This window comes from Bubalus kerabau, chromosome 15 (assembly GCF_029407905.1).
Source record: "Bubalus kerabau isolate K-KA32 ecotype Philippines breed swamp buffalo chromosome 15, PCC_UOA_SB_1v2, whole genome shotgun sequence".
Lineage (NCBI taxonomy): Eukaryota > Metazoa > Chordata > Mammalia > Artiodactyla > Bovidae > Bubalus > Bubalus kerabau.
The window spans coordinates 64470463-64614641 of record NC_073638.1 but is presented as its reverse complement, the minus strand read 5'-3'; the positions used below and the strand labels follow the sequence as shown (position 1 = coordinate 64614641).

Below are 144179 nucleotides of genomic sequence, written 5' to 3'. Positions count from 1 at the left end.
ACTGAGAGAGGCGTAAAAACTGGGGGCTGAAGTTCTTCAGAAGCTTTTCCCAGGTCTTGGGCACACAGCCAAAGATTACTGAACTTTCTAACCACTATAATCACAACAGACAATTCCTGGACAGCAACTTCCACACAGAGACACCTCGTGTCAGTGACCCTTTAAGTGAATCAAAGGAAAATGGGCTTTGAATTAAGCTTTGTAGACAGGAAATATTTTTAACCTAAAACAGTGTGAGCTCCTTTATAATAAGGAGATTTAATTTAACCTAGGGGATGGGGCACACTGAGGGATTAAAAACAGTCCTCATTAATCGCTGCTAAAAACCACAGAACTACAGGGTCATATTGGCTGAAACGAAGGCTAAATTCCTTGATAAATGAAATGTACCAAGAGCCCAGAATTTTATCACAAAAGCCTTCCCTTTACAAGTGCCATAGTAATCATTCTTATTTCAAAGGCAATTGCTGACAGCAGAGTAAGTTTTGAAGAACATTAGCAGAATAATCTCCCCTAAACAGTTACAACAGATTTTTCAAAAGAGTTTCAAAAATTTCAACAATTTCAAAAAAGAAATTACAGAAATCTATTTCCGAAGGATTCCTGGGAGTCAAAGAGTCAAGTGTGGTTACTTTTAACTAACGTTCCTGCAAACAGGAACGTTATATACTCGAACCCTTTGCAAGATGAAATTATTTTGGGTACCTCTACCCCCAAAGTAAAGGAGTCTCCTGTCAAAATAGAGAGGGAAACGCCGACATGGGAATTGCCTAAAACTCTCTGGGCCATTCCGTGCAGTCAAAACACCAGTGGCCACCCATCCGAGAGCCCAAGTCATAGTGGACGTCCCCACCCTGAAATGTGTCCTACTAAAACACATCCCTTTTCAAGTGTCCTAAACACAGCGTTTCTTTATCTAAATGAAGCATGCCTGTGGGACCACTAGGAAGGATCTGCAACTTGTCCAGAAGGAAGACGCGAATGCACTTCTTTTTACTTCCCCGCCCAACAGTGCCTGCCTTCCCGGGAGACAGATTTCTGACAGTTCGCCTGCTGTTGCAGCAGCAAAGGGCGGGGGAAATCCTAGCGCCGGTGCTGCAAAGATCTCCCCATCCACCGCCACCCGATCAGGTACGGGCCTGGATGGGCCGTCCCGCTCCTCCAGAAACCTCCGCGGGCGCAAAGCAGCCGCCAAGTGCTTACCCTGGTCGGCCAGGCTGTGCTCGGGGAGGGCCGCCAGCAGCAGGAGTCCCAGCAGCAGAGGCGGCGCATCCTGGGACGCGGCACGCGAGCCCCTCACGCCCGGGAAGCGCGCAGCTCTCACGGCGGCCCGATTGAGCCCGCGCGCTCGGAGCCGGCCCCTGCGCCCCCGAGCCGCCGGCCCACCTTTCCTCGGGCCCTGGGGCTTTGCCTCCTGCCGAGCCATGGGGACGCTTCACACATCCAGGCCGCTGCCTCGCTCCGCACCGCTCCGGGGAGCCCAGCCTTTGGCACCCCGGTCCTCACCGGGCATCTCCGGCCCCGGCGCCGGAGGGCGGGGGCGCCGGGAGGCGCTACTCGCTGGCTCGTGCTGCTTTGCCCGGAGCGGGCTCCGCGGAGCCGCGGCTTCACCCGTGCAGCGACCGGGGCCGCATGGAGCCGCGGCGGGAGCGGGCCGGGGTTCCCACAGCGCCTGTCTCCGCGCGCCGGCGCGCCCCGGGCAACGAAGGTGGAACGGGCGCCGCCCGGAGCCCCCACCCCCGGGAGGGCTTCCGCAGACTGTGTGGGTGAGGCTGCGAGCCGCGGGGGCCGGCGGCTGCTGGGCGCGCTCGGGACCCTCCCTCCGGCTGCTGCCTCTCCGCCCGGCTCTCCTCGCTCGCTTGCTGGGGCTCGGGCTCGAGCTCCAGCTCCGGCTCCGGCTCCCGGGCCGAGAGTGTTACTGCAGCTCAGAGCTTCGTCTCATTGACAAAGAAAGCACGTAGCCACCCGAGCAGGCGAGGGAGGCGAGGCAGGCGCGCGCGCGCATCCCCGCGCGGAGCCACCGCGCGCCCCCCGCACTCGCGCGCCCCGCCGGGCTCCGGGCTGGGGAGGAGGACCCCTCGCGGCAGTTCAGGCACCGCGGATGTCCGCACTAGGGCGATAGGGGCGGGTGGCTTCTTTTCTTCGCTATCCTTCGGCTAGAGAAGGGGAGATCCGCAGGAGAGGTCCTCCGGCCCGAAAAGAGGGGGTGGCGGGGGGGCTGCTTAAATAGTTGTGGTTAACTTGCTGAAGAGGTCAGAAAGCTCTTCAGCCTGGGTTTTGAAAAGTCCTTTAGAAGGGGGCGGGGAGGGGGGCGCTTTGTGCTATTCACTACTTCTCCAAGGGGCCCTCGACATCCGTATGCCTGTTTTACCGCCGAGGAACTGAAGAGTCTGTGGCCTAGTGGCAACACGCTGTGTTAAAACGCATCACAAATGTTTATAGCAGCCACGCCGTGTGCAAAGCCGTGCGCATTGGAAAAACCAGGGAAAAGTCTTTTCCTGAAAGTCCCTTCCTGAAAATAGGACAATTAGACAGTCAGTATCTGTGCGAGACACCGGAGATCTAAGTGGTGAGCAGAAACACAGTCCCTGATGTGAAGATCCAACTCTTCATTCAACGGTTCTTCCTGACTGCCTGCTAGGTGTCAGGCACTGTTCTAGACACTGAGGACAACAGCCGCCAGCAAAATCCCTGCCCCCTTACAGCTGACATTCTAGTGGAAGTACACTGGGGATTAACAAACAAGTAGTAGACAAGATGTCAGCTGGTGATGGGGAGGGAGGCCTCACTAAGACGCTGACATTTGAGCAAAGACCTGAAGGAGGTGAGGGAATAAGCTTGGCAAGAAGAGCATTACAGGAACAGGGGGCAGTTCAGTTCAGTCGCTCAGTGGTGTCCAACTCTTTGCGACCCCATGGACTGCAGCACTGCCAGGCTTCCCTGTCCATCACCAACTCCCGGAGCTTACTCAAACTCATGTCCATCGAGTTGGTGATGCCATCCAACCATCTCATCCTCTGTTGTCCCCTTCTCCTCCTGCCTTCAATCTTTCCCAGCATCAGGGTCTTTTCAAATGAGTCAATTCTTTCCATCAGGTGGCCAAAGTACTGAAGTTTCGGCTTCAGCATCAGTCCTTCTAATGAATATTCAGGACTGATTTCCTTTAGGATGGACTGGTTGGATCTCCTTGCAGTCCAAAGGACTCTCAAGAGTCTTCTCCAACACCACAGTTCAAAAGCATCAATTCTTCAGTGCTCAGCTTTCTTTATAGTCCAAATCTCACATCCATACATGACTACTGGAAAAAACCATAGTTTTGACTAGACAGACCTTTGTTGGCAAAGTAATGTCTCTGCTTTTTAATATGCTGTCTAGGTTGGTAGCTTTTCTTCCAAGGAGCAAGCGTCTTTTAATTTCATGGCTTCAGTCACCATCTGCAGTGATTTTGGAGCCCAAGAAAACAAAGTCTCTCACTGTTTCCATTGTTTCCCATCTATTTGCCATGAAGTGATGGGACCAGATGCCATGATCTTAGTTTTCTAAATGTTGAGTTTTAAGCCAACTTTTTCACTCTTCTCTTTCACTTTCATCAAGAGGATTTTTAGTTCTTCTCTTTCTGCCATAAAGATGGTGTCATCCACATATCTGAGGTTGTTGATATTTCTCCCAGCAATCTTGATTCCATCTTGTGCTTCATCCAGCCCTGCATTTCACATGATGTACTCTCATATAAGTTAAATAAACAGGGTGACAATATACAGCCTTGACATACTTCTTTCCTGATTTGGAACCAGTCTGTTGTTCCATGTACAATTCTGTTGCTTCTTGACCTGCATACAGCTTTCTCAGGAGGCAGGTCAGGTAGTTTGGTAATCCCATCTCTTTAAGAATTTTCCACAGTTTGTTGTGATCCACACAGTCTTTGTGGATCTTTGGATGAAAATCCAGGGACAACAAGGGTGAAAACCAGGGGCAGCACCAGCTGGGGGTACGCAAGGCCTGGAAAGTGTTAACTCTCACTTACTGTGCATCTGTGGGATAGAAATCACACCATATTTCATCGGAGACTCACATTTTTTCACATACTATCTTTTCAGAAGTCAGATACGTCTTATTACCCACCTAAGATATGCTGAAACACAGTAATACCTTGTTGGTATTATTATTATTATTTAAGGTTGCTGTTCAATTAAATCAGTTCTACTGTTTTTTTTTAAGTTGCAGTCTAATTGAGGCAATAAATGGCATTCCAGGTGGCAGTGGTAAAGAATCTGCCTGTCAATGCAGGATACACAAGACATAGGTTAGATCCCTGGATCAGGAAGATCCACTGGAGTAAGAAATGGCAACCCACCCCAATATTCTTGCCTGGGAAATTCCATGGACAGAGAAACCCGGCTGGCTACAGTCCATTGGGTCACGAAGGGTCGGACACAACTAAGTAACTGAGCATTTCATTCCACGAGGCAATAAAACAACTCCAAAAATCAATTTGAGCCACTAATGAGAAAGCCATGATTCAGACAACACATGATAGGAGGCACGGTGCTGGCCACAAGGGGTGATCCCAGGGATAGGAGGTGGGGGAGATGGTGCAGGCGGTCCAGGCAGAGTTGGACGGAAAGATGCCAAGGTTTGGAGCAGCAGAGGTGTTGAGGAGCAGGGAGCAGGGAAAAGAGAGCAAAGAGAGCAAAGTTGGGAAGTAGAAATATGCATACGTGGGGCCCTGGGGCCACTTATTTGACGCAAAGAACTCTAATAGGAAGAAATGGGAGGTAGAGGGGGAAAGGAATATGGGGATCAATTAGTGGGAGACTTCAGACACATTTGGGCTTTTCCCCGAAGAGAGGGGGAGGAGAGGGGGAAGTCACTCACAGAAGCACAGGTCATGTGCCAGGCTGTCTGTGAGTAGCTGAGCACATAAAAGCCAGAGTGATGAAAGTAAAAGTCACTCAGTTGTGTCTGACTCTTTGCGACCCCATGGACTGTAGTCCATGGAATTCTCCAGGCCAGAATTCTGGAGTGGGTAGCCTATCCCTTCTCCAAGGGATCTTCCCAACCCAGGAATCAAACCCAGGTCTCCCACATTGCAGGCAGATTCTTTACCAGCTAAGCTACAAGAGAAGCCCAATAATACTGGAGTGGGTAGCCTGTCCCTTCTCCAGGGGATCTTCCTGACCCAGGAATCAAACTGCGGTCTCCTGCATTGCAGGTGAATTCTTTACCAACTGAGCTATGGGGGGAAATATAAACCCTATATAGTAGTCATAGCCTCAGCTGCTCTACCCCAAATCCTTTATTGTAAACTGAGGAAGCGTGAGAGCTGTCTGAATTCACATGGGAAGGTACAGAATGTTGTTGGCCTGAGACAGAAAAGATCCAGAGGGGAGAGGCTGTGAGACAAGAGAGGCAAGACCCAACCAAAGCTGGTTCTCCACAAGCATTGAGAGACAGTGGAGAGATCTGGGGAACAGAGATTTGGGTTGAGAGATAGCAAAGTATATCTTCTGTGTTGTACATGGAATTTTCCTTTCAACAGTATTTACCACAGTTGGACAAGGTATCAATTACTTGTCAGTGGTTTTGGTGGTTAGACTGGTGTTTTATTGAATTTTTCTCCCTGATGATGCTGGCCTCGAGAGCAGACACAATCCTGTCCTCCAGAAGCCCACAGTCGAGGGTCTTCCCTGGCAATCCAGTGGTTAAGACTCTGAGCTTTCACTACAGGGACCACGGGTTCCATTCCTGGGTGGGGAACTAAGAACCTGCATACTAAAAACAACAACAATAACAACAACAACAAAAAACAAAACCCCACGGTCTAGAGTCTAGTGAGAGAGGGCAACACATAAAGTGTTAGCTTCAGAGAGATGCAGCAAGTGTGAGCTAGAGGCATGTATGCACAACATCCATGATGTGGGCATGTGGGGGATGGCTGGCTATTTCTGCCTAGAGGAAGAGGAGAGAGAGGACAGGTGGAAAAGGGAAAGGTGGCATTTGCCAGCACCGCAATGGGCAACCTAAAAAGGCAGGGGGGGGTCTGCAGGATTTTGCAAGGGAGGGTAAAGAATCTACAAGGGTGGCACAGAAGGGACCTCGGGAGATCCTGCTTCAAGGCAGGAGACCTAAGCTGGAGGCAGATGTAGGGAGGCTGGGTTTGTACCTTTTCCTCATCCAGTAGGAACAACTCCAGAGAAGCTTGCTGCTGGTGCAGGAAGATTGATGAGATCCCCGTCCTTGACTGAGGGTACAGACTGACCCTTGACTTCTTATATTTAAATTCTGCTCTAGGACTTCCTTGGTGGCACAATGGATACAAATCCACCTGCTGATGCACGGGACATAGTTTGATTCCTGGCCTGGGAAGATTCCACATGCCACAGAGCAAGTCAGCCCACGCGCCACAGCTCCTGGGCCCGCACTGTCGAGCCTGTGAGCCACAGGTGTGTCTGCACACTCTCAAGCCTGTGCTCCCCAACAAGAGAAGCCACCGCAGTAAGAGGGCTGTGCACCACAACCAAGAGTAGCCCCCACTTGCCACAACTAAAGAAAGCCCAGGAAAAGTAACGAAGAGTGCCACCATAAATAAATAAAGCCATGAACTTAAAGGATCCCCTAGGAAGCCATAGTAAAAATCAGTTTAAAAAAAATTTTTAATTAAAAAAAAAATCTGCTGTACCATTTTACTAGCTGTATAACTTTGGGCAAATCATATAATCTCTGTCAGTCAGTCAGTTCAGTCGCTCAGTCATGTCCAGACCCTTTGCGACCCCATGGACTGCAGCATGCGAGGCTTCCCTGTCCATCACCAACTCCCAGAGCTTGCTCAAACTCATGTCCATTGAGTCGGTGACGCCATCCAACCATCTCATTCTCTGTCATCCTCTTCTCCTCCTGCCCTCAATCTTTCCCAGCAGCAGGGTCTTTTCCAATGAGTCAGTTCTTCGCATCAGGCAGCCAAAGTACTGAAGTTTCGGCTTCAGCATCAGTCCTTCCAATGAACACTCAGGACTGATCTCCTTTAGGATGGACTGGTTGGATCTCCTTGCAGCCCAAGGGACTCTCAAGAGTCTTCTTCAACACCACAGTTCAAAAGCATCAATTCTTCGGCACTCAGCTTTCTGTATAGTCCAACTCTCACATCCATACACAACTACTGGAAAAATTATCATCTCTGTAGATCTCATCTATAACACTGGAAATAGTAAGAGTACCTACCTTTTTGGGTAGGTGGTACCTATCCACTTTTAAGAATCGAGTTGATACATGCCAAGCATTTACTCTTAATAATCAGAGTACACACAATAAGCACTATTACTGGGCAAAATCTTGTCCGACTCTTTGCAACCCCATGAACCACATCACACCAGACTTCCCTATCCTTTGCTACCTCCTGGAGTTTGCTCAAACTCATGTCCATTGAGTCAGTGATGCCATCCAACCACCTCATCCTCTGTGGTCCCTTTCTCCTCCTGCCTTCAATCTTTCCCAGCATTTGGGCCTTTTCTAATGAGTCAGCTCTTCGAATCAGGTGGCCAAAGTATTGGAGCTTCAACTTCAGCACCAGTCCTTTAAGCGATGAGTATTCAGAGTTGATTTCCTTTAGGACTGACTGGTTTGATCTCCATGCTGCTCAAGGGACTCTCAAGAGTGTTCTCCAATACCACATTTCAAAAGCATATGACAACTGCAACCTTCTTAAACCATAAACCCTTTTGTTAATTTTCATCTATTTAAACAGGGCTTTTAGACTTTCCTTATGTGTGTATTTATTGCTACATGGCTTTATAAAGTCAGTATCTTTTGTGCAAAGTATTTACAAAGCAAGATGGTGGGGAGAGGTGGGGAATAAATCTCTGGTAGTGGTTTTAGGCCCTCAACTTGACATTTCCACCATTGCTATGGAGGGTAATGCCTGGGCCGGGTTCATTTTTTTTATTTGCAACAAACAGATATTTCTCTTCTCCTTCAAATCTCTGTTACTGACACTCCCTGCTGGTACAAAGCCCAGGTCTTCACCAAAGTCCTTCTTTCATGTACACAAAGTACTAGATCCCTGCATTGTGCAAGGTCCTGCCCCCGCCCTCGAGTGAAGGAGTCAAGTCTTACATGATTCTGCCTTGCCTGGCAAGTGCTATCAGACAGGATGGGTGCTATGGGCACACACAGAAGGGAGCTAAGAAAGGAATAACTTGGTAGAATGGACTAGAGGAGAATGAGACAAGAGAGAAAGGGCCACTGGGAAGGAGGCCGTTGCAGAAATATGGATCATCTCAATTTCCCATTGCTCAACCTATTTTTCTAAAAGAAGTTCCCAAAGTTCACTCTAAGGCCCAGCACAACAGGCCCAACAAGGTCGAGCTGGCACGCATTAGCACCAGCCCAGGTGCCCAGGTTGGGGAGGCTGATCGTGGTCCTCGACATGGCTCCTAACAGCAGCCTGGAGATTCAGTGTTTGTTGATCTGACCCAGTTTCCCATTAATGACATTTCAACTCCCCAGGTTCTGGCTAATGGTTCTCTAAGTCCTCCAGTGGGAGGAGAAAAGTAGTTTTTTAACCATCAAAGGTTAATTCATCTTGTTAGTATTCCTCTTGCTTATCGGGCTCGTCCAACCACAGAGCAGGGATCCATTCCAGGCATTGGCTCTGGGAGGCCGGCTCATTTTCCCACACACTTTGCCTTCATGTACCAGCTTAGCTACATTGAGCCCTTTCCTCCAGCCCTGTGGGGTGGGAACTGGGATTGGCCATTGGTAATCTCACTGATTCACAACCTGGGTTTCAATCCTAACTCTATCACCTAATAACTGGTGACCTAGGGGAAAAATTTTAAACTCTCTGTGCCTCAGCATTCCTCTTTGAGAAAACTGGAGATACCTACACAAGATATCAAGGTATCTATCCAACATAAATAAAACCATGTCCACACAAATACCAGTATTTATAGCAGCATATTCACAGTAGCCAAGAAGAGGAAACAACCAAAATCTCTATGAATTGGTGAACGGATAAACAAAATGTGCTCCAAAAACCTGCTAATCATCAATAAAAAGGGATGAAGGAGGGATTGGGTGGAAGGGAGGCTCAAGAGGAAGGGGATACATGTATACCCATAGCCAGGTGGCACAGTGGTAAAGAACCTGCCTCCAAGCAGGAGACACAAGAAACATGGGTTTGATCCCTGTGTCGGGAGGATCCTCTGGAGTAGGAAATGGTAACCAGCTCCACTATTCTTGCCTGGAAAATTCCATGGACAGAAAAGCCCGGTGGGCTACATGGCTACAGTCCACAGGGTCACATGAGTACAGTCCACATGACTGAGCATGCATGCACTATAGCTGATTCACTTTGTTGTAGACCAGAAACTAATACAGCATTGTAAAGCAATTCTACCCCGATAATAAAATGAAATAAAACAAAATAAAATAAAAGAACGAAGTTCTGAAACATACTACAGCATGGATGAACCTTGCAAATAAGATGCTAAATGAAAGGAGTCAGTCATAAAGGGCCACACATTGTATGATTCCAGGTATGTAATGTCCAGAAAAGGCAAATTCAAAGAGACAGAAAGTAGCACAGTGGTTACCCAGGGCTGAGGGGTGAAACATGGGGAGTGACTAACTGCGAAGGGCACAAACTTTCTTTGATGATAGAGATGTTCTAAAATTGGATCACAGTGATGGATATATAACTCTGTGCTGCCTCTGCTGCTAAGTCACTTCAGTCGTGTCCAACTCTGCGTGACCCCAGAGACGGCAGCTCACCAGGTTCCCCCATCCCTGGGATTCTCCCGGCAAGAACACTGGAGTGGGTTGCCATTTCCTTCTCCAATGCATGAAAGTGAAAAGTGAAAGTGAAGTCGCTCGGTCGTGTCCGACTCTTCTCGACCCCATGGACTGCAGCCTACCAGGCTCCTCCGTCCATGGGATTTTCCAGGCAAGAATACTGGAGTGGGGTGCCATTACCTTCTCTGATATAACTCTGTAAATATACCAAAATTCATTAAACTTGTACACTTAAAACTAGTGAATTTTATGCTATGTAAGTCATATCTCAATAAAGCTGTTTTGAAAAAAAGACTAAGCTTGACACAAAGTACTCAATAAATCTTTGATGTTATTTTTATATATAAAAGAATATTTATATTTCAAATTTCATTTTAAAGTTCTATCATTTTTGAAAGGTCTATAAGAAGTGTAATATAAACAGTACATATTCTAACAAGGATATTAGCCTGCTAGCAATAAATGCCAGCTCCTCCAACCAACCAATGTGCTTTTTTCCCAAAAGCACTTCTATTTTATTAGAAATTCCAATCAAGTGCATCTTCAGACCAGGTGACACCAGCATCCCTTTAGAGGCAATATGTGGGAATTCCATGGCAATCCAGTGGTTAGGACTCTATGCTTCCATTGCAGAGGGCATGGGTTCAATTCCTGGTTAGGGGAACTATGATCCCACATGTTGCACAGTGAGGCCAAATAATAATAATAATAGAGGCGATATGCATAAAAATAACATCTCCCATTCCTGAGTACCTATTACAGGACTGAGAGTGCATACTTTCTGTATGTTAACAAAATCACATCTAACATTCTTCACAATCTCTGATTTAAGCCACCATTTTTTCTTTACTTCTCTATTCATTCAATAAACCTTTACTGAGGTCTACCATGTGTCCAACATGGTACTCACTGGGACTATGAAAATGAGTAAGAATCCCTCACCCTCAAGGTCTCAGGACACAGCAATGGATAAATTAAATTATAAAACATTGATGACATAGGTGAAAATGACATAAAGTAGGACATATGAAATCTCTTCCTGAGTCAAGGAAGGCTGGCAGAGGAGGTGACACTTGAGCTGGGACACATCTGTAGACAAGAATGGAGTAAGACAGAGGGCATCTGAGCCATGCCCAAGTACGGAAGTACAAGCCAACAGGTACCTTCCCACAAGACCAATCTGCAGATATGGCTGCTTAGTATGAGAAGGAAAGCCAAGAGGGATTCTATTGGTGAGGCAGACAAAGGATATATCACAGAGAATCTCCTCCTAAGAGATTTGGACATTATCCTGAAAGTGATCATTACAATTTTAAAGCAGGAAATCCCATGGACGGAGGAGCCTGGTAGGCTACAGTCCATGGGGTCGCTAAGAGTCAGACACGACTGAGGGACTTCATTTTCACTTTTCACTTTCATGCATTGGAGAAGGAAATGGCAACCCACTCCAGTGTTCTTGCCTGGAGAATCCCAGGGACAGAGGAGCCTGGTGAGCTGCCGTCTATGGGTTCGCACAGAGTTGGACACAACTGATGTGACTTAGCAGCAGCAGCAGCATCCAAAGGCAAATCTAAGGTTTCCACGTGAGGAGCTTGTGGGGAAATAGTCAAGGACTTGACCTGAACCTGTATTTGATGGGCAGAACTCTGCTTTCAGAACTTTGCCCCTTTTGACCAATGAATAGATCATTTTCATTGTGTTGTTAGATTGGTATTTATTTGCACTGCCTCCCTTGCCCCAAGCATCTCCTTGTCATCTCCAATGCTGCTGTCTTAATCAGAACTGAATTTTAATAAGACCACACAGCAAGTAATAAGGAGGTTGGCTGGAGTTGAGAGAGGAAGGTGAGCTGGAGGCAAGGAAGTCAGATAAGAGTGTTAGCTTAGACAAGTTCCTTGGGCTTCTCTAGTGGCTCAGATGGTAAAGAGTCCTCTCGCCAATGCAGAGACCTAAGTTCGATCCCTGGGTCAGGAAGATCCCTTGGAGTAGGAAATGGCAACTGACTCCAGTATTCTTGCCTGGAGAATTCCATGAACAGAGGAGTCTGGCAGACTACAGTCCATGGACTTGAAAAGAGTCACACACAACTGAGTGTCTAACACTAGGTTGAAGTAGATCTAACAGGGGTAACTAATGACAGGAGGAGGAGGGTGGTAGAAACCGAAGAAAACATTCAGTTTTGGACTGGGTGAAAGGAGATTTCATTAACCAAGATCTGGGAATATCAGAAAAGAAGGTTTGAGGGGGGAGGGTGCGGGGAGGGGAGGTCAGAAAACAAGAGCTAGCAAGGGCATCTAGAAAGAGATGCCCATTAGGCCCAATTTTCACACATTTTAATGGATACATAAATTTATAGATCTTGTTAAAAAAGAAGATTTGATTAACTAGATCTGAGGCCACCCAAGAGGCTGAATTTCTTTTTTTTTAATGTGGATCATTTTTAAAGTTTTTACTGAATTTGTTACAATATTGCCTCTGTTTTATATATATATATAAAATATATATATATTTATATATATATAAAAAAAATATATATATATATTTTGGCCATGAGGCAAGTGGTATCTAAGCTCACCAATCAGGGACTAAACCCACACCCTCTGCTTTGGAAAGCAAAGTCTTAACCACTAGACCACCAGGGAAGTCCCTGCATTTCTAAAACATTCTGAAATGATGAAGTGATACTCATCTTAATCAACAGATCCCACTTAACAGAACATTAGGTCATTGAACACAGAGCTTATATCCTATCTCAACAAATGAATTTTTAGAAAACAAATTCCTGATCTTTGGTAGTTTTGAGAAAATAGTCCACCTTCCCATCAGTTAAAACAAAAACCAGCTTTGTTTCGGTTTTTTACTTCCATGAGATCTGACAGAATATGGTCCACTGGAGAAGGGAATGGCAAACCACTTCAGTATTCTTGCCTTGAGAACCCCATGAACCGTATGAAAAGGCAAAATGATAGGATACTTAAAGAGAAACTCCCCAGGTCAGTAGGTGCCCAATATGCTATGGAGATCAGTGGAGAAATAACTCCAGAAAGAATGAAGGGATGGAGCCAAAGCAAAAACAATACCCAGCTGTGGATGTAACTGGTGATAGAAGCAACGTCCGATGCTGTAAAGAGCAATATTGCATAGGAACCTGGAATGTCAGGTCCATGAATCAAGGCAAATTGGAAGTGGTCAAACAAGAGATGGCAAGAGTGAATGTCGACATTCTAGGAATCAGCGAACTCAAATGGACTGGAAGGGGTGAATTTAACTCAGATGACCATTATATCTATTACTGCGGACAGGAATCCCTCAGAAGAAATGGAGTAGCCATCATGGTCAACAAAAGAGTCCATAATGCAGTACTTGGATGCAATCTCAAAAACGGCAGAATGATCTCTATTCGTTTCCAAGGCAAACCATTCTATATCACAGTAATCCAAGTCTATGCCCCAACCAGTAACACTGAAGTGAATGGTTCTATGAAGACCTACAAGACCTTTTAGAACTAACACCCAAAAAAGATGTCCTTTTCATTATAGGGGACTGGAATGCAAAAGTAGGAAGTCAAGAAACACCTGGAGTAACAGGCAAATTTGGCCTTGGAATATGGAATGAAACAGGGCAAAGACTAATAGAGTTTTGCCAAGAAAGTGCACTGGTCATAGCAAACACCGTCTTCCAACAACACAAGAGAAGACTTTACACATGGACATCACCAGATGGTCAACACCGAAATCAGACTGACTATATTCTTTGCAGCCAAAGATGGAGAAGCTCTATATAGTCAGCAAAAACAAGACCAGGAGCTGACTGTGGCTCAGACCATGAACTCCTTATTGCCAAATTCAGACTTAAATTGAAGAAAGTGGGGAAAACCACTAGACCATTCAGGTATGACCTAAATCAAATCCCTTATGATTATACAGTGGAAGTGAAAAATAGATTTAAGGGCCTAGATCTGATAGATAGAGTGCCTGATGAACTATGGATGGAGGTTCGTGACATTGTACAGGAGACAGGGATCAAGACCATCCCCATGGAAAAGAAATGCAAAAAAGCAAAATGGCTGTCTGGGGAGGCCTTACAAATAGCTGTGAAAAGAAGAGAAGCGAAAAGCAAAGGAGAAAAGGAAAGATATAAGCATCTGAATGCAGAGTTCCATAGAATAGCAAGAAGAGATAAGAAAGCCTTCCTCAGCAATCAATGCAAAGAAATAGAGGAAAACAACAGAATGGGAAAGACTAGAGATCTCTTCAAGAAAATTAGAGATACCAAGGGAACATTTCATGCAAAGATGGGCTCAATAAAGGACAGAAATGTTATGGGCCTAACAGAAGCAGAAGATATTAAGAAGAGGTGGCAAGAATACACGGAAGAACTGTACAAAAAAGATCTTCACAACCCAGAATATCACGATGATGTGATCACTGACCTAGACCCAGACATCCTGAAGTCAAGTGGGCCTTAGGAAGCATCACTACGAACAAAGCTAGTGGAGGTGATGGAATTCCAGTTGAGCTATTTCAAATCCTGAAAGATGATGCTGTGAAAGTTTTGCACTCAATATGCCAGCAAATTTGGAAAATTCAGCAGTGGCCACAGGATTGGAAAAGGTCAATTTTCATTCCAATCCCAAAGAAAGGCAATACCAAAGAAAGCTCAAACTACCGCACAATTGCACTCATCTCACATGCTGGTAAAGTAATGCTCAAAATTCTCCAAGCCAGGCTTCAGCAATACGTGAACCATGAACTTCCACATGTTCAAGCTGGTTTTAGAAAAGGCAGAGGAACCAGAGATCAAATTGCCAACATCTGCTGGATCATGGAAAAAGCAAGAGAGTTCCAGAAAAACACCTATTTCTGCTTTATTGACTATGCCAAAGCCTTTGACTGTGTGGATCACAATAAACTGTGGAAAATTCTGAAAGAGATGGGAATACCAAACCACCTGACCTGCCTTTTGAGAAATCTGTATGCAGGTCAGGAAGCATCAGTTAGAACTGGACATGGAACAACAGACTGGTTCCAAATAGGAAAAGGAGTACGTCAAGGCTGTATATTGTCACCCTGCTTATTTAACTTCTATGCAGAGTACATCGTGAGAAGCGCTGGACTGGAAGAAGCACAAGCTGGAATCAAGATTGCCAGGAGAAATATCAATCACCTCAGATATGCAGATGACACCACCCTTATGGCAGAAAGTGAAGAGGAACTAAAAAGCCTCTTGATGAAAGTGAAAGAGAGTGAAATAGTTGGCCTAAAGCTCAACATTCAGAAAACAAAGATCATGACATCTGGTCCCATCACTTCATGGGAAATAGATGGACAAACAGTGGAAACAGTGTCAGACTTATTTTTCTGGGCTCCAAAATCACTGTAGATGGTGACTGCAGCCATGAAATTAAAGGACGCTTACTCCTTGGAAGGAAAGTTATGACCAACCTAGATAGCATATTCAAAAGCAGATATATTACTTTGCCAACAAAGGTCTGTCTAGTCAAGGCTATGGTTTTTCCTGTGGTTATGTATGGATGTGAGAGTTGGACTGTGAAGAAGGCTGAACGCTGAAGAATTGATGCTTTTGAACTGTGGTGTTGGAGAAGACTCTTGAGAGTCCCTTGGACTGCAAGGACATCCAACCAGTCCATTCTGAAGGAGATCAGCCCTGGGATTTCTTTGGAAGGAATGATGCTAAAGCTGAAACTCCAGTACTTTGGCCACCTCATGCAAAGAGTTGACTCATTGGAAAAGACTCTGATGCTGGGAGGGATTGGGGGCAGGAGGAGAAGGGGACGACAGAGGATGAGATGGCTGGATGGCATCACTGACTCGATGACCATGAGTCTGAGTGAACTCCAGGAGCTGGTGATGGACAGGTAGGCCTGGCGTGCTGAGATTCATGGGGTCACAAAGAGTCGGACACGACTGAGCGACTGAACTGAACTGAAGAAGATTATACCTCCCCACCCATTACTATGTGACTTGCAGTGTCTTATGGGCTTCCCTGGTGGCTTAGGCGGTAAAGAATCTTCCTGTAGTGAGGGAGACCCAGGTTTGATCCCTGGGTCCAGAAGATTCCCTAGAGAAGGGAATGGCTACCCAGTCCAGTATTCTTGCCTTTAGAATTCCCTGGACAGAGAAGCCTGGAGGGTTACAGTCCATGGAGCACCAAAGAGACAAACAGGACTGAGCAACTAACACTTTCACTTTCACTTTCTTTCCTGTCCTGCTTGCTCTTTCCTCCCCACGCATATGAGACTTGGCCATATGGCTTCTTTGGTTAACGGCACATGGCAGTAGTGAGTGCACCAGTTCCATTCATAAGCTTTAGGAACAACTCCAAGGTCCAACTCCGCGCCTTTTCCCTCTTCCTTTAAAAGAGCATGGCCAATGTCCACTACTCCTTCAGTCCAGATACAAACATGAAGAAAACGCATGGACTATACAGAGCCTGTGGCCGGGAGCAGAGCTGCCACCAGTCTGGACCAACATAAAATAAGAGCAAGAGATAAGGCTGTGTTGCTCTTAGCTGCTGAGGTTTTGGGGGTCATTTGTTACTGCAGTATAACCTAGTGAAAGTTGAGTAATAATAGTGTCTCTCTGCTATTAATGAAAAATACAAGGCTAGGGAGGAAATAGAATAGCTAAAACAAATATTCCACTTTTTTAATTATTAAACTTTCTTAGATCTCTTCTTTATGGATACCAAGAAGACAAATAATGAGGTTGGAGGCTTATAGTAACACTTGAGATTATATGAATGCAAATTATCAGGAGAGTTTAAAGAATATTAGTCTTGGATGTGTCATTTTGCCTTTAAACGCGAACAAGTAATAGCCCCTCTGCTGTTCATACAAACGAGGGAAGCAGAAGTACTAAATGCTTTGTGGGGTTTTATAAATATTCATTTATTTTCTTATTTGGCTGTGAAAAGTGAAAGTGAAAGTCGCTCAGTCATTTCCAATTCTTTGGGACCCCATGGACTATACAGTCCATGGAATTCTCCAGGCCAGGATACCCAGGGTTCGAACCCAGGTCTCCCACATTGCAGGCAGATTCTTTACCAGCTGAGCCACAAGGGAAGCCCAAGAATACTAGAGTGGTTAGCCTATCCCTTCTCCAGCACATCTTCCTGACTCAGGAATCAACCAGGGTCTCCTTCCTGCATTGCAGGTGGATTCTTTACATTCTTTACCAATGTACTACGTCTTAATTGAGGCATGTGGGATCTAGTTCCTTGATCAGGGATTGAACCTGGGCCCCCTGCATTGGGAGTCCACAGTCTTAGCCACTGGACCACAGGGAAGTCCCTTTATGTAATTTTGTAGTGATGTGCTGGATCTGGTTTGTACAAGAGTCAACTCTGAAAGTTGCAGCTATTTTGTGAACCAGTTGTTAAATACATTCCTTATACTAAAAATTGAATTTGATAAAGTTGTGGTTACATTATACTAAAAACAAAAGTAATAACATAAGCAGCTCTCATATGCACAAATAACATAAGCAGTTCCAATACGCACAAATTTCAGTTACCACAGTTTAGTTAAATAATACCAGTCCGTTAACAAGTTTGAATTTTAGTTACCACAGTATATTTGCTATCAGTGATTGCGTAAAGTACAAACTTCACCGATGGTGACTCAGTCCATAATCACTAGGTTAATAAAGAATGCGCTTCATGATCAGTGACCAATCACATTGCCCTTTCCAAAGACTTGGTAATTGACCACTGCTCATCTGTTCAGCAGTTCATGCCAACAGCAGAGTATGTAGTTGTGTTAGCTTCTTGTCTTCCTGCAATAAGCCCATGTGACATTTTATAAAAATGGATAATGGAAAGAGGGAATTGGCCCCAAAAAAGAGGAAAGCGTAGCAGAGAAATGAAACACGACAATGCTAAAAGTCAAATTTGAATCAAATGTAAATGGAGTCACAGAAGACAAAGCTAATTGTGAGAAGGCTGACATGCTGCTGTTTGAGAGACTGTACATACGGCCAGAGGAACTTAGTGAAAACAAACTCATCAACACAAACAGCAAAGTGGTTGTGACAAAAAAGATGAAGATATCCCAGAGAGGAAGTGATGCCAGGAAGTGAAAGAATTCATATTAGAGGAATTCTCAGAGATATTTCATGACATTCAAAGCACAAGGATAAAATGTGGAAGCTGATCTAAAATTAGAAAGGAGCGTGACATTTCACTAAGATATAGGAAGACACATCATAAGTTCTACAATGAGAAGAATGCAAGCACCATTTAAACATTTTAGTGTTTTACAAAGAAATAAAACTTTAAAACTCTAATTCTCAATCCTTCTAATGTCTTAAATTAGTATATACTAGTATAAATATTACCCTTGGTCCTATAAATATTAGCCTTACTATTTTTTCCTTTCCCTAGGTACATTTATAACCAACAGCAAGAGAATTTTTAATGCTTTAACAAAAGATACTCAAGATCAGGTAACAATTACATAATTCTTCCTATTGAGTATTAAGATCACTTTGCGTGGTTTCAACTTGCATGGTCATTTTTACGGTCCCCCACTACTGTCCAAAAGGAGAACTGCTTGTCTTCAAAACTTACCTCTAATTATTTCACTACATTTTACTATTATCTGTGTTCTTGAAGTTATTTAGGTCTATTGAATTTACATCTATTATAACCATCTGATGGACGTACTAGCTAATGATGCACATCTCTTCCCCACATTATGACATCATTCATGCAAGTAGCTTGAAATGCTATGATGGGAATATTTATACCATAGAAACTTGCAAACACTAAAATTTAGACTTTTTATTGTTTTGTTGACTTCCAAGACTTAAGCGATGAAGAAAATGTTACTGCAGTTAAAAGTATATCATGTGTGTAGCTGTACATTATAAATAGCGCCAAAAACCTGAGGGAAAGCATATTCTCCCATGTATTAATACTGGAAAACTATCACCAGACTGGGTGAAGAATTCACTCATGTTGTTGATGAATAATGAAGTTCCAACATATATCTTTTTTATTTCACTTTGGTCTTAAATGTAAAAGAAAATAGCAATGAACATTCAGAACTGCCCTTGTTCATCAATAATATAAGCAATTCTTTGCTAAATCAGATAGTAGTAAAATAGTTATTCATAGCCTGATTTTGTCAAATTGCGGCTGAAATTATAACCATATAAGAGTTTGGCAAAACTCAATGAAAGCCTTCTGTAAGAATCAACAGACTAAATGAAATTTATAATAAAAATTATTGTATATTTGGGCTTCCCTGGTGGCTCAGATGATAAAGAATCTGCCTGCAAATGCAGGAGACATGGATTTGTTCCCTGGGTTGGGAAGATCCCCTGGGGTAGGAAATGGCAACCCATTCCAGTATTCTTGCCTGGAGAATTCCATGGACAGAGGAGCCTGGTGGGCTACAGTCCAGGGGGTCACAAGTTTGGACATGACTGAGTGACCAGCATTTTCACTTTCATTGTCTATTTTATCACTTGTCAGTTACATGCTGCATATTCTTTATATGATAAAGTTTATTTATTTTTTTATATGATAAAGTTTATAACAACCTTATGTCTGTACATATACACACAAGCCCTACACCCTGCCTCCTACCACAGGCAGCTGTTAAATATTTACCAACATCGTGTTCAGTCAAAGTAATGAGGTGAAACGTCCACAGCTTTGGAGTCAAACAGGGACGTGCATTTCAGCATTGCTTCTGTTTCTTTCTGTGTTGCTTTATAAGTAAGTTACTGAGCCACTCCAGGCCTTTTCCTTCTTCTGAAAAACAATAAAAAATAAAGAGGGATTTTGGCACAGGAAAGGGTGGCCATGAGGAAGACAAGGAACATTAAAAGGCTTTGGCACAAACTAGATACTGAGCGACTCTTGCTTTGTCCTGTTATCATTTCCTTCCCCTTCTGGTTGCAAATCCTCCAAGGCTGATTTACTTTGCTGGAAATGAAGTAATTCACACATTTTTGGACCACGTGGCAGGTAGGCAAGGCAGCAGAGGAATGGATGGATGAATCGACATCTCCTTTTGATTCCATGATAAACCAACACATCTAATAACTTAAGGATTCATCGAGACTGGAAATCCTAACTTTCTCAAATTCTATTTGCAAAAGTCATTAACATCTCACTTTATATTATCAGTGTTCATGGGACATAGCCTACACTGCCCCATCTCTAATGTTCTTTAATGTTGTCATGGGATGAAACCAGAAAGAAAAATTACTAGAGAACTCTTACGCCCCCTGCTGGCCATATTACAATATAGCAATAATGAAATGAAGGGAATGATCAAATGTCAAAACTGAAAGGCAACTCAAAAAAGAATAATTATTCCAGCAAACTGGCTACCCACACACTAACTCTGGCCTGCAGATGACTTGTGTTTGGCTTACACAATATTTAAAACAAAAAATTTAATTGGTTGCCAATATTTCACTGACTTCCATACTCATTTTCTCAGAAACTAGAAGTTGGTAGTCATTGGGTATGCCACCCCACTTGTGTTCTGCTCCCTTTGGACCTAACACCCCACTTGGCCGCAGTTCCCACTCAGTCTGCTCTACTTACTTTGTCGTCTGCTCAGCCCTCGCTGCTTTTGAATATTTGCAACCCTAAACTATTACCAAGGAAGCCCAAACTTGCTTGAAAATGACCACCTAAATTATTAGCAAAACAGATAATAAAACTGTGCTTCCTAAATTCTGATCAACATATTTTTATTGATCTCATTCATTTATTTAACCAATGTTTTAGTGCCTGCTATGGCCAGGCACATAGATCCAAAGAAATGGCACATACAAGACAAAAATGTCCTTTGCATTCAGAGTTTTAGTTAGTGGGAAAAGCAGACCAGATAATTACAAGAAATATGATAAAAATGATGGAAGAATATGAGGACTACAATAGTGAGGCTGGAGCAGAGTTCCTGTTCTCACTTTATCACCTCCTTTAAGTTAATCATTATCATAATATAACACAATTATTTCTATGATTTACTAAATAATGTCCCCAAACCCTAGGCTCCACATTTATTCGACCTTCATTGGACATAACTGCTGAACAATGGAGAAACAGTAGTAAACATGCATTTATTAGATGAATTTTCTCAGGCACGCCCTCATCCTTCTCCCTGGTCAACTGTAATCAGTGTGTGAGACTGAGAGCCACAAGACGGTTAAAGAAGGTGAGTAGTAGTCGCTGGGCAAACATCTCTCTGCAGAAACAGGAGTCAGGGACTTCCCTGGCAGTCCAATGATTAAGAGTCCACCTTCCAAAGCAGAGGACTGGGTTCGACCCCTGCTCAGGGGCAACGAAGCCTGGTGCACTACTAGAGAAAGCCCACATGCCGCAACAAAGACCCAGTGCAGCCAAAAATGACTTTTAATTTTAAATTTTTATTTAAATTTTTTAAGTATTTAAAAAAAAACAACAAGAACCAGAAATGAGCTTGAGTAATGGGGATGCAGGATTAAAACTAAGAGAAAAGATCTGTCAACAACACCCATGACACCATGACACCGTAAGTGTGTGACAGAACTACAAAAGACAAAGGAACTACCTCTGTCTCGTAAACATTACTCACCTGGATCCTTTGAAACCTGGGAGAAATGACTAATTCCAGATCCAAGGTAGAAAAAATACAAGGTGAGCCTAAGACACCTTAGGAGGCCAGAAGGTGAGGAAACATTCAGACACGAATGTGGCAATGTCAACAAATTCCAGTCTTGATCCATGAATCCATAATGGTGAGAGAGACAGAGACAGAGAAAGAAGCTGGAGGGAGCACAGGGAGAAAGGCAGAAAGCCTTTATAGAAGAATATGATGCCAGGTAAAGAATGTAGAAGGAATGATGGAATTGAAAAACCCAGTGTAGTAATTGATTCTGACAACAATCATGAATGGACCCTAAAGCCAGTGAGCAAAATATTACTGATACTGCCACAGTACCAACCCCAAAGATGACAAAAGGAGAAATATGCTAGGAATCTCTTTATCTTAGTGGCATAGCTGATACTGGGTGACCTGACATTATGCGTGCACCCCTTAATGTGAAGCAATAAGGCACAACTATCCCTACGATACTTGCAGAGGAGCACTGAGTCTAATCAAGCCACCAAATGGCAAGCCACTCCAGTACTCTTGCCTGGAAAATCCCATGGACAGAGGAGCCTGGTAGGCTTCAGTCCATGGGGCCGCTAAGAGTCGGACATGACTGAGCGACTTCACTTTCACTTTTCACTTTCATGCACTGGAGAAGGAAATGGCAACCCACTCCCGTGTTCTTGCCTGGAGACTCCCAGGGACGGGGGAGCCTGGTGGGCTGCCGTCTATGGGGTCGCACAGAGTCGGACCCGACTGAAGCGACTTAGCAGCAGCAGCAGCAGCTGCCCCAACTTGTACTTAACAGAAATTCATGCTATAATTAGCATGAAGAAACAATCAGAGGGAGAATGAAGGCTATTGTAGCCTGAACTCTTCAAAAAAAAAAAAAAAAAGATGTGTCATTTAAAAAAAAAAGACTGTTCTGAATTTAAAATAGAGACAAGTGAAGTCATTCAGTCGCGTCCAACTCTTTTCGACTCCATGGACTGTAGCCTACTAGGCTCCTCCGTCCATGGGCTTTTCCACCAGGTCTCCCGCATTGTAGGCAGATGCTTAACCGTCTGAGCCACCATAACCAAAATTCGATGAGTGAATCTTGACTGGCACCTAGACAGGGGGAATGGGGAGATGGCTATAAAAGACATTATTGAAACATTTGGGAAATTTTGAATATGGACTGGAAATTAGATCTAACACCTAATTTTGCCAGGTGTTATACAGTTTTGTGATTGATTGAACAATGTTATTATTCTTAGAAAGCGATGCTTGCTTGCCTAAGTATTTAGGGGTCAAGGGCTACTTCAAAACCTCTTCTCTGGTCTTCAGTGCTCTGGCCGCACACCTGTTCGCTGCAATAGTCAGTTCACGGTGTCTGCTTTCAGCGAACATACACAGTAAAATCCAGACCTTTGGCCAAAAGCCTGCATTCCCAGCCCTCTGGTTCTGTCCTCTAGCTCCTGCTCCATTTACACTGAACTTGGACCTCACAGGCCACTTTCCTATCCTGCCCGTATTAAGTCTCATTCCCACTTACCGCCTTTGTACTTGCCGTTCTCTCCACCAAAAACTTTTCCCTCGCGTGGCTGACTAGCATTCTTCTTGCCACAATTCAGATGTCATCTTCTCACTGAGGCATTCTCTGACACACACCCTCCAGTCACTTAACCAGGTTCCTCTATTTTTTTCATTCTGCTTAGCCTACCTAAACTTACTTAAAGCTTTCTCTCCCTCAAAAAGGAAAGATCTGTAAGAGCAAAAGAATCTTCTGCTTTGTCCACTGACATATCCCTAGCATAGAATGCTGGGAAATGGCAGACGCTTCATAGATCACTGAATGACTCATGACATACCTGCCATGTGACAGGTACTGCTATGTGCTAGGCACTGGCTTAATGGTTTACACGTGTTGCTCAAATATTTTATAATCCTCAGTTCAGTTCACTCACTCAGTCGTGTCCAACTCTGCGATCCCATGAGCACGTCAGGCCTCCCTGTCCATCACCAACTTCCAGAGCCTGCCCAAACTCCTGTCCATTGAGTTGGTGATGCCATCCAACCATCTCAACCTCTGTCGTCCCCTTCTCCTCCCACCTTCAATCTTTCCCAGCATCAGGGTCTTCTCAAATGAGTCAGTTCTTCGCATCAGGTGGCCAAAATATTGAATTTCAGCTTCAACATCAATCCTTCCAATGAACACCCAGGAATGATTTCCTTTAGGATAGACTGGTTGGATCTCCTTGCAGTCCAAGGGACTCTCAAGAATCTTCTCCAACACCACAGTTTAAAAGCATCAATTCTTCTGCACTCAGCTTTCTTTATAGTCCAACTCTCACATCCATACATGAATCCATTTAAATAGCTGAACATTTCCTAACTCTCAAGAAGCCAATTTACCTTCAAGTGAATTGCAAAATCTGGATTTTACCTACATGTAGGATCAGGATGTTCACATAATTTTTAACAATTCATGGCCATAAGAATGACTAAATTGAAAGAAAAACTATATACAGTGTGTGAGGATGTAAAGTAACTAGAACTCATATACTGCTGTTGGGTGTAAATTAATCGCTTTGAAATACTGTTGGCAGTATCTAATAAGGGAAAACATCTGTACACCCTGTGACCCAGGAATTCCATACTTACATATATGCTCAAAGGAAATGCATATGTATCCGCCAAAGATGTGAACAAAAATGTTTGTAGCAGCACTAGTCCTAATAGTCAAAAAGTAAAAACACAAATGTCTATCAACAAAAGATAAATGATTATATATGCACACAGATGAATACTACATAGTAATGGGGATAAATGATTCCTAACTACATAAACATGGATCAATCTTAGAAATAAAATGTTGAATGAAAGGAAGCCAGACACCGAACATATAATAAACATATAACAAAGTGTGTATATCTTATATATGGCAAGTAAAGTTCACTGAGATTGAGAGTATGTATTCTCACCGGTGCGTGCTGGGGGGGCACTCCTCAACAAACTTTCCTACGGATGTTTCTCTAAACCTAAACTTTTAGTATAAGATGGTATTTGAAGGCAACCTAAACTGGCTTACAGCAACCACGTCCCTTTGAAGTCTCATGTTTTATGTCTTAAAAACACATGTGAGTTCCATATTCTTCACTCATGCACAATGAACAGAAATATTTACCTCAAAAAACATTCAAGGAAAACGGGCCCTGGTTATCTTGTGATTTGGGCTTCCCTGGTGGCTCAGACGGGGGGAAAAAAAAAAATCTGCCTGCAATGCAGGAGACCGGAGTTCGATGCCTGAATTGGAAGATTCCCTGGAGAAGGGAATGGCTACCCGCTCATATTCTTGCCTGGAGAATTCTATGGATAGAGGAGCCTGGTGGGCTACAGTCCGTGGGGTTGCAAAGAGTCAACACGACTGAGTGACTGACACGCTGTCCCGTGGTTACAGTACTCTGGTACACTCCCTCAGAATTTAAACCAACTGCCGGACAGCAGTTGGTAGTTTGGTTACAGTTAGGGGTTAGGCAGCCTGTTCACATCTCAGATTCACCACTCATTAGCACTTGGGCTTTGGGCAACTTACCTAGATATTTGAGAGCCTATTTGTTCATTAACATAATAAAGATAATTGTATATCTGTCTTATAGGTGGTCTTGAAAATTAAATGAGACATGTAAGTTGGGTAACTCAAACTTCCTAACCTCTTCCTTCCCTACTCTGGAAGTAGTACTGGGGTGGAAAAAAAGTCAACAAGCTGTTTGCTGCAATATATATATTTTAATTCAAAGTGAATCGACAGTAATACACCATAAATTCTTATTTTGACACTCACCAAAATAGTCACCTGGAAAACCCGCTTTTTGTGACAAAGTACAGAAGGCTTGGTCACATTTAAATCACTGAGAACTAGAGAGAAATACTATCGCAAACCGTAATAGACATTACATCCATAAAAATTTTCCCAGTCCTTATTGTAATATTGCACAGTGCAACTGCTACATGGCAAACTAGTGTAGCATAGAAGTAAAAGCAAAAACAAACAAACCAAAGAAAGCCACAAGTCTAAAATTGTTAAACAGTTAATAGCTCAAACTTAGTAATCAAACCTGTATCATTGGGTTCTTTAAAACAAATCTTCCTACACCTTGCAGTGTATGATTTAACTTTTACTTAACACAAACCAACTTTAGAAAAGTAGTAGAAATTTCTTAAATGAAAAAGTTTTGCTACTACAGTAACATACTCAAACACCCTGAAAGAAAAAGAAACAAAATACCAGGATATTTGATTAAAAAACAATTTGTAAATTAAAATAGTATGCAAATATGCAACTTGGAATTCATGCAGTGTTTTATTTAAGAAAGCATTAACACAAAAGAAAACTGGTAAAAAAAGGTTTTAAAGAGGGTATAAATCCAGATTCTTTTGTCAATATGCTAAATTTAGACTTTAGCAGGATCTTGGAATTTTTTTTTTTTCCTTTTTAAAAAGCCCATGATTAGAATCAGCTAAGAGCAGTGTACTTAACTCGGGTACGCCTTTATCAAAAAGGACTGTTATATTATGAAAACACTGAAGTTTATCATTTACTGTCAATTTAACAAGACATCACAGTCTTGGAACTGAAATACAGAAAATATGACATTTCAGGGTAGTAAACATGGCCCTGAAGAAAAAGAAAACTGTGCCAGTTTTGTACCTGGTACAAACATCAATCTTTTGCCCTTGGTGTTTCTTAAACATGAGCTTCCAGCACTGATTCTTCTCCAACAAGCGAGCAGATACCAGTAAACTGCTGGACCGGATAAATAAAATTAGAAGGCTGTGGAGGGCAGCAAGTTTACTTAAATAGTGACTCCATAAATTTGCCATCTGTAAATAATCTTTTAAATTAATCTTAGGCTATTCCTTTTTATGTGTAATATATATATATATATTTCTATTTATATAAAATGCATAGAATTGATTACTAAAAACACTGAAACTTGTGGGGAAAATTAAGTCCTTCATTTTCAGTGTGACTAAAAATGTACTGCTGGTTTTTATTTTATGATCTAATACTGTAATTTTTAAAATTAATATCAGGCACATTTATTTCATCGATGATTATTAAATAAAACACTGCTTGTATTAATGGAGTAAAGAAAAGTTTATCCATTATTAGCTTATTGTCAACGCTGTACTAGATCTGTACTAGTGGTATGCAGTTCATTTATCAAAGAAATGCTGTAAATCCAAAACATTTGCAGAGTTTTACACTCAAATGCTTTGTACTGTTTCTTCCAGTAAATGGTATAAGATTATATTCCAGATTTTTAAGGAAAAAAAGTTAAGTCAAGCCTGCAAGATACAGCTCTCTCAAGTGTCTACAATGCCAGTATGAAAATAAAAAATTAAGTTACATTGATACATCCAAGTTTTTTTATATGCAGTGATGAGCACAAACATTAATAGAGATAAAATACTGATGCAAATAACACACCCCAAAATAACATACGCAATTATTTTCCATCATTTACAATACAGTAGTTACAATGACACTCCAAACAGAAAAGCAAAGTAAAAAATCAAAACCCCAACTTCTATTTCATGTAATTAGACTTATACAGAAATTAGAAGGCTAAATAACAACTAGTTAATCACCTAATTTCACAGCTATCTGAAGTGGCAATCGTTATATAGCAGCTTATCTATGATACATTCAAGATAAATGATACAATTTATTACTTGCCCATAAGCTAAAACACAGCCTGTTTAATACCTTCCTTTAAATTCCACCTCTACACTACAATATACTTGAGGTCTATGCAAAAAGTAGCTACCTTTTATATAGGAAATGGATGATTAAGTCTTTGGTGCTGTAAAAGCAACTTCATTTAAACATAACCACCACCACCACCAAAAAAAAGTACAGAATAAAGAGGGAAAAACCCAAGACATACTTCCTAGGAAAAAAAAGCATGTAATTTCTGTCCCTGACGGAATGTATTAAATAAGCAAACACCACCAACAAGCAAAACAAGTACTACAATGTAAAAATACTAAAAAAAAAAAAAAAAACCCTCTCACATGCATAAATGAAAAATTGCACACAAAGAACTCACATCTTTTCAAGCTTCAATAGTAAATATTCTGCTACTATTTATTAAATACTGCATGGTTTGCCCAAGCTAGGATGAAACCACATCATGAATCAATGAGCATTTTGCATTTTCTTTCATTATCTACTCAGTCATGCCTACTGCATCTCTAAACATTTTATTAAATCCAATTATACAGCAAACACTCCCAAAATAAACTTAGATTGTATTGCAGTTTCACTTAACAGTATATAAAATGCTGTGTTGTGACAGATATCAACTATTCATTAGATACTGAATCAATTTTTCTTAAGCACTACTACCTGCTTGCTTTTCTTGAAGCTAGATCATTCTGAAAAAGTCAGACAGCAGAATTCAGCTATCGCAAACATGCTGCCCTCTTAGTAAGGAAAAATAGCTACAACCTGAAATCATACCACACAAAACCAAAAATGAACATTACTCTATCAAAGGAAACTAAAGAGTAAGTCTGAATTTTAAGTGCTGCAGTCCTCAACATTTATATATAGTAATAACATTAACAACCTCAAATATTTAAGGCACTATGTGTGGGAACGGTTTACAATGCAGCTGAGATTATTAGAACAACATTTAAGAGCAAAGTCTAGGCAACATTTTGCCCATGCAAAGACACATGCAAATGTAAAGAACAATAGCTCAATTTCTTAGGTAAGTGACCCAACATTTATACACTAAGACACAGATAATACAATTCACTTGTATGCTGTAATTCTGACATATGTGCATCTGTTGCTCTAAGTCTGTACACAGAATGGCTTCCCAAATATGGACGTGTCTTGCACTAGTTAGAAGGCAATTTTATAAAAAATAGCGGGAGCAAAAACTGGACTTCTGCTCCCATAAGTCACCTGTCTAGAGTTACAACATAAGAAGATAACATGACCAAAGACAAGTTATACCAAATGTGCAAAACACATTAAAAGTGAGTTTCTTTTTTAAAGCTCAAAGTTGTTTAAATTGCACCCAAGTCTACATGATTCAAAAATAATTTTCTTGTGCCATGGCTAATATTTATTAAATACCATGTTTTATTTTTAATCAAATGTTTATATCATTGAGCTTCCTCAATATACTCTTGTGAGTTTTCACATATATGGATACTGGCTGAGTTTGGTTGGACTCAATGGAAATCCAGTATATGCAGGTGATGCTGCAATGTAAGAATGTGGTGGGAAGATTGGTTTGTACTGAGTCTGATGAATGGTTGGGGATGGTAACAGACGGGGGTTTATGCCCACTGGGACTTGGTGAACTATGCCACTGGGATGGGAGATATTGTAAGTCGGATGCTGTAACATAGGTCTTGAGGTACATGGAGAGGCTAAGAGGTGGGCCACTGGTGCAGCACTACTGAGGGGAGCTGATGATGGGTATGGAAGTAGAGTAGGCTGTCCTCCGAGGTGCGCACTTGCAGCCAGATGGGCGTGTACAGCTGTGTGATTAGGACTTCCATGAGAAAGAGTGAAAGGATTACTGGTAACGCTAGTAGGGATATAAGCTTGCTGCCTTCTATGTCCGAAGTTTCCATTCCACTCCTGATGCCCAGACCCAAAGTGCTGAACCTATTCAAAAACAAAACAAAAGACTAATTACATATTTTACAAGTCACAAAGAAGAAAAAAAGGGAAATTAAAAGATACTGTGACTAAAAACCCATAGGGGATCTCTCAGATCTTAGCTTACATTAAGGATAGAGAAGAATTCTCTCAGGTTCTCTTAAGAATCAAATCTTTCTAAAAAATTCAAGTTCCATGGATAATCTGATAATTATCCTATTATTAAGCCAATTACTTTTCAGTCACTTGGAATAATGAAAATGGAAGTGTTTAATTAAGATTTTATATAGTTTGAGAATCTTTTTCTCCCAATTAAAAAACTGCTGATTTTGAATCCCAAAGACTCATAAATTCACAAACATACCTGACTAAAATTCAAATGCTGCTGCTGGAATGCTGATGTCAATTTTTGCTGACGATTACCAACTGTGGAAGGCTGGTTTAATCTTCCAGGGGCAGATCGTCCTTTTATTAATGGCTGGCATATAGAATCTGGCAACAACAAAATATTAGAGAGTAGGTACTTTTTCCTTCTCATATAAAAATTATGAAAGCTCTTTAGATATTTTACACAACAGTGATTTGAGAGCCTTAAAATTAAATAAAAAGTAAAGATCTCCTAGTTTCCAAGCACTGGATAATATTAGAAAGTATTTCTTTGGTACAATAGATTTGCCAGGGACAAGTCAGAAATTCCGAGATGACTTTTGGTTCTGATGTTCCCAAATTAAGACCTTTTAAGGGACCATCAGGGAAATAGAGGGGACTCAGTTTACCTGTGTTTGCCATATGCTCATCGGCATTTAATCCATTTTCCAGTCCCATTGGTGGCACCACAACAGTACAAACAGCTGGTTTGGTTTCTGTGTCAGTAGAAGTTACCAATTCTGCATTTTGATGAGTGTCCTCCACAAAACTGCTCTCTGCAAATGGACTGTCATGTCCTGAGGAGTCTGATGTTGGAGAGCCATCCACAGTATCACAACCACTTTCTTGTTCTTCATCTGACATACTAAAAGAAAATATTTGTATCAACAATGTTTTTCGATCTTAAATCTAAAGTTAAATACTTTCCAAACTCCACCAAATTGATAAGATCTTATTAAATTATTTCATACCTAATTATAACTTTTTCCTTACCCCAAACACATTCTTCATAGATTCCCTAGACTCCCACATTAATCCTCTATTGGGACTGCTAATGCTAATTCTCTCTGTTTAGGAACACCTTCTTGGCATTTAATTTTCCTTCCTGTCTCTTTTCACTTGATCCTCAGTAGCAGTTCATAAAATCCTATATTATAAATTACAGAAGATTTCATCAAGATACTACAAAAGAAGTACTGTTCTGGACAACTGAAATGAAATGTACAAAAATATATAAGCAGGCAACTTGGATATTTGAGATCAAATTCTAATAAATTAGAATTATTAATAATATTGTAATATTAGAGCAATCACTAATAATTTAGTGATAATTTGGGTCTTTTTAACTAACCAGTTATTCAAAAGGCCTTCCTACCTCTCTGAAAGTCTAACCACCCAGAGCCCAAATTTCTCTTCTTGTTCTGATCCTTGGGCCCTGGCCCCCCTCTCACCTTGGGATTTTTGTTGCATTTATTCTGTTTTAACCACTCATTTCATACTTAAAATTTGAAGCATATCTTTGTATATGTATATTTTACTTAAATATATTTTTATATCTTATATATGTGTGTGTGATGCGCGCACACACACACACACACACACATCTCATGGGGCTTCCCAGGTGGCTCAGTGGTAAAGAATCAGCCTGCCAAAGCAGGAGATGCGGGTTCAATCCCTGGGTCAGGAATATACCCTGGAGAAGAAAATAGAAACCCACTCCAGTATTCTTGCCTAGGAAACGCTATGGACAAAGAAGCCTGACGGGCTATATATATAGTCCATGGGGGTCACAAAAAGAGTTGGACAGGACTTAGCAACGAAACAACAACAAATGCATAGTATCAACTTGCAAATCACGTTATAAACAACTTTAAGAAGATGTGTTAATACTATATTTTCCACAGAGATTTGGCTGTAAGTATTAAAAACTATATTTCCTAAGGAAAAAAAAGAGTAAAATTATGACTGAAAAATTTTTCCACTATAAAAAGAATGTCAGCGGAAATCAAACATATTTCACTGACATTTTTACAGCTCATCTCTTAATGAGATAGTACATCATGCAGGTTAGCAGTCATTCACTACTTCAGTGGCAATGCATATCCCTGGCCGAAAGGAAATACAGATAAAACCAGGCAAATCAATCACTGAGAGAGAAAAAAAATCACAGCAAATACTCTGACAGTGGGTCATTACTTTATAATGTAAAACATTCCTTTTTGTATTGTTAACGTATATGTTCTTATTCTAAATTTAAGTTACAATGGTAGTCTGTAAAGCTAGAGCTGAGAATGTGACTTTTTTACCTTTTCAAAAACAAATGATTTTTTAAAAACCATTTATTAGAACCTCAATTTTTCATTTATATCTGTTCTGTAATAATAACGAAAATTCCTACTTAAAACCTGAGTTTATAAAAAGGTGATCTAGTTCAAAACTTATGAACAAGAGAGAGCCACTGTGGTAAACTGGCAGGTACTTACTAATTTAAACAATGAAAGATAACATAGGCTTTTCAGTAGACTTAATGTTTATAACACACTACTGTTAAAATTCCTTTACCTGTTCGGTCTCTTGCAAGGGGATGGGCTGGACTGCCCCGAGGAGCTGGTGCTCAGAGTACTATCTGGACTACTTAATGAACACATCCGATCTATGTTCAAAGTGCTCTGGCAAGCTTCACAGTCCAGATTACCTTTACATCTAGTGAAGAGGGGAGGAGAAAACAGGTCAAAAATGAGAACCTACTACCCAGATATGAAAGTTAAGAAAGACCTACATGGATAAAAACCTAAAGCTCATAAATACAGGAAAAATGCTATAGTAATCATGCTAAATGGGCTTCCCTGGTAGTTCAGTTGGCAAAGAATCCACCTGCAATGCAGGAGACCCCAGTTCGACTCCTGGGTCGGGAAGATCCCCTGGAGAAGGGATAGGCTACCCTCTCCAGTATTCTGGCCTGGAGAATTCCATGGACTGTATAGTCCATGGGGTCACAAAGAGTCGGACATCACTAAGTGACTTTCGCTTTCAATCATACTAAATACTACTCGGGAAGTTTACTCCGAAGGACATGAACAGGCAATAATAAATCACAAAGTTTTTTTCCACCACAGCAGAGGATACCATCATCGTTATTTAAGAATGTCGCAAAAATGCAGGAATCTGCTTTCAGCACTTACTCTCGGAGGGAATGTCTCTGCGAGGACGTCTCTTCCTCATCGGTGTCACTGCTGATGGTGATTACGCTCACTGCAGGACTTGGGGAGTCAGCAATGATGATGGTTTGCCGCTGTTTATCTGAAACTGATGAATCAGAGTCTTGCCTGATAGACGTGTCACAACAATTTCTTGCCTCTCCTTCTGAGTTACGATTGTCCTGTGTTTCTATACAACTTACTTCCTGGACATCTTTCCCAGTTACTGTCTTTGGGCAGATAAATGCTGATTGTGGGATATTGGTATTCTGCAATGAATTACTCCTGCAATCAAAGGAATAATGTGTCATTTCTATAATCAAAATATATACATGACATTTTTCTAAGATACCATGTTATAAGTAACAATACGAACCTTCACTTGTTCAAGATTATGTATATGACACACTAACACACAGATCATGAGTTTGTGATATATAAACTCTCTAGAAACGAGTGTAGACTGCATTTACTTATATTCTAATGGTCTTTTTTTTGGGGGGGGGGGGCAAATGTGATATCTGAGTGTCTAGAATTGTCTAACATTATAGGTAGATAATAAATCAAAAGGGCAATAAAGACAATCTTACCAACTGAAAGCATTTATTTCCTCTCTTCCTGGCTCCCATTCCATTAGTTTTACCAAAATACCTCTGAGAAATTGAGAAGGGAGCTTGGCTTAGTATTTGTAGCAAATCTATCAAAGAGGTCATTTTGAATACAACAGGGTGACCCTTTGGTGTGCATGCAAAATTTATTTTAATGATTCATTTTCAAAATGCAGAGGAAAAGTTAAAATATCAATACCAACCTGTTCTGGCACAGTTTATTTTTCTTGGTAGTGGCTGGCTGAGGCCAAACAACATGTGCAATGCCCACACTAATTGGCTGAGGGGCCGATAAAGTGATCTGATTAGTTAGAAGAGGTTGTGGCATCACTGAGCTGTAATGATTGCTGTGTGAAATCATTTTCCTATGGAGAAAATTTAGAAAAATTGAATCCCTACGTTACCATATGTATTTTGCAAATGACTTACAAAGAAGGATGGCTGTTTTTAACTTACCCCCAGTCTCCGAGCCTTTGTGAACCAGCCACACCCTCAGAAGCTAATGCAGTAGTAGCAGGAGCCAGGGGTGTTACCTGTTGCCAGGCAGGTATCAACATCTGCTGTGTCCTACCAGACCATGTCTGCTGCAGCAAAAACAACAAAAGCAAAAGAAAAACCAGTATGTTACAAGTAACTCAAAGTAACAATCACCTAATAATTACAAAAGTTAAATTCAATAATCTATAAGGACAGAATTCCTGTCTAGGTCATTTTCATTATTTCCAATAGCACAAGCCTATGTATTACCAATGGATTAAGGCCTCTACTTGAGTATGAGAAGGACAGCACATAAGCAAAAATAATGAATTATTATCACCAACCTGAGAAAGAACTCCTGGTCGGATCTGTAGTGGCTGCACGGCTGGGGCCTGAGTTACAAGGGGAACTGTATTATCTACCCTTATTGAATAACTAGTGGGTTTACCATGTGTCGCAGGAATACCTATGAAATAGAAAAGAATAGTTATCAAATAAAAGAAAAACTTCTCTCTGAGTTAACTGACAAAACTCTTATAAATTTATGAATTGCTAAAATTCTTCTTAGGATTATAAAAAAAACCCTGCATAATACTCTATCTACCTTGTGGTACCTCATTCCAAAAATCGTTATAAAGCTACTCTTTCTATTTTACAATACATAAAGTTGAATCATTTATTGTGTTTTAAATTTCTCATTCCTTTTAAAGTTTGCTATTATACTCTATTTTCCTTTTTTAAAAGTTCTGCCACTGATAAGACACAAAAAGATGAACCTGACTCAAAATCCTTATCCTCTAGCAGGTAAATGTTCATCTTTTTGTACAAACTTCAGGCTGTGCTTGGTATTCTCTTCTTTAAAACTGTAATAGTAAGATCCTTACACCTGAGTCACCAAAGGGGGACTGTATCACAGCTTCAATGGCCATGACAGTTTACAGGAGTCAATAAAACTCAGGATGGCACACTCATTTCCGTCTCCTAAGGAAAAGCAAAAAGTAAACTTTTCTGCCTAATATGATGATGCAACTGAGCTTTGATCATTGTGATTTAATTAACTATTATTTCTAGTGGAGAGCTATTGGAACTCCAGGAGAAACACATTCCATTTTGCTTACCCCCTAGGAAAATTAGAGGCAGGGTTACTACCCAGGCTAATACTGTTAATGTTAGTATGTCTGTCATACATTGCAAGAGCACCTTACAAACATTAAGACCCACAGTACTAAACTTTAAAAGCGTAAAGAGGTGTTACTCAACTAAGAACTTTAACTGACAAGATAGTAGGGATATCTCCTAAGATGAGAAAGCTCAGTTACTAAAATAAATTCACTATTTCATAATTCCGGTCTATTGTAGCATTTACTTTCAATATGGTCTGGCAGATTATTTAAAGATAATTAGTTTTTGGATAAAAGTCATCTTGGGTGATCAGCCATTTAAAAAAAAAATTGTTTTCTTTTCCTATTGAAAAATAACCTTACATTATTTATTGCATGAATACACAGTAGCTGATAGAAGGAAGTTAATTTTATTCTGTTTATTTTCTTCAGAGCCTTTTATCCTACTGCTAAGGGTGCTCTACCCTCTGAGCTCCACCTAAAGAGCTAAATGTGAATTAAGTTTCAGAAAGATCTATGAGTTATTTTTTAAAACTGACCTTCTTACCCTTTCCAAAAAGCATGTCTGGAACAGCAAATTCTCCAAGAAATGGAATCTAAGTACACCCAGGCTGTGTAGATATATTGCAGCAATAGAGAATCTCATCAGAGAAAAAAGCAGAATTCACTTTGATATGGATGAAATCACAGAGCAAATTCTTAAATCCCATCCCCCCAAAATCAGGTTGCTCTTAAATTCTCCTCATAATCAAAGCCTTAAGATGAGAAGAATTCTCCTACCAAGATTCTCCTATCAAGAGGTCGAATCTGTTTTAAAAATCATTCAAAAGTAGGTTAAAATTCCAATTTTCTGTATGGTTATAAGCTAAAACTTTAATGACTAGATTTGCTTGGTATCTGGAAAGCATGACACAAAGAGCTCAAAGCCTATTCTAGTACAACAGAGGAGAATTTTGCTGGAATGTATTTGACTCTGAAATTGCAGTTTCATCCAAAAGGGATGAATTAACTAGCTTTTCAGATCATGAAGTAATGTGAAATGCTTGTTCACTATATACAACCTATACTCAGATATGTTAAGTAAAAGCTTGTCTAAGTCTTCTGTACATAAAAACAGCACAGTATTAGGGACGTGGTACCTATTTAGCTACACCTACATATTATGTCTATAGTCTCTAAAATACATGAAACACATGCTTACACAACATAGCTCCAAAGTAAAAAATATAAAGTGAAGTACAACAAACATAAATTGTATTTTAAAATACAAACTATAATGGTACCATAACTGCTACTCAATAATCATTTTAAAATGTTTCATCGAAATGTTGTTGTCATTCAGTCATAAAGTCACATCCAACTCTTTGTGACCCCATGGGCTGCAGCACACCAGGCTTCCCTGTCCTTCACTATCTCCCATAGTTTGCTCAAACTCCGTCCACTGTGTTGGTGACGCCATCCAACTATCTCATTCACTGTCATCCCCTTCTCCTCCTGCCTTCAATCTTGCCCAGCATCGAGAATCTTTTCCAGCTCTTCACATCAGGTGGCCAAAGAATTGGTGCTTCAGCTTCAGCATCAGTCCTTCCGATGAATATTCAGGGTTGATTTCCTTTAGGATTGGCTGGTTTTATCTCCTTACTGTCCAAGGGACTTCTCAAGAGTCTTCCCCAGCACCACAATGCAAAAGCATCAATCAGTTCTTCGACATTCAGCTTTCTTTATGGTCCAATTCTCCCATCTGTTCATGACTACTGTAAAAACCACAGCTTTGACTGTATGGACCTTTGTTGACAAAGCGATGTCTCTGCTTTTTAATACACTGTCCAGGTTTGTCACAGTTTTCCTTCCAAGGAGCGAGTGTCTTTTAATTTCACGGCTGCAGTCCCCATCCACAGTGATTCCGGAGCCCAAGAAAATAAAATCTGTCACTGTTTCCCCGTTTTCCCCATCTACTTACCATGATGTGATGGGACCAGATACTATGATCTTAATTTTTTAAACACTGTGTTTTAAGTTAGCTTTTTACTCTCCTTTTCAGCCTCATCAAGAAACTCTTTAGCTCCTCTTCCCTTTCTGCCAATAGCATGGTATCATCTGCATATCTGAGGTTGTCAATATTTCTCTTGGTAATCTTGATTCCAGCTTTTGATTCACCCAGCCTGGCATTTTGCATGATGTACTCCGTAAAGAAGTTAAATAAGCTACAGCCTTTCCCAATTTTGAACCAGTCTGTTGTTCCATGTCCTATTCTAACTGTTGCTTCTTGACCTGCATACAAGTTTCTCAGGAGACAGGTAAAGTGGTCTGGTATTCCCATCTCTTTAAGAATTTTCCATAGTCTGTTGTGATCCACACAAAGGCTTCCAGGTAGTCAATGAAGCACGCAGATAGATGTTTTTCTGGAATTCCCTTGCTTTCTCTATGATCCAAACGATATTGGCAATTTGATCTTTGGTTCCTCTCCCTTTTTAAAATCCAGCTTATCCACCTGGAAGTTCTTCGTTCACATACTGCTGAGGCCTAGCTTGAAGGATTTTGAGCATTACCTCGCTAGCATGTGAAATGAGCACAAAGAAATAGAGGAAAACAATAGAATGGGAAAGACCAGAGATCTCTTCAAGAAAACTGGAGATATCAAGGGAACATTTCATGCAGAGATGGGCACAATAAAGGACAGAAATAGCAAGGACCTAACAGAAGCTGAAGATATTAAGAAGAGATGGCAAGAATACACAGAACTATACAAAAAAGGCCTTAATGACCATGATAATCACAGTGGTGTGGTCACTCACCTAAAGCCAGACATCTTGGTAGTGTGAAGTCAAGTGGACCTTGGGAAGCATTAATATGAACAAAGCTAGCAGAGGTGATGGAATTCCAGCTGAACTATCTAAAATCCTAAAAGATGATGTTGTTAAAGTGCTGCACTCAATACATAAGAAAATTTGGAAAACTCAACAGTGGCCACAGGACTGGAAAAGGTCAGTTTTCATTCCAATCCCAAAGGAAGGCAATGCCAAAGAATGCTCAAACTACTGTACAACTACACTCATATCTTCAAAATAGATTGGCACATTATGAGATAAAGGGGTAGGAAGACCAACACTGGGATTTTCTACAGAGATGCCAAAATGGATTAGAGGGAAAACTCCTTTCTAAGCAGCCACTATACTAAGATAAGAAATAATGAGACAACATATTATAAAGCTTGCCTGTTACGCTGCTGCAACCGCAACTGTTAGTTCAGTAAGTGAACAAGTATTTCGCTTTGTCTTATTATGAATTCCAAAACTATTGTTCTTGACATCTGATGAGTTAACAAGTCTGAGAATATCTCCTTTTCCTTCTGTTATCCTTGTTATGAACCAATCACAGCTGTTAACGTTATTATGGCTTGCAGGATCTTAATTTACCCACCAAAGATCAAACTAGGGCCCACAAGAAGTGAAAGCCCAGAATTCTAACCATGGACCCCCAGGGAATTTTTTGCTACTCCAAATTTGGATGAAATACACCACACTGTAGGTAGAAGGCAATCCCCAAATTAATTCTGGTACATGCAAGAAAGAGATAGAACCTAACAATCTATTTTTTGTTGTTTAGTCACTAAGTCCTATCTGACTATAGCCCATCAGGCTCCTCTGCCCACGGATTTCTCAGGCAAGAATACTATGGTGATCTGCCATTTCCTCCTCCAAGGCATCTTCCCAATCTAGGGATCAAACCCATGTCTCCTGCACTGCCGGTGGATCCTTTACCACTGAGTCACCAAGGAGGCAACAATCTATTAGTACAGATTAAACACATCTATATGAAAATGTATCTGTCACGATACCACTTAAGTAGTAACTGATTAAATAAAAAAAAAAAAGCAGCAGTTTTGTGTGCTCAAGTATTTAGAAGTAAAACATCTATGACTTACTATTAACAGTGTGTGTATGTGTAATAGAGAGAATAAATGTAACATGTTAATACTTGTTGAATCTAGAGTAGAAGGTATTATTATTATTTGAATTTCTCTATATGTTCAAAATTTTTATAATAACAGTTGAAGAAAAACAAAGAAATACAACAGCATCTTTAAGAGTGCTGACAATATGCTATAGGTATTTTTTATTATCGGATAAGCCATGGGTCACTGTCACAGATAACAAACCAAAGCCACCCTGGTAGAATCAAAGCGGCTGAAGAGCTGCCAGGTTTTCACACCTCTCATTACTAGTTAAGCAAGTCAACAAACATATTCTTGGTGCTTTTTAGATACTGTGCAGGAGATTAAAATAAAAACTTCAAAAAGTTGCTCATATCCTTAAATCAAATAAATATTTAAAATATCACCTTCAGAATCCAGAAATATTAGAGCTGGAAATGATCAAGAGAGTAGCCATTCCATCCGTTTTCTTTGACTAAGGTTGAAGCAAGATAACAAACTTGTCTGGGATGGCAGAGCAAATAGAGGAAACAAGAACTAGGTCCCAGGCATCCTGACTGAGCACCAAGAGCTCTCACTTATTATTAACAGCATTACAACACTTCAAACAGTCCTTTCAGGCCCATTTGAAATCAATCCCTTGATTTTAAGATTTAGACATTACAGCCTAGCAGGAACAAGATGCTAGTAAAGGATGTAGGAAAGAGGACTTTATTCTAGTTATTCCAGTCAAAAAGTTCACTGCTATCATTCTCTTACCACAAAGTAGTTCCTCAGTGTGAGAATTTATGCCTCTTCAAAGGTATTCTGTCATTATCTCATTTGAGGATTTGATATTTTTAACTAAATAAGGGCAATTTGATAAAAATAAATATTTAAAAAACAAAAGACTAAGCTATGGGTAAAGAACAAGACTACAATATTTTAGGAAAGAAATCCTTTGACCAAAACAAAGATCTGAGCTTTCGGTCACGGTCATGTCTAGAGATGACATGCAGATATTAAGTATTAAACCTGAATATCTGGAGCAGTTTTACCCAGCATAGGACAATCCACAGCTTTCCCAGTTCATTAATTCCTACTAAAGTATTTTATCATGCTAGACTCTACAGGAAATACAGCTGTCATATGACCCATTTTGTTAATGATGACTACAATGGAACTCCAGTCAATTAATGAGTATCAGTGGTTTAAAGGCTACTGACCAGCTTAAATTAAATGCAAATATAGCATTAAATGTAACAAAACCCATGCAGTGTATCTAATGAATAGATGCCTAAACTTATTTTAAAATAATGCATGCCAAAACTCAAAGTGTAATTTAAATAAAAGAATACCTTGAATAGCTGGGGGACAGATAATCAGTGTCTGCTGAAAAGCATCACCACAACCAAAATGAGCGGTTCCGGCCTGCAGAGGAATCCCGTGGTGCACAACTGAATGGGCAGATGTGGTTAATGCCTAGAACAATTGATGGACATGGCATTCATTATACAGAGTACGCTAATAATTGTGTACATGCTTTATAAGTAGAAGTCAAATGCATTTTAAAAAACCATAATTCTATGATAAAGATGGACCCAGAAATTGATCTTACTGAAGTCTACTTTTTGTAGACTTGAGATATAGAAGAGCCATTAGATTGTATTGAAAGAATAAAAGGTGAAAGAAAAAAATAAATTTGAGTAGATATGTTCCAACTGTTACCCTGAAATATTAGAGATTTAATAGAACAGCCATAGTAAGACCTCATCAGCACTGGAAGTGCTGATATGGAAACTTATGTATATTTCAAAAGCAAAATGATTAATTGTTAAAGAAAAGAGAAGCAAAAATGACCAAATACTGTAAGATCTTACCTGACTTCTTAATGTGCCAATTTTAGTAAAATTTGCTGCCAGATTAGTAGTACTGCTTGGAGCAACTGGTCTTAAAAGTGAAGTTTTACTGTGATTATTTGCATCACATGAATTTGGATGGGACTTACAAATATCCATAATATGAAAACAGGACTTTACACTGCAAAAGAAAAAGTGAACAGTAATGGGGTCATATTATTTTTTAAATGTTTAGAATAGTTTAAGATTAAAAATTATTTTTAAAAGAAAAAAAAAAGTCTATGGCTTGCACTTAATCTGCCGATTTCCAATACTATACCTACCAGGAAATCCTATAAGATGGAAGTCTGAAGCAAGAAGGCATATGCTTCTATCTGAAACATTTTCTTGAGACAGTAAAGCAACAGTGAGCACGTTTTGGTGAGCACACTATAATTTGTGACCCCCATTTCAATTTGGGCATATATTCTTCTCCACCAACCCATTAAAAAACCTCCTTCCACAAAGAAGAGAGGAAACGGGGGCGGGGGAATGGAGGAGAAAAGCAAATGGTGTGAAGGGAAACTGAAAAAAGGAGTTTTTCAATTTGGAGTTTGCAGGACTCAAAATTGAAGGAGGAAAAACTTAACACTTTCTTTAATTATAAATATGTCCAGTCATTAAGGTAAGAATATTATGTAAAAGTGATATCACGCAGTCATTTTCAGTATGCTATTTTGGAAAAAGAACACTGGACTGTGATTTAGATTTGCATTCTAGTTCTACTCTGCAATTTACTGTCTCTGTGAACTTGCTCAAGTTAGCTTAACCTCTTTTGACTCAGTTTACTTATATTTAATGAAGAAACTGAATCATTTTTCTAACAAACCGGTTTACTATAGACAGCATTATCATTTCTTCAGAATCATTTTAAAAGATTTTAAAGTAACATACTGGTTGCTATGAGGGAAATCAAGAAGATGCTTCATATTAACAAAAGCATGGTTCAAAGTCTCAGCTGGAGTAATTCTTAAATCTGCATCAATCAGCAACATTTTTTTCAACAGACCAACAAACTCTCTTCTATCAGCTTTCTCAGCCAAAAGATCACTTCCTTCCAAATCCATCACTGTGTTCACCTGCAATATCAACATTTCAAGACATCAAATAAAAATAAGCCATACACCATAGTGTATGTTAAAGTCTAACAATTCAAAAAAACCCTCAAACAGGAAAGAACAAAGAACTACAATTATTTTCAAATAAGAAAGAACACATCTCAAAAATATTTTGAGGTATCAAAAAGCATTCAAAACAGTGGGGAAAAACTGCTTTAACTAAACAAACATTGAATTCTAGAGAGATGTAAGTAGAAGAAATACATTTGCTAGAGTTTTCCTTTTTAAAGAAAATACTGAAGAACAGGATAATACAAATCAAATATTTGATAAAGATGAATGAAATTTAGTTTCTGAAACCTTAGAATCAATTTCATTTGAAGAGCTTAAAAACAGCAAGCACTCTGTCATGTAGAAAATGATTAACGTGTTTTGGCATTCTTGGCATTCAAGTTCACCAATTTATATGCATGAAACATTGACAAATATGTCTGTGGTACTCACATGCACTATATCATCCAGGCTGTTGAATATGTACTTTCTGGCTTCTTTAGACTTCATTCCTGTCTCTGCCTCATGTTCTTCCAGTGTCTTATTGAATATATCAGAGAAGGAAAACATCTTATCACTACCACCTGTAAATTCTTTATTTCTTCAATTCTGGCACATTTAGTCTAATATACTGAAGATTCTAAGGCAAGTAGTAGTTTCAAAAGAATAACTATCAAAATATAATTTTTAAAAGTATACAGAAAATGAGACATTCAGGTTCAGGTCAAAAATATATAGATAAAATCACACATATAGATAAATTCCCTAACAAAATTACTAAAGTTAATCATTAAGGATTTACTGATCCTGGGAATAAATTACATACTTGGGTTACACCATAAGTGGTTAAGTTCAACCCTGTCCCATAAAGCTTGATAAATGTACAGCTGGGTAGGGAAGAACTCAAAATGATACACATAAAATTTTTTAAACTATTTAAAACACATTACTAATTGTATTGCCAGGTTAGAGAATGAGCTAAAGCTATTCAGAAAAGACTCACCTTATTAAAAGTGGGATTGGGGGATGGTAAAAAAGAAAACTCAAAAGAAACAAATATAATAAAGTAAAAATAGGCACAGAGAGTATTATCCATGAACATAAGGCATCTTAGAAAACTGTTTTTCTAAATATTTTTTTCAGTGAGTTACCTTTAATCTCCAACCAGAATGGGAGAGATCTGTTTCTCTGCAAAAAAATCTTGTGGATTTTGTACCCACATTTAACAACTGTTCTCCTGGTAAACCTTGAGTCTGAGAAATGTATCGAATCTGAAAGATAATTTACAAAAGAGAAAAATTATTCTTTTATTGCATTAAGACATTAATTGCATAGCTATATCAGACACTAAGCTAGATGTTAGGTCAAGAATTAAATGATGTAGTGTGTGTGCCCTAAGAAATCAGTCTGCATGTGTGCTAAGTCACTTCAGTCGTGTGACCCTATGGACTGTAGCCTGCCAGGCTCCCCTGTCCATGGGATTCTCCAGGCAAGAATACTGGAGTAGATTGCCTTGCCCTCCTCCAGGGGATCTTCCCAACCCAGGAATTGAACCCCTGTCTCTTACTCTAGTGGAGAAGATACAAGTAAGCAATCATAAGGCAGTGTAATATATGTAATATAGGTATAATAAAGGCATGCATCATGAGAAGGCAAAGAAGAGACACATAAAATAACGGGAGTCATATAAAGTTCTGCTCAAATCGGGCAGTAAAGAATAGTTTGTTAGTCCTGAAGGAGTGGAGAAATATGATCTATTATGATATAAGGCTTCCCTGGTGGCTCAGACAGCAAAGAATCCACCTGCTAATGCAGGAGATGCGGGTTCAATTCCTGGGTCCGGATGATACCCTGGAGAAGGAAATGGCAACCTACTCCAGTATTCTTGCCTGGGAAATCTCATAGACAGAGGAGACTGGCAGCTATAGTCCATGGGATCGCAAACAGTCAGACACAACTGAGCAAGTAACATTTTCAAGGTTATAATATGGAAAATAAAAAGAATATATTCACACACTGAGAGACTGAGGTTCACTAAGGGCGAAATGGCAAGAGACGAAATTGATGTTGTAGGCAAAGGGTTTTATCGATAGGTTAAGAAGCTTGATTTTAATCTCAGAGGTAATACTGGGAAACCACCGGAGAAACTGAAGAAATCTACACATGAAATTGACAAGCTACTTGACTCAGTGACAAGTTAACCTGACTGGGTAAATCAGGACTATGGGAACACTGGAGGGCGTGCATGCATCTATGTCATGACATATGTGTGCTTGGGTCAGTAGGGGAAGAGACACAAGCACAGATGAGCTCTCTCAGGAGGACACTGAAAAGCTCCAGCCTCAGGGCCTCTGAAGTTAATATCAGTCTGTTTGAACACTCTTCCCCACGCACCTGTATGGCTGTGTTTTGCTTCCTTCAGCTCTCAGCTCAAATGTCACCTTATTCATGAGGCCTTCTATGACCCACCAATAAATAAGGACAAGCTCTCCCCTCTTCAGTACCCCTACCTCCCCTTCTCTGTTGTCTTTTTCTCCACAGTGCTTTTTACCATCTGACATTCTGCACATTTACCTTGTACTTCCTTATCCATTATGCAGTAGAAGTAGGAAGGACTTTGTTCTGTTTCCTTACATATACATCCATGACAGTGTGACATCCCTAAAATAACTGTTTCACTCAAATATCTGTTCCCCAACTCAACAACTGGGCAGCACAGGAAATAAACAGAGGCTTAACCCCTTGAAATTGTGTTTGAAAACACAGGGTTCTTCTTTAAACCTGGAAGACAACTACTCTATCCTCTTCTGCATCTTCTATTTCTTCTTCTCTATGAGATTTTTGCCCTCAACCTACAAACATGTTTAATATCTTCCAGCCTAAAAACAAAAAACTCTCTTAACTATTTGAAACATTTAATTGAGTAAGTCTTAATAATCTATAGTTTCCTTTTCATTCTAAGCTCAACACACAATTAGAATTCTATTACTCTCACAAAACGATAAAGGTAAGTGATGTCCTGTCATTAACTGAAACATTTAATAGTTTAATATTAAACCTTATCTTACTTAAACACTATTAGCTATTATCTTTTCACTTAAAAAACTGTTCCTTTCATTTCCACATCATTCTTTTCTAGTTGGAGGCACTCTTGGCACTCTTTAATTGCCTTCCCCCATAGCTTTATCTTTAATTCTATGTCTAAATATTTATCTCTAGCTCTGGAGATTTAACTGCTTAAGTGAAACTTTCTATCTGGAGTGCCTTCCGGTACCTCAAAGTGAATACATTCTAAACTGATTTTTCTTAAATCTGTTAAAACCTCAGGTACTTCCCCTTTGGTGATCACTATCACAATGCCTGAATCAGAAACCTGGAATTGAGGCCTGACAAGTACCTCTCTCACATCACCCTCTTTCCAACAACCAAAACTCTTAACAATTTTATCTTATTTGTATTTTTCATAACTATCCCTCCTCTCCATTCCTCTTTCAGGTCTTCTTCAATTCTAGTTATACAGTCTCACAGTCTACAGCCTCCTAATTAGTCTACATGCCTCCCTAATGGGCTTCTCTGGTGGCTCAGCGGTAGAGAATCTGCCTGCCAATGCAGGAGACATGCGTTCGATCCCTGGGTCAGGAAGATCCCCTGGAGAAGGAAATGGCAACCCACTCCAGTATTCTTGCCTGGAGAATCCTATGGACAGACGAGCCTGGTGGGCTACAGTCCATGCAATCCCCAACCCCATCCACTCATCCCCGATTCATTATTCACATTGCCAAGAACAAGAAATTGCTAACAACCATTTTGGTAAAATGCAAATCTGATTGTTACTCTCTGTATAAAATTACTTTACTGCCTACAGGCTGGATTCCAAATCTCTAATTGTGGCATACAAGTCCCCCTGCCCCCACCCCACTTTATCTCTTCCCAGCTCTTCACACATTCCGTTATTCCTACCCTCTCCAGCACCTGCTGAACCTTGCATGAACCAGTTTGTCTTGCCGAGATTGCTCTCTAACTCCTACTTATCACGTCCCTGTCCCTCTCCCTCCTTGCCACTTCACCAAGCCAATGTGCTAATCTTTTACTGTTCCTTCTTCAAGACTCAATTCAAGAAACTCTCCTTTGTAAAGCTCTCCCTAACCAAAACAGAGGCCATCGTCATCTTCTGTGCTACCACCACACCTAGAATACAGCAATTTTAATGCATTCATAACACAAAACAATTATTTTTACACATCAGTTTTCCCTGCTAGACTATGTGCCTCCTGACAGTCTATGTTCATGTATATTTGTATCTCCAATTTCACAAGAAATGATAATTAAAATCTTTACAAGTTAGTTTCCTTTCATTAAAGCACAGTGCCTTTCCCTCACTCGGCATCCCAAGTGCCTGAGTTCCTTGTTTTACGGAACGAGAAAATGAAAAGTGCCCAGATGCTGCATCAGAGTCTCTCAAAGCAGGGAAGGTGCTCAACATATCAATTTCAACAAACATATACAGGGCATTTATTATGACAAAGACATGCAGATTAATAGAATATGGTGTCAGTCTTCAACAGCATTAATTCAGTAAAAGAGATAAATAGTTAAGCCCATAACATGCAATTAAACTAGGACATGCCATTATAAAGAAGAAAACAAAGTGCTAAAAGAACCCAATAGAGCAGTTAATATACCTTAGAAGTAGAGATAGCACTGAAAAAACAGCAAACAAACCTGCAAGTTATTTTTCGTCCTAATGCCTGACAGTCATTTGAAGAGAGAGAACTTGTTCCACCTATCTGCCCCTCCCATCCCCAGTGGATGAAGGGCAGGGACTAGACTTAAAAGCAATTTGCCTTGTAAACTCAACTAGAATTAAGCTAAGCAAATTAGATTTACAATGTCAGAAACATAAACCAAGAAACTCCAGACACCGTTGGCGGATGAGCTGAAGGGCATAAAGCAGAGCTAGAGTTTGATGACTATGCTAACATAACCAGAGTAAGCAGAAAATCTAAGCAGCAAGTCAGAATCAGACAGATAAAAGCACTTACAGAGCGGCTAAATTATACTCATGATCTAGCACCAGAGTGAGATTCTACCCATGCCTACTAATTCTTCTAAGTGTTGCTGTGAATCCAAAACCACCTTCAACTCCAGACTTCAAAAAATCCAGTCACAGTAAAGCTCATTCTTGGATTTATATGATAGTCCACACATAAATGGGGCTGCCTTCACAGATCAGCTGGTAAAGAATCTGCCTGCAATGCAGGAGACTAGGGTTCAATCCCTGGGTTGAGAAGATCCCCTGGAGAAGGAAATATCAATCCAATACAGTATTCTTGCCTGGAGAATTCCATGGACAGAGGAGCCTGGCAGCTACAGTCCATGGGGTCACAAGAGTCGGACACGACTTGGTGACTAAGCCACCACCAGCACACATAAATAAATGAACTCTGTATGAGGCTACTCGAGAAAGGCTCTTTGAGACCTGAATCGCGTGATGAAACAGAATTCCTTGACGATTCTCACCCCACCCTGGAATTGAAATAGGGAGCTTTATTTTTCTTACGTAAGATATAATTTGATATTACCAAGTGTAATAAAATTTGATAAATTCAGGCTTTTAGCCATTGTGGGTATGGTTCTATCTAAACTCTAACAAACATTCTGCAAGACCAATCAACATTTATCAAGTAAATATTGCCATTCATCCATTAAAATATTATTTAATTTCCTGAACGATATTGACATTTTCCCAGTAAATGTAAGTCAAATTCAGTACATATAGCACTAGTGAGACAGTATGCTTACAATAAAGACAGGAAGGGATCCAAAGCACAGTACCAATTCATGAGGCGCTGTCTCTAAACAAACACAGTACATACAACTGTGTACGAACAGAAATAAATGCATATGAGAAAAATATAATGTAAAAAATGGTCAGTGGCAAGCTGTAGAATCCAAAATTCAAAGAAGTAATTGCCTTTGGAAGACTTCAAGAGATAACACAGACGATCAAAGGAACAGAACAGAAAGCTCATAATAAAGAATTAAAATAATCTGAATAGTTTTTCCTAGTGACTCAAATTTGGCCTTGAAGTATGTAACTATAGGTATACTGTTAACTCTCTTTCACCTCTGGAAAAAAACTTTGGGTTAGAATGTTAAATAAAGATTACACAAAAGACATATCAACAAGGGTTAAGAAAGATATTACAACACATTTCATAGAAGTCTTTATTTTTGTAAATGTTTCACATGCACTTAAAATAAATGTAACCTACACTTTTGCATGTTGTATTGGGCATAGTGCTCTATGCCTGTATTAGCAGGTCAGCTTAGTTAATCATGTGTTCAAATCATTCATATTCTTACCGATTTTTTCTATCTATGTTCTCTATCAATTACAGAAAGAAATGCACTGTAAATCTCTACTTATGATTATGGGTTTGTCTCCATTTTTTTGGTTCTATCAACTTTGACTTATACTATTTTGAAGCTGTTGCAAGGGATATAAAATATAGAATTTCTGTGTTTGTGATGAATTGAATTTCCAAATTAATTGGCTGGGCTTCTGCTCTTTATAATCAATACTGATAATATTTGTAATATAAGAACACTCCTGCTGTTAAAAGCAATGTTATGATTAAAAGCAAAACAGAAGAAGAATATCTAGTACAACATACAATTTGAGAGAGAAATATTTGTACAAAATGTTATCACAGGGAAAAATCATAAACTAGCAGAGGCTGCTGGCTCCTTCCCTAGAACTCAAACCTGGAGAGAGAATACCAGTGGAGGTTGATGAATTTGAGAAACTAATATAAAGACAGTGAAAACCCTCTTTGAGCGAGAGCAGATTGGCAGTGGCAGGGTGGAGGTGGAGTCCCGAAGAGGGCTAGTGCCAGGGAGTCAGGGCAGACTGGAGCAGGGTTCAGCTGGACTCTTATTGCCCTGAAAGTATCATTATCCATGAAGTAGTGTAGAGGCAGTCGACTGCTAACAGCATAGCTTCTGGATTCAGACTACCTGTTATTAAACCTGCAAGTTATTAAACTTCCCCACACCTTGGTTTCCTCATCTATAAAACTTCCTAGGGTTGTTGTAAATATTATATGAGTTAAAGTGTTGACAGTTTCTGACACATAAAAGAATTCAATAAGTATTAATTAGTAATGTTACCACTACCGCCCACTGCACTGCCACTGAAAGGCAAAAAATAAGTAAAAAAAAAAAAAAAATAGCAACAAATGCCTCAATTGGGTATCCAAGTACATCACAGTAGCTGATGCCTAGAACAGGAAACAGGTAACAGAGAGAGGCATGCCCTTTCACATCCTGATTGCTGCTGCTGCTAAGTCGCTTCAGTCATGTCCGACTCTGTGCGACCCCATAGACAGCAGCCCACCAGGCTCCTTTGTCCCTGGGATTCTCCAGGCAAGAATACTGGAGTGGGTTGCCATTTCCTTCTCCAATGCATGAAAGTGAAAAGTGTCCGACTCTTAGCGACCCCATGGACTGCATGGATGGAGTGGGTTGCCATTGCCTTCTCCCACATCCTGATTAGATGATCATAATCCAGGGAGTTGAGGAAATTTTATGAAATTCAACCACATAAATAAAGTAAAAAAATAACCAAAAAAACAACAACAACAAAAATGCCACTCACGTGAACATTTTAATGCAAAAATGCATTTCAGAGTCCAAAACCAATTTAGGATAAAAAATAAAACTTCAAATTAGGAAGACAAGGGATAGCCCTGAAAACAGGCATTTATCAAAACCAAGTAAGCATCATATTTGAAAATGAGTATGAAGTCTAAGACTGGAACAACAACAAAATCATCATTCCTATTGGTTTGCATACATTTATATTGGAAAATAACTTTTAAAATACTGGGTTGATAACTGTGTAACTATTGATGCTGCATGCTAATAACTTTTTTCAATTATTATGACCTTTTGGAATTAAAATAATGCACATTCTGAAAATATTGTTAATCTGGATCAGATAACAATTTTTTTTCTCACTTTTGGCTTTTTTAAATGTATTATAGATTTTAGAAAAACTGAATTTATAGGGTCCTTTTCAGTATCAACATGAGTTGTCCAAGACTAACTATAAGGTCCAAATTCAGAGTAAAATAGCAAATCGATCTTTTTACTTCCACTAGCTGGTGTCCTGTTCCAGAGTACTACGCATGCCATAAATTGTGGTCCACAAAGTCAAAGGTTTATTTCCAGCATTTGACAGGTTCCTCAGTACGTCAGCAGCTAAGGTGTTTCGGGACTTTTCAATCAGATCATTAATTCTTTCAAAACTAGTTAGCTTGGCATCTGAATCAAAGTTAATGACTGGGTTAAAAGATGAAAGAAGGTAAAAATCTATGGAAATTTTTACAGAAATTGTCTTTTAAGAGGTATGTTGAACAGGGAGAGGGAAAGTTAAAGTATTAAAAAAAAAAAAAAAAAAAAACCCTGGCCTAAAAGAAGTTTCATGGGTAGAAAGTCTTTGGAAGAGGATGAGATTAAAGTTAACAATAACATCTAATAATTAATATTAAATAATTTTTAGAGTCTCAGCAACATTTAAGTCACTAAATTAACTACTTCTCATATCCCCTTTTATGTAGAAAGCTAAACCCTAGAAATCAGCTATCTTGCTGGTTATGTCAGGCATGCTTTTAAAATGTTCTACTTCCTATTTTTTCATATCTAAAAGTTAACTAGTATATCATTTAAATAAAAATATAAGCCAAACAAAATTTATGTAACCCTTGTTAATTCTGACTAACATTTTTCACTAAAATAGGAGTTGAGTATGTATCTCTTTCTAATAAGGGAGGGTTTTCACTGTCTTTATATTAGTTTCTCAAATTCATCAAAAAGTGAAGAAAAGTACTTCAAACAATAATCTTGGTAATAAAAACCAAGAGAATAGCAAACAATATTGTCTAGTAGCTTAAAAAGACTAATGAACATACCTGAAAACCACCATGAAAAGTGTGTAATGAGGTGCCTCACTGGATTCTATGGAGAATCACTTCAAATAATCTTAAGCAAGACTTTTAGCACCAACAAAAACAGTGAAAAATACTAAAGAGGGTCAGGTGACTGAGTTATTTAAGACCAACAAAAGGTGCTGGCTCAAGACCAGTAGTTACGATGTCTTTTATTTCTTGGGACAGGCTGACATTTCATCCATCACCAAAATCTGTCACCCAGGCAAAGCATTATTATTTAAATGGACATAGTCCAGCCCTGTGTATATATACCTACAATATAAAAATTGGAACTAAAAAAATTCTCCCAAGAGGTTTACAAAACTGGTTTTCAGGCATGTGGATTACAACTTTATGAAATTACAACTTTGTTCATGAAAACACTTTAAAAATCAAATGCTATTTTGAGATCTTGAATTTCAATTCCGTAAGATCCCTGGTTTTGCCATTTTATTCCAACAAGAGCTTCACATGTGCTGTATGCCTGGGGAAATGCATTCCTATAAGTCTATTGCTTTCCTTTACATTCTACCAACTCCACTGGATTATCATGACAGTTCTGTTACCTGGTCGTACTCCAAGGCTCCTGGGTAGAGAGGCCATCCAAGGAATAATTCTGCAATCACACATCCCAGTGACCACATGTCTATGGCTTCACAAAATGGCAACCCCAATATAATCTCCGGAGCTCTGAAATTCAAAAAATTTAAAAAACGATTGTAAAATTATCGAATTCATCTGGTATTCAAAGAAAAGCTCATAAAATGAGAGAGAAATCACCTATTCACAGTAATTCATCATTTTTCAGAACTCTTTCAAACCTAACCATAACCCTGAATTAAACTTAAAGGGATGCTATGAGTACAATGGGGAGCTTCCTTGGTAGCTCAGCAGTAAAGAATTCACCCACAGGAGATCCAGGTTTGATCCCTGAGTTGGGAAGATCCCCTGGAAAAGGAAATGGCAACCCACTCCAGTATTCTTGCCTAGAAAATCCCACAGACAGAGGAGCCTGGCGGGCTACAGTCCATGGGGTCACAAAGAGTTGGACACAACTTAGCAACTAATCAACAACAACATGAGAAGAACACTGCTATGATAAAATATCTAAGTTTTATTAACATGACAGTAAAAAAAGAAGAAAAAAAGGAAAAGCATAGATCTTGTTTTTTGAGATGACAGCAGAAGTAACACACTAGAAAGAGAACTGACAGATTATTAAATGCACACACCATGACATCAGCAGAACTGAAAACCAGACACTGAAAGATAAGACTCAAACCAAACCAGACCAAACCCCAAAGACTAACCAGGGATCTAGACCGAGGTATTACTTCAGAAGATAATAATAAAACTGGGTTATTTGTTCTCCAAAACAGACAAGACCAAGTTCACTATAATCTGCCTTAAAGGGCAGAAAAATACAGAGCACGTCAAAACAGTTAAAAAGCATTTCGGCACTTAAAGAGCTTTGATTACCTGGAAAATGTATTCCATGAAAGATATAATTCTCAGATAAATTATGTTGCTACTTCCATGACTTTCCCATAAGAAAATTAACATTCTAAGAGAAGTTTCACATATAGTTCTCTAATTCCAAAGTCATACAATCATGGTTATCCTGAACAATTTCAATGGTACAGAGAAGTTATAAAAACAGTACAATAAATACTTTTTCCTAGTCCACTTGAGAGTAATTTGCCAAATAATGGCATGTTTTGTATTTCCTACATACAAGATTACTCTAATAATCACAATATAATCATCAAAGTCAGGAAATAAATACTGATACATTTTCACCAGCTAAGCCTTAGACTGCAAGTTGGGCCAACTGCACAGATAATGTCCTTCATGGCAAAAGAACCCAATTCTGAATCATGTACTGCATTTAGCTGTCATATCTATTTAAGGCTTTTCCAACATGGAAGAGTCCCTCAAGTCTTTCCTTGATTCTATGACCCTGGCATAAGATATTACAGGCCAGTTATTTGTAGAATATCCCTTAGTATGGGTCTGTCTGACATCTTTTCATCGTTAGATCCAGGTTATAAATCTTTGGGAGAAATGTTTGAAAAGTGACGGTTTTCCTCACTATATGCTATCAGGTAGTACAAAACTTTGCAGCACTACTGATAATGTTCATTCACTTTGATTACTTGATAACATGGTATCTGATAGATTTCTTCACTATCAAGTTTCTTCTTTCCCCTTTGTAATGAAGTTTTTTGTGGGGCTTCACTTTGAGGCTGGAATCCAATTTCAATTTATCCATTTATTTATCTATGTAAGTATAATGGATTCCTATTTTATTCAATGGGTTATAATTCATTACTATAATTACTTATTCTGATGCTCTAAGTTTCCCAGACTTGACCAGTCGGAACTCCTTCAATGAACAACACAGGTCCTCATTACTAATGTGGAGGCACTGTTCCCAGGATCTCTCAGTATACTTATTTAATACAGTTTAAAAAATTCCTTCTGCCAGTTTTGTTTTTTTTTTTTAAACTTAAGAGTACTGATTGTTTTATCTCCTAATGCAGTGGTTCTAGATCTTGGCTGCACATTACAATTTTTGTGCTGGCCACACCCATACCAATTAAATCAGAAACTCTGAGGATGGGACAAAGGCATCAGTGGTTTTTAAACCTCTCCAGCTGATTCCAATATATGACACACGTCGAGAACCAAAGCCCTAGACTCGATAGTTAAACCCAATGGAAAGACGATTCCATCTCCTCCCTACAGTTCTTCTGTTCGAAATAAGTTCAAAAGATAATAAATTGTTTGCTACCATAGATTTAGAATCTGTCTATTGACTCTACTCCTGAATATCTCTGCTGTAATTAATATTTAAGATTCAATAGATTCTTAATCCACAGTACTTGTTAAAAAACAAGTAAGTGTCATGGGGAGATGCTAAGAGGAATAAAAGAACCTTGCTGCTGCTGCTGCTAAGTCGCTTCAGTCGTGTCTGACTCTGTGCGACCCCAGAGGCGGCAGCTGACCAGGCTCCCCCGTCCCTGGGACTCTCCAGGCAAGAACACTGGAGTGGGTTGCCATTTCCTTCTCCAATGCATGAAAGTGAAAAGTGAAAGTGAAGTCGCTCAGTCGTGTCTGACTCTTAGCGACCAGATGAACTGCAGCCTTCCAGGCTCCCCTGTCCATGGGATTTTCCAGGCAAGAGTACTGGAGTGGGGTGCCATTGCCTTCTCCGAAAGAACCTTAAAACATAGTTATAAAAAGCCTGCACTCTTTTGACTACTTAACTCTCTAACTGTGTAGATGTATACATGCAAATTATATTCATATATAATCAAATGCTAAAATACTACAGAAAGAAAGGCTTACCCTAAATTATATTTATTATCATATTCACAAGATTTTATCCTTTTTTTGTTCACTAGTTTATACACAGAACATAGCAGAAAATATGCACTCAATAAACATTTCTTAAGTAAGTCATGCCAACACAGGTTGATTCACACAAAGGAAAGAAAGCATCAGTGTGAAATGTGGGTCTGAACTAGGCATCGGAAGAATAAAAGTCTAGGCAGAAAGAGAGAGAAATGAGCACAAGAGTTTATAAAGTATATACTAATCTATACTTCAAAAGGTTCAAAACAAAAGGCAGCTAGTTTCAAAAAGTATGGAGTAAATGAGATCAACTAGTAATAGTTAATCATGTATTAATTTGAATCCTAAAGACTTGCCAGTAAGACTAATAGAACTATAGCTGTGTGTAAGGGCTTCATGGTTATTTTGAAATAATTAATACAAAAAATTCACAAGACTTGAAATGGACTACTGTAGAAAATTTCAACATTGTATTTGGTAATGCAAGAAAACTAACAAAATGATAGTATTTAGGACATACAACTTAAAGAGACAAAAACTGCTTGAAATCTGGTCAACAATTAAGAGTTCTGTCTTGTGGACAAAGAGTGATGAATTCTTTCTGCCATTTGCTACCATTTAGTGAGAGACCTGGAGAAGGCAATGGCACCCCACTCCAGTACTCTTGCCTGGAAAATCCCATGGGCAGAGGAGCCTGGTTGCAGTCCATGGGGGTGCTAAGAGTCAGACACGACTAAGCGATTTCACTTTCACTTTTCACCTTCATGCATTGGAGAAGGAAATGGCAACGCACTCCAGTATTCTTGCCTGGAGAATCCCAGGGATGGGGGAGCCTGGTGGGCTGCCGTCTCTGGGGTCGCAAAGAGTTGGACACGACTGAAGCGACTTGGCAGCAGCAGCAGCAGCAGCAGAGAGTGAGCCACTTTGACCATGATAAGAATACAGACTTATCTTTTTAAAAATCTTGATTACAAATTGTATAAAACCATTTCAAACACAAAATCTAAGATTCAAAAGTTATATTTAGGGAAGCAAACTCAAATATCTCATTTTTAAAAAAGAATTTTAATTGCAAATTTTATACAAATTCATTATGTATCATTGCATCAGTTTAAAATCCTGAGAAGCAGATGAGATGTGCAAAAAATTTCTTGGGGAGAAAATGTCTCTGAAGGATACAGAGGGAGATGAAGCAGGAGTAGGTGAAGAGAGCCTCAGACCTCAAGCAGTTCAGACAGCTGTGAAAGAGGGGCAAAGGAAGAATTAGAACTTCTATCTGACTGCAGTGCTGTTAAGAGAAGAGTCTTGGCAGGGTCAATGAGGAGTCTCTAAGCAAAAATTCTCTGCTGGAGTAGGTCCCCATCAAACTAGAACAGCGTGGCTCTAGGGCCCCCAGTGCTTGGTCACTGGCTGGGAGCAGCCCAGAGGAACGGGCCTCTGCCCAGCACTGCTGCACTATCTAACAGGCACAACAGGGGGAGGCTGGCAGCTAACTGCTCTTCACAGCAGGTTCTCTTGAAGTGGATCCGAACGCTGCCACAGCCATCTTCCCCAAAGCTTTTGTATTTTATTTTGTAAAACATAAATACCATAAAGAAAATGCAATATAGTTCTTCACCAAGTCTGAGTCAAACGTACTCAAATTCTCTCCAGTTTACCACAGCATACCACAGAATATTATATTTTCTGTATGTATCATCACATGTGAAAAAGTCAGGAAGCAACACCTTCAAGCATTTACAATCTAGATGAAACTGCCAGAGATATCAGAGCTCAGCCAGCCAGTCTTACAATACAATAAACTTTAAAAATCAAATTATGCACAAAACAATAATATACCCATCTGTAACTTAATGAATAAAGCTTAGTTTTCTGAATATATCTTAACTGGCTCTCAAATTATTTCTCTGGGCTAAATATACTTTTAAATATAAATGACCATAGCAGAAAGTCTGATTTATGGACGACTCTCAAAATAAACCTTGTGTTCTACACCTAAAGGAAATTCTTCCACTTCTTTCCTTACCCGCCTTAACTCCCTTCTGAGCATCTGTAATGTGAGTGGTGAGCCAAGGGCACAGCAGGAAACAGACACCATGTGTATTCTGTGGACAGCAAGGCGCGCATTACACACGTCCACTGGATGCAGAGTGTAACTAGACCGCTTTACCACTCTACAAACAGTAACACAATTAGAAAGCAAGTGTCAAATCCACAAACTCAAAAATTTAGGTTATACGGTAAGAAAGGCTATGCATAAAATGCCATGTTTCCTTTTTTGCTATGTGACTAATAAAACTTATCAATATTCATTAAAACCAAGTCCTTTTTACTTTTCTAAAGCCTTGAAATACTGATATGAAATCTAGGTAAAGTGGGTAAGCTAAAAAAAAATTTTTTTTTTAAGTGGGTAAACTAAACTCTGAATGATCTGTGGGTCTTTTGCTAGAGAACTCAGAAAGAATGTTAGCAGTAGATAGTTCAAATAAGAACATGGTGAAATACTGTCACTCAGAAAAGATGACTATTAATTGAACATTTTACTTTATTTCATTTTTATTTAAGTTGAAAATTCAATTACTGGCAGAGAAACCTAGCCCTGTTGGGAAAAAGGATGTCTCAGTTCAGGAACTCAATATGTCAAGTTTGAGGAACAGTTATATATTCTTATAAGAGAAAGATGCCCTGGGTTTTCCTGGCAAATGCCATTAGGCTATGATCATGCGATGATTTCAAGGCCATCAAGAAAGTGGTGACCATGATATGGCTCCTAACCTATTTTTTCAAATACAGAAAATACAATGGTTAGGCCAACTTGATTATTTAGCCTGCCTAATGTTTCTCACTAAACTTAATAAAACTAGCATAATGCTGATATATTTCAGTTTCCTGAGAGTTTAGTGACAGGAACAACCCAGGTCTGGTTAAGTCTAGGACACTGATCAAGTAATTTCTGAAATGACAAAACTAAGGGCCAGACTCTAATGATGCTGTCAGGGATGTCACTCAGTAAAAATGAGAGCTACAGTTATCCAGGCTTCTTTCGATGATACTCCTCTGGTGGTGGTGGTTTAGTCACTAAGTCGTGTCCGACTCTTGAGACCCCATGGACTGTAGCCTGCCAGGCTCCTCTGTCCATGGGATTTTCCAGGCAAGAATACTGGATTGGATTGCCATTTCCTTTATATACAAATGTACAGCTACATGCTTCGCTCTACTTTTGACAATAAGAAGACATCAGAGAAAAGCAACACAAACTTGGAAAAGGTAAATAAATAGTAAACTCAATACAGATAAAAATAATAAAATTAAAACAGTCTTCCTTGAGGTAGGTGATATAGAAGCTATTTCTAAAAATAAAGTTTTATTAAGACATAATTCACATACCATACCATTTATCTGTTCAAATGGTACAATTCAATGGCTTTTAGTATATTCACAGAATTATACAACCATTACCCCAATCAATTTTAGAACATTTTCATCACCATCAAAAGAAGTCCTTTATCCATTACCAGTCACTCCCCATTTCTTCCAAACTTCTCCATCCCTGCTGCTGCTAAGTCACTTCAGTCGTGTCCGACTCTGTGCGACCCCATAGACGGCAGCCCACCAGGCTCCCCCGTCCCTGGGATTCTCCAGGCAAGAACACCGGAGTGGGTTGCCATTTCCTTCTCCAGTGCATGAAAGTGAAAAGTGAAAGTGAAGTCGCTCAGTCGTGTCCGACTCTTAGCAACCCCATGGACTGCAGCCCACCAGGCTCCTCTGCCCATGGGATTTTCCAGGCAAGAGTACTGGAGTGGGGTGCCACTGACCACCACAAATCTCCTTTGTCTCTTTAGATCTGCCTTTCTGGACATATCATACATATGGAATGGTACAACCTGTGATCTCTTATGGCGAGCTTCTTTCATTTGGGGTTCAACCATGTTGCAGCATGTACCAGCACTCCTTTTTTATTGCAGAATGATGTTCCATTGTATGGGTATACCAAACTTACTTATCCATTCATGGATATTTGGGTTGTTTCCAGTTTCCGGCTATATGAAAAATGAAAAGTTAACCAGGAAAGGCCATGCCACTTCACCAGGGTATTGAGCAAGAATGTACTCCAGGGCTGAAGAAGGTCAGAGCAGAAAAGCTATACACCAAAAACAATCACTTCCTCAGAGAACTGAATGGTACAGGAAGAAAATGCCTTTGATGAAATATATATCCAAAAGGGGAAACAGGGGGCTAGCGTTAAAGAAACTGCTGATTTTTCAGTGCAGCAGGCTTTACAACTGAGCTAATCTTGTGCTACACCTCTTTTTCAAACCTCTAGGGCACTGAAAAATAATAACAGTAACAACTTCTTGACCATCTGCTGGGAACCCAATATAAAAAGAGCATGGGGTCATGGGTAAATTTAAGGGTAAATTTCATAAGAATGTTTTGCTATAGTGTTACTATGCAGAAAGTTCTGGGAAGACAAATCTTTTGAGTCTGGTAAGGATGCATGACTTCAACAATGAAAATCATCCAGAGAGAGCTAGATTTTAAACACTTTAGACACCTAGCAATCCCACCATTTACCCAAGCCTTAGTATTTTCATTTTTGAAATGGGTTTTACTGATGCAGCATACTCTGAAAATTATCTAAAGGACTAGGTAAAAGAATCTGTGTAAAATGTAAAACAGCATATACATTTACAAATTTATTCATACTCCCACTGTCCTAATTCACACCTCCTCTCTTCTCAAACCATCACCTCCTCCCCATCCCCATTCCTGACTGTTGTCCTTGCATCCAACTTTATTTGGCGGGGGTGGGGGGATATCTGAAAGAAACTTCTACATTCTCACCACCACATCTACTAGCCCACTTGCATCTGTCAGCACTTTTATCTAAGGCAGCCATGCTCACTCACTGAAGTACACCATTCCACCAATCTCCCAGTCTCTCTCATCACCAATCTCTCCCTCCCTTCTTCCCTCCCTCCCTCTCCCCAACCCCCAACATAAAGATATGACTGTTCCCATATCTCCCATTTTGAGAAAAAAGAAAAAACATTCTTGTTTACATACCCTCCTTCAGCCATCATCCGTTTCTCTGTTCCCCCTTAAACCAGGCCTTCTTAAAAGCATTATTAAGAAAAGCTGCCTCCAACTCTGCCCCTGTCTTGAACTCAACTCTAATCAGGCTTTCATTACCCCATCATTCCACCAAAATAGCTCTTGTCAAAGTCACCATCATCCACTGCATTGCCACATCCTTGATTTATTTGGCTTGCAGCATCTGACACAGTTGACTGTGCGCTCCTGCATTAAACAGTCTGCAGTTGACTGCCAAGATGCCGCTCTGCTCTCTTTACCTCACCAGCACTCCCTTCTCAGATTCCTTTCCAGTTCCATCTCATTTCCACAACCTTTAAATTCTGGGCTGTCCCAAGGCTGTCTTTAGATACCTGTCTTCTCTACCTACATTCACTTCCTTTAGGTGATCTCATACAATCACACGGTTTTAAATATCACCTTTATTCTTAAACCCAAATGTGCATCTCCAAACCAGACCTCTCTCCCCCAACTTTAGACTTCCCTATCCAACTGTCTACTCAATATCTCTTACTGTCAATTATTAGATATCTCAAACTAAACATGTTCAAAACATCTTCACAATTCCCTCCAACCCACTCTTCCTCCAGCCTTCCCAATCTCAGGAAATGACAACTCTATCCTAATTTCTCAGGCACATAACTGGTGTAAGAATCAAATCTGACTCTCACTTTTCACAACTATCAGCAAATCCCACTGACTTTATCTTCAAAACAGATTCAGAATTTGACCATTTTGCCCCACCTTTACTGCTAAAACCACAATCCAAGCCACCAGCATCTCTTGCTGCAAGCTTCCTAACTGTTCTTGCTTCCGCCCTGTCCTCTACCATCTACTCTCAACTTAGCAGCCAGAGTGATCCACTTAGTACACAAGTCATGCCACATCAAGCTTCGCCTCAGACTTCCTAGCAGCTTCTTCCTGCCTCACAGTAAGGCCAAATTCTTCACAATGGTCTATACAAGGTCAGACGGGATTCTGCCCTCAGGAAATCTATTTAACATTTCCTACCATTATCCCATTTGCTTGCTCTGATGGACCTGTACAGGCCTCCTTACTGATTCTAATCATAGTTGCTGCCTCCAAACCTTTACATTTATCTAGGAGAAGGTTCCTGGCAGAGGGGAACGCAGGACGCGATCTCTGCATTCTTTGTGTTTCTGTCCAAATACCTGATAGGAAGGCTTTCCTTTACCACCTTAAACAGAAAGGTAAGCCCCTGCCAGCACGCATACTTACGCTCCTCCTTTATTTGGCTTTACTGTTCTCTATAGCACCTGCCACCAACTGATATGCTTCCTGATTACGTTTTCCCCTCCCCTACTAGAATATAAAACCATGAGGGAAACAACTTAAATTCTTTCGATGCTATATTCCCAGCACTGAGAATACTGCCTGGCATATAGTAGGTATTCACTTATCCATTTGTTCAATGAATTAATTGATCAAACAGTAGAAGCTGTTAGCATTGTTATAAATATCTTTATTAAATACATGAGCCAAAGAGGTATCAACCAAGAGACTTTGACATGCTAGCCACTTCACATTAGGGACAATTGAAATGTTTTGATTATAAAATAAAAGTCAACACCATTTACTGAGCTTTAATAGCGGCCAACATCACATAAATAATTTTTAAATACATTATCTCACTTAAATAATTTTTAAAAACATTATCTCACTTAAAGAAGATGTTCTAAAAATAGATTTCTGCCTTGTTCTGTTTCGAGATCAAAAATGCGGTAAACAAAATGTTCCACATAAAACAAAAGAACCCCTCAACTGAGTACAGTCAATCCACAGAATCATGAGAAATCATCAATCGTTTTTGAAGCAATTACGTTTTGGAGCCATCACCCAGAAACAGATAACTGATACAGTACCTAAAGTTACCCAGAAAGCAATGGAATTGAGACTTCAAATGCCTTATTCCAAAAACCTTTCTCTGTACTATACCATCTCAATAATAAAATTTTGTGACTGAAAGAAACACAGAAAGCCAAACAGGAAACCTAGAAACAGACACCAAAGCTACTTTTAACAATTCAACTAAAGTTATGTTCTAGCTTTATTTTCCACAAAATAAGAGGATACTAGGATTCCCTGGTGGCTCAAAAGGTAAAGGGTCTGCCTGCAATTCAGGAGACCCGGGTTCAATCCCTGGGTCAGGAATACAGCCTGGAGAAGGAAATGGCAACCCACTCTAGTACTCTTGCCTGGAAAATCCCATGGATGGAGGAGCCTGGCAGGCTAAGTCCATGGGGTCACAAAAAGTAAGACACAACTGAATGACTTTACTTTCTTTCTAAGAATATACTAACTGACCTATGTTTTCTAATAGTTCTATGCCTTTTTTGATTAGTCTTTAGCTTTCTAGGACAATCTAATTTAAGAAGTATTATGCTGTCATTTTCTAAACCCAGTTTTCACTCAGTATAAATCCTTTAAACAGCATAAATCCTTTAAAATACATATAAGGACAGGAGTAACATCAAGCAAAAACAGTCAGCAAAAAGAAGACTGGGAGTTGACTGTGGCTCAAATCATGAACTCCTTATTGCCGAATTCAGACTTTAATTGAACAAAGTAGGGGAAACCACTAGACCATTCAGGTATGACCTAAATCAAATCCTTTACGATTATAACAGTGGAAGTGACAAATAGATTCAAGGGATTAGATCTAACAGCGAGTGCCTGAAGAACTATGGATGGAGGTTCATGATATTGTACAGAAGGCAGTGATCAAGACCATCCTGAAGGAAGAGAAATGAAAACAGACAAAATGGTTGTCTGAGGAGGCCTTACAGAAAGCTGTGAAAGGAAGAGAAGCAAAAGGCAAAGGAGAAAAGGAAAGATATACCCATTCAGTTCAGTCGTTGTGTCAACTCTTTGTGACCCCCTGGACTGCAGCACGCCAGGCCTCCCTGTCCGTCACCAACTCCTGGAGTTTACTCAAACTCATGTCCATTGAGTTGGTGAAGCCATCCAACCACCTCATCCTCTGCTGTCCCCTTCTCCTCCCACCTTCAATCTTTCCCAGCATCAGGGTCCTTTCCAATGAGTCAGTTCTTCGCATCAGATGAATGCAGAGTTCCCATTTGAATGCAGAGTTCCAAAGAATAGCAAGGAGAGATAAGAAAGCCTTCCTTAGTGATCAATGCAAAGAAATAGAGGAAAACAACAGAATGGGAGACTAGAGATCTCTTCAAGAAAATCAGAGATACTAAGGGAACATTTCATGCTAAGATGGGCACAATAAAGGACAGAAACTGGACCTAACAGAAGCAGAAGGTATTCAGAAGAGGTGGCAAGAATACACAGAAGAACTATACAAAAAAGATCTTCATGACCAAGATAATCACAATGGTGTGATCACTCACCTAGAGCCAGACATCCTGGAATGTGAAGTCAAGTGAGCCTTAGGAAGCATTACCACAAACAAAGTTAGTGGAGGTGATGGAATTCCAGTTGAGCTATTTCAAATCTTAAAAGGTGATGCTGTGAAAGTGCTGCACTCAATATGCCAGCAAATTTGGAATACTCAGCAGTGGCCACAGGACTGGAAAAGGTCAGTCTTCATTCCAGTCCCAAAGAAAGGCAATGCCAAAGAATGCTCAAACTACCACACCATTGCACTCCTCTCACACGCTAGTAAAGTAATGCTCAAAATTCTTCAAGCCAGGCTTCAACAGTACATGAACCATGAACTTCCAGATGTTCAAGCTGGATTTAGAAAAGGCAGAGGAACCAGATATCAAATTGACAACATCTGTCGGATCATCAAAAAGGCGAAAAACATCTACTTCTGCTTTATTGACTATGCCAAAGCCTTTGACTGTGTGGATCACAACAAACTGTGGAAAATTCTTAAAGAGATGGGAATACCAAACTACCTGATCTGTCTCCTGAGAAATCTGTATGCAGGTCAAGAAGCAACAGTTAGAACTGGACATCAAACAACAGAATGGTTCCAAATCGGGCAAGGAGTACTTCAAGGCTGTATATTGTCACCCTGCTTAATTAACTTATATGCAGAGTACATCACGAGAAATGCTGGGCTGGATGAAGCACAAGCTGGAATCAAGATTGCCAGGAGAAATATCAATAACCTCAGATATGCAGATGATACCACACTTATGGCAGAAAGCAAAGAACTGAATAGCCTCTTGATGTAAGTGAAAGAGGAGAGTGAAAAAGTTGGCTTAAAACTTCTCAACGTGCAGAAAACTAAGATCATGGCCTCTGGCCCCATCACTTCATGGCAAATAGATGGGGAAACAATGGAAACAGTGACAAATTTTATTTTGGGGGGCTCCAAAATCACTGCAGATGGTGACTGAAGCCATGAAATTAAAAGGCACTTGCTCCTTCGAAGAAAAGTTATGACCAACCTAGACAGCATATGAAAAAGCAGAGACATTACTTTGCCAACAAAGGTCTGTCTAGTCAAAGCTTTGGTCTTTCAGGTAGTCATGTATGGATGTGAAAGTTGGATTATAAAGAAAGCTGAGCACCAAAGAATTGATGCTTTTGAACTGTGGTGTTGCAGAGTTCCTTGAGAGTCCCTTGAGCAGCAAGGAGATTCAACCAATCCATCCTAAAGGAAATCAGTCCTGAATATTCATTGGAAGGACTGATGCTGAAGCTCCAATACTTTGGCCACCTGATGTGAAGAACTGACTCATTGGAATAGACCCTGATGCTGGGAAAGATAGAAGGCGGGAGGAGAAGGGGATGACAGAGGATGAGATGGTTGGATGGCATCACTGACTCAATGGACATGAGTTTGAGTAATTCCAGGAGTTGGTGAAGGACAGGGAAGCCTGGCGTGCCGCAGTCCATGGGGTCGCAAAGAGTTGGACACAACTGAGCAACTGAACTGACTGAACATCAAACAGGTACTTAGCACTAAGAACAAGGCAATGCTCTAAGCACTTTGTAAGTATTATTAGCCCATTTGATGGTCATGCTAATCCTTTTAACAGACAAAGAAACAGACACAAGCATAAGGAATTTGCCTAAGGCTCATACAGCTATTTTGAAGTGTAGCCAGAATTCAAAGCCAGGTTTCATGGCTTCAGGATCCATAAGTGCTGCATGTTAAAATAAATAATTCCCAAGATTACTAAAACTATCAGACTTTTATCGTGCTCAAAGTCTTCCCACTCAGATGCTATACTTATCATTAATGTGTTCTTTTTTCTCTTTCAACATGTCACCTTTGATTTTTAGACTAACTGGGAAATGTGAGATATATACTTATGTGAAAAGAACTACAGTTGACATTTTACTAAGTCCTCTTCCTGATCTTTAAGCATTTGCTCATCTTATCCATAAATAATCTTTCATATTAAATACATAGATATCTGCAGGACACTTCTCAGTTAAAATAAGGCTCTTATTTTGGCAGATGCTGTGTTCCAAAAGATGACTACAACAATCTTTTACAAAAGCTATTAGGAAATGAGCTCAATAGTGTTATAGATGTTACCATCCAGTAGGTGTGATTACTAATCAATATAACATCATGCACTCAACAGGCAAAGTTTTATACTTAGCAAAAGACAGCAAAGACCTAAAGTGGTTATAAAATACCGGTACTAATAAACATGTATTTATACAAACACAACAAATCTAGCAAAGGATACACACCCAAGTTTTAACAGCAGTTACCTTTCACGAATCAACCTGAAAAGGAGACAGAAGTACACACTTCCACAACACTGGTTTCTAAAACAAGCATCTCCCACTATACAATAAAAGACTAATGTTTAAAAATTGTCAGTCAGCTAAATTTTATAGAATTTCATGTTTTCTTCTAACTGTACTACCATCAAAGTAATCACATAGTCAGTGTTAAGCCAGTTTATTTCCTTTTATTATCAGGAATAACTTCCAAGTGTGACTCTCTGAAGCTGGGAACGCAGAGTCTTGGGAGGGAGGATCACTGGAGATGGCCTTGAGAGGCTCTATACCGTCTGCAGGGGACACCATGGAGAAGATGCCTCTAAGTACAACAGGGAAACTGGAAGATCTCCAAGAATCTTTCAAATCATAACACAACTAAAATTTATGAAAATATGAAAGAACATTTGTACAACCAGACCTTTAACAGAAAGAAGACTTAAAATGTATTAGGGAGCTTCTTTCTAGCTTAATCAGCACTCGATTCAATATTGTGCAGAATGGTGCTTTTTAAAAAGAAAAACCACCGACAAAACCTCAACACTGACAGAAAAAGGCTGCTGCTGCTAAGTTGCATCAGTCGTGTCCGACTCGGACCCCACAGACAGCAGCCCACCAGGCTCTCCCGTCCCTGGGATTCTCCAGGCAAGAACACTGGAGTGGGTTGCAATTTCCTTCTCCAATGCATGAAAGTGAAAAGTGAAAGTGAAATCGCTCAGTCGTGTCCGACTCTTAGAGATCCCATGGACTGCAGCCTACCAGGCTCCTCCATCCATGGGATTTTCCAGGCAAGAGTACTGGAGTGGGGTGCCATTGCCTTCTCCAGACAGAAAGGCAAATAAGTTTTAAAAGAACCAATCAATCACTTCTAGAAATATTTTCTTTTTGAAGTCACGAATGTTTACCATGATAAGAAACTTGTTGCTATAGGCAATAACAAGGCTAGAGAATATTCGATATTCAACAGATTGCTTTTATGATTGTAACTACAACTATTCAATAACATGATGAAATGTAATCAAAAGTACAAGCTCTTAGAATAGACACTCATTCAAATGTAGCTTGAGTCGTAGGCTAAAAATACCACAATTAAAAATATCCTTATTGCAAGGGCACTTAATCTTTTAAGTATGCTGCACAATGCTCCAGATCAAAGCACCAAGTACAAAGGACTGCAGTAATAATAAATATCTTCAAAATATATTAAATGTAAAACCTCAGAGGTAGAGGATAGGAGACAGCAAAGATTTAATAGCCATTACCAATATGCCAAATATATCACTTAGACCCCAACATCCAAAAAGATGTATACATCAATGATTTGCAAACCTATGACTGATCAAGAGCTAATATTTTATAAAAGTAGAGTCAGAAATGTATTTCATTTACAAACAGTACTATTTTTCATGGGTTGGTTTTTTTTTTTTCCACGCCTTTTTTTTTTTTTTTTTTTTTTTTTTTTTACTCTTTGGCAGCACCTTCAGGCATGAACGGGATCTTAAATCCCCAACCAGGGATTGAACCCGAGCCCCTTGCAGTGGAAACATGGAGTCCTAACTGCTGGACCACCAGGGAAGTCCATGTTTTGTGTTTTACCTATCAAGAACTGTAGGCAAGATCTCAAAATTCCATTTTATGGAAGAGAAAACTGAGAACACTGTTGTTAATACATATCAAGAGAGAAAAGCTAAGGAGCTGAGTTGGTACTATACTACAGGTGATGAGGAGGGAAGTACAAAAACTTCTCAAATTTATTTGACTATGAGATATATTTAAAATTATAATGTACCATCAGTGGATGCCAACAGAAGTTCATAACCTATATGATGTGTTTAAATCAGACAACAAAAATTATTTAATTGAAATTATTTAATTTGAAATTTTTCAAAAATATTGAAAATAACAAAAATATGTTTAGTGAGCTCTAATGAGTAATCAGATTTTGTACTAAATGTTTTATGCTCATTATCTCACTAATTCTGACAAAATCCTCAGCACTGTATTATCCCATTGTAGGCATGAGGAAAATAAAGCACAGAAGTAACTTTCCAAGTTCTCTAAGTAAGTAGGAGGGCTTATAAACATCACTGAGACCACGGAGTCTCAGTGAAAATCCAAGTTCCTCAACACCATTATATAGATCATTTTATTTTGTGAACTACTGCAAATGCATCATTCAATCATAAGACCAGGCAGTAACAAGCAGGTAGAAGATTAGATACTGATTCACCAAATGAGCGATCTCTTAATCTGGTGGCACATTTCTTAAAGGTGAAATTCTTAAATTTCACTTAACTCAGCAAATATATCACTATTGTTCTCATATTTGTTCCGTTACAACTTTTTAAGTTGACATCCTTTTAGATTTAGAGAAAAGTTACAAATACAAAGAATTCTTATACACTTGCAATCAGATTTCTAAACATTAACATTTTATCACATTTGTATTATCTTTTATATACACATACAAATGATTTTTATAAATCATTTGACAGTTAAGATGCAAACGCTGAATCCCTCTACCCTTAAACGCTTCTTTCAGTGCTTACCTCCTAAAAACAAGGAGAGTCTCTTACATAGTTACAGCGTGTAATTCCTGTCAAAACCAGGAAATTAATATTAATGTGATACTACTATTCAGATTTTTCCAACTGTCTCAATAATGCCTTCTTTCACAATAAACCATTTTTAAAAATAAATCCTAGACCCATGTCTCTTTAATTCCCTTTACCTGGGATAATTCCTCAGCATTTCTGTGGTCCTCATGAGACTCAATTTTTAAGAATACAAACTAGCTATTTTGTAGACTGTCCCAGGATTTGTGTTCAGTTAATGTTTCCTCACAAGGAGGTTCAAGTTATCTATTTTCAGCAGGAATACCACAAGAGTGATGCTATCTAACACTTAATAATACCCAAGGTCCAGTGCTAAAGAAACAAGCAAACAAACAAAAAGTTACCAGCCTAATAGGAACTATAATCAAATGCAAAGAAACAGAAAGAGGAAAAATTAATAGAGGCAGCCCTAATTATCGAGTTATTGAAATAATAATAGGTACTTTAATGATAAAAACTGTTGAAGAGAATGAATTAAATGATAGTTTCACCAAAAAAAACCTGTAATCTACTTGTTAAAACAACAAATTCTTGACATCTAAATACCATTCCCATACCTAAAAGGAAGTAGGGAGCCTTAGAGAAATGGCTGATTCCAAAACTGAGAGGCAAAGTATAAGGTAAGCTTGGAAAACTTCTTGTGCCAGAAAAATTACTTATCAATAAAAAGAAATGATCTACTGATACAAGAAAAAACACCAAAAATCACAAAATCCTTGAGTAAAATTAACTTTAGACAAAAGGTGTGTTCCACTGACAGGAAGTTCTAGAAGAGAAAAACTAATGTGCTGTGAAAAAATGAAAAGTCAAGATGGAGGGACAGACAATGAATGGAGAGAGACATGAGAGAATTTTCTGGGATGACACACGTGAATCTGGGTTACACACGTGTATGCATCTGTCAAAACTCAATGGGATATAATGCTTAGATTTGTGCATTATACTACATATAAAATGTCATTACAAAAAAGGAACCACAAATAAATACTGAGCTATTTTATGAGTAGCATGCATAAGTGTATAATGGTACAGTGTATGGGAACATCTATAACTTTGAATTGTCTCATGAGAAAAGGATGGAATGATAAATGGACAGAAGGAATATCTGTGATAAAGCTATGTAGCAAAATCTTAATTATAGAATCCAAGCAGTGAGCATATGCATGTTCACTGTAAACCCTTTCATATTATTCGTAAGTCTGAGACGTTTTAACAGTAAAATATGGAGAAGAAAGGGGATTTAAATAAGGCCAGGCAGAATACACACACACACACACACACACACACACGTCAATTGCTTAAACCAAAGAAAAACCCGTAAGTGTACCCCTCTGGGTACATACCATCATGTATGGTATGAAGGACATACTATCATCAAAGGAACCAATTCCCTATAGTAACAACAGTCACCAGATTATAACATCTTTAAAGCTCTGAAAGAAAATAACTCCCCAAGCATTCCCAGGAATTATATCTATACTTCAAAAATGAAAGTGTCTTTTGTAGGACTGACACATTCTGCAATTCATCTAGAAGCCTTTGAAGAACAGCAGGAGGACACACAGTGCCAAGTGCGGTAATGACACCATGACACTGGCCCAAGAAAAGACAGAACAATGAGTCCAAAAACAGACGCACTCATATAAGGTCTCCTGGTTTGTGACAAAACTGCCCCTTCCATGTAGTGGAATAATAAATGTGGCTCACTTAAGGGACGGCCATGTGGAGAAAAATGTACATTAATTTCCCCACTACCCCAAACAATGGCTGAATTGACCATTATGAACACAAATCAGCTACTTTTTCTAAGATTTCACAGGCTTTGCCTCAAAGAATAAAGCAGCACATATACCCAATGCAGGCCCACAGGGGATAATTATGGGAGACTCCTTATTACCTTGTTACCACTACACATTTTCTTTAAACCACACACTGTTTTTAAAAGTAGCTTCTACTTATAAAATTGTCCTAAGACTGTATTAATAGCTTTACATGCATTATGGAGTTTAACTTTCATAAGACTCTTTGAGGTAGCTAATATTTTACATATAAGTAAACTAGGCTCAGAAAGGTTAAATAACTTGCTCTAAGTGATACAATAAAGTAGCAGAGCTGAAGTTATGAACCTATAAATAAATAATTTGGCATTATTTAGCAGACATAAATATACTGTTTCATTTGGTTTTTTTTACTAAAATTCTGTCATTCCTTGAAACACTCTGTTAATGCTTCATATGAACCACTAAAAAGTATTTCCTCATAAGCCCTAAAAAGAAAGACCATCCTATCTAAAATACTACATTGTGTTTAGAATCTTGTTACTAATTCAATGACATTCTCTCTGAAGGACTTATGTTAATGAAAAGCAAGTTAGAGCAAATAAAATCTTTAAAAGATTCAAACACACATTTCTGTCATATTACAGTTTCACCATCATATTATTCAAATGAGTTTATTCAGTGAGTTTATTCCTTTTAAATACTTCTAAGAGTATTTTGTTTGAAAATGATACCTGCTTTCAGATGGCTTTTGCTGTCACTGTCAACTTCTACCATTAAGTTTTACTGTTTACAAGGATAATTTACTATTACTTTGTTATTTCTCAAAATCAAATATAACCCTATTACATACATATAACACAGTTATTTATAAATGTTGATATGACAATTCTCATTTAGGTATATTGGATTTCACTGGTCTCTTCTATAAAGTAAGATAGACTAAATGTCTATACAGCTGTTTCCATCTCTATTTGCTTATACATCCAACATCTTAATACAAATATTTTTATCTTTATGAGCTACTGATGATTAATTTAGCTTTAGAGGAAGGAAAGGGGAAAATCCACATTTACTGTATAATCCCAGGGAGCATTCTGCTACAATATGAAATAGCTCCAAACCACAGAGAGACTCCTGACATAACAGAGATACAGGGCTCATGTTACCAGGGGGTGTACTATGAACCTATTGAAAGTTACCAAATGCTTCCTAAGCACAACATTCTACTAACACATTTTTTAAGTATTCTGATCCCTTTTTTGATTATTTTATCAGTGGTGTCCAATTGTGTACAACTATTTCAAGCCAAACGTATGCCATAATCTTTTTTTTTTTTTTTTTCTGGCGGGGGTAGTGCACAGGGTCTTCATTGCTGCGCATGGGCTTTCTCTAGTTGTGGTGAGCAAGGACCACTGATGGTCGCGGTGTGCAGCCTAGAGCACGTGCTCTGCAACAAGAGAAGCCAAGTGGCTTCCAGGGTGCACAGGCTTCAGTCGTCGTGGCACAGGCTCCAGCAGCTGTGGCGCGCGGGTTTAACTGCTCCACAGTATATGGGATCTTTCTGGACCAGGGATCAAACCCATGGTCCCCTGCATTGGCAGGCAGATTCTTATCCACTGTACTACCAGGAAAATTCATGCCATAATCTTGAGGTCACTGAAATTAGGTTTCCAAAAGGTCACTATTTTGTCACATTTGCTGATCAGAACTGAAGGAGTAAAAAAGAGCAAAGCAGTTTTAAAAAACAAAAAAACTCTTCTAGCGTATCTGTGTGTACACAGTCCTGTGATCTCTCAAACCAACCCACAACACATCTCTAACAATTCAGGATTAAGAAGAGTAAGAGGCAGAGACTACGGGTTTAAAAAAAATCAATGACTAATCTAGTACCGAAGTCCAGACCAGAACAAAGCAGTGAGAAGAACATGGCAAAATTAACATATGAAGATATTTCAGAGGTAAAATCAATAGGATTTGGTCATAAAATGATTAGATACACAGGACATAAACATCTAATGGAAATGATTCTTTTAATAATTCTGATATGTAATAAGGGAGATGAGAAGCCTTGGGATAAAGACGAATTATTTGAACATGAGTTAGTAAAACCCAGAGACTGTCCAAGGATATAACTGGAAACAAATTAGGTGTTCAAAGGGAGATCAGGGCTACAGGAAGGTATTTGAAATTTTACCATACAACAAACAAACTGAAGTCAAGGGAGAGAGTAAGGTCTCCAAAAGGCGAGTATATTGAATGAGAAAGTGGCCCAGACTGAACCCTGGGGGGTGTACTCATTTAAGAGCTGTAAAAAAGAACAAAAAAGCTAGCAAAGTGAAGAAGAATCTGAGGGTTATGGTGTTTAGGAAACTAGCAGAGAACATTTCAATAAAATAAAGCACTAACAGCATTGAAAGACAGAGGTCCAGCCAGATGTGGACTTCTAAAAAGAAAAAACCTCTCCAATATGGTGGTTAACAAACAAGTCATCAGTGTCCTTTAGCACAGGAGTTTCAGGAAGATGAAGGGAAATCTCTGGAGAAGGACCACAGCAAACAGATAGGCTGAACGGTGCTCAGATCACAGCTCTGCAGTTAACTGTGTACCACTGGGCAAGTTGCTTAACATATCTGAAACTCAAATCCCCTATCTGTCAAATAAAGACAACACTACCACTTACCATGACTGCTACGAGGGTAAAGGGTAAAAGTTCTCCGCACAGTGGCTGGTACTAAGCCATCAATAAATATTGTTTTTATAGGAACTTTGTTTATTTTGACATTCTCATTCTCCATATAAAAGAGTATCAACCAGTATAACACATGACAAAGAAGACATACATGCTGCTGCTGCTGCTAAGTCACTTCAGTCGTGTCCGACTCTGTGCGACCCCACAGACGGCAGCCCACCAGGCTTCCCCGTCCCTGGGATTCTCCAGGCACGAGTACTGGAGTGGGGTGCCATTGCCTTCTCCAGAAGACATACATAAAACTTTTTAAAACGTAGTGAAGAGTGAAGATAAAATTTAAATGATTTTCTTTTTTGCCTATTTACAGCTACCAATCAAAAAAAAAAAAAAAAAAAAGCCCTTGTGATGACAAGAATGTGAAGAAAAGGACATTTTCACACGTTATTGGCAAGACTGTAAACTGGAACAAGACAACATTTCTGAAAGGAAATTTGGCAGCGTCCAATAGCACAATGTTAGTATCCTTTGACCCAACAAGTCTCCTTCTAGAAATGTAGTGGAAATAAACCTACTACAAGTGTCCAAGGACTTACAAGAAGGTTCCCTATAGCAATATCAGAAAACAAACGAAACATACACCACAGGGAAGGGCTTATAAAGTATAAAACAAATTATAAAAATTACAAGGCAGAGTCACAATAAAGGGGGAAATTGTTCCTGTTTTGCTTCTTGGCCTTCTCTATTATTGAATTTTTTTCTGACAGAGCATCCATAACTAATATAATTTTTAAAACATGAAATCAAAAACATTTTAATTCGTACACTGGTTTTAGATAAATAAATCTAAAACTTTCTGTAATTCACTGTTCTCTCAAAAAAAGAAAAAACACATTTGTTCTTTTTAATGTCAAAGTTTAGCACATGTATTAGATTCTCTCCTAAGTAACACAATCTCACCACACCAACTGATGCCTAAATTATTCACTGGCCCCTGAACTGGTACTCTTCTGTGGCAGCAGACACTCTGCTAATAACATCCCGGGAGCTGAATTCCATTCACAGCAAAATGCTGAAGACTCAGAAACAAATAGGCACATGCATCCTGAGGTGTGTGTGGTCAGGACTGACATCTAATCCATGATGTCATCACATTCTATTACAGTACATCCATGAAACTACACACACCTCTGAAACAAAGCTACATTGCACAAGAGGAAAAACTAATAAAACCTTAGAAATTGAAGACCTTAATTCAACTTAATTTTATAAACCATCACAAAAGTTTTCATTTTAACCTGTGAATAACTAACAGTTATATGCAATTCTAGAATACAGTCATTCCAATCTGACATTAAATACTGATCAGCTGTTTATATGGCATTACATTTATTACATATTTTACATCTATAATCAACAGAATTAACAAACTCACTCTGTGACCAAGCTTTTACAAAATAATTTTGTCCTGCTGCTGCTGCTGCTAAGTCGCTTCAGTTGTGTCCGACTCTGCGACCCTGTAGATAGCAGCCCACCAATACCTAACTATGTTACTTAGCACATGTATTATGTATTGTTATCTTATAAACTAATATCACACCTATATACCAAGAGTATCATAACTCTTACTTTAAAACCTATTAATGTGCAAATATATAAAGTATCATCCTCACAAGTCATATATACTAAGTAACATTAACTATTTTAATATTTCATATAGTCTAATAAATAAGAACACAGAGGACCCAAAATGGAATATAATGAAATGAACTTAATTATATTTCAAATAAAAAACAATCACATTGAAGATGGGGGAAGGGGGCTGAGGAAGAACTAACCTAAGTAACTCTGGAATATAGCACTTTGAACACATTCTCAAGTCTAAGGCTAAGAATAAAAATTATAAATAAATGTGCACTCTTGTTAGTAAATTAGCAGTGGTATGGGTTAGCAATTCCAAAACTACTTGAAGTGTATTCTGAAATTGAGCAAATAAGTAACACTGTGGATAGTAAGAGCCAAGTTTCTCGATATAAGAGAAGATATCATAAATAAAGGAAGAAGGAGAGAATGAACTCTGAGGTGACGGAAATAAACATATCAGTATGAATTCCCTGCTTTACTATCATCTCCAACAAAAGGAACCAGAGTCCTTTAGAAAAATAGCCAATACAAAGTATGGAACAAGAAAAGTACAGAGTAAACCTGGAACAGCTCGAAACGCCAGCAAGTAAGCTCTCAAGGAAGGATGGGGCCATGTCAAAGGTACACAAGAGCAAACTTCAAAAGGCTCTTCCTAGGGCTTCCCTGGTGGCTCAGCAGTAAAGAATCTGCCTGCTAATGCAGGAGACACGGGTTCAATCCCTGATCCAGAAGATCCACATGCTGCAGAGCAACTAAGCCTGTGTGCTACAAGTGCGGAACCTGTGCTCCTGACCCCATGCTCTGCAACAAGAAAAGCCACCGCAATGAGAAGCCTGTGCACCGCAGCTGGAGAGCAGCCCCCACTCACCCCAACTAGAGAAAGCTCACACAGCAACGAAGACCCAGCACAGCCAAAAATAAATAAAGGAATTAAATTTAAAAAAAAATTAAAAGGCTCTTGCTAGACAATTTAGGACAACTGTGCCAGTAAAGCAAATGACAAGTAATGAATTACAACCCACTGCATATGAACCTGTAAGTCTATACAACAACAACAGAGTACAAAAGCTCTTCCTCATAGGAGAATTCCTTAAATGATAGAGCTTGAAAGTCATCATTTTTGCAAGCCCTAAGTTAATAACTGTTAAAGGCCATATTCATCAATGGACGCTAAAACTGGCCTGTGAAAATAAGATAAGAAACAGCGACTGTGAATAGTCTCAAAGTATCACAAGATACAAAAATAAACCTTATGGTGGAAAAATCTGGCAGTCACCCCCTCAATCAAGTGATCAAAGTCAGCATTACTAGTAATGAGGCAAACTGACAGCATATGCCTCCCAACATTTGAGGACAAAGCAGCATTTCTGCAAGTTAAAATACTTAACCTGAAAACATCAGACAAACTCAAACTGACAACATTGTACAAAATAACTGGTCTGTACTCTTCAAAAGCGTCGTATAGTTGAAATACAATAGTGTATGTTTTAAGTATATAAGCACATATAAACTTAAGTATGTAAGTTTTAGTATATAAGTACAACTCCATTTACAGTTGTTATAGAATGTTAACTATATTCCCTGTGTTTTACAATATATGCTTGTATCTTACTTATTTTATATGTCACAGTTTGTGCCTCTTAACTCCCTACCCTTATCTTGCTTCTCCTCTCTCCTCTTCCCTCTCCCCAATGAGAACTAGTTTGTTCTCTAGATCTATCTGTTTCTCTTTTGTTACACTCACTAGTTTGTTTTATTTTTTAGATTTCATACGTTATCATACAGTATTTTTCTCTGACTGACTTATTTCACTTAGCATTATACTCTCCAAGTACATCCATATTATTGCAAATGGCAAAGTTGCATTCTCTTTTATGGCTAAGTAGTATTCTATTGTGTATATACGGCAAAATATGACAACTGGTAAAATCTGAATTAAGTCTGTAAAGCTACTAGTGCTGAATTGATTTTAATTCCCTTAAACCAAATAGTATTGAGCAGTTCAGTTCATCAAATCAATAATACTGATGTCAACCAACAATGATTCTGATTATTGCACTGGGGTTATGCAAGAGGATGTCCTTAGGTTTAGGAATACACACAATCTCTTATACATCGTTAAGTATTTAGAGGTAAAGGGGTTTTACATCTACAACTTGCTCTAAAACTGTAACAACAAATGTACATGTGTATCTGTATATGACGCACATAGAAAAAGAATGAGGAGGAAACCCGGGTGGTAAATTTGAAACACTTAGAGAATCTAGGTCAACGGCATAAAAAAAAATTCTTCTCACAATTTTTGCAACTTTTTATTGCCTAAAATAATTAAGACAAAACAAAAAAATAAGTTTATCTTGTTAGTCTCTCTCCCTGTTCTTTTCCAATTAGAATACTTTACTTTTCTGGTTATCTACACATTAGATTGTAAGCATCATAATAGTAGGGTCTTTATTTTTGCTCCTCAATGAATAACCGGCACCCAGGAAATACTTTATACTTTATAGGCACTAAGTATTTTTAATGAAAGACTTAAACATGGGCCAGATTAGAGTTTTCTATTCACATTATCTTTTCACTGAGGTCTCCATCAGCTGATGAATGGATATATAAAATGTGGTATATCTATAAATGGAATTATTTGTCAACAACAAAAAAATGAAGTGCTGATACCTACTACATATAGATGAATCTTGAAAACATTATGCTAAGTGGGCAGAAAAAGCCAGTTAAAAAGAACAACATATTGTATGATTACATTCATATGAGATGTCTGGAATATGCAAATCTGTAGAGACAGAAAGTAGATTTTTGGTTGCCTAGGGCTAGAAGGGTGGGAAGATCGGGGAAAGATGCCTAAAGCGTGCTAGGGAGCAGGAGCGGGGGTTCTTAGGGGGTAAAGAAAATGTTCTAAAAGTGCGGTGATGATGCGCAACTGTGAACATACTAAAGGACAATGAATGTGCACTTTAAATGGATAAAATTAATAGTATGTGAATTATAGCTCAATAAAGCTGTTTAAAAAAAAAACTTTTAAGAGCGCTGTCAAAATTTTTATTTGAAGGCCTAATATATGGAGTAATTTATGTCTGTGACCACAATCTATGGCATTGAAAATCACATTATAGACTTTTGGAATCGTCTATTAAAACATCTGTTAAAACTAAACCCAAATGACAACTTTATGTTTGTCTAATAAAGATTCCCAAACAAAACAAGTTCTTTGATACAGACAAGAAGCTACCAGCAATTTCAGCCAATATTGAGCTCTTAGGTAAGGGTGGCTGTGGGACAGAGAACACTCCTTAAGACTAGTCCATCCTTGGGATTCCCTGGAGATCCAATGGTTAAGACTCAGAGCTTTCACTGCTATGGCCCAGGTTCAGTCCCTGGTCAGGGAACTAAAATCCCACAAGCCAAAAAGAAAAAAAAAGACTAATTGACTACAACCCCTTCTCTCCTTTCAAGGCTCATTCAAGTCAAGAGTCATCTCTCCCCAGATCCCTCTCTAAACTCTCGGATTAGGCAGTGCTCTCCTCTGGGTTCCCAAAACACCCTACACAGGGTTCTGCCCTAGAACTTCTTGACACAAACTATTTTTTCTCCTGCATTAAATGAGGAAACTGTTTTTACCACCTCTGTATCCCTAGCATCTAGCACAGCATACAGAAAGGACTCCACAAAAATTCTGATAAGCTTGCACTGTGAACTTGGACCTGTCTCACTTGTATAAGCCTGTTTTCTACTTTTTAAACAGGAATTCCACCAAGCGTTTTATCTAAGAACACAGAAATTGAGATAGGAAAAACAAACTAGGAATTTTATTTAAAAGCACTTGAAAAAAGTACCCTATATAAAATACTGGTTATTTTATTAATAGGTCATCCTGTGTGTTTTAATTTTGTTACAGAAACTGTCTTTGATACTTAGGGTTTAAAAAAGGCATGAGGGGTTAGGAATGAGCTAAACAAAAGCTGGTAAGCCTGAATTGTTTTTTTTTACCTTACATATCTCTTTGTCAACTATTATATGCCAAAAAAGCAGCATTTACTTCAACAACCACTAATGCTAAAAATTAATGCTAAATTATTCAGTCAAGTAGCAAAGAATACAACCGCTATACAGGTTACTTTCCAGCCCACTTTCCTGTCTCTATGTTCTGAAATGACTCAGAACCACAGGCTAAAATTCTGTATTTAAAAAAAGAAGAAAAAGATATTTATGACCTGAATGTTGCCACCACACCTCATAAATACAGCCCCTTCTGCTGCTAAAACCTTTTATGCATTGAGGAGCCCTACGTGTTCTTGACAGAAACCATACTCAAGCAGCTGAATTTAGAACATGCTGACCTTGAGCAAATCAATGCCCTTAGCATGTACTTCTGGCTTATATCACTACAAGAGCTAGACAGCCTCACCATCTATAGCAGTCAACAATTTCTGGCCACCGTCCTCTGTCTATTTTAAGATATCCCTACTATGTTTCTGTGCTGCGCGGTTCAAAGAAACAGTAACACATGAACCTGTGTTTAAACACAAATCGTTTACTTTGGAACTTGGGCTACGTGTTCCCACTGTGATTAGTTCAAAAATATTTAATTTGGTAAGTTGCCACTTCCTGCTTTCGTTTTTTAAGTACAATATATCTTAAACAAAGAGTAAAAAATCAAGTATGAGACACTTTTGCTTATTGCCTCATCAGGTTTATAAGTAAACTCAGTCAAACCAAGGTAGAATTGATCAAGTACACACCAATGCTGAAAAATAATGGTTACCTGCTATTTTTATGCAAAATTATACAAAACATTAAAACAGTACCTGATTAAGGACTACATTACATTTTCACTAATTTACCATAATATTTCCTAACTCTTTTAACCTTGAATCCAACTGACAGAAACTCCATTTTTAAATTTTATCTACGTAACAGCAACCAAAATGCTAAATAACACATCTTTTTATAATTAAGAAACTTTTTTGTTTAAACGCTAAACATTTTAAGTCCAGCACCTATATAGCTTCTGAAATTCAGGTAAATTATTTACTAGAAATTTATGTATAAAAACAAATTAGAAACTACTAGCTGTACTCAGCAATTATTCATACCTTATTTTTCCATTCCCAAAAGAGGCTATTTGTGCAAAAGCCTAATGTTAAAAACCACTATCATAAAATATTTAGTATTTTAGACTGCTTTTTAAAGGATTTCTTTTACTCTCTTGAAACATTTAATAAACAGATCATCTCAAGTATAAAAATAAAGCTCTTTTTTTACTCTCATCCAAAAGAAAAGATTTCAAATAAAGAAAAGGAGTCAAGGTATTACACATAACTAAATCTGATATGCCGAATAATGCAGGACCCAAATATAATGAAGTCATTTACTAACAAGTGAGCTAAATATAGAGCCCAAGCAGCTGGAGCCGGGGGGTTTATATAATATGCTAGCTGACTGCTCAAAACTCATAAAAAGACAGCATCCACAGAACACAAGGGAAAGGGGAAACACTATTCCTCTCATGCTGTTATATCAGATATTAAAGTAATTTTTCCAGAGAAAAATTAACTAAAAGTTTATCTTGTGTTACATTAAATTGGGGGAAAAAATTGGTTTTGGTCAGGAGCACAGAGGGTCAAATATATCCAATTATAGGAGATATCAATTAAGACTCATTGCACTGCTACAACTACAATACCTTTTAAGCCATCTAAAAGATTTTAAGAACAGTACTTAGTGCTCTCAGACTAAAAATTACAACATTAGGAATATAAAGGGTAATTTAGGCTATACTTCTGATTTCTAATATATATTTTAGTAAACTTAATTATCAACCAAGTGACATAAATGTGAGTTTCCTTTCTCCTGTTCTAACAGTTTCCAACAATAAACTTCATGTTTTTGTCTATTTATGAACTTATTAATAATGGCCAATATTGTCAGATCTTTCATTTGCCCGCTGAGTTGGGGCTTGTGGGGCTCCAGAATACACCAAGACCATAAAACTCATTTAAGCTGAAATGAAAAGAATTTCTCAAAATTATACAACTATGAATTTAAAAACACTTACAAACTTAAGATACTCTGCATCTTGGTAATGATTAGCTAACCTCAAGACCATTTATTGTACTCCAGGCTAGCATTATATTAATCATGACATTGCATGGAAATTATTTTCTTCTTTAAATTCCACCCATAGTACGAACATCAAAATAGCATTACCTAAAACATATATGTAAAGAACATAACCAAACTTGTTACAAAAGAGCAGCTTGAACATTTGTGGTAGCCATGGAAGTAAGTTTAAATCTTAAAATTACTAATCAAAGTGACTTTCTGTATTTTTAAAACTTTCTAAATGTTCAGTTCTATCAGATGTGTCTTTAAAAAGCTAGTTTTCTTAAGCACTGAAAAATGCCCAAGAAAATGACTGTTGCTCAATCATGCCTGACTCTGTGCGACCCCATGGACTACAGCCTACCAGGCTCCCCTGTCCATGGAATTCTCCAGGCAAGATTACTGGAGTGGGCTACCACTTCCTTCTCCAAAGAAATGTACAAAATTTACTACAAACCCTTTCTCAATATTTAGACTTCCGTTTAATCATCATTAACCACCTATCAATCCTTCAGGTCTTCTATTAACAATAAAAATAACCAGATGTCTCTAGCACAGAAATTTGCAGTAGAAATTTCTATTCTGCCTGAACAGATTTTATGCCTAAAGTATCTTGATATCTATGTATCCAAAGCAGTCTTTTTCACCACATACACACACAAAAATATTTCATTCAGCAAAAATTCAACACTTATCAAATAACCAAAAAATAATCATCACCTACCTGTAGTACCGAGATTGCAGATATGTTGAACAAACAGTCTTTGACACATGACTGGCTGACCCAAAGTCTATTACTTTAACCCTGTATGGCTGTCGAACAGGATCCACCAACATAATATTCTCTGGTTTGAGGTCTGCATGAATTAATCCAAGACTTTTCAGTTTTTTCAGTGCAGTAGCCACTTGCTGAAGAATGGGTCGAATGACTTTTAGTGGAAGGGGACTGAACTTATTTTGTTTCAGAAAGTCATACAAATTTTGTTCCAGCATCTCAAAGACTAAACAAGTATGGTTACGGTGCTGAAAGCATTCGTAAGCTCGTACAAAGTTATATTCATCAGCATTTTCAGTACTGAGCCTTGCTAATATGCTCACTTCTATCTGACCTTGACGTGCATACGAAGGGTGGTTCTTCAAAATTTTGATTGCTACAATTTCATTTGTCCCTCTTTTCCAGCATTTGACTACCTGGCCAAAAGTGCCTCGACCAAGGAAGTCAAGGACTTCGTAAGTGTTTTTCATGGAGCATAAGACTTCATGCTGCACTAACTGATAGTCGCCCTCTCCAGTGGTACAGTTCTGTTTGGTTCCTGCGGTGGTTGTCACAACTGTCACTGGATTTCCCATGTTGGTTTGCAACATTGCAGGAAGTATGGACACCTCATCGACAATCTGCATCGCGCTGCTATGATGATCCAACTCCTCACTCTTGCGCTTCAATCCACATCGCTGGGGGCCTTCTAGGAAACTGAACCTGTGCCGCCACGCCCCAATCTGAGGTGCCTCCACTTGAGTTCGCGGCGCCTGAGCTGCTATAACCTTTGTAGCACCCGCAGTGTTTTTTATAACAACAGCACTTGTCTGCAAAGAAAGGTTGTGTCCCCGAGGTCTGTTAAATGGTATCTTTGTCTGAAAAGCACTACCCTTCGTGGGAGGATGAGAATTCCCAACGTTTCTACCGTTCACATAGGTCCGTGGATAGTTTCTTTCCTGGAATACACAACTGCTTGGCTCTACTCTGAGTTTCTTCACACTACAAAAGGCACTTGACTGAGTTTGATAAATATACGGTGGGTAGACCAAGACTTGTGAGGCCATACCTACAAAAACAAACAAACAAACAAAAAAGGGTCACATTAGCTACAAAAGTTCAATTTTTTAACTCTCGTGAAGAAAACTTTTAACGAGTCAAGTCCATCATTTATAAAAACAGTTAAGTTCCATGAAGATTTTCTTCACCTTGGAAAAGATAAACATTTTCACTGTCTCCATTTTAGTTAATTAGTGTTTCAGATATTTTGTGCATTGCATGAAAGGTTGGGACTAAACAGTTGAGAACCTTCATTCAATCAATATTTATGGACAAGCTACAATGGCTAAGATATAACCAAGGAACTGTGCCAACTATTTTCCCTCCAAAAGAAAATGTACAGATCCTTAAGCTGTATACATCTAGCAAAAGTAAGCATTCTATTACCAATATATCATTTATGAACCAATGATCAGAGCAGAAAATATATATTACACAAATGTTGTCATATTCCTTAAACTTAAAGCTCAAGAACTACCTTGGGAAAAAAAAAAATCAATTGTAAAAATAAGTATGTAAGTCACTTTCATGATGTTCTCTTTAAAGTCCTTTTCACATCATCCCTGAACATGTATTAATAGTAAATTCCTTTACATTCAAATCAAAGTGATACAGTGGTTGTCCTTCTTCTTCTTTTTTTTTTTTTGGTCCAGTCCTCAGCACTGAAAACACTGAGTCCTAACAACTGGATCACCAGGGAATTCCTAATACAATACCTTCCTGATGAAGCCTTTCCTAGAACACATATACTCACCGCTCACGCTCCAGGCATGATATGACGTGACTGACATTATGTTATAATTGTCAGTGTATAAAACAGTCTTTCTCCCTAGATCTAAAACAAAGTACTCAGAATATAAAGTTGGTTTTTAATAAATGTTGTTTGGGAATTGATTTCAAAATATTTCCATTCTTCTAATAAATGGGACTTCCCTGGTGGTCCAGTGATTAAGACTCCTTGCTCCCAATGCAGGGGATGTGGGTTTGGTTCCTGGTTGGGGAACTAGATCCCATATGTGGCAACTAAGACCCAGAACAGTCAAATAAATAAATAAAATAACCAACAGATTGCCATTACAATATGTAATATATGCAGCACTTAAAATAATAAGAGCTACCACCTACTATGCAACAGTTTGACAAATGCTTTATTTGCAGTATTTTATGTAGTCCAAGTTTGCTGTTAAGAAAATTAAAGCTCAATGCATGCACACTAAGTTGCTTCAGTCATGTCCAACTCTCTGCGACTCTACAGACTTCAGCCCACCAAGCTCCTCTATCCATGGGATTCTTCAGGCAAAAATACTGGAGTGGGTTGCCATGCCCTCCTCCAGGGGATCTTCCCAACACAGGAATCGAACCTGCATCTCTTATGTCTCCTGCATCCTCTTATGTCTCCTGCATCGGCAGGCGGGTTTTTTACCACTATCGCCACCTGGGAAGCCCAAAGGGACTAGTTAATTGGTTCCAGGTCCTATACCTAAGGTGAAGTAAAATCAACAGGAAGATACACTGCCCCTTCAGGTAAAAGGCATAAATTTATGCCTCTTTCAACTTCCTAAACAATTCTTGTTACTACCACTTTCTTAAGTTGACCTGGCTTTAGTAAGAAATCAGCTACAAAAACTTATTACACAAATTAAGATTTGTTGTTCAACATGTATGAGAAATTGTAAACCGAAATCCTGGATCTAAACCTTTTCATCCATTTTTTTAAATTCTTCTTGGCATCTGTTCTATGCTGTTACTCAGGGGAGTTTTTCAAACTCCACCAATTTATCATCTTTTTAATGATGCAAAGCCACATCAATAACTCCTTCTGAACATATCAAGCTCGCTTGACACTGTGAAGCTCCCCACCCTCATCTTCAATAACTTAACATCACCATTCTTATTTCAAATCCCATCTGTAACCCACAATCACAGAACCACACAGAATGACAGTCAATAAACAAAATTCCTAAAGCAGCAAGTGTAAATATACTAATAGATTTAGAGAAAAGCATGAACATAAACAGGAGAGACAGGAAAATAATTTTTTTAATGGAACTAGTGAGCCTGGATAATCCCATGGACAGAGGAGCCTGGTGGGCTACAGTCCATTGGGTCACGAAGACTCTGACACGACTGAAGTGATTTAGCACACATGCATGCATGTTCTCTGATCAAGAATCGGACAATTCAAATATGGTACAAGGTATTCATGGAGCACTATGTGCAAAGAGACACAACACTGAAAACCTAAACACCCATGCAAAAGGCATGAGTTACATACACTCTGATACACAGACCAACTAGAATCTTTTTGAAAAAGAATGAAAACAACCTATTTAACCTGCTGCAACCTGATTCCCAATACTGTAATATGAAAAAGGCAAAATTTAGGAAAATGTGTACTTTACAATAGATATTACCATATATGTTTAATTAAAGGGGGAATTCTGTATTTTTGCACATATATTAGTATCTATACAAACATAAATAAGTTATAGGCTGCTTTGCCTTGGAGAATAGTAAGACTACTGGGGGCAATGAGAAAGATTTACTTTATATGTTCTTTTAACCACCTTATTTTTTACTTTGTACATGTATTAACTGTTCAAAAGTTTTTTAATCATCTGGAAACCTAATAAAATATATACACAAAAAAATTTCAACATGAAATAATATACCTGGGATATGCTTCAAACTAATAGAGAAGAGAAAGTGGATGGGGATATAGATAAAATGAGATTAGCCATAAATTATCATAGGAGCTTAATTTTAAGTAAAAAGGGGTCATCATACTATCCCGTCTCCTTTTGAATGCTTACATTTTTCCTTAATACAAAGTTCAGTAAAAATATATTTAAAATTTCAGAAAGATTCTTGTTCAGTAAGTCTGCAATGAGGTTCAAGTATCTATATGTGTACAAGTTCCCAAGGCCATTTAGATTCACACTAACATCTGAGAATCAATGATCTAGTCTGTACAAAAACCTAGGCAAATTCAAGTCTGACCAATTCAGGGCCTTCAAGTCTGAAACATCAGGTTGAAGTTCTAGAGAATAAAAGATATACCCTCCTAGGCCAATCCATACCATGTTAAACCAAGGTGTTATATGGACAACTTTATGCCATAAGGGTGGTACCATCTGCATATCTGAGGTTATTGATATTTCTCCAGGCAATCTTGATGCCAGCTAGTGGTTCATCCAGCCCAGCATTTCACATGATGTACTCTGCATATAAGTTAAATAAGCAGGGTGACAATATACAGCCTCGACGCACACCTTTCCCAATTTGGAACCAGTCTGTTGTTCCATGTCCGGTTCTAACTGTTGCTTCTTGACCTGCATACAGATTTCTCAGGATGCAGGTCAAGTAGTCTGGTATTCCCATCTCTTTAAGAATTTTCCACAGTTTATTGTGATCCACACAGTCAAAGGCTTTGGCACAGTCAATAAAGCAGAAGTAGATGTTTTTCTGGAACTCTCTTGCTTTTAATATGATCCAACCGGATGTTGGCAATCTGATCTCTGGTTTCTCTGGCTTTTCTAAATCCAGCTTGAACATCTGGAAGTTTACGGTTCACATACTGTTGAAGCCTGGCTTGGAGAATTTTGAGCATTACTTTGCTAGCGTGTGAGATCAGCAAAGCCAAGAAGAACCAAAGATCCTCTTGATGAAAGTGAAAGAGGAAAGTGAAAAAGTTGGCTTAAAGCTCAACAATCAGAAAACTAAGATCATGGCATCCAGTCCCATCACTTCATGGCAAACAGACTGGAAAACAATGGCAACAGTGACAGACTTTATTTTGGGGGCTCCAAAATCACTGCAGATGGTGACTGCAGCCATGAAATTAAAAGACGCTTGCTCCTTGGAAGAAAAGTTATGACCAAACTTGACAGCATATGAAAAAACAGAGACATTACTTTGCCAACAAAGGTCAATCTAGTCAAAGTTGTGATTTTTCCAGTAGTCATGAATGGATGTGAGAGGTGGACTATAAAAAAAGCTAAGGGCCCAAGAACTGATGCTTTTGAACTGTGGTGTTGGAGAAGACTCAAGAGTCCCTTCGACTGCAAGGAGATCAAACGAGTCAATCCTAAAAGAAATCAGTCCTGAATACTCATTGGAAGGACTGATGATGTAGCTAAAACTCCAATACTTTGGCCACCTGATATGAAGAACTGACTCATTGCAAAAGACCCTGATGCTGGTAAAGACTGAAGGCAGGAGAAGGGGATGACCGAGGATGAGATGGTTGGATGGCATCATCAACTCGATGGACACAAGTGTGAGCAAGCTCCAGGAGCTGGTGATACACAGGGAAGCAGGGAAGCCTGGCGTGCTGCAATCCATGGGGTTGCAAAGAGGCGGACATGACTGAGTGACTAAACTGAACATGGACAACAGCCGAAAGCCACATAATTTACCTGGAGATATTAAAGAAACTAATGCAATTTCTGAATCCAGCTGTCACTACTTTTCCTTTTCCAACATGCCAAGCCAGAAGGCAGACAATCAGCTTAATCCAAGGGCCAACTAAAGGAAGCTTAGAAAAAGTAATTACCTCTCACCAACACTGTGCGCTGGGGTACCAATCTCGAAAAGCATTTTAGAAAATTCTTTCTAAAACACAAGGTAGAAGTGTCACATAATTTACACAGCACATAAGAAAAAGGGGGGAGGGGGTAACGCTGGAGATAGTTGTTAAAACAGACCACAAGAAAGGAACTCTAAATTACTAATCAAACTGACCACAGGTATTAAGTCTTTCCCTTCTCCCACCCACCATCACATTAACTCATACCTGAGAGAAGTCTCTCATCCTTGGTGTTCATGAATTTTACTGAGCATAGTCGATACTCCCAGAAGCTGCTTAGGTTCCAAACACTGGTTTAGTTCACTACTACATATTCCCTATTATTTTTCATTGCCATACATACTGTTACACCTCTGCAGCTGTATTTCATAAACTCTGTCATTTGTTCTTACCATCTGACTAAGAAATGAAGTTTTGGAATACTACCCTTTTGAAAGCTGAAGCCACCTGTACAGGCACTCTGAGGACAGTCAAGCCTCCTGGTAGAGCAACCATTAAGCTTGCATTCCTCAGGTTTAATAATCTCGTGTACTTGAACAGGCCTTATTTTCCCATTCCTCTAAAAAAAATTTTAAGACTCATCTGATATCTATCTAAATTCTTCACATCCTTTTACAATTACTGAAACAGCAATGTAACCAATGTTGATAACCAAACCACCACTAACCATAAAGAGATAGTTTCTTTTTTCTTATAATAATACATTATAATATAATAATATTATTATACAATATCGGACCCTCTGAAAAGGGAGGGAGGGAGCAGAGATAGAAATACTTTGAACATCTTGCGTGCTCATGTCACTTCAGTCATGTCTGACTCTTCACAACTCAATGGACTGTACCTCTTAGGCTCCTCTGACCATGGGATTCTCCAGGCAAGGATACTGGAATGGGTTGCCATGTCCTCCTCCAGGGGGATCTTCCCGACCCAGGAAGCAAACCCGCATCTCCTGAGTCTCCTGCATTGCAGGTGGATTCTTTACCCACTGAGCCAATATGAAAATTCTGGGTCATTTTCTGCCAAACTTAAACATGGTACTATGTAATCAGGTTCTTATTTAAAACATTCTATCAAAAATATATTTAATGCCTTGCATTCTCCTTACTCAACTTTCTTCTTCTACTTGTTCAAACTTCATTAATTTTTTTTCTTTAAACTGTGGTAAAATATACATAACATAAAATTTACCATTTTTAAGTGTACAGCTCAGTGGCATTAAAGTTACTCCCACTATTGTGCAACCATCACCATCATCCATATCCAGAACTTTTTTCCCTCTTCTGAACTAAAATTCTACCCATTAAACAACTGTCCATTGTCCCCTCTCACTAGCCCCTGGCAACCAGCATTCTATACTCTACATTTACAATTCTGACTACCCATGAGTTTAGTTATTCGTTTATCCTTTTCAGATCAGATCAGTCGCTCAGTCGTGTCCAACTCTTTGCGACCCCATGAATCGCAGCACGCCAGGCCTCCCTGTCCATCACCGACTCCCGGGGTTCACTGAGACTCACGTCCATCGAGTCAGTGATGACTGGCTTATTCCACTTAGCGTAATGTCCACGAGGTTCATCCATGTTGCAGCATGTGTCAGAATTTTCTTTTTAAAGCTAATATCCCACTGATGTTTATGCCGTATTTTTATCCATTCAGTCATCTAAAGATACATGGGTTGCTTCTACCTTTCAACTACTGTGAATAATGCTGCTGTGGACATGAATGTACAAACATCTCTGCAAGACTTTGTTATCAGAGTCTTACACTACTTCTGCATTCTTCACTAAGTCTAGCACAGAGTTAAACGAATAAAGACTCAAGGTGTTCTACAGTTTCACACATTTTCACTTATTTTTTTATATGATATTGCAAACACTAGTTTTATCACAACATTTTTGTACAAATGACTGATTCATTAGGTCTGACAAAGAGATCAAAGGAGACAGAAGTCTTCAAGGTAACAATACTGTCTCTAATCTAGTTTCATGTAAATAATAAATTGTTCCAGTTTGGTTTATGCACAGACTTAAAAGCTTTGTTTTCATAAATATACTTAGAAAAGGTTTCCATTTTTTTCCACTTTTAAAATATTTTCATTCAGAAACATTTTTACGATATTTGTAACTGGACACCATGCAATCAATATCAGAACTTCATTTCCATTTCAACTGAGAATTCGTCAACATTTTATTGAGGGATAAAAGGACCTTCTTCTTAAGAGCTTTAAAGCTGAAGGACAAGATATCAAACATAGAGAAGAATGCTAAAGACAAGTATCACACAACTTGACTTAGAGTGACTGAAAAAAGCTATTAACTGCACAACTATTTATTATTGTAATGCCACTTTAACCATCTTATCTTGGATTAGCTCATAAATGTAACTTTAAAATTAATATTAGTTTATTGTATAGATTTTCTAAAACATCACCCCCTAAAATAATTATGATGATACCACAAATGAAAACCTTTTCCAAACACTGTATTATTTGGGCAGAAGTTTGAATTCCTGTTAACTGACCTAATTGTCAACATATATTTCAAATGATAAATGAGTTAATAATCTATGAGAGTATTTTAATGTCTAAAAAACTCGCAGAGATTAATTAATTCACATATATCCAGAGAAAAACAAGGCCCCAAAAGATACATGCACCCCGGTATTCACCGCAGCACTGTTTACAATGGCCAAGACACGCAAACAACTTCAATGTCCATCTACAGGAAAGGATCGAGAAGATGTGGTGTATATATATACATATGCACACACATATACACACACACAACAGAATACTACTCAGTCAGTAAAAAGAATGAAATAAGGCCGTTTGCCGCAATATAGATGGATCCAGAGAGTGTCATACTGAGAGAAGTCAGTCATACAGAGCAGGAAAAACATCACATCTCATCCCTTATATGTGGAATCTAAAAAGAAGTGATACAAATGAACTTACTTACAAAACAGAAAGAGACTCACAGAAAACTAACTCATGGCTGCCAGGGGGAAGGGACAGTTAAGGACTTTGGGAAGATCATGTACACACTGCTATATTTAAAGTGGATAACCAACAAAAACCTATTGTTTAGCACATGGAACTCTGCTCAACGTTATGCGCCAGCCTGGATGGGAAGGGGGTCTGGGGCAGAATGGATACATGACTATGTACGGCCGAGACCCTTCACTGTTCACCTCAAACTATCACAACACTGTTAACCGGCTACACCCCAATACAAAATATTTTTAGTATTTTAAAAAATAAAAAATAAGAAGGTAAAAGCACTAATCAAACAAACAAAAACAGGTAAAATAATGTTCACTGCTGCAGAGGAACAAAATTTTGAAGCAATCGTCAGAAAAGGAATGGATATAGTTGTTTTGACTTTTTCATACAACACACAACTGTGGCTTATAGCACAATCATCATATATTTCTGTACTGCAAAAAGAAAACAATTATAAGGTTAAGACACTAATTAAGATACTATCACAATTTCAAAGATGTTAAAATGTGGGGAAAATTGTGCATGTTAGAATTAAAGACATGCAGCAAAGCGAATTAATGTAAATTACACATAACATGGATAAATCTCAGAACAATGTAAAACAAGAAACAAGTTGCAGAAAAACATGTATTATTTATTTAAAGCCAATAGCAAACAAACCTATTTTGTGTTTTTAGATACATTAAGTATGTGGCAAAAGTATAAAATCATGCACAGAAATTATAACACGCCAAGAAGAAAGGGAAAAGGAGAGACTTCAACTGCAGGAACTGTTTTGTACCCAGGGTGGCAGCTGCACAGGAACTGGTTCTTTTACTCTCTATACTTTCACAGCCTAAATGTACATTAATTTTAAATACAGAAGGAAAAAAACGTACCAGAGAAGAGGATATCCTCTTTAATTTTAAGAGCTAGAACATATATAACCATTTTAGATATATTTTATTAGCTTACTCAGTCAGCCATACACTATTTCATCCCATTCTTTCAATTTTTAAATTTTTCTTTCATTTCAAGTAAAAATATTTAGGAGGAGGAAGATTTAACAATGAAGCATTTTTTTCATCAATGAGCTCCTTCTGGGAAAAGGCAAACACATGTATACATATAGCTATATTACTAATGAGGGCAATAACAAGGATATATGGTGCACACAGGTAGCAAAAAAAGGGGATGATTAACCTATGCCTGAAAGAACACAGGATTCACTAAGAAGTTAACCTGAGCTAGATTTTGAAGGATGATGGAAAGAAGTCTGCTACTTAGGAAGGATATTCCAATAGCACAAACCAATAGCTCGTGTAAGAGAAGAGACTAATGAAAAATATGACACATTGGCTTTGTGTGGCTAGAACAGGGGCCCATAAATTACAGTCAGCCAAATTCCACCCAGACTATTTTTGTATGGCCCACAAGCTAAGAATGTCTTTTATATTTTTAAAGCTTTAAAAAAAAAAGAAAAAATGCACGCAACCGGGATCATATGCCACTTGCAAAGCCTAAATTATTTCCCATTCAGCCCTTTAAGAAATTTGCCAACCTCTGCTCTAGAACATACTTGCTGCCAGGGGCAGCTGGAGAAAAAGATTCTCTTGAGAAGAAGAAAGACAACTTTAAAAAGAAAAATCACAAAGAACTTCATCTTCCATACTAAGAAGCTATGGGTGATGAGGTGTCTCTGAAATGTTTTAAATAGGAAATCAATATAATCATATTTGCGTTTTTTAATCTTATTTGTATTTTAGAAAGATAACTCAGGAAAATTTGTGAACAATAAACTGGAAAGAGACGATAATGGAAATAACAGTTGAAAGACTACCCTAATAATCCAGATAATAGCTGATCAGAGTCTGAGCAAAGGCAGAAGTAATGGAGTGAGAGAGTGCTGATTACCAATAGTGATAGGTGACCAGGAGATAAGAGCCACAGAACTTGGTGAGGATGAAGGAAGTGTCACAATCATGCTTCTGACTTGAAAAAATGATAACTAAATGTGCACCAAAAAATTCTTTTAAAGGATAAATGAGAGAGGAAAAATTGAATTCAATTTTAGATACGCTGAGTTTGAGGTACCTTATGACTGAGCCCAATTAAATGCAGATTCTTACAAAAAGGCCTACATTCGAGTAGTTTACTTAGGAAGCTATCCCATGGGGCACAAGTAAGCAACATGGGATAATTAGGAAAGAGGGAAAAGCAATAAATGTAAAGGAATGATGGAATTAAAAATTAACTACTTGGCAACAACCGTAATAATTGATTCAAACAAGAATTATCAATGGGTGCAAAAACTAGCGGGTAAGAAAAAGAATGAATATATGTATAACTGAATCACTTTGCTGTATACCTTAAACTAACACAATGCTGTAAATCAACTATACGCCAATAAGATTTTAAAAAAAAATGGTGAAAGTTTCAAGAACAGGATATCATTCTTGGGAGACAATTCACCATGGATCTCTCATGCTTCTCCGTGTCTTGTAAGCAGGGACACTGAATGCCTTTGTTTTGGAGTCTCTTCTCAAGGATATTTGTATACTGAACAGCTTTGGAAAGTAGAGATAGCGTCTTCCTGAGCAAAGAGCAGGCTGCTTCATGCCAAGATAATGACTCCCTCCTGCGCGCATGTCAGGCAGGTTCACTGCCCCTTACGAAAGATTTGCGTTTTCCAAACCTGGGGTGCCACTCCTGCAGTGCAGCTCCTCTTGGCCCTGTTTGCATCACCCTGTGGGAACTGAGCTGGGGAAACAGAGGAAATACTGAGCCGCTGACTACTACTATTGCTCAGTAAGTAAGAAATAAGAAAGTCCTTTATCTCTTACCTGAGTCTGTCTTCTGCAGCAGCCATTCCTAATCTGTTAGTTTGCAAGACCTTTCATAGTTCTTGACAATCACATATTTTTAAAGTACATTCCCACAAGATACATATTAATCAAAAAGAAGAAACGGGCAGATGTCACATTAATCGGGTGATCAATGTTAAAATCTCTAGTAATGGGCTATATTGCCATCAGTGACTCCATGTATGATATATTGAGAGGAATATATTTCACTGTGCTACTTCTAAGCACAAGAAAACAAACATCCAGGTTGACGGCCATTCTACAAAACAACTAGCAGTATTCTTCAAAATGTCAGTATCAGGAAACAACAAAAAGACTGAGAAACTTTCCAGATTACAGAAAACAGAGATATAAAACAAAACAGCCTTTGCTTTTATGGAAGAGAAATTAGGGGTATATGGACATCAAGTTTGCAACGCACTCTCAAAAAGTTCAGGGGGAAAAAAAACACAGATATAGAGAGGAAAAGGTAAATGCAAATGGCGTAAAAGTGTTAACATTTGAAGCATCCAGGTGAAAAAATACACAGGAATTCTTTGTACTATTCTTGCAAATTTTCTGTAGGTCTGAATTTTTGTCAAGTGACAATGCTTTTCTTGTACAAGGCTGCTCTTCAAGCGTTACTCATTTAAGAATGAACTGCTTAGGTATGGCCTCAGTTCAGTTCAGTTCAGTTCGGTTGCTCAGTCATGTCCGACTCTTTGCGACCCCATGAATCTCAGCACGCCGGGCCTCCCTGTCCATCACCAACTCCCAGAGTTCACTCAGACTCACGTCCATCGAGTTAGTGATGCCATCCAACCATCTCATCCTCTGTCGTCCCCTTCTCCTCCTGCCCCCAATCCCTCCCAGCATCAGAATCTTTTCCAATGAGTCAACTCTTCGCATGAGGTAGTCAAAGTATTGGACCTTCAGCTTCAGCATCAATCCTTCCAATGAACACCCACGACTGATCTCCTTTAGAAAGGACTGGTTGGATCTCCTTGCAGTCCAAGGGACTCTCAAGAGTCTTCTCCAACACCACAGTTCAAAAGCATCAATTCTTCGGCGCTCAGCTTTCTTCACAGTCCAACTCTCACATCCATACATGACCACTGGAAAAACCATAGCCTTGACTAGACAAACCTTTGTTGGCAAAGTAATGTCTCTGCTTTTGAATATGCTATCTAGGTTGGTCATAACTTTCCTTCCAAGGAGTAAGCGTCTTTTAATTTCATGGCTGCAGTCACCATCTGCAGTGATTTTGGAGCCCAAAAAAATAAAGTCTGACACTGTTTCCACTGTTACCCCATCTATTTCCCATGAAGTGATGGGACCAGATATCATGATCTTTGTTTTCTGAATGTTGAGCTTTAAGCCAACTTTTTCACTCTTTCACTTTCATCAAGAGGCTTTTTAGTTCCTCTTCACTTTCTGCCATAAGGGTGGTGTCATCTACGTATCTGAGGTTATTGATATTTCTCCCGGCATCTTGATTCCAGCTTGTGCTTCTTTCAGCCCAGCGTTTCTCATGATGTACTCTGCATAGAAGTTAAATAAGCAGGGTGACAATATACAGCCTTGACGTACTCCTTTTCCTATTTGGAACCAGTCTGTTGTTCCATGCCCAGTTCTAACTGTTGCTTCCTGACCTGCATATAGGTTTCTCAAGAGGCAGGTCAGGTGGTCTGGTATTCCCATCTCTTTCAGAATTTTCCACAGTTTATTGGGATCCACACAGTCACAGGCTTTGGCATAGTCAATAAAGCAGAAATCAATGTTTTTCTGGAACGCTCTTGATTTTTGATGATCCAGCAGATGTTGGCAATTTGATCTCTGGTTCCTCTGCCTTTTCTAAAACCAGCTTGAACATCTGGAAGTTCACGGTTTACTTGCTGAATCCTGGCTTGGAGAATTTTGAGCATTACTTTACTAGCGTATGGCCTAGATCACCTAGAATTGTCAGGCACAAAGCAAGTCCCTGGGATCATGTGCCCCCATTAATAAAAAAGTATTCGTAAGCAGTGACGGGAAATCTTTTCATTAAAATATATTACTTAATTCACACTTGCTTTTCAAGCTTTGGGTCATTATGTAACTTCTTCAATCAATAGAGACTAAAACTATTTAGTATTTCACTATGTGGTCCAATAAATTGACAATAAAAGAGTCTTTTTATTCTCCAAAGACAGAGAACCTTAGTACTAGTCTAAACAAGGTTCTACAACAGGAATTAGAAAATGAAACTATATGACTAGCAATATTTAGTCAATAAAAAGTAGTATCTAGTCACACTTTCATTTTTCAATTACTTTGTTTAAAGTACATATTTATAAAAAACAAAACAACAAGTCTTCTTAAAAATAAAAGACAGGGTATGCCAGAAAATAAGTTTTCAGTGTGAATAGTAAGTTTAACTCTTCACTGGCCATTTTTAATATCTATATTATTAAAGAGGTCACTGTGCATATTATATCCAGGAGATTACTGATACTAAAACATTTCATGTAAGAAAATGCATATACATGAACCACTTCAAATTGTAAAGCTTCATAAAATAAACCTGCTGTCTCAGGTACCTACAAAACATTTATTTGAAAACACTAAAGTCTTGGGTATTTTCCAGCAGTATTGTGAACAAAGCATCTAGGGAATGTGTTGACTATAACACAAATCAGCATGTTAAATAACAAGCTTCATCTGACTTAGCAAAACATTCCAACTTTTGGAACAGAAAGTGATCCGTTGGACATTTCAAAGCTGCTAGAATTCACCCTGCCAATACAAGTCTTTAGAAAGGCTAGAAGAGAGTTAATGAAAAACAGTATTTAAGAACCACATTTTCTAAAGCATACAAATCTCTAGATTTTTTTGAAGCTATGCAAAAATCAAAACTCAGAAATAGAAATATTGACAGAAAAGCTGACTAAAAGTGAAAAGTTTCTCTGAAGAACTTTTTTTATTGAAATAAACTTTAAGATTCATAATTCAAATCTAGTTTATAAAACAAGTACAAAAGAAAATTTCCTTAAATTCATCACACAATATCTACTAATGCCAGTACCTACCAATGGATTATTAGAAAAATTAAACAGCCTTACATCTTTAGGTTATGAATAAAAATAACTCTCTTCTAGAAAGCCAAATGAATTGTTTTCCACTTTGTAGGAACGTCTGTCCCAAAAGAATCACTACAAAACTTTTCTTATTAAAACAAAAATCCATGTAACCAACTGTTAAAGCATGAATATCTCCTAACCTAAAACACCTCTGAAACAATTCAGAGGAAGGTGAATCATAGATTAATAATTTGATCAAACATCCACTGCTGATCAACCAAAATAAAGAAAAAAAAAATGCTGCTGACAAGTTAAGGCTTTTATAAGAGATAAGAGTTCAAAGTTCTAAATGAACATTTATAGAATTAAAGGTCAAGTTCTACAAAAATTTTCTAAATTATGGGCTATGCTAAATAAACAGTTTTAAGATTCTCTTTCTGTACAGTGGTCTTCATACATAACTAAGAGTACTATCACTCAAGAGTTATATATACTACATGAGTTGGAAGTCTAAAAACTAGTGTGAAGTGAGAACAGTAGCTGCCCACCACCATGCACACAATAACAGTTTTGTATTTCTAAGAGCTGAAGAGACAAATATTTACAGTTGCTTAAGCTTGATTTTAGTACTTTTGGTTTTGAAAAATCTTTATGAAAGACATTTTAGGGCTTGAAAAAATAAACTGGAACAAAAAAGTCAATTCCTTGTTCTTTCCAAATTATGTTAAGACCCTCTACGTTCCTGATGTGACCTACACTGCTAAATTCATAGTTTTTTTTCTTCCTATAATTATGTTCTCTCTCTTCATAGCTGGTTGCCAGATACGCCATTTTATAGAAAAGTCCTTTTTGAGGAATTTAGTGAAGTACCTTCAAATACTTTTCTAAGTAAAGAAACTTTAGTTTCAAATTTTAAATGTCATATACATCTTGTGAAGATGATCTTTCACAATGGCATCAGGAAATCCTGCACTTCTGGAATCTCTATGGTATCAAGTGAGAAACAATAGAAGGAACAGAAATGAGACTATATTAAGAAAAACAAAGATCTCACTCTTATTCTCATGACAAATTTGAGGAAGAGGACAGGGCAGAAATTTACAATGGATATCCTTAAGAAAGCCAGAAAAAAACTAAAGAACAAAGCAATTCATAAAGCCTTACAGAGGAAAAACAATCAGCTTCTCAAAAGTACTCTTAGAGGACGCTGAATTCTTAGAACTATTACAACTGCTTCTGTTTGGCTCTGACTACCTCTAACTTCTTAAAGTGACACGTTGTTGGGCTGCATGTAATAAGCTGTGAACTAAAACTGCAGATTTATATCCATTTAGCAAGCGTCACACAAACATTTATTTCTTCCACAACAAGCTCACAGAAACATTGAAAAAAATGTGTTTTATCAGTGTAAAAAGCCACAGTGTCATATAGGATACCATATAACTATATGTATCAGAATTATAATGATAAGAAAAACTCAAGATTTATCTGGCTAAAGAGTTTTCTTAACGACAGTAATGCATTAAAAGATAAAAACATGATTAAGAAAGTTTAATTCAAAAAATTTTTAACTCAAAGAAACAGACTCACAAATATAACAGACTTGTGGTTGTTAAGTGGGCAGGGGCAATGAATCGAGAGTGGGGACTGCAGTGCAAACTATTATACACAGCATTGGTAAACAGAAAGGTCCTACTATATACAACAGGGTATGCAGTATATTCAATATCTATATTCAATAGTCTATAATAAATCATAATGGAAAATATGAAAAAATGATATGTATGTATATATATACGTACAAACAAATCATTTTGCTATACATCAGAATTAACACAACACTGTTAATCAACTATACTTCAATAAAATAAATTTTTTAAAAAAGAAAGTAATTCAGATTTAAGTTGCCTGTAATAGCTAACACATTTTTGCCTAAATAATTTATTTTATTTTATTTATTTTTGGCTGTGCTAAAGCGAGCAGGGGTTACTCTCCTTTGCATTGGGCAGGCTTCTTATTTGCAGCAGCTTTTGTTGTGGAGTACAGGCTTGAGGAAAGCTGGCTTCGCTGGCTGCAGCACATGGGCTCAAAAGTCGCGTTTCCCTCTAGAGCACAAGCTCAATAGCTGCAGCCAAGGGGCTGAGCTGCTCTGCTGCATGTGGGATCTTCCTGGATCAGGGATCAAACTTGAGTCTCCTGTAAAGGTGCACGGATTCTTTACCACTGAACCACCAGGAAAGCCCCCTAATTTTTAAGTTCAAAATTAAGGCTAGCTACTGATTCCATGGCATAAAACAAAAACACACTAAATCATTCGAAAATGACCACAAAGTAGTTATAGCTTACTGATGAGAAATTTATCCTCCAGATAATAACTAAAAATTTCTTATTGGCCAAAACTGACCTCATGCCATTTTTCAGGCAATTGCGTAAGAGGCTAGATAGAATCTCAGATGTAAAACTAATGATTACATATTAACTATACATGATGAATATGCCAAAATGGTCATATTACAACGTTATAACTTAAATGTTATTTATTCATAGAAGCCTTGCAAATTCAAAGAGTAAAAATTATCACTAAGCCTTATCGTTACTTGAAATCAGATGGCTAGAATGAGTGGACTAATCTGTGACATTTAACATTTTGCACAAAAACATTTCCTTCAGTCATTCTAATGTATGCTTCATTACATGCTTATAATCATAATACATGTATAACCTGATATCAATTTGTTCTCTTACAGGATATCTTTACTCTTATTTTAAACAGCAGCATAATATTCTACCACATATGCATATCTAAGTTGCTAGACTGCTTTTTTCCCAGTTTTTTCACATTTATAAAGTTGTAAATATTTTCATATAGCTTTTATACATACTTTATTTTCTTAATATGGATTTCCAAAAAAGAGACTTAATAAAAACTGAAAGATTTTGTTTTGCAAAGCACAGTTTTGGCTGTGTGTCTTGTTTTTAGTAGTATTTTTTTTAATGCACTCATCAGAAAAAAAATAGTTTAAGACTTAAAGTTTCAAACATTAAAACCACAATAGAAAATGAATATGAATACCAAAAAGAAAATGCAGAAAAAGGAACAAATTTGGAAATAAGATTATCAATTAAGTTTGAGCTACCTGTACAGGAAAAATAGGGAGTTCAGGAGACAATTCAGAAGATGAGCTACAAGAAGCTCAGAACTGAATAGTGACTGGATGCAATCATCTGGAGGGATACACAAACCATGAATAAGAGAAAACTACTGGAGAGCTTAGTGGGAGTAACTTCACTAGAGTGGCATGGACAGAGAGCTACATTGTCAAGTAGAGGCTAGAGTACACATTAAGAAATGCGGAAGAAATAGAGTAGGGAAGATAGGTCCACAGACCTGTGGAGGCACAATTAAAAGATGCCTGTTTAAGGCTGAAGAAAAGAGGTCAAGAAAAAGAGGGAGACTGAAGTTACTGGATAGGTTCAAGATGCTGAAAAACATTTTAGGATGAAATCCACAAAAGAGAATAGGGAGTAGTCTTGGAGGAAAAGAGGTATTTCTTTTCTTGAGAGAGTAGTGGAAAAACAACATGGGTAATGGTAAAAGTTATACTCAGAAGTAAAGGGTTGGAAATCTGCAAGAAGTTGATGTCTGTTGACCTCTACCTAAAAACAAACTCATTTGCTAGAATTAAGGAGGTGAGGGGAAAAGTAGTGTTTTGAGAAGTCAAATGGGTCTTTGATACATTCACAATTGCTTCGTCAGGTACCAGTCAAGCTACTCAATAAAGTATGCCAGTATTTGACTACTTTTATGGTTTATGACTACTTTTATTGGAGAAGGAAATGGCAACCCATTCCAGTACTCTAGGCTGGAAAACTCCCATGGACGGAGGAGCCTGGTAGACTACAGTCCATGGGGTCACGCAAGTTGGAGATGACTGAGTGACTTCACTATCACACTATCAATGATAATTATATTTGACTCCCAAATGTCAAGCAGGCAGTTGAGGAGATATAAAAACCTTTGAGACATGGTCTCTGACCAAGGAACAGTTTAGATATGATTTTATATTTTTTTAATGTAATCTTTCCCCTACAATGGAATATATTGTTATTTTATAAAAATAGGTTATAAATTGAGGTATTTCATTTTCTTCCAATCAGATTAATAGGAAACAATTTCAAGCTAGATATACCTTCAGATATGAGATATTTTTAAAGTGATTTTGCAAGTTTCAATGCAGCCACTAGAAATACTTCCAGCACTGTCACACTAGGCTTGGGGCAACTGACAAGGCAAGCATTCCAACTAGTTTCTACTCAAAAGCTATTAGGAAACCAATTATGCTATAGTCCCTAACACTCTGAGTAGGTTTCCATACAGAAAACAATTTTAGAGAATTCCCTGGTGGTCCAGGGGTTAAGACTCACAACTTTCACTGCGGGGGCCTGGGTTCAATCCCTGGTCGGGGAACTAAGATCCTGCAAGATATACAGTGTGGCCAAAAAGAAAAAGAATTCCATTTTAAATACACATGTATAAAATATCAAAATGTTACCAAATTGTCAAAGTTCATTAAGAATTTATCATACACAATCGTAATAGGAGAAACACAATACAACACTTGCCTTTTGCATGACTAGTTTTAAGGACCTCAACATAAGACAGACTTGATTTACACAAATTAAGTACACAAATAATATCCCTTCTGAAGAGTGGTTTCAAGATGAGTTATAGCCAGAAATTTCAATATTTTTAAAAGTACCTTAAAATGAAATTAAAAGATGCTTACTGCTTGGAAGGAAAGTTATGACCAACCCAGATAGCATATTGAAAAGCAGAGATATTACTCTGCCAACAAAGGTCCGTCTAGTCAAGGCTATGGTTTTTCCAGTGGTCATGTATGGCTGAGAGAGTTGGACTGTGAAGAAAGCTGAGCGCCGAAGAATTGATGCTTTTGAACTGTGGTGTTGGAGAAGACTCTTGCGAGTCTCTTGGACTGCAAGGAGATACAACCAGTCCATTCTAAAGGAGATTAGCCCTGGGTGTTCTTTGAAAGGAATGATGTTAAAGCTGAAACTCCAATACTTTGGCCACTTCATGTAAAGAGTTGACTCATTGGAAAAGTCTCTGATGCTGGGAGGGATTGGGGGCAGGAGGAAAAGGGGACAACAGAGGATGAGATGATTGGATGGCATCACCGACTCAATGGACGTGAGTTTGAGTGAACTCCAGGAGTTGGTGATGGACAGGGAGGCCTGGCGTGCTGCGATTCATGGGTCGCAAAGAGTCGGACACGACTGAGTGACTGAACTGAACTGACTGAAAATGAAATTCTATCTGTACCCAGTTTTCTCCTGTTTTCTTCCCACAGATGGCATAAGAATAAGATTTGGAGAGCCCTACTCCAAACTGAGAAAGTAATAATATAATTAGAAGAGGCAATCCTATAATAACTTGCTCAGGCAATACAAGAATGGGGCAAGTCCAGAATGAAACACTAGAGAATAAGGGAATGAGTTTAACCGTATCTGAGAAATGACCCTCTCCTTCATTTAAATTAACATATGCATGTCTCCATAAGGCAATGAAAGCAATTACACTACTCAACCGCTTCCCTGGTGGCTCAATGATAAACAACACGCCTGCCAATGCAGGAAACGCAGGTTTAATACCTAGGTTGGGAAGATTCCCTGGATGAGGAAATGACAACCCACTCCTGTATTCTTGCCTGGAAAATCCCATGGACAGAGAAACCTGGTAGGCTACAGTTTACTGGTCACATAATAGTCGGACACGACTTAGCGACTAAATAACACAACACATCTCTATTAGGCAATATAAGGTTATTACACTACTAAATTGGCTAGACTTGATGGAAAGATTATCACAAAAATAAAATTCATAGACTCTACTTCCTCAAAGCAGAGATTATCATGTCTTACTCTTCATCCATAGACAGTAATTTGCAGTTAACAGGCACTCAAACATGTACTAATTTTCATATACTTATTTATCACTGTTTTACCTATCATAATAAAATTTCATTTATTTGTGGTCAGAGTCAATGATCCAGCTACAAAAAAATATTTAAAGCATACTAGCCCGATTAAAAACCTAATACTTTTGAACCCAATACTACTCTTATCTAACTTAAAATATAAAACTATAACTAATATACTATAGAGATACCTGTACTGTCACCACTGAAACTGGCCCAAAACATGTTTTGAGAATGTAGTGAAAAACAGCATCATAGCTATAGGCTATCTAGCACATAACCTCTAATTTTCATTGTGGTTTTATGTCACTGTACCCTATTTAATCTCATTAAAAGTTACAATAAATTACAGATTTAAAATCCTCAGAAGTATTATACTCTTTAAAAAAAAATGTCTCTAGAAAGTCGGGTTCAATTTTCAATGTTATCAGTCCATCTAACTTATTAACTATGTAAGACTGAGCATTATTTATCTAAAGTAGTATAGTTTACCAGACCTACAAGACTCTTGATGTATTATTCAACAGATAACACACAGTCAATATATACGGTAATGAAATTTTTACGCCTTTAAAATAATAGCGTTATAGGGGAGGAAACATTTTTTAAACAAGTTATTTTCTGCAAAGTTTACCTTCTGTTTTTCAAAAACTGTAACATATTTTATTTATGAACTATATGCAACAAAGCAAGAAGAAGTTGAAGAGTTTGAAGTTAATATAAATGCTTTTTTAGTAAATCAAATACTTTTTAAAATTTCTAAAATGGATTAACTGGCTAGTCAAATACTAGCCAATTAATTAGTAAAGCTTTATATTTTCTATCAAATCCTAAAGACAACTTCCTGGTAATCCATATGTAATCAAATATAATTTATAATAAATGATTACAAAATTTTAAAAGAGGGAGAGAATGATTCATAGTCTGCTGATTTGATTATTTCAATATCTATCAAACTTAAAACAATTTTTTTCCAATTAGAAAAGGTACTCCAGCATTAATAATTACACGAAAAAGAACTAAATCTGACCACCCTTGGCAATCTCTTATTTTGAATGTGACCAAAGAGTTATACTAAATAACCCGTTTTTCACAATTTAGATGCTCACTTCCCTAGTGGCTCAGACTGTAAAGAGACTGCCTGCATTGGAGGAGACCCAGGTTCAATTCCCTCTGGAGGAGGAAATGGCAACCCACTCCAGTATTCTTGCCTGGAAAATCCAATGGATGGAGGAGACTGGCAGACTACAGTTCATGAGGTCACAGAATCGGACACGACTGAGTAACTTCACTTCACTTAGATCAAGGAAAAGGTACAGTTTAGAGCAGCCAAGTACTATTTTTCCCTATTCCACAAACAAGGTGTAACCACCTTTTCATTTAAAAAAACAAAACAAATAAAAGAGACAAAGCAAGAAAGAAAATGCAACACGAAAAAGTACCTGGAAGTCTAATCTTTAAAAGAGATGTTCCTCTTAGAATGTAAAAATGAACTGTGTGACAAAGAAGCCTGTGTTTTGAAAAACCTAGATTCGCGTATTAAGTGCACTTCAGTTTTATTTTTAAGGATCTCCAAAAACTAAAAATATTATTCCCAAAAATCAAACTCATCATAATGGCAATATGTTCTGTTCTCGTCACACCTCTAATTTCAAGATAGGCCTGTAATGTTCTTTGTTTTTAAATTGTATAAAAAGTTTATCTTCCCTAAATTATACTTTAAGGAAAATAAATTGGGGGCTGGGGAGGATTTAAAAACTGGTCAAGGATGATAAACATATTATTTCACAAGAATGATCATTCGGCAGGTGCCAATGCCATATTCATAATCTTTCCTCCAAACTACCACAATATTTCATTGACTTTACAACTAAGAGAACTCTGGTTTCTAGCAACTTGAACATTTAAAACAGATTTCTTAAGTCTCCCAAATCCAATGAAACTCACGCCTCACCATCACCCCCCCACAGCCCAGCTTTCTCTGAAGCATCTCCCCTCTACCTTTCCCCTCAGTCTCCCTCAGGAGTGAAAAATGCTCACTCAGAAAATTAGACAAATTGTTTGGATCAAAATAAAATGCACTTAAGGTAAAAAAATATTATCTTGGTTTGTTTCATTTCAAAGACTTCTACATTAGAAAAAGACAGCTTTCAAAGAAAAAAAAAGACAGCTTTCTTGCCATTAACTACTAAATATGAAAGACAAAGTAAATCAGCTTAATGTCTTAACTGTCCACAAACTATAAACACCACCCTAAAAATATAGTATTTCCAATACTCATCCAGCTCTTTTAATTCCCACAGGAGTGGTGAGAACAGAAGCTCTAACACCCTAGCACTCAGGGGTATGCTTCAGAATCGAGACAATATGTTGCCTTTATGTAGCGACACATGGCCCAAGTAGCAACTGCGGAGAACAGCCTGAACCACTAAATTGGTCAAGGTCTAATTCAACAAATATTTGGGTAAAATGTGTAACATACATCCTCCAAATATCTGTTCTGTCTTGACAGTGATTAAGATTTTTAAAAAAAGGACAGCTGTGACAAAGCTACAGAAGCAGCACACTAACATTAAACTGTTCTTCCCCAAATCATTCTTAATTATACCAACCAAACTAAAAGGAGTGGACTTTGGCTAATCCTAAAATCCTCCACTAATTTAAAACTTCTATTCCAAATCTATAGCCCTATATTCAACTTATAGTGTATGCTTTAACGTATTAGACAAATATATATATATATATGCATGTGTGTGTATATACATAAGTTTTTTAAGCAGCTGAATCCAGAATCAGAAAGGACATCTCAAATAACTCATTTAGACTTACATTCGTATTACACAGAAAAGGTTATACCCACCACAAAGGTTTCAGCAAGTCGGGGGGAGAGGGGGGAACGAGGGAGCCAGGAGGGGTTCTTTTAAAATAAAATACACTGATAGGTTCCTTGATTTTTACAAAGTTCTAGGGTTTGTCATCAAAAGTAACTTCCAAGTTAAACATACCACACTGGGAGTCTCAACTTCAGACATTAGGAAGCCAGGACAGCTGCAAACACAGAAACTTCACATGAAGATCTCTTTCGGTACCAACAATATAATCATGCAGCAAAGCATCTCATATCCTTTAATAGTTAAGAAGCAAGAATAATTCTGGACAGATACTTTAAATGTGGAAAAATTCAAAGGTCCTTAAAACACCCTTAAATCTAAATATTGCCATGATATTTTCATCTCCAAATTCAAACATAAAGTTACAATGGAAAACTATATACTTTTAAAGACTTTGAATTAACTAACCCCCAATAATGCAATTCTAATCTACCATATCATCATATTAAGAAAATTAACTTCGAAAGTTACCAGAATAAATTAACATTTAAATGGAAACACTCAAACAAGTATTCCATTCAATGGATGTGAAACAGGATTGGGAAACAGCATCTTAGCACTCTGAAATTTACATTTTCTTCATCTGCCCTTCCATAGAGATGCCCTCAATGTTGATATATCAAATATTTAAAACAAAGCTCAATGAAAAAGTTCATTTGACAGCTGCTGCTATTTTAAGTTGCAAGAAAAAAAAGGGGGGTGGGGCTTTCAATAATCTGCATTCAACAAATACTTACATGCCCTGCCTTACTAGCTACAGAAACCCACCTCTGTAATTTGCACCTTGTTTTATGATACCCATGACTGAACATCCAAAAAATTAAAATAGTATGATCTGAAGCTTCTTTTCAAGCATGTTTACAAGAAGAATTATTCCATAAAAATCATCCACTTTTATGTGACTCTAAAACTCCATGCCCAGAAGCCAATGACTGGTTTATAAGCAAGATAATGACAAGTTCAATGGAAAAGGTATTATGACAGTAAACTAAGACTGGCTCACCAGGTTATGATCTGCCTGCCTAATATGTATGTTTAGCTACTATAGTCAGCAGTGTCCAAATATAAATCTGAAACATTTAATGGCTGGCTCTGTTCTAGAGTTCAAGCTCATTTTATCTTTCTAAAACATAGTTTTAAGCTAACACTCTCCACAAAAAATTTTTTAAATATAGTCCCTAGAGTATAAAAAATTAAGGAACAAATTAAATTATTCAATTTTTCCCATAAATACAAAAAAGAACCACACACAATGAAATATCCAAAATACAAATGTATCAGCACATCTTTACCTTTACACAAATTAAAAACGTTTCAGAAATGTGAAAAAAAATAAACCTCAACCATTGTATTTCACAAATAAGTACCCTATACTTCACGAATACACCCATAAATATACCAAGAAACAGCTTGTTGATTAAAAAGCACGGAACTTTACCTGGTTGGTACATCTCAATTACTCTTAAGTGGCATGAAGGCATGAGGTAACCAACAAAACTATAAAAACTAATTTTTTTAAAGAAAACAAAAAGGGCCAGTCTTATTTTGTTTACTTAAATCCTAAGTTTAATCATGACCTATCAAAATCTTATCATGGCTCATTGTATAAAATTAGCACCGCACTTGCAAGCATAAGCAGAATTTAGACTTATCAAACATATGGTGAGGTTTGCCTAGCTTCTGAAAAATTGAGAATGCAGGATTAAAATGTTTTTAGTTGGGTAACAAAACTCACCGATCCTGCTTAAAAGTTCTCATCAAATATTTGATTACGAGAACCTCTTAAAATTTTAAAGCGCCCAGTAATTAAAATTTGGAAATAAACAGAAACGGTTTAAATATAAATCCTTCATCTTCAGAAGCTACAGCTAACAAGCAAATACCTAAAATAGAAAATAATAATAATAATAATCACCAAACTACTAAACAGAGGCACAGGCTGGTTTACCAGCTAACTTTTTTGGCCCTAGACCAGAGAGACATCAAAGTTGACAATGGAATCAACCATGAGCTTTGCCTGTAAACTGGACAATAATCTGAAAAACTTCTCTATTGCTAACAGAATCTCCTTTTAATGAGAAGCAAAGACCGACAGGTGGAAAAATAAATTCTAACAGGGCAGCAAGAGGTTGTGAAAACACGGTTCAAGGACTGAACGTGTTGTGACTGCCCTGTAACAGGTCCAAGGTAATTTACGCACACACCCTTCAGCGCAATTCCTCAAGCAGAGATAAGACTGGGAAACAACAGGCTTCGCCGAGAGCTACATACCATGTTAAAACAGCCGTCTCCCTCCCGACAGGAAAACAGACATTCTCTCCTCCGAAGTCTTGCCGCGAGTTCTCCCAGCGCCGCGAAGGGAAGCGGGCGGCCGCCACCGTAACGAGAGACGCCGGCAACAGACCTGCCGCGCGGCCGCCACGCCTTCCTCCGGCCGCGGCGGGGGACGCGGAGCGGCGGATCACATTTCTCCTCCCCAACAATCACACGCACTCACGTCCCTCGAGTTGACACCCTCCGGACCCGCCGCCCGACGACGCTGGGGACTGGGCCACAAAGCCAGGGACGCAGCCATCGGCCGCGGAGCTCAAGTTGCGTGCGTGCGTGTGTTTGTGTTTGTTCCCCTTAATGAAAGACAAGAGGTCTCCGTAGTGACGGCCCGGGCTGCGGGGAGGGAAGAGCCCCCCCCCCCCCCCCCACCGCCCCACCGCCCCACCGCCCCACCGCCCCACCAGTGGGACTAAACAAAACTTCGGTTGCTGGGAAGAGCCGTTGCGCAACCCTGGCAGGGGGCGGCGGGGGCCGCCCGGCCCAGCCCCAGCGCGGCTTCCCGGAGGCTGCGCCACCGCGCGCAGGAACCACGCGCGGCCCCCCGCGTCCGGCGGCCTCGGGCCTGGGCGCCTCGGCCTCGAGGGAGACGCCTGGATCCGCCACCCCAAGGGGGCCAGGCGGAAACGCGGAGCACGAGCGCACAGGAGATGCGGATCCGGGTGCGGAACGCGCGACGGGTGCGGACCGCTTAGGGGGCGTCGGGCCCAGGGAGGGTCTAGAGGAGGGGCCCGCTGGCCCTCCGAACGCAGGCGCGGCTGGTGGAGCCGTTCCCGCCCCCCACCCCCCACCGCCAACCCCCGCCGCGGGGTGGGGGCGCCCCCTTACCCTAGTCCCTTACCTTCCTAGAGGCCTGCGCTCTCCCCTCTTCGGGCGGCCGCAGCCCTGAGCATGTCCGGGGTGGGTGCGGGGCCGTGCCGGGGACAGGGAGCCAGGCGCTTCAGCAGGCGGCACCACCCAGCCCGGGCTCAGCCCCTCTCCGCGGCCGCTGCCATCTTGTCCTGGCGGCTGAGAGGAAACGGCGAAACACCCTCCCCCGACCACTGCTGCTGCTGCTGCTCTGGCTGCTGAGCGCCGGGCCCGTTTCCCTCATCTTCCTTCCCGGGGATTTGGGGTGGGGACGGTTCGGCTGGGGTGAGGGGTGGTGAGAGGCCGGCCGGCCGACCTCCGATTGCTGGGGGGCCTACGGACGGCGCAGCGTGCGGGGCCCGCGGCGGTTGGGGCCCATTCCTGACGCCCCCGCCGAGACTGGAGGAGAAGGAAGACAGCCTGGAGCGGCGGCGACGGCGGGGCCCGGGGCTCGGTCTCCTCTGGTCGCCGCGCTGCCGGGAGTCGTCACCGAGGCGGCTGCCGCCGGCCGCCCCAGTCTCGGGCCCCTCCTCCGCGCCCGCCGGCCTCGGTCGCCGCCTCCGCAGCGCCACCGCCCGCCCGGCCGCTCTGCGCGCCGAGCCCCGGCGGCCCCGCTCGGCTCGGGCCGCGGCGCCTCCGCAAAGCCCCTCCCCGGGGCCCGCCCGCCCGCGGCCGCGCCCTTGTAGCTTCTAGCCCGCCAGGCGGCCGGCTAGTGTCCGATCCGGAGCTGCCCCACGCCAGCACCCCCTCTACTGTTCTGAACCTCATTCTTGGGCCCACTCCGCCAAAAATCTGTTTTTCAAAAAGGTCCTAATGCCAAAGAAAAGATGAAAATGCGGAAGCGCATTTTACAGGCCTTTCGAGATCCCGTAATCATAGTTTCCCCTGCCATCCCTTTCGGATCTGTTTCTTGGCGGGTTTTTTTGTTTGTTTGTTTGTTTTTAAGGTCTAATAATAAGGAAGGGGAAAATGCTTGAAGTGAACAATCCCAGTCTGAATATGTTCTTCCCGCTCCGTCATCCTAAAGCGTCAAGAGAATTGTAAAATCAGGTTAAAGAACGAGGAAAAGGCCCTCGTGGAAATTCTCCAAAAGCATCGCTACGGTCCGAACCCCCGTAAATAAGAAGTTCACCCACTTTTGCGTTGATAATTCTCCATCAAGGCAGTCAGTTCCTCTCCCAGAAACTAGTTATCTCCCTCTTGGAGACTAGGAAATCAACAGAATGGCCCTTCTAGGATGGTTCCATCCTAGAACCATAGAATTTTATAGATGAAAGAACCTTAAGAGATCCTTGGTCCAAACTCTTTTTAAATAGGGCAGGGATTCAAAGAAGTTGAGGTGACCTACCCAAGATTATCCAGCCGAGTCCTGGTCTGTACTCCCTCGTTCCTTCTTTTCCTTGTTGAACAACTGATCTTATAGGTATCGTTCAGAGTTAATCTTTTTAAATGTTCATTTCCTCTGTTTCTTTTTATCCTGAATTAGTGTTTGTGAGAACACCTTTCTCTGAAGCGTGGAAGGGCCCTCTCTTTGTTCCCTTCATAATCTTCACTAGGAGGATTGACTCGACCACACAAGGGTTTATCCCCAGACGTATGCTTTTGCAGTAACTGAGGCAGGGCAAGGGGAGTGGCAACTTGCTGCCGGTCTTAACTCCACACCTTGACTCCCTGCTGCTTTTCCAACTGGGAGAAGAGTATTTTGAAGGATGCCTTTAAAAGAGAAAAGGATAGTATGCCCTGAGGCGGTAGGAAATAACGTTTTGGAAAGAGTTTTCAAGTTAGGGAGGATAACCAGTTGCAAAGGTTTCCAAAATAGAAAAACAAAACACTGACTGTCTCTCAGATAGCAGCGTATTAGCCATTCCTTTTTACTTAGTATTTAGTTACTTTTGATTTTTTTTTAAAAAGTAGTCAAAAGAACCAAAAAAGGATAAAAGCATGACTCAAAGGAGAAAGTTACAATAATAGAAAAATCTATCATTGAAACAAGAAAAATATTCCACTAGAACTTCAAACTTTCAGAATTCTTGCAAAACATTTCTCTGGGTCACTGCTAATGGAAGGCTTCTATTCTGTCTATTACAGCATTGCTACATCTATGAAGGAAGCTGAAAAGGGGAAGGATTTTTTTTTTTTCCTTTCTAACCCTGTCACTGATACTCAGTACACTGTAAGTTCAAGGAGCAGATCCTATCATTTAAAAAAGAAAAAATGATTGTTCTGTGAATGCCTATTACACTAGCTCATTTATAATAAGTCCTTAGTAAGTGTAGCTGAATAAGTAAATGAACACTTAGTTTGTATGTATTGTCTCTTAATCTCTTTACCTCCAGTCTCTCCCTCTCTTATCCATTCAGAACACCAAGAAAGAAAGTCAAGTCGCTCAGTCGTGTCCGACTCTTTGCAACCCCATGGACTATAGCCTATCAGGCTCCTCCATCCATGGGATTTTCCAGGCAAGAGTGCTGGAGTGGATTGCCATTTCCTTCTCCAGGGGATCTTCCTGACCCAGGAATCGAACCTGGGTCTCCCGCATTGCAGGCAGACGTTTTACCATCTGAGCCACCAGGGAAGCCCTCAGAACACCAACCTCCATATAATTCAAAGCCCCTGATTTAGCCAGTTCATGAAATTTGTTTTAGAAAATGGAAAATGTCTCATAGAATTAAGTTCTTTTTAAAATGCAGACTACTAAATTGTACATGAAAAAAGTTTATGCGTAAAAAGCTTATAGCCAAAAAATAATCTTTTTGTTCAAAAATATTGCTAAAAATTTTCATTCAAAAATATCACTTGCTCCTTGGAAGATAAGCTGTGACAAACCTAGACAACGTATTAAAAAGCAGAGACATCACTTTGTCAACAAGGGTCCATGTAGTCAAAGCTATTCTTAAAGAGATGGAAATACCAGACTACCTTACCTGCCTCCTGAGAAACCTGTATGCAGGACAAGAAACAACAGTAGAACTGGACATGGAACAACAGACTGGTTCAAAATTGGAAAAGGAGTTAAGGCCATATGTTGCTTTAACTTCTATGCAGAGTACATCATGTGAAATGCTGGGCTGAATGAAGCACAAGTTGGAATCAAGATTGCAAGGAGAAATATCAACAACCTCAGATATGCAGATAATACCACCCTTAAGGCAGAAAGCAAAGAGGAACTAAAGAGCCTCTTGAAGAAGGTGAAAGTGAGTGAAAAAAGTGGCCTAAAACTCAACACTCAAAAAATGAAGATCATGGCATCAAGTCCCATTACTTTATGGCAAATAGATGGGGAAACAATGGAAATAGTGACTAGCGTTATTTTCTTGGGCTCCAAAATCACTGTGGACGGTGACTGCAGCCATAAAATTAATAAAAGATGCTTGCTACTTGGAAGAAAGGCAATGACAAACCTAGACAGTGTATTTAAAAGCAGAGACGTTACTTTGCCTTCAAAGGTCCGTATGCTGCTGCTGCTGCTAAGTCGCTTCAGTCGTGTCTGACTCTGTGCGACCCCATAGACAGCAGCCCACCAGGCTCCCCCGTCCCTGGGATTCTCCAGGCAAGAACACCGGAGTGGGTTGCCATTTCCTTCTCCAATGTATGAAAGTGAAAAGTGAAAAGTGAAAGTGAAGTCGCTCAGTCGTGTCCGACTCTTAGCGTCCCCATGGACTGCAGCCTACCAGGCTCCTCCATCCATGGGATTTTCCAGGCAAGAGTACTGGAGTGGGGTGCCATCGCCTTTCCAAGGTCCATATAGTCAATTGATAGTTGCTCAGTCATCTAGTCAAACCTGTGGTTTTTCTGGTCATCATGTACAGATGTGAAAGCTAGACAATAAAAAAGGCTGAGCACCAAAGAATCGATACTTTTGAACTGTGGTGTTGGAGAAGACTCTTGAGAGTCCCTTGTATAGCAAGGAGATTAAATCAGTCCATCCTAAAGGAAATCAGTCCTGAATATTCATTGGAAGGACTGACGCTGAAGCTGAAGCTCCAATACTTTGGCTACCTGACTCAAAGAGCCAACTCCTTGGAAAAGACCCTGATACTGGGAAGGATTGAGGGCATGAGGAGAAAGGGCGAGACAGAGAATGAGATGGTTTGATGGCATCATCGACTCAATGGGCATGAGTTTGAGCAAACTCTGGGATATAGTGAAGGACAGAGAAGCCCTGGCGTGCTGCAGTCCATGAGGTCACAGTCAGACACAACTGAGTGACTGAACTGTGCTGAGAATACAGTGAGAATACACTGTATCTGAGAATACAGTGTGAAAAATGAGACACCATGTGAGCTTACATTCTCCCTAAAAATTGGCCATCATACTAATAATTAGTAATAATAGCAGTCAAAAAGAAAAGTACAGGACACAAAGAGGGGTCAGAACAGGAACCTAATCAAATGTAGGGAAAGGGGCAAGCCATGGAAAGTCTGGTTCATTTCTTATCCTCCAGGACTTGGTTAGTGGCACTATTGCTAAAGAATCTGCCGGCCCATGCAAGAGACCCAAGAGATGGGTAGGGAAGATCTCCTGGAGTAGGAAATGGCAACCTGCCCCAGCATTCTTGCCTGGAAGATTCCATGGACAGAGGAGCCTGGCTGGCAGGCTACAAAGAGTCAGACACAGCTGAGTTATTGAACACACAGGACTTGGCTAAATAAAACACTTACTTCCTTGGGGAATCTCCAGGCTTCTCTGACTAACCCAAATTTCCATATATCTTCCTCTGTAGCTTTTTTCTCAATTGCAATTTTATGTTTATTTTCTGATTGTTTGATTAATGTCTACCTACCTCTTCCACCAGTATGAAAGCTCTGCAAAAGTAGGGAGGACATCTTTTTCTGGTACTCCCTTGTATGTTCAGCACCAAGGCAGTGGTGCATAGTAGAGGATCAACAGGACTAGGTATGTACGTATGGATACAGGGCCCCGTGCAAAGTGAAAAGGCGGGACCCCTTGTTCAAAATTATTAAGCATTTCAGGTTGGTGACAAAAGAGCATTAAACAAACCGTTGTTGTTCAGTCTCTCAGGTATGTCCTACTCTTTGTGACCTCATGGACTGCAGCACACTGGTCTTCCCAGTCCTTCACTGTCTCTCAGAGTTAACTTTCTAAGCACAGGACTTTGTGCCAGTACACAGGCTGAGTTAAAGTTAAGATCTAAAGAATATAGGAATTAGCCCTAACAAAGAGAGAACACTTGAGAGCAGAAGATAAGATTCATGCAAAAGTCATAGAAAAAAAATGTGGTAGAGAGTAGAAATTTGAGAAACTGATTGTTTTTAGTCAGAGTGAGGATAAATCAGAAGCAGATAAGAGTAGAGGGAGAAGCAAGATCCAGATTAGCATCTAGGACTTCATTCTGCTAGCAAAAGAAACTGCTGAAGGATTTAACAGAGACACAGGCGTTCCCTGATAACTCAGTTGGTAAAGAATCCACCTGCAATGCAGGAAATCCCAGTTTGATTCCTGGGTCGGGAAGATCGGCTGGAGAAGGGATAGGCTACCCACTCCAGTGTTCTTGGGCTCCCCTTGTGCCTCAGCTGGTAAAGAATCCACCTGCAATGCAGGAGACCTGGGTTCCATCCCTGGGTTGGGAAGATCCCCTGGAGAAGGGAAAGGCTACCCACTCCAGTGTTCTGGCCTGGAGAATTCCATGGACTGTATAGTTCGTGGGGTCACAAAGAGTCAGACACGACTGAGTGACTTTCAGCATCATCAAAGAAGCCATTGGCTTTCCATGTAAAATCCATGTTTCAATCACTTCTTTGCTTTTTTCGGTGTTTTTCAAATTTTCCTTCCAGTCTCATTCAGATTAAAAGCTAAAAAACCTTGCAGTGGACCTAAAATGGTGTATAAAGCGCACAAGGAACTCACCTCCCACTTTGTCTCGCTCCAGCCCCAGTTTCACAAAGACTCCAGTCACTGTCCCTCCTCAGCTATCTGGATCACACTCTGTCCACACCTCCTTTTCAGATCGTTAGTCAAATTTACATTGTCTGTGAAGCCTCCCTCAACAATAACACCTATCTATACACATAACCCCACCCCCCCATTTTTATCCTTATTTTTATCCTTAGGTCTCAGCATCATCTAAGATACTATTTTGTAGGGTTTTCTGCCTCTCCCCACCCCCCACGCCCTGAAACCCAACCCCGACAGGAAGCTTCCTGAGGGCAAGAATTTTTGTTTGTTTTGTTGGCTGCATTATTCCCAGAGCCTAGATCATTGTCTGGCATGCAAAAGTAATGAAACCGATACCTGTAAAATGAACAGATGAGTTTTCTGTATAATCACTATGAGACACTCCATAAACTCAGACTGCCACTGTCACAGTTGATCAAAACACCCAAATGTGAAATCCAGGACCTCTCTCTTTCTTTATCTTAGGTCTTTACCCAACCCCCAGATCCCAAAATTACTCATCAAAAGGGGAACAACCTTCCTAGATGGCGCAGCAGTGGGTAAAGAATCTGCCTGCAATGCAGGAGACGGAGGAGACGGCTTCGATCCCTGGGTGGGGAAGAGCCTCGGAAAGAGGAAATGGCAACCCACTCCAGTATTCTTGCATGGAAAATTTTATGGACAGAAGAGCTTGGTGGGCTACAGTCCAAGGGGTCACAAAGAGTCAGACACATACACAAAGGAGAACAGTCCTCCTCCCAATTACCTTGTGTTCGTCACTGCCCTTTTTCCTCACTTACCTCGTATAGGTTCCAAAATGGAGAAATCCAACAGGTTTAGGGAATGAGGCTGACCCTTCTCCAAAAGAAAAATCTTGGGATTTTGTCAGAGCCCGAGTCATCAACCCACATTCCCTTCCTCAAAGAAATTGGAGATTTGTTGCTGTTATTGTTGACTTCCTCTAGACCCTAGGTTTCCAGTCCTGCCTTGATGGGATGTGGGGGGAGGAGCACTTAGTCCACCAGAAAGTGGACTCTAAGCAGAGAGGTTCAGCAGCAAAAATCCTGTCTCCTTCCTCCTGGGAGCTCCCAGCCACTTTATGCAAATAATCTACTTTCCCTCTAGATAGCTTTGTGCACCTGGGCCTCAGGGAGGGGTGGGTAGGATGAAAAAAATGTTCAGGAGTGTCTCAAGACTACCTACATTTGCATGACTGAAGGGCCCACTCCAAATAACTCTTTGTAGCCTAGAGATCTGTTTCCTTTCTTTAAAAAAAAAAAAAATGGTTCTAACTATAGATTAAAATAATCTCATTTTAATCTGGAACTTCACAAATCTCATCTTAAATCGGGATCTTGGTACTACAGTCAGCACAAAAATCTCATAAAATTCATCCTTGAAAAATACAAAAATTGCCCCTAATGTATAATGGCAAAAACTGAAAATAACGTGCCATGGATTTTAAGGATTCTTCACTCACGTAGATGCCATTTGGGTGTCAGGTGAATGGGTGTGTCCATCATCCTGGAGGAAGAAATTCAAGATTTAACAGAAGAACTGTAACAAACAGAGTGATTGCTGGACTCCATCTTAAGATGATGAAACTGGAAAAGCCTACAGTTTATAATCGTCATTAATATTCTTAAGTGCTCTAAGAGGTGAACCACATGAAACATTTACTTTATGACTACTTACAAGTAGCACATCATTAATATGTACTTATTATTGTACAGGATTATATACACAGAGAAATGTGTATTATACCTTGCAAGCATGCCTGTTCAGTTGCTCAGTTGTGTCCAACTCTTTGTTACCCCATGAACCATAACCTGCCAGGCTCCTCCGTCCATGGGATTTCCCTGGGCAAGAATACTGGAGTGGGTTGCCATTCCCTTCTGGGGATCTTCCTGACCCAGGTATCGAACCCAGGTCTCCTGCATTGCAGGTGGATTCTTTACCATCTGAGCCTCCAGGGAAAGACCCTGTTTCTGTTTTCATAGACAGGGTCATTTGTGTCATATTTTAGATTCCACATGTAAGTGATATGGTATGGAGTTTGTCTTTCTCTTTCTGGCTTCACTTAGTATGACAATCTCTAGTTGAATTCTACTTCAGGTTTGATTGAATCCATTGCATCAGCTCCTAGAGAGAAAAGGGCTGCCAGCACCCACACTGTTTACATTTTCCATTCTCTCCAGAGCTTCTGGAGTTTAATTCTCGGAAGTTAAATGTACTGGTGATGCAATTTAACAGAGTAGCGTAGTTTTTATATTAGAAAAGAGATGTTTAAACTGAGGAAATGCAAAGAAGGCAAATAAACCATTGATCTTGTTTTGATTTTGACATTTCCCTACTCAACAAGCATTTTGACTGTGTCACCCACTAAAACTGCCCATATTTCTTAATTTGGCTGTTGAAGGACATTGCATTTGGATTCCATAAAACCTTTCCGTCCATTTTTCCTATATGCCCTGTGATCCCACCAAAGTGTGCTTTTCTCTTTCCCCAGTGATAACCTTTTATTTCTCCATGCTTATCAGGCTTGCCCTCTCATCATTAAAATCCCATCCTTCCTTCAAAGTTAAATGTTCATGCCTCCAAAAAGCTTTGATTGAACATACCATTCTTAAGTGACATATATGCTCCCCACAAATATTTTTCAAATCCTACCACTTGCCAGACACTGTTCTGAATGCTTTTATTTAATTACTCAAGGATAACTGTTACTGTCTTCATTTTATAGATGAGGAAATGGAATCACAGAGAGATGAAAAAGCTTGTCCAAAGTTAACACAGTAAATAATGGAGCTGGATTTGTAATTAAGCTGTCTGTCCTTAAACATCTACCCCAATCACAGATTTTTCACTAAATGCATTCTTGAAAATGTTTTTATAAAGCATGTAGGAATAAAGGAAATTGTAATTTACTTTGGGAAAAGTTCACATTGAGAACTGTGTTCCTGACAAGTCTCAGCATCAAACCATGGCTATGACAAACATTAAACTCTTAAAAAAAGTAGAGTTTTATAATTCTCTAAAATGATACATAGAGAAGAGTCACCCAAGCTCATCATGTCCCACATTCTCCTTTCACAGATGAGAGAACAGAGATGAGATTCAGATAGGTGAGAAGAGAGGCTCAGGTAGGTTTCATTCCTTTCCCAAGACCATCCACATCCAGTCCTCCTGCCTCAGTCATCCCAACTGATCCATCAGAATGATTTTATTCCCAGAACAGGAACCCCTTGATTTATCCTTAAATTCCTTCTTTCCTCTTTTAATACCTGAACTAGTGAAACAGCTCAGTTCCTCCACACTCAATATTGACTACCTGGCTCCAAAATAGAAATTACCCACCCTTCCTTTTTGAGCTCACCGTTGCCATAGTGGAATGTGTGAGGAAGTATGCCACAAACATCCAGGAGAATCCGTGGGAATGCCGATCATGCATAGCCAGGTAACAATTGCAATAAAAACTCTGTGTGCTAATCCATATTCCTCTGAGTTAGGGAGATTTCAGGCATTTAAGGAGACAGTCTCTTAGTCAGGGTCTGTCCTCAAACCACATCACAGCCTACTCTACGTATGTGTCAGTCTGGCTCTTCTAGGGGACAAGAAATAGGGAAGTGCTCTCCCAGGGCACTGGCATGGAAAATGAAGGGGGACAACTTAAGGACAGCTGTGCCTTTAACACTTCAGCAGTGATTCTAGGTAAGGTTGTGTATGAATTGGTACTCTCCTTTTTTCCTTGGTGCTTTTCTCCTACTTATTTGTGATGCTCCTTATATTACATTCGCCTACACACCTGCACTTCCCATTCCTCTCTTCAAAGATACTCCCTACAAACTGCAGATTATGCTCTGGCTGCCAAGCATCCAGAGATCTCTACCATCAAAATTACTTCTTCTTTCTTTCTTTTTCTTTGTTAATTTTTAAAAATTTTATATGAGTATAGTTGATTTACAATGTTGTATTAGTTTCAGGTATACAGCAAAGTGAATCAGTTATATACATATATCCACTCTTAGATTCCTTTCCCATTTGTGTCATTGCAGAGTATTGAGTAGGGTTCCTTATGCTATACAACAGGTTCTTGTTAATTATCTGTGTTATATATAGTAGTGTGTATATGTTCTTGCCTGGAGAATCCCAGGGATGGGAGAGCCTGGTGGGCTGCGGTCTATGGAGTCGCACAGAGTCGGACACGACTGAAGTGACTTATCAGCAGCTGTTTTTCTGGAGAAGGTGATGGCACCCCACTCCAGTACTCTGGCCTGGAAAATCCCATGGACGGAGGAGCCTGGTGGGCTGCAGTGCATGGTGTCGCTGAGAGTCGGACACGACTGAGCGACTTCACTTTCACTTTTCAATTTCATGCATTGAAGAAGAAAATGGCAACCCACTCCAGTATTCTTGCCTGGAGAATCCCAGGGATGGAGGAACCTGGTAGGCTGCCATCTATGGGGTCGCACAGAGGTGAACACGACTGAAGCGACTTAGCAGCAGCAGCAGCAGCAGCAGCAGTGTGTATATATCACTCCCAATCTCCCAATTTATCCATACCCTTCCTTATCCCCTGGTAACCATAAATTTGTTTTCTACATCCATGACTCTATTTCTGTTTTGTAAATAAGTTCGTTTGTACTTCTTTTTAAAAAAACTTTGAATATAAGCAATACCATAGATATTTGTCTTTGTCTGACTTACTTTCGCTCAGCATGATAACGTCTCGGTCCCTCCATATTGCTGCAAATGGCATTTTTCATTCTTTTTAATAGCTGAGTAATATTCCATTGCATGTATGTGCCACATCATTATCCATTCCCCTGTCGATGGACATTTAGGTTGCTTCCATGTCCTGCATATTGTAAACAGTGCAGCAATGAACATTGGAGTGCATGTATCTTTTTGAATTATGGTTTTCTCTGGTTATTTGCCCAGGGGTTTCAGGGTCACTCCTTGCTTTGATGAAAATATCCGTTCCCCCAAGTAAATTCAAGTTTAATCTTAAGGAAAGGAAAGCATTCTATTTAAAGCATCCTTTAAAATGTTATGTTTCAAAGTAGTTAAAGCAGCCAATAGCCTAAACAAAGCCTTTTGCTGGAATTAAAAAAGGCACTTCTCATGATGTTTTGCTTCCGTCTGTCAGAAAATTGTCCTATCATAAGGATTTTGTTAAGGCAGCACACTTTTCTGCCATATGTCTGAAAGACTTCTTAATAAACATACAAACCTGAGATGTTTGCAGTATGTCTCATGCCCTCCACCCTTCCCACCCCAGCAGCCCTGCTGATACAGCCTCCCCTTCTTGTCCTCTGTCCCTCGTAGGAAGCGGTAAAAGGAGACTAGACAAGAAGTAATCAGGAGACTAAGTTGCCTGTGTGACTTGGGGGGCGTTTCATACCTTTCCAGGTCTTTATCGTCATCTTTAAATTTGATATAATATTCATCTTGCAGGCAAGTTTAGGATTAAATGAGGTAGATTGTGCAAACTCAATACATGGTGGGCTCAATGTGAAGATTAGGTGACCACCTTAGATGAAGGTGATCAAAATGTGCAAACTTCCAGTTATAAGATAAATACATACTAGGGAAGTGATGTACAACATGATAAATATAATAACACTGCTCTATATTATATATGAAAGCTGTTGAGAGAGTAAATCCTAAGAGTTCTCATCACAAGGAAAAAGTTTTTTTCTTTTTATTTTGTATCTGTATGAGATGGTAGATATTCACCAGATTTTCTGTGATAACCACTTTATGATGTATGTAAGTCAAATCATTATGCTCCACACCATAAACATACATAGTGCTGTTAAATGTACACAGTGCTATGTGTCAATTATATAGCAATAAAACTAGGAGAAAAAATTTTGAAAAGGTGAATCTAAATGTTTAAGAATGTCTAATTAGTAAAATTTCAGGCTACTTGGAGAAGATATTCAGGGTTACATTTCTGGGTCTATTTGCCTTTTGAGATCAGCCGCAGAAGTCAGGGAGAAATGGGGAAGGATTTAGCTACAAAAGGCAATGTTTACCTTTCTCTAGATCCCCTTTCTCTGCCTCCCTCCCCTTCTTTGCTACTTCAAGGACCAACCAGTTTTCTCAAGCTTAAACCTCTCTTCCTCCTTTTATTACCCGGTGTTATGTCTGAACCATCCTTTTTAAGTTTTGTTCCACTTTGAAAAAGGCAGTTTTCCCTGAGACAGGAGAACTGCCTTGCCCTAAATGCAAAATTCTGAAGTCTATCCTAGGGATAAGCCCCAACCATAAAGTTTAGAATCCTATATGGATTCCTGTCAGTTAATAATCAAATATCAACTGAAATTTCTGTTCAAATTAAGTTCACACTTCCCTTATTCCCAAATGATCCCCAAAATGTCTGCTTTGCCTTCAGTAATTATATAGTTATTTATGCCTCTTGCTCATTACCCAAATGTCTAAATTACTATGTAGCATGATGATAGTGTATGTTATTAAATATGTGTGAGATTAATGCTGTGGTGCAGCTTGCTTTTTTCTCTAAACAGGAAACTCTGTTCAAGTATTTTCAGGCTTTATAGTTTTTTTATGTGGCCTAGGCCCACATCCTTGAAATAACGAAGGAAACATTAGTCATAAAATTGCTGATGGGATTAATGCAGTAACATTTTTTTTTCTTTTTTATGAGAGGAAAAAAACATTTGCAGAAAGAAAAAAAATGAAAAAAAAGAGGGAAAATTATTAAAAGGCTTATGAGATTTTGAAAGAAGCAATCAAATGTGAAGCAAAAAATTAAAATGATATATTTTCTCATGTAGAGTTCAATCAGTTCATGTTGCAGTAAAATTAAATGAAATATGCAACAAAATCTAAACAAATGTTCATTTTTAATCAGTATACTGAGAATTACTATGTAATGTTCATACATGATCTACAGACTATAGAACTTCATTTATTCTTTGCATGATAAGGAATGAGTGAAAGTCACTCAGTTGTGTCCAACTCTTTGCAACACCATGGACTATACAGTCCATGCAATTCTCCAGGCCAGAATACTGGAGTGGGTAGCCTTTCCCCTTCTCCAGGGGATCTTCCCAACTCAGGGATCAAACTCAGGTCTCCTGCATTGCAGGAGGATTCTTTACCAGCTGAGCCATCAGGGAAGCTCAAGAACACTGGAGTGGGTAGCCGATCCCTTCTCCAGTGGATCTTCCCAACCAAGGAATGGAACCGAGGTCTCCTGTATTGCAGGCAGATTCTATACCAGCTGAGCCAGCAGGGAAGCAGAATATTTCAAAACCATGTAAAGGAAAATCTACTTTGTTTATATATAGTTTATTTTATTTAAAATATAAATGAACTAAAATAATGCTATATTAATATAGTTCTTATATAATTTATATGTTAGGAAATCATGTATCACACACAAATCTATATTCAGTAAAAAAAAAAATCAGTTGCTTGATAATTATATACTAAGCTCTGAGTCTTAAGATATACTTATTTAAATATCTGAAAAACTAAAAAAACAAAAAAATTTTATACAAACTGCAAAAGGATAAATACACTCATGACTCCCCTATATTTATAAATTTATTATTTCTTGCCCTAAAAATATATGAAAGAAAAATTTTAAATAAATTCCACAGTAATTAAATAAATTCCACATCATAACAATGTACTTCTGTTATTGAAAAGATGGACTACTCTAATATCATTGGAAGAAACTGAGAATCTATGGTACATATTTTTGAGTGTATTATTTTGTATGTCTGTGGTATTATCTTCAAGCAATTTAGGGATTCCTATGATACATTGAGCTCAGAGTTTTTAAGAGTTGAAATCACAAATTAGAGAACATAGAGGCATTTAAAGGCTTCACAGTCAGAGCTGGTGTAACTATAGCACCAGCTTTGCTATAGAAAGCGAAGAAGAACTAAAGAGCCTCTTGATGAAAGTGAAAGAGGAGAGTGGAAAAGTAGGCTTAAAACTCAACATTCAGAAAACTAAGATCATGGCATCTGGTCCCATCACTTCATGGCAAATAGATGGGGAAACAGTGGAAACAGTGACAGACTTTGTTTTTTTGGGCTCCAAAATCACTGCAGATGGTGACTGCAGCCATGAAATTAAAAGACACTTGCTCCTTGGAAGAAAAGTTATGACCAACCTAGACAGCATATGAAAAAGCAGAGACATTACTTTGCCTACAAAGGTCCGTCTAGTCAAAGCTATGTCCAGTAGTCGCGTGTGGGTGTGAGAATTGGACTATAAAGAAAGCTGAGTGCTGAAGAATTGATACTTTTGAACTGTGTTGTTGGAGATGACTCTTGAGAGTCACTTTGACAGCAAGGAGATCCAACCAGCCCATCTTAAAGGAAATCAGTCCTGAATATTCATTGGAAGGACTGATGCTGAAGCTGAAACTCCAATACTTTAGCCACCTGATGTGAAGAACTGACTCATTTGAAAAGACCCTAATGCTGAGAAAGATTGAAGGCGGGAGGAGTAGGGGACAACAGAGGATGAGATGGTTGGATGGCATCACCGACTCGATGGACATGAGTTTGAGCAAGTTCTGGGAGTTGGTGATGGACAGGGAGGCCTGGCGTGCTGCAGTCTATGGGGGTCACAAAGAGTCAGACACAACTGAGCGACTGAACTGAACTGAACTGAACGCATCAGATCATCTTTCACTTATATTATGTTTCTTATATCTGTGTGCCTCAGTTTCCTCATCTATAAAATGGAGACAACAGAATGATACACAGCTCCTAAGAGTGTTCTGAGAAGTAAATGCATTAATAGCTGTAAAGTACTTAGAAAAGTTCCTGGCACATAAAAAGAATTCATAAATGTTAGCTGCCATTATTGTCACAGTCTCAATGATGTTTCTGAGCTCGCCGCCCTAATGTCCATGCTCCACACAGCAGCCAGCATGATTGTTTAAAAGTATAATCCCCGTGGCTTAAAACACCAGGGGCTTCCCTGGTGGCTCAGTGGTAAAGAATGCCTGCCGGTGAAGGAGACACAAGAGACGTGGTTTCAATCCCTGGTCCGGGAGACCCCACATACCATGGAACACCAAGCCCCTGTGCCACAGCTATTGAGCCTGTGCTCTAGAGCCTGGCTTCCCTGTGGCTCAGACTGTAAAGAATCTGCCTGCAATGTGGCAGACCCAGCTTCGATCCCTGGGTCAGGAAGATCCCCTGTACAAGGAAATGGCAACCCACTCCAGTATTCTTGCCTGGAGAATCCCATGGACAGAGAAGCCTGGTGGGCTAGTCCATGGGGTTGCAACGAGTTGGACAGGACTGACACTTTAACTTTCACTTTTCTAGAGCCTGGGAGCCACAACTCCTGAGCCCCTGTGCCACAACTACTGAAGCCTATGAGCCCTAGAGCCTGTACTCTGCAGCAAGAGAAGCCACCGGAATGAGAAGCCTACACACCACAACTAGAGTACAGCCCCAGTTAGCCACAACTAAAGAAAAGCCCACACAGCAATGAAGACCCAGCACAGCCAAAAATAAATAAAAAAATAAAAAATTGTAAAAGAAATGGAATAAAAACGTAACCCAAATTATATATCCCTACATTCAATGAATATTAATTGATCCATGCATTACTTTAAAAAATATGTCCAAAGTTATTTGATACTCCTCTCTTTTAGAAGTGAATTCTAGTTCCCCTCCTTTTCAATGTAGGTTGGACCTGGTGACTTGTTTTTTTAAACAAGTCCATAAAGAAAGCTTAGCACCAAAGAACTGATGCTTTTGAACTGTGGTTTTGGAGAAGACACTTGAGAGTCCCTTGGACTGCAAGATCTAACCAGTCAATCCTAAAGGAAATCAGCCCTGAATATTCATTGGAAGGACTGATGCTAAAGCTGAAACTCTAATACTTTGGCCACTTGATGCAAAGAAATGACTCACTTGAAAAGGCCCTGATGCTGGGAAAGATTGAAGGCAGGAGGAGAAGGGGACGACAGAGGATGAGATGGTTGGATGGCATCATTGACCCAATGGACATGAGTTTGAGCAAGCTCTGGGAATTGGTGATGGACAGGGAAGCCTGGCGTGCTGCAGTCCATGGGGTCACAAAGAATCGGATGCGACTGAGTGACTGAACTGAGCTGAACTTTTTTAAAAAATAGAATTAAGCAGAAATAATGGTGTGCAACTTCAGACACTAGGTCACAAAAGGATGTAGGGGCTTTCCCTGCTATGTTGAGAGCAATTTTAAAGAAACCAAGGAACTGAAGCCTATGGTCAAAAACCACGTGAAAGACTTTGGAAGCCAGTCTTTCCGGCCTCAGTCCAACCTTCAGATAACTTTAGCCCCTACAAGACCCTGAGCACAACCACCCTTCAGGAAGTTTAGCCCTTCCTGAATTCCTGATCCACAGAAACTGTGAGATAATAAATGCTTGCTCTTTTAAGCCACTGAAATTTAGGGTAATATGTTCCCCAGCAATAGATAACTAAATAGTAAAATTACCTATTATGTTCTAGACAGTTTTCTAGGCACTGGGTATGAAGTAATGATGTACAGAACAAACTCTGTGTCCTCATGTGGTACTTACTTTCTAGTGGGGCTGACAGAATGTGAGCAAGAAATAAATAAAGTCAGGTAGCAATAAATGCTCTGAAGAAAAATAAGAAGAAAGATGTAAGCAGCTTGAGGATTGGAGAGGAGACATGTTGGTAGGGTTGGGAATGAAGCTCTCTTAGATAGAATATCCAAAGAGATGGTTTTAAACAGAAACCTAAATAATGTAAAGGAGGGAGTCACATCATAATGTAGAGGAATAGTAGCTTTTGTTTCTTTCTTCTAAAGACCCAAAGGCAGGAAAGAGTTGGCATATTTCAGGAAGAGCCAAGCCAATGTGACCAGAGAGAAGGGACCAGGGACAGAGTGGCATGAGGAAGATCTGTGGGTAGTCAGGCAGACCATGGAGCTTCCTTGCCTAAACGCTTCATAAGCCAACTATTAAAATGAGAATAACACACATGCTTTTATCCAAGGGCTACAGACCTACCTCTCTGACCTCATCCCCTCCCATATACCCCTCAGTCACTGCAGTTCTGGTTAGACTGGCTTTCAGCTAGCAGCTATTACCCTCTAAAAATATCAAGTTCATTTGCTTACATAATTGTTGATTTTGTCCCCTCCTATTGGAGTATAGGGCTTGCCATGTGGCTCAGTGGTAAAGAATTTGCCTGCCAAGCTGGAGACACAGGTTCAATCCCTGGATCAGGAAGATTTGCTGGAGAAGGAAATGGCAATCCACTCCAGTATTCTTGCCTGGGAAATCCCACAGACAGAGGAGCCAGGCAGCCTACAGTCCATGGGATCACAAGAGTCGGACACCACTTAATGACTAAACAGCAAAAACAACATTGGAGTATAACCTCCACCAGAACAGTAAACTCTCATAAAACCTTGTCAAATGAATGAAAAGAATAAATTCCTTTAAGAACACACAACAACATTACAGCCTAACATACTCTACTACAAAAGCTATAACCTCTGTGTACTTGTGTGCTAAGTTGCTTCAGTTGTGTCCAACTCTGTGTGACTCTGTGGACTGTACCCCACCAGCATCCTCTGTCCATGGGATTCTCCAGGCAAGAATACTGGAGTGGGTTGCCATGCCCTCCTCCAGGGGATTTTCCTGACCAGGGGATCAAACCCACACCTCTTATGTCTAACTTGCATTGGCAGGCGGGTTCTTTACCACTAGCGCCACCTGGATAACCTCCATGTAGAACAAATCAACTCCCACCGGAGGGTGGGCAAGCTCTGAGCCATAGATAATTGGAACTCTGACAGTCTGAGTAGACACTCATAGGCTTATGGGATTCCAAAAGTTATGTACTTGACTTTGTGCTCAGTCGCTTAGACATATCTGATTCTTTGCAACCCTATGAACTGTAACCCACCAGGCTCTCTGTCCATGGGACTTTCCAGGCAAGAATACTGGAGTGGGTTGCCATTTCCTTCTCCAGAGGTATTTGACTTTAAGTAGATATATTTCTCCCCTCTTAGTCCAAAATAAAGATAGTAATGCATACATCTATTGAATTATGATGGCAGAATTCTTTTTCTTAAAAGGATATGTAATTTATTACCATTTAAAGTATCAGCATAATGTATTAAAAGTCATTAAAACTTTCAAACAGAGCAAAATTCAAATCATGTCATTTGCTTCCTATGTGACCTTGGGAAAACTACTTAATCTCTTTAAGCCTCAATTTTGTCCTCTATAACTAAAGAGGTGGTAATACCTACCTCATAGAATTATAAGAATTCAGTTAAATGCCAATAAGTAAGGAAGTGCTTTAAAAAATTTAAGAAAAGCCTACAGTGATGAGGGGTATGTCAAAGGCCACAGGAAGCAACTAAAGGAGCTCTCAGTGAATACATCTGGAACATTTTAAGCAACAAAACAAATGAAATAGTGTTGAACCATAACTCAGAGTATCAGATAAGTGAGTCTATGATGATATAAGCAAATGACTGGATAAGTAGACAAATAGGAGAAAAGAGACAAATCTCCCATGCGGAAGAATTTCAAAACATGTATGTAGATATCCATCCCATTGTCAAGAAGATGGACCGTAACGCCCCACTCTTCCCTACCCTCCCACCTTTCAATATTGACTTTAAAGGAAGTCATTATGTGCAGCCTTCCTGTAAGGAGTGGGGAGTTACAGTCCGTTTTCTTGGGGCTGGGGGCGTGGGTACTGGGGAGGGTGTCGAGGAGCACGGTTTTCCATCCCTGGTCTGGGAACTGGATCCCACATGCGGCAACTAAAGATCTTGTATGCCACCAACTAAGACCCAGAGCAGCTAAATAAATTAATTATTTTTTTTAAAAAAAGAATAGAATATTTTAAAATAAAATAGTAAAATGTACCACAGTACATTTTAATGTACTGTGATATTCTGGGTGGAATCTTGGAACAGAAAAAACATTAGGTAAAAGCTAAAGGAATCTGAACAGGCCATGAACCCTAGTTAATAATAATATATTAATACTGAGTCATTAATTCTAGCAAATGTACTATACTAAAATATTAATAATAAGGGAAACTGGATGTGAAATATATGAGAACTTTTTGTAATATGTTTTTGATTTTCTGTTAAATCTGAAGCTGTTCTAAAAAACAAAGTATTTTTTAAAATTCAATTAGAAAAGTATGTAGGAAATGTATATAAAGTCTTCAGCACAATACCAGCTATTCATTGAAATACTGTCGTTTATCTAACCTTAGCCATTGTTGATAGTAAAAAACAATCATTATTATTTTATAGGGTAGCAAGAAAGAAAAATTGCTGTAAATTAAATTATGACACAATGCCTTAAGAATGGTCCTGTGAGAAGTATGAATTGGGCATGCCATTTCCCCATTGCTTTGAAGTATATTTTATCAATTTTGAGTAGTTTGGCATGTTTTCCAGCTCTCACTTGCATTGCTTGGCTGCTGCTAGGCAATCCTCTTGCATACATCTTCATAATAAAGTGAAACATATCTTCATTATGTATCAGTACTTTTTTCCATCTCATACAGGATTTGAAATCATTCCTTTGAAAAAAAGAAAATGAAATTACAATTATTTCCTGAATGACAAATATTCACTAAATATCAAATTTGTGCCCTGTTGCTCTGTGTCTTTCTGTATAAACAATAAATTTTTTAATGAAAAATATTAGTGCCATCTTTTCCCATTTTAAGCAGCAATTAAACTCAGTATCTACAGCACCAGCAATGCATGTAACTGCATTAGGGTGACAACAGTTTGAACAATTATAACTAAACTCACAAAAACAACTAGGCAGAAACAACCAGGACACAATTGCTGCCCATGTGCTGTGAGTAGCGTCATGGATTTGTAAAATATAAATTTTTATATTTTCAGAAATTCTAAAATGTGGAAAAGAAAAATGTGTCTTAGAAAGTTTGGATAAATAACTCTGCTACAGCCATACAATGGAAACTGCAGCATTATAAAAATAATAATAATAAGATAGATCTACTTTTATTTACAGAGAAAGATGTCTAAGATACATTGCTTTAAAATGTTGTTACATTTCGTTTATTTCTGTAAAGTAAAAAATAACACATTAACATTTATATGTACTCAAATATATATGTTTTATTGTTGTTCAGTTGTTAAGTCCTTTCCAACTCTTTTTGATCCCACAGACTGCAGCACAACAGGCTCCTCTGTCCTCCTCTATTTCCTGGATTTTGCTAGCTTCATGTCTATTGAGTCAGTGATGCCTTCTAACCTCTGCCATCCCCTTCTCCTTTTGCCTTCAATCTTTCCCAGCATCAGGGTCTTTTACAAGAAGTTGACTCTTCACATAAGGTGGCTAAGGTATTGGAGCTTTAGCTTCAGTATCAGTCTTTCCAATGAATATTCAGAGTTGATTTCCTTTAGGATTGACTGGTTTGATCTCTTTAATGTCCAAGGGACTCTCAAGAGCCTTCTCCAGCATCACAATTCAAAAACATCAATTCTTTGGCCCTCAGCCTTTGGACTATAAAGTCCAACTTTCATATCTGTACATATCTACAGGAAAAACCATAGTTTGACTATACCGACCTTTGTTAGCAAGTGATGTTTCTGTTTTTTTAATATGCTGTGTAGGTTTGTCATAGCTTTCCCTCCAAGGAGTAAGCGTTTTTAATTTTATGGCTGCAGTCACCATATTGCAGCCAAGGAAAATAAATCTGTCACTGCTTCTACTTTTTCTCCTCATATTTGCCATGATGTGATAGGACCCAAGCCATGATCTTAGTTTTTTAAATGTTGAGTTTTAAGCCAGCTTTTTCGTTCTTCTCTTTGACCCTCATCAAGAGGCTTTTTGGTTCCTCTTCACTTTCGGCCACAAGAGTGGTGTCATCTGCATACCTGAGGTTGTTGATACTTCTCGTGGCAATCTTGATTCCTGAATGTGACTCATCCAGCCCAGCATTTCGCATGATGTACTCTGCATAGAAATTAGATTAACAGGGTGACAATATACAGCCTTGTCATGAGTTCAGTTCAGTTGCTCAGTCGTGTCCAACTGTTTGCAACCCCATGGACTGCAGCACACCAGGCCTCCCTGTCCATCACCAACTCCCAGAACTTACTAAAACTCATGTCCATTGTGTCAGTGATGCCATCCAACCATCTCATCCTCTGTCATCCCCTTCTCCTCCTGCCTTCAATCTTCCTCAGCATCAGAGTCTTTTCAAATGAGTCAGTTCTTCGCATCAGGTGGCTAAAGTATTGGAGTTTCAGCTTCAGCATCAGTCCTTCCAATGAATATTCAGAACTGATTTCCTTTAGGATTGACTAATTTGATCTCTTTGCATTCCAAGGGACTCTCAAGAGTCTTCTCCAACATCACAGTTCAAAAGTATCAATTCTTCAGCCCTCAGCTTTCTTTATAGTCCAATTCTCACACCCACACATGACTACTGGAAAAACCATAGCTTTGACTAGACGGACCTTTGCTGGCAAAGTAATGTCTCTGCTTTTTCATATGCTGTCTAGGTTGGTAATAACTTTTCTTTCAGGGAGCAAGTGTCTTTTAATTTCATGGCTGCAGTCACCATCTGCAGTGACTTTGGAGCCCAAAAAACAAAGACTGTCACTGTTTCCACTGTTTCCCCATCTATTTGCCATGAAGTGATGGAACCAGAGGCCATGATCTTAGTTTTCTGAATGTTGAGTTTTAACCCAACTTTTCCACTCTCCTCTTTCACTTTCATAAAGAGGCTTTTTAGTTCTTCTTTGCTTTCTGCCATAGTTTGGTGTCATCTGCATATCTGAGGTTAGTGATATTTCTCCCAGCAATCTTCATTCCAGCTTGTGCTTCATCCAGCCCAGCATTTCTCATGATGTCCTCTGCGTATAAGTTAAATAAGCAGGGTGACAATATACAGCCTTGACGTACTCCTTCCCCAATTTGGAACCAATCTGTTGTTCCATGTCCAGTGCTAACTGTTGCTTCCTAACCTTCATACAGATTTCTCAAGAGGCAGGTGAGTTGGTCTGGTATTCCCATCTCTTTCAGAATTTTCCACAGTTTGTTGTGATCCACACAGTCAAAGGCTTTGGCATAGTCAATAAAGCAGAAGTAGATGTTTTTCACTTTTTCGATGATCCAGCGGATGTTGGCAATTTGATCTCTGGTCCCTCTGCCTTTTCTAAATCCAGCTTGAACATCTGGAAGTTCATCGTTCCTGTACTGTTGAAGCCTGGCTTGGAGAATTTTGAGCATTACATTGATAGCATGTGAGATGAGTGCAATTATGTGATAGTTTGAACATTCTTTGGCATTGCCTTTCTTTGGGATTGGAATGAAAACTTAGCTTTTCCAGTCCTGTGGCCACTGCTACATTTTCCAAATTTGCTGGCATATTGAGTGCAACACTTTCACAGCATCATCTTTCAGGATTTGAAATAGCTCAACTGGAATTCCATCACCTCCACTAGCTTTGTTCGTAGTGATGCTTCCTAAGGCCCACTTGACTTTGAATTGCAGGATGTCTGACTCTAGGTGAATGATCATACCATCATGATTATCTGGGTTGTAAAGATCTTTTTTGTACAGTTCTTCTGTGTATTCTTACCACCTCTTCTTAATATCTTCTGCTTCTGTTAGGTGCATACCATTTCTGTCCTTTATTGTACTCATCCTTGCATGAAATGTTCCCTTGGTATCTCTAATTTTCTTGAAGAGATCTCTAGTCTTTCCAATTCTATTGTTTTCCTCTATTTCTTTGCACTGATCACTAAGGAAGGCTTTCTTATCTCTCCTTGCTATTCTTTGGAACTCTGCATTCCAATGGCTATATCTTTCCTTTTCTCCTTTGCTTTTCTCCTCTCTTCTTTTCACAGCTATTTGTAAGGCCTGCCCAAACAGCCATTTTGCTTTTTTGCATTTCTTTTTCTTGGGGATGATTCTGATCCCTGCCTCCTATACAATGTCATGAACCTCTGTCCATAGTTCTTCAGGCACTCTATCAGATCTAATCCCTTGAATATATTTCTCACTTCCACTGTATAATCGTAAGGGATTTGATTTAGGTCATACCCGAATGGTCTAGTGGTTTTCCCTAGTGTGAGTGTGAGTGTGAAGTCACTCAGTCATGTCCGACTCTTTGTGACCCCATGGACTGTAGCCCACCAGGCTCCTCTGTCCATGGAATTTTTTAGGCAAGAGTACTGGAGTGGGTTGCCATTTCCTTCTCCAGGGAATCTTCCTGACCCAGGGACTGAAGCTGGGTCTCCCGCATTGTAGGCAGATTCTTTACCATCTGAGCCACCATGAAAGCTAGTGGTTTTCCCTCTTTCTTCAACTTAAGTCTGAATTTGGCAATAAGGAGTTCATGATCTGAGCCAAAGTCAGCTCCCAGTCTTGCTTTGCTGACTGTATAGAGCTTCTCCATCTTTGGCTGAAAAGAATATAATCAATCTGATCTTGATATTGACCATCTGGTGATGTCATTGTGTAGAGTCTTCTCTTGTGTTGTTGGAAGAGGGTGTTTGCTATGACCAGTGCGTTCTCTTGGCAAAACTCTATTAGCCTTTGCCCTGCTTCATTCTGTACTCCAAAGCCAACTTTGCCTGTTACTCCAGGTGTTTCTTGTTTCAGCCTTTTCATACTCGTTTCCCAATTTTGAACCAGTCTGGTATTCTATGTTTGGTTCTAACTTTTACTTCTTGACCCACATACAGGTTTCTCTGGAGACAGGGAAGGTGGTCTGGTACTCCCATATCTTTAAGAATTTTCCACAGTTTGTTGTGATCCACACAGTCAAAAACTTTACCATAGTCAATGAAGCAGAAGTAGATGTTTTCCTGGAATTCCCTTGCTTTCTCCATGATCCAATGAACATTGACAATTTGATCTCTGGTTCCTCTGCCTTTCCTGAATCCAGCTTGTACATCTGGAAGTTAGTTCATGTATTGCTGAAGCCTAGCTTGAAGGATTTTGAGTATAATCTTGCTAGCTTGTGAAATAAGTGTGTTTTTATGGTAGTTTTGAACATTCTTTGACATTGCCCTTCTTTAGGATTAGAATGAAAACTGACCTTTTCCAGTTCTGTGGCTACTGCTGGGTTTTCCAAATTTGCTGGCATATTGAGTGCAGCACTTTCACAGCATCAACTTTTAGGATTTGAAATAGCTCAGCTGGAATTCTATCACCTTCACTAGTTTTGCTAGTAGTAATGCTTCCTAAGGCCCACTTGACTTCACATTCCAGGATGTCTGGCTCTAGATAAGTGACCACACTATTGTGGTTATCCGGGTCATTAAGACCTTTTTTTATATAGTTCTTCTGTGTATCCTTGCCACCTCTTCTTAATCTCTTCTGCTTCAGTTAGGTTCTTACTGTTTCTGTCCTTTATCGCGCACATCTTTGCATGGAATATTCCCTTGATATCTCCAATTTTCTTGAAGACATCTTTAGTCTTTCCCATTCTATTGTTTTCCTCTCTTGCTTTGCATTGTTCATTTAAGAACCCCTTCTTATCTCTCCTTGCTATTTTTTCAAACTCTGAATTCAGATGGGTATATCTTTCCCTTTCTCCCTTGCCTTTCATTTCTCCTCTTTTCTTGGCTATTTGTAAGGCCTCCTCAGACAACCACTTTTCCTTCTGGCATTTCTTTTTCTTGGGGATGGTTTTGATCACCAGTTCCTATACACTGTTAGGAACCTCCATCCACAGTTCTTCAGGCACTCTATCAAATCTAATCGCTTGAATCTATTTGTCACTTCCACTGTATAATTGTAAGGGATTTGATTTAGGTCATACCTGAATGGCCTAGTGGTTTTCCCTACTTTCTTCAATTTAAGCGTGAATTTTGCAGGAAGGAGCTCATGATCTGAGCCAGAGTCCACCCCGGTTGTTGTTTGTGTTGACTATACAGAGCTTCTCTGTCTTTGGCTGCAAAGAAGATAATCAATCTGATTTTGCTATTGACCATCTGATGATGTCTATGTGTAGATTTGTCTCTTGGGTTGTTGTTAATAGTAACTATGACTAAGAAGTGGGATTATAGTACACTTTAACTTTCTGTTTTGTTTGGGTTTATAAAAATAAACGTATTTTATTCAGATAATCAGTAGAGTATGTAACCAATCAGGAGAAAAAAATAACCTTATGATAACCTTTGAATAAATGATTATCTACTGGTAAAATTTCTTCACTTAAAAAATATTTTTAGCAAAAAATTAGTTGTACCAGAAAAAGTACTAGATGCTTTCCTATACATTCTCTTAACCAAGAGAACAACAAAAAACTGATTAACTATTTATCACAGAAATTATAAGGGAAATTCCAGTATAGAATAGAATTTTGAGCTAGATCTATCATCCAATTTTTAATATAATTAAAATATAAATGATATAAGCAACTATTAAGTATCTAAAAGACTGAACAAATACGTGACTCATTTAAAAGCACCATTTTAGGAAATATCATGCTCCACAAAAAATACTGTTGTTAATGAATTCTAATTCAAGGATTTAAGGAATGGAAAAATACTGTCACTTTTCCAGTTAGGGGAAATAGGTTAATCAATGACTAAAAGAGAGGAAGTATGCTTAGCAGATCTGGGTATGTTCACTTTAGTTCAGTCTCTCTCTCACAATATTTAAAGAATGGATTGACTTTCATACTGATTCTCTAAAATCCTGTATTGCACTAATTATATGCACTCATACAACAGACACACAAAGGCTTCTACGTGTATGCAGGCACATAAAACCTGATCATTCCTATTGTTACAACAGCAGCACTTAACACGAGTTGATATAATTCCAAATTACATGGGCACTCATCTAAGCAAATTAGGAAGTGTTGCTTTTCCTGTATTTGCAAAACAAACCCAACATTTTAAAAACACAGCCTAACACTGTTTCAAGTTTTGAAATGAGGAAACAGATGACAGGCTTAAGGAAATCCCAGACTAGGTATTTATAAGTTCCAAAGATACCACAGTTGTTGCGCTTCTCTTAAAATGAGCCTTTTCTAAAGGAGAATTATGACAAATTAAGTGTGAGTGCATGAGCAGAGGCAGGAAATTTGATAAAGATCCAACAAATTACGGAACAGTCCAGAAAACCTCTTGGGGGTTATGTTCTTTACAAATAGTAAATATCTTTCTAAAAGTTCATGCTCTTTAAAGAGTTCTCCAAAACTGGCATCATAGGAAGATGGCACCATTTAATACATGACATTTTTGTCATTCTTTTCTTGTCAAAATGAAAAATATTCTGAAAGCTAAAGGAAGTTAATTTGTAAACACTGAAAACAGGTGTTTTTTTTTTTAATTTATTTTAAATCTTGAGTCACAGGATCAAAACTAACCTAACTGCTTACATATTATTTAATTTGCTACAATGGAAATTTGCTTTAAGATTTTGCAGATCACAACTGCTGTAATGCCAACACAAACATCTGTAGTTCAGTAGGGTTTAACTCTGATCATATGTCACAGAAGTGTTCTCTCTACTCCTGAAATAGTGGGTTAGATCACAGTTTTGCATCTGTCTGTGGGAATTGTTACAAAAGGCCCAACTTTACAGAAACTTTATGTTTCGGTGTTTTCAAGTTCTTGATATAACAAGTTGTTAAGGCTGGCATTGAGGAAGGAGCAAATTACTGAAAGTGACAAATATTAAGTAGAAAAGAGATTTGCACAGGTAAGAAATATTAAAAGTGTTATTTTATTTCAAATTATTTATTTTATTTTTGGCTATGATGGGTCTTCATTGCTGCACAAGGGCTTTCTCTAGCTGAAGCTAGCAGGGGCTGTCTTTGCCGTCACGTGCAGGCTTCTCATTGCGCTGACTTCTCTTCCTGCAGAGCACAGGCTCTAGGCACACAGGCTTCAGCAGATGCAGCACGTTGGCTCAGTAGTTGTGGTAGGCTCAGTTTCTCCACGGCAAGTGGAATCTTCCCAGATCAAGGATCGAACCAGTGTACTTTGCACTGCAAGGTGGATTCTTAACAACTGGACCACCAGGGAAGCCTCATCACTATAAAAATTTTGTATGTCCTTATATTAATAGGACACACAATTCACTGTGCTGTAAAGGAAAATATCATTTTATATAAGGAAACTTCAACCAAGACTTCTTACTGAAGATCTATACAATTCCCTTTTCCCCTTATACTACACACATTCATAATAAGAAAGTGAAAAGTCAATATATAAAGATTTCAACCCAGGTTTGTTTTTTTTTGGCCATGCACAGGGTCGGACACGACTGAAGCAACTTAGCAGCAGCGGCAGCAGCTTGGCTTCTTAATTCCCTGACCAGGGATCGAACCTGGACCGGGCAGTGAAAGTGCCAATTCCTAGTCACTGGATTGCCAGGAAATCCCCTCAGTCCACTTTTAACATAAACTTTGGCTCAGCTGGTAAAGAATCTGCCTGCAATGCAGGAGACCTGGGTTTGATCCCTAGGTCGGGAAGATCCCCTGAAGAAGGGAAAGGCTACCCACTCCAGTATTCTGGCCTGGGGAATTCCAAGGGCTATACAGCCCATGGGATCGCAAAGAGTCAAACGCAACTTTCACTTTCACTTCACTTTCACTTTTGAAAAACTATGGAGTCATACATTGAAGACTTGCTTTCTTTGTATGAATATACAGCTCCCAACAAATCATTAGAAATCTTGATAGAAAAAAAGCACAAAAGTATTTATCCTAGAGATATATTCTTACATTTTTAAAATAATATATATGTAAGTATGTTCTTCGTACTGTTGTTTAGGATTAATGTGGAAGATAAAGATTTATGGGTATATGTGTATACTCAAATATATAGAATCTCTCTGAAAGAATAAACAAGAAACAAAAATTTTCTAAATGAAATTTTTTTTTTTTTTTTAGTTACTGTATATGTACCAAGAAAGCTAATAGCTTAGGTTTTGGTTATATAGTTGTGTTTGTGTTTTTGTCTTCACTTTTTGTACTCTCTCCAGAAAATTACCTGGGTAAGTAGGGACCAGAAGAAGAGAGACTTACTATTCATTGTATAGTCTTTTTCATCTTTTGAAGCAATTGCTTAAAGGATATGCCTTTTTGCATGCTTCAGCAGCACGTGTACTAAAATTGGAATGATACAGCAAAGATAAGCATGGTCTCTGCACAAGGATTACACACCAATTCATGAAGTGGTCTGTATTTAAAAAAAAAGATCCTTTGATTTCACAAAGAATTGACAACATTAATTTGATGATTGCAGAAGAGATCACCTGTTACAATTCCCACCCACCTGAGGATCCAGCTTAATTAAAGATGGAATGTAGCAGCAACTGATGGCTTGGAAAGAACAAGAAAAGTCTTTAAAAAACTGGTCACCTTGAGGAGTGCTCCTCTTTTATTTTTCAGTAATTTTGTCTCCTCAAAATCCTTTTATTCTCTATTTCACCCCAAGAAATTCCTCCCTCTAATCTGCAGTGTAAAAGAGGTGTTCTCCAAATTTTAAAACTGCAAAACACATTTTAGGTCAATATTTCATGTAGAATAAATTTAATTTTGACATACATTTATTTTATAAGCTCATTTACATTTACTTTTATCAAGTCAATCAAAAGGAACAATAAAGCCATTTCGACGAATGTGAAAAATGGAAATCAGAAGTTATGTATAATCATTTGCCTTGTATTTGTCTTTTCCTCCAATTATTATTTTTATTTTTTAAATTTTTGATTGGGCTAGGTCATTCTTGCTGAGTAGGTTTTTCTCCAGTTGCAGCAAGCAGAGGCTACTCTCTAGTTGCCGTTTGTGGGCTTCTCATTGTGGTGGCGTCTCTTGTTGCAGAGGATGGGCTCTAGGGCAAATGGACTTCAGTAGTTACAGAATTTGGGGTCAGTAATTGCAACTCCTAGGCTCTAGAACACAGGCTCAGTAGTGTGGCACAAGGGCCTAGTTGCTCTGTGGTATGTGGGATCCTCCTAGATCAGGGATCAAACCTGTGTCTCCTGCATTAGCAGGTGGATTCTTTACCACTGAGCCACCAGGGAAGCCCTCCAATTAATTTTTATACTTTGTTTTGATTACATAGTATCACAATACTCCTTATCACACAAATATATGGCTATAGAGAATAATTCGTTGTTTTTGTTTAATTTTTTTTAAACAGCGTGCTTTGGAACTTTGAGTTGTTCTTTGATTAAACGCATTCAGAAATGCAAAGATTTATAATAAGAAGGTTCTTTCTAAATTGTATCCCTGGGACTTCCCTGGTATAGTATCCACATACCAGTGCGGGAGACATGGGTTCGATCCCTGACCGGTGAAGATTCCACATGCAGTGGAGCTACTAAGCCTGTGTGCCACAACTAATGAGCCTGTGCTCTGAAGCCCACGAGTTGCAACTATTGGAACTTGTGCTGTACAACAAGAAAAGCCACTGAAGCAACAAAGTCCTAGTTCCCTTCCCTGCACTAAAGAAAAGCCCACATGCAGCAACAAAGAACTCATGAGCTGCAACAAAGACTCAGCACAGTCCAAAAAAAAAAAAAAACCCTTCCCTGAAAGCCATAGGGTAGTTCCTGGCTTTTGAGCCTAAACTGCCTATTCTCCTTATTTGACTCTATATAGGGCACCTTGCTCCTTGGAAGAAAAGCTATGACCAAGCTGGACAGCATATTAAAAAACAGAGACATTACTTTGCCAACAAAGGTCCGTCTAGTCAAAGCTATGGTTTTTCCAGTAGTTATGTATGGATGTGAGAGTTGGACCATACAGAAAGCTGAGTTCTGAAGAATGGATACTTTTGAACTGTGGTGTTCGAGAAAACTCTTGAGAGTCCCTTGGACTGCAAGGAGATCAAACCAGGCAATCATAAAAGAAATCAGTCCTGAATATTCATTGAAAGGACTGATGCTGAAGCTGAAGCTCCAATATTTTGGCCCCTGATGCAAAGAACTGACTCATTGGTAAAGACCCTGATACTGGGAAAGATTGAAAGCAGGAGGAGAAGGCGACGACAGAGGATGAGATTGCTGGACGGCATCACCAACTCGATGGACATGGATTTGAGCAAGCTCTGGGAGTTGGTGATGGACAGGGAGGCCTGGTGTGCTGTGGTCCATAGGGTTGCAAACAGTCGGCCATGACTGAACGACTGAACTGAGGGCACCTTCCAGTAAACTCTGTGCTTTCCTTCACCACAACCCAATGTCAGTAGATTGGCAGCACATCAGGTGAACAGACCTGTTTGGTTCAGTAACAGAAACAGAGCTCCTCTGTTGGCAGTCTTCGTATTGCAGCTCTCCACTACAAGGGCCAAGACTTTCTCAGAGCTGTTCCATAAGCCAAAGTTCTTTCCATCCAATTCTCAGTTCTTCCCTCCCACCTCTCAAAGGTCAGACCTTCATCACAGACTGACTTCTGTTTTCTCTCCTTTATCTTTCACAGGCCTTATCCATAATAAATCTGTTGCACTTCTAATTCTCAGCTGATATCTGCTTTCCTGGGATAGGAGCTAAAATATGCACATTAAAAATACATTCACTATTTTTATAATACATTCTAGTTCACTGCCATCAAATACATAATATTCACTCATCTCTTTTTTATTTTCTTGTTTGGACCTTGAAAATTATACCACTTATTCAGTCACAGTGATGTGTGTGTGTTTCTTGTTTGCCAGTTAATTCATGAAAAGGATACTACCTGTAAGACCTTGTATTTTAAAAGAATTGTTTCCCAAACAGTCCCTTCCATTTTATCATTACTCAGTAGTTCTTTTCTTGGCAAAAGATACCTAAAACACTATACCATTTTTCATCATAAAAGTGATACAGGCAAGACATCCAGTTAGCAGAAAGCTTCTTTCCATTGAGACAACAGCCCAATTTGTTGAACAAGTGCTTACTATAAATTCAAAATGCTTATTACTGTTTTTTAAAATGTTGGAGACATTTATAAAGATGGCTTCTTTATTTGCTGGTTGTGAATTCCACATTCTAAAACTGTCAAATATTTAGGATTCAACTCAAAAGCAGAATGTGAAAATCAGTAGTAATTAAATCAATTGAGAAAACATCAGCGCTGCTTACCAAGACTTCACTTAGAATAGAAATTTCCAGCTCTTACCAGAAACTGCAAATTTTCAGACATTGAAGCATCTTGTGAGATCTGTTTGCCTGCCCATGTTCATGATAAGTAAAGGAACACATCTTCCAGGAAATGGCCTCATAGATCTTAAAAGCACAAGAAAGGAAAACTGACATCATTCTTTCAATGGTACCCTACCAAAATCTCAGAGAGAAGTTTTATACGAGTTTGTTTTTCTGACTGTTGAAAATAGGCTGGTTGCAACAGAGGCGTCAGATTGCTTCTCTCTGTCAACTTCAAGTTCAAATTTAGGAAGTCATTCTGCCTGAGAACATGTTGTGCAAATTAACCATAGATTTCTAAGCTGAAAATAAGTTTCAACAGGTCTAAATTGCGCCTAGGTTGTTCTTCTCCCCATTGCCTTTTGGTGCTTTATAAAGTTGATTGTTCCTCCCATGATTCACTAGGAGTAAAATAACATATCAAATTTGACATTTAGAAGAGAACTCTCCAAGAATGACATAGTGTTCTTGGTTTTCAATGTTTTGAATACTCTTTGCAATAGACTTTCCAATAAAGTACTGAAGGGAAGCAAAATGCTGATTTCCTACTGTAGTTATTTTATTAAATTAGATAATGTGTGTAGGAATAGGAAAAATGACAGGTAAATTTTGCTGAGCAGAAAGTGTGAAGCACACAGCATGACTTGTAGAGGGAAGGAGTTACACGAGTGAGTGCACTCACAATAGCAGAAAAGCTTGGGAGGATGGGATGGTTATGGAAGCTGCATAAACTCCCTGGGGAATGTAAATAGGGAAAAGTGTGTTTTTTAAAAGCTGGAGCATTTTGATAGAGGTTGTGGCAATATCCTTTCCTAGTTTCTCAACTTGTGTGGGCTTGATCCTAAGAATCACGTTTGAAGACATATGTTATTGTCCCACATTGTAAATGATTTGGTGACTAAGAAGGCAACAGCATCATATCGTACCCCAGGGGTACCTGGAAGAATTAGTGCGGCTTTCTGGCTTACTTAGGGCCATCGGAGAATTTGACTTAGTTTCCTGATTTTAACACAGAGAAGGCTGAAGTCAGTCTAAATTGTTTTAAGAGGTCATTTTTAGCTTTGGGTTCCCATGTCTCCTTTTGGAAATTACAGTATATTTTGAAGGTTCGTAATATGTTACTGCCAACTAAACGCTAAACAGAACTTTGCAGCAATATCTTCATTGATTTTAAACATCTGTAATTCTGATGTGAAGTCTGGTGCTAGCAGATCAGTCAGTTACACTTTCTTTAGGTGTATAAAAGATACAAGTTTTCCATAAAGATGAATGAAGAAAGGCATATCCGTGCTGAAAAGTCATTCGGGTCTCCCGCATTGCAGGCAGACTCTTTAACCTCTGAGCCACCAGGGAAGCCCGAAAAGTCATTAGTACCTAGTAAATTAGCATGTTCTTCAGATCTGAAGGAACTGTAATTAAGTACCTATCATTTAATTGGATTTTCTCCAATTAGATTATGTGTTATCATTTATAAAGAAATTAAGCAGCTTAAACTCATATAACTACTTGGTATAAACAAAATAATCAAAATAGTTTCATATGAATGAGTGCCAAGAAATCTTCAAATTAAAAAAAAAAAAGTTTGCTTCTATTCTAACATGGTCCTAAGTTTTTAATCTTTACTCATTCTTTAAAGCCAATAGTACAGGTTCTACTCCTCCATTAAATCCCCTCCAAGGACTTTAGTTGCAGATTTCTTCCTTCTCTGTGTTCATTCTGAACATAGAGATTTTTATCTCTTAACTTAGCACTTAGTTATACTAGTGCAGGTCAGTTTAAGATTTCAAACTCTTTGGAAACTGGAGCCATTTTTTCTTGTATCTCAGTCAAAATTTAATACACACTTTTATAGCATTTAGTTTGTGTTAGAGACACTGTGCTAAGCAGTATATAGTAATATAATCCTGACAATAACCTTCTAAGGATAGATTTAACTATCCCCTTTTTAGAAATAAGGAAACTGAGGTAGAGATAATTGAATTCACAGCACAGTGAGCAGGGTTTCAAACAAGGGAGTTGTCTGACAGAGCACAATCTCTGAACCACAGTGCTATACAAATATAAATACTAGTGCCTTGGAAACAAAATAAGTAAATAAATAAATGGTGCTTTGTTCTATTCTGAAAGAAAATTGTGTTTACTCAAGCTAGAAACCTTTAAAGAGTCAGATCTTCAAATAATGAATGAGTAAAATATTCTCTAAATCAGTGTGTGATTGTTTTTGTGTATTTTTTTTGTAGAGAATGTACAAAACTATGTCTAAAGAAATCTTTTGAAGGACTTTCCTGGCAGTCCAGTGTTTAAGACTCCATCCTTCCAATGCAAGGGCACAAGTTGATCACTGGTCCAGGAACTAAGATCCCACATTGCCACACACAAAAAAAGTCTTTTGAAAACGTTTGCTTATTAATATTAGTAGAGATTGAAAGTCAGATCCCATTCTCTCTAGAGTATGATTTTGTGAGGAAGCACTACTAAATGAGAAACTCTTACATCCAAATATTATAAAACTTAAATGCTTAAACTGATTATTTGTTTGTAGGAATGTTAGTGAAAAATTACAAAGGGGGAAATTGCAATTCCATGTATGTAACTATCCTGTGGGTACTGGTAGAGAGGGTGAAAAAGCATGACCCAGTACTGAATATTTCCAGAATCTTTTCTGCCTCACATTTTGGTCATGTTCTATTTTTACATGAACCTCAGGGAATCAGGGCTGGGAAATATGTCTCTAAGGATACATATCAGAGTAAGTTTTTCTGAAGTCAACAAGTACTTATTGAGTCTTTTGTGAAGCCAAACGCTGTACTAGGCACTCTGGACATTGCAAAAGAAGCCTACCGCCTAATTTTGTGTTTTTGTTTTTGTTTTCTTTTTAAGTTGAAACCTAATGGCTCCTAATGGCTCCTCAAACTCAGCTCTCTTTCTCATCAGGTGCCTCCCATGTTGGAGAGTTTCCCTAAATGTATATATATTTTTGCTATGTTTTGTTAATATTGAATGTTGTGTCATCTTATGTAGCAGTCATTAGAAGCCAGTGAAAAAATGGGGCCAGAAATGAGATCCTGTGATGACTTAAAGGATTATGACTCCAACTAGTACAGAGGGTCGTTTGTAATTTAAATATATATAGGTTTTTTACTTTAAAACACTTTAGAGAACAAATTCCCCTAAATACGTTACTTGAGAAACTTGTGACCTTGCCTTCACATTATCTTTGAGTCCTCAACACTTCTTTCAAAAAAACTCAAAAAACTAAAGGTAATTGCACAACATTGTGGTTTGAGAAACAATCTTGTTGTATGGTTTTAAAATTGCCTCTTCCTCTTTTTTTTTTTTTTTTAACATTTATAATGTCTACTCAGTAAAACTGAAGGCAACTTAAATTATAGTTTAGCATTCACACAAAGTTCAGGGTAAATGCCTTCCCTAAAATAATTATTAAATTCTTGTGGACTCATCAGGAGTTATAGCAAGAATTCAGGCTTTTATTTAAACACAGAATTTATAACATAAGCCCCTCCCAGTAGTGTACTCATTTGTTTATCTTTTCTTTGTTAAGTATTTATTTACAAAATCTCTGGTTATATTAACACAACATAATAAAGTCCTGATGAATCAAGTACTACCAAATTCTCAAACATCTATGAAGGAAGGTTAGAGAAAGTAAACAAAAGCATAACAAATTGGTAGCTGAACTTTGTTGCAGTAAGGCTAACTGACTATTAAAACAGATTATGAAGCAACATTGCAACATTATTATTCTACACTGATAGCTAATATATAAAATTATCATTAAAAAAATCTTTTAAAACCTGCAGTCTGGATGCCACAAAGTGCCAGAAGTGTTGTTTATGACTAGCAGCTCTTTAAAGTTCAGTCATTTCAACTTTCCTTCAGAGATACAGATTGACATTCCAGCCTCCCCCCCTTGCCCGGAAAGTTTCATACAATATAAAAGTTTATGGAGTAACATCTTAAAATCCTTCTTCACTCCTACTCCAGTTTATAATTCCCATCTCAAAATTAAGCACAGTTAACATGTACATCTTTGCAGTTCTTTATTTATATATATACACGCACATAAACTTTAACTTTTTTTCCTTCACAAAAAGTTATTTTATGTTTAAAAAATTTGCAACATAGGAAACATGCAAGTACATTAAAACAAAGAATTTTTCACCTTGAATCATTAGAGAGTAAGACGCTAATGATACCTCATTCAGATCAGATCAGTCGCTCAGTCATGTCCGACTCTTTGTGACCCCATGAATCGCAGCACACCAGGTCTCCTTGTCCATCACCAACTCCCGGAGTTCACCCAAACTCACGTCCATCGAGTTGGTGATGGCATCCAGCCATCTCATCCTCTGTCGACCCATTTTCCTCCTGCCCCCAATCCCTCCCAGCATTAGAGTCTTTCCAATGAGTCAACTCTTCGCATGAGGTAGCCAAAGTACTGGAGTTTCAGCTTTAGCATCATTCCTTCCAAAGAACACCCAGGGCTGATCTCCTTTAGAATGGACTGGTTGGATCTCCTTGCAGTCCAAGGGACTCTCAAGAGTCTTCTCCAACACCACAGTTCAAAAGCATCAATTCTTTGGCGCTCAGCTTTCTTCACAGTCCAACTCTTGCATTACAAAGGAGTAATGTAAATTAGGAGTTTTTTTTAAATTGTGTACATTTCCCATTCCTTGTCAAATCTCAATTCATTCCTTCATTTATTTATTTATAACAATATGAACTCACATTTTCCATTTTATTCAATGGTTCATTATCTGTTGTTCTGTTTAGTCTCTCAATCTGACTCTTTTCAACCCCATGGACAAGCACACCAGGCTTCCCTGTCCATCACCAACTCCCGGAGCTTGCTTAAACTCATGTCCATCAAGTCAGTGATGCCATCCAACCATCTCATCCTCTGTTGTCTCCTTCTCCTCCAGCCTTCAATCTTTCCCAGCATCATGGTCTTTTCAAATGAGTCAGGTCTTCACATCAGGTGGTCAAAGTATTAGAAGTTCAGCTTCAGCATCAGTCCTTCCAATGAATATTCAGGACTGATTTCCTTTAGGAATGACTGGTTTGATCTCTTGTCAGTCCAAGGGACTCTCAAGAGTCTTCTCCAACACTACAGTTAAAAACCATCAATTCTTCAGAGCTCAGCGTTCTTCCCCCCCTGAAGCATGCCAGGCCTCCCTGTCCATCACCAGTTCCTGGAGCTTGCTCAAATTCTTATGTCCAACTCTCACATCCATACATGACTACTGGGAAAACCATAGCTTTGATTAGACGGACCTTTGTTGGCAAAGTAATGTCTCTGCTTTTTAATATGATGTCCAGGTTGGTCACAGCTTTTCTTCCAAGGAGCAAGTGTCTTTTAATTTCATGGCTACAATCACCATCTGCAGTGATTTTGGAGCCCCCAAAATAAAGTCTCTCACTGTTTCCATTGTTTTCCCATCTATTTCCCATGAAATGATGGGACCAGATGTCATGATCTTAGTTTTCTGAATGTTGAGTTTTAAGCCAGCTTTTTCACTCTCTTCTTTCACTTTCATCAAGAGGCTCTTCAGTTCTTCTTTTCTTTCTGCCATAAAGATGGTGTCGTTTTATTTAGATGCCTAATTTTTGGCCATTGGGAACTCATTCACTCTGGCTTCTGTGTCTTTTTGAAATGTCTCTGTATTCTTTGGGCTTCCCTGGTGGCTCGGGTGGTGAAGAATCTGCCTGCAATGTGGGAGACCTGGGTTTGATCCCTAGGTTGGGAAGATCCCCTGGAGGAAGGCATGGCAACCCATTCAGGTATACTTGCCGGGAGAATTCAATGGACAGAAGAGCCTGGCAGACTACAGTCCATGGGGTCCCAAAGAGTCAGACATGACTGAGTGACTTTCACCTTCATTTGCTTTGTAAGGTTAATATGGTCCAGGAGCATCTTTTACTTCCTCTGCACCAGCCGTGCAACCAGCCATTTCTTCAAGGAATTTTGGTTCCCTTTAGTAGAAAATGGTATTGAGAAACAATAGTTGGGCACCAGATGTGCTCCTTTCTTGTGAATGTTGCTGCTCAGTTATAGTCCTCAAAAACAAAATTAGTTGTTGTTCTAGTGTTTACAATATACATTTTTAACTAATATAAGTTCACTTTCAAATCACACCGTTCTGTTCCATGTATAGCAGTACTGCTGCTGCTGCTAAGTCACTTCAGTTGTGTCCGACTCTGTGCGACCCCAGAGATGGCAGATATCCTACAATAGTTTTCTTAATTCTTCCCTCC

The 144179-nt window shown here is 39.1% G+C and overlaps 1 protein-coding gene and 1 non-coding gene across 12 annotated transcripts; one reads left to right on the top strand and one right to left on the bottom strand.

Moving 5' to 3' along the window:
* Positions 1-25157: 25157 nt before the first annotated feature.
* Positions 25158-113700, bottom strand: HIPK3 (homeodomain interacting protein kinase 3). Of its 11 annotated transcripts, none has more exons than XM_055549276.1 (18): positions 108219-108365; positions 108007-108118; positions 80245-81343; positions 51108-51231; positions 42700-42819; positions 42002-42088; positions 41334-41518; positions 40422-40581; positions 39900-40023; positions 33852-33973; positions 33487-33614; positions 33234-33395; positions 33013-33075; positions 32408-32707; positions 31788-31928; positions 29855-30090; positions 29443-29570; positions 25158-29084 (listed from the first exon to the last, which is right to left on the bottom strand). In XM_055549276.1, exons 2-18 carry the CDS (start codon positions 108026-108028, stop codon positions 28608-28610), a joined length of 3678 nt encoding a protein of 1225 aa, XP_055405251.1. In that variant the 5' UTR covers positions 108029-108118; positions 108219-108365; the 3' UTR covers positions 25158-28607. The 11 variants fall into 11 exon arrangements, with proteins under 11 accessions (XP_055405251.1, XP_055405253.1, XP_055405258.1 ...); XM_055549278.1 differs by having other exon boundaries at positions 33487-33611; XM_055549283.1 differs by lacking the exons at positions 108007-108118; positions 108219-108365 and adding exons at positions 103808-103850; positions 105965-106316.
* Positions 113701-134860: 21160 nt separating this feature from the next.
* On the top strand, positions 134861-134963 carry LOC129629392 (U6 spliceosomal RNA). The gene has a single exon (XR_008703223.1). It is a non-coding gene; the product is annotated as a U6 spliceosomal RNA (small nuclear RNA).
* The last annotated feature ends 9216 nt before the right edge of the window (positions 134964-144179 follow it).

Bases quoted from the DNA above. Each gene is read 5' to 3' on its own strand.
- HIPK3 (XM_055549276.1), bottom strand. From the start codon at position 108,028: ATGGAGAATTATCAACGCAAAA. The intron at 33,974-39,899 runs GTATTCTTTTAT...TCTATTTCATAG, and splicing joins CTGTCCCCCAGCTATTCAAG to GTATTCCTGCGACACATGGT. The intron at 33,076-33,233 runs GTTGGTATTGAT...TCAATTTCTCAG, and splicing joins AATAAACTGTGCCAGAACAG to AGGTATTTTGGTAAAACTAA.